General features: G+C 39.2%; 1 protein-coding gene across 9 annotated transcripts; it reads left to right on the top strand.

Annotated features, from left to right (window-relative positions):
• Positions 1-51,065: 51,065 nt before the first annotated feature.
• SNAP91 (synaptosome associated protein 91) lies at positions 51,066-122,886 on the top strand. Of its 9 annotated transcripts, none has more exons than XM_084513843.1 (30): positions 51,066-51,372; positions 52,581-52,734; positions 72,219-72,361; positions 73,387-73,462; positions 74,796-74,898; positions 76,968-77,061; positions 78,334-78,445; positions 79,907-80,013; positions 81,310-81,351; positions 84,679-84,749; positions 86,164-86,191; positions 87,952-88,061; positions 89,555-89,655; positions 94,661-94,675; positions 94,826-94,996; positions 100,588-100,695; positions 101,230-101,487; positions 101,684-101,761; positions 101,869-101,940; positions 102,369-102,452; positions 103,384-103,467; positions 109,642-109,779; positions 111,063-111,212; positions 112,557-112,587; positions 113,879-113,990; positions 114,875-114,898; positions 116,974-117,057; positions 117,132-117,236; positions 120,246-120,346; positions 121,423-122,886. In XM_084513843.1, the coding sequence occupies exons 2-29, from the start codon at positions 52,605-52,607 to the stop codon at positions 120,336-120,338; spliced, it is 2,724 nt and encodes a 907-aa protein (XP_084369969.1). In that variant the 5' UTR covers positions 51,066-51,372; positions 52,581-52,604; the 3' UTR covers positions 120,339-120,346; positions 121,423-122,886. The 9 variants fall into 9 exon arrangements, with proteins under 9 accessions (XP_084369969.1, XP_084369970.1, XP_084369974.1 ...); XM_084513844.1 differs by lacking the exon at positions 51,066-51,372 and adding an exon at positions 51,972-52,119 and having other exon boundaries at positions 101,230-101,484; XM_084513850.1 differs by lacking the exon at positions 51,066-51,372 and adding an exon at positions 51,973-52,119.
• The last annotated feature ends 477 nt before the right edge of the window (positions 122,887-123,363 follow it).

Genomic DNA, 123,363 nt, shown 5'->3' with positions numbered 1-123,363 from the left:
TCTTCTCTTTCCAAGATCGCAGTCACTGATGCGTGTGATCAACAGCAGTGATCACGTATAAGAGCTAGTAAATAGCAGTAGTACCAGCCCTGGGGAAGCCAGGCAGGTTGGAGGGATGGAGCTGCCCTAGTTCTGAAGGACAGCTTCAAACCCCGTTAATTTATTGCCCACTAAAAGACTCAGCTAAAGTCTGAGGCACTGTACCCTGTGGAATAATATTGTGCCTTTTTCAGCTTAGCCATAAAGAGTGTGTCTACTTTAGCACTGCCTAAGGATAGCCACAGATAGAAGGTGACTTGTGCCTTCTTCCAGTGTCTTCAGCACAGTCCATTTCACTAAATAGTATTAGCGGTACCTATTGTAAAAACACTGCACATTAGAAGTTTTGTGGGAAATGTAGTCATTCATTAAATATGGCAATAGCACGTTTTCAGGTCTTTAAGTCTAAAACAGATGTAGTCTGAATTATCTTTCTGAAGAAAAGCAACCTCTTGCTATAAAAGAAATAGATGCAATAGTGCAGGCTTTTAAGCTTGTGCATGCTGTGATCTGTTCCACCTTGAGCAACGGGTGTATTCTGTCATTTTGGAGGTTTATACCATTTGACCACGTGGAAAAAATCATAATGATTATAACTTTAGAAGTAATTAAAGGAAAATGTAGTTCACAGTGAAAAGTCCAACTTATTAGAACCTTAGGGTTAATCCAAATGCATAAAAGAATAAAATTTCCAGAATAATTTTACTGCACTGTTATGGTTGCATATGTCCGCATTTTTTCCCACCTCGTTTTCACCATGGCCTAAAGTAAGATTAACTAAAATAAGAGTGAACAAAAGGCTCAAGCTGTTTGTAAATATTCATCCTACAGTTAGGAGAAGCAGAGGAGGGAAGTGGCTCGTGCAGTAAGTTCATCATAAGCAAGATGGTATCTAATTTTCTTCTGTTTCCAAATGGCTGCTGTGAAACTTTGTCAGAAGATGTGAAGTGTAAAACAGATGTTTCAAAGCTGTCTAATGGCAGATTCTTCTTTTGCCTAGATGAAGTGAGAGCAATAATTTCTGTAGTTGGTATTTCTCTTTTGAGAACTACAACACAGGCTATATAAGAAGAGAAGGAATAGAGGCACAGTTTGTTGTCTGAAGAAGAAAAGCAGAAACATCCGCTCATCCATCATATTAGCAGCAAGAATAGAATAATAGAACATAGAACTCAACATCAGTGTTATTTGTTTGATAAAGCATAAAAGTTGGTATCAACATGTGCAGTAAAAGAAAAAAAAAAAAAACAACAAAACACCAACAACCAACAAAACAAACAAAAAATCCCACAAACATGTCTTTGGCCAATGACCCTTAATTGTTTTAGAATTCTCTTTAGTATCTGCACAAAATGAGAAAATGTCCTATGAAGAAAGTGTGATTTACCCATTAAAAAACAAACTGACACAGAGGTGTTGAAAGGATAAGGAGAAAATAATGACTAGCAGCTGTTGTTCCCTCTGCATATTTTCACACTATATGACTCTTCTTGGCCCTACAGTTTAGTAATGCAGTCTTGTTTATTGACAGAAATACAAATGTCTGTATTTGCAATAATGACTTACTATCATTGTCACCATGGAAAAAAAGAACCCAATATTATGCCATATTCCAATAGACCTTGAAATATAGGCTAAAAATTCTTAAAACAAGAATAGAAGATTGATTTTATTCATTGTCTTTTCTTCTTCAGCTTGTGCGCAGAACAAAAGTAACAATGCATTTGTAAACTATTATCTGAGCTGCACTTTAATTGTGCAGAAACCATTGTTTGCAGAAGCTACAGTAACCAAGCAAGCAGTTGGTCAAATGGGAGTAATAAACACACTTAAATATATATATATTTTACATTTAATAGCAGAAAGTTCTGAATTCAACATGAAGTCTAGTAGAGTCAGTGTCCTCATGCATTCTTACTTGTTCTAATAAAAACTGTGTTCTCCTTTCTTATTAAAGAAGTGTAATTGCTGAGCTGAAGGTTTTTCTTGGTTGCACATGTGTAACTAAACTGCCTTTAGTAATGTACACCTGGGAGTCAGAATCCAATACATTGTGTTGTAAATATCAGAGTGGAATCAAAACTGAAAAATGGTGTTGTGTGCTTTTATTTACTCTCTTATGCAAATATAAAAATATTTGTGTATCCCATTGGTTCACAGCTTTTTAAAAATATCTCTCAAGGCCATGAATATATATATATATAATTATTTCCTCTTGTCATTTTCCAAGCAGATCACATCTAAAAACTTACAGGGTTCAATTTTATTTAGCAAAAGTCTACTTATTATAGGACGTACTGTGTAATTACAATTGAACAATTGCAATTGTGATAAGAACTCTTGCATGGTCATTCTGGATTTACAGCAGTAGAACTAAAAACATGATTTCATTTTCTGAGAACATAAACCAAGCAGTGTGTATCCAGAACAAAAGCAATTACCTCAGTTTGCTTAAAATTGATTAAAAGTGCTTTTGTGGCTTTCCGCAGTTTGACATCTTGAAATGTAATGCACTGTTAATAGGATACACAGAAGAGCAAACACAGAGGTCTGTGCAGGTTTGAGTGTGCTACTACAAACAAAGAAGGTGTTCACAAATGGCTTAGAGCTAAATTTGACAAGACGGTGCTAATCACACTTGGACATGGGAATATCTGGACAGAGAACACTCAGCTGGCTACATGTTAACCTCTCTGAAGGCAGTGATAGATCTTATTAGGAAAACATGGACATGTATGGCATGAGTTTATATATAGAGAAAATGGGTTTGATCTGGTCAGAACTTTCTTTAATAAGAAAGATAAAGTCAAACATCTTCTTACTGAGACTGGACTGAGGTTAACAGTCAACATTTGATCTTGAGTATTTGATAACCTAGCTTCAGCTTGATATTTCCAATTTTTACAAAACTTTAGGACTGAGTTTTGAAAATTAAGTCTATGCTTACTACTTGCATAAAGATATTTACCATACATGTGTATGCCATTTATTTACATTTATATTAACTGATAAATTGAGCTATTATTATTATTATTATTGCTGGTAAACACAGTTAGCATCAGATATTTGTGTGCATAACTTAGGTAGATGTACATGTATATCTGTTATGATTGCTTTACTGTAAAATTTGTAGCAGTATTTTATAATGCATCAAGCATTTTTCAGTTGTGAATATATATATATATATATATATTTTTTTTTTTTCTACTATAAATTGAAAGGAAAGCATCAGTTTATAAAGAGCAAATAACAGCAGAGTTGGTTTTACCAGCCTCTCTGTCCTCACCATGATTTGATCAATATTTTAGATTTTGCTGATGTACCTGAAGGTGGGCTTGTTTCAACACTTCCACAAAGTGGAGTCTTTTTCAGTAAATAGTATGAGATCCAAATTAGGTCCTAAGAAATAGAATACATAGAAGTTCAAATTTCTTCTTCTAAATATATATATATATGGTTATAAAAATATTGCTTAGCTAATAAAGAGACATCTTTCATGGAGACATCCATCCTTCTTTTTCCCATCTCTCTGGATTTTGACTGCAGCGTGATAGGATTAATTAGTATTAAACACCTTTATTTCATTTTATGGAGAAAATGATTCTTCTCCTTCCTCTGTCTGACTGGATATGAGGGATTGCATGTGAGAGTGTGCATACATGAGAGTGCTGAGGTGGTCACTGGTATTTGCTGGGAAAAAATAAACACGTTTGTGTTTGTGTGGATGTGTGGCACATGCATGCCTGCCTGAGGCCCCTCCATGTACGTGCATGTGGCAAGGTGTGACCCCACACAGCAGGTTGGGTTTCCTCATTTGCCTCCCCCCTTACACTCCACTCCCAGGCCCATGCTGGCAAATGGTAAAGGATAATGTATCCGTATGGGAAAGCAGCGCATTAAGGGGCTAGGAATGTGTAATGGGATCAGCCGCTGGGTACAGGGATCTTTTTTAATGTAAGAATATCATTTGCTGTCGAGTTACGGGCACTTTAAATTCCATGCAGATAAGAAACAGAGACATCAGTGCCGAACACCAATCTTGCCATTTCTTTTAATAGAATGGGAGTTAGTGAAACACTGATACATCATTAATGCCGGGGCTCAGCAGAAGTGTCTGGCTCGCTCAGCATAACGCAGCACAATGTCACGGTGTTCGCTGCAGTTGGAGCTCCCAGTGCTGCAGTGTGGCACTGGCAGCATTTATCCTCTCACCTCTAAAAACAAGTGAGAGGCAGCCAAATGTAATGAAGCTGTTCTAGCCCAACAGCTATTGACAGAAAAGAAGAAGAAATTAGATAATCATTGGAATGTCCTGATCTGACTCCTCTGGCTGGTAACACAGTCTCTAGCAGTGTCATCTCTCCTCTCACCGTGTACCATTCAATTAAGTGTTTCTTCAGATTTATTGCCTCCCTGGCTAGAAGGATAGTCATGGAAACAGAGCAGTTGTTTTTCAATTTCCCCTGTATCTCTAAGACGTTAGCACAGCACCAACCCTCAAACAGGATGCATGTCTCTAAACTTGGGGTATAGATAATTCAGTGTTTAACCTCCAGTAGCAGGGAACGAATGAAACAGCCATACCTTAGACAAATGAGCACCTGAAAAAGGCAAACCAGCCCTGAGGAGTACACACAGTATCTTGTACTGCACTGTGTGGATGACAGAGCCTTCACACAGGTGCCCAGAGATAAGTCCTGACAGAGAGCCCCAGCCCTGCGGTTCCTTTGTGTTCCTCCCCACAGAGAAGGGTGGCTTCTGGCTACTGCTGTCATGAGGCTGCAGATCGCATCACAGCAGAATTTCAGTATTTCTTAATTGCATGCTCACATCCCGGCAATCCTAAATGCTAGCTAGCACTGAACACAGGGAATACAGAGCTCATTGTGCAGGCTTATAGTAGCCTGCCTGTCCTAGTTAGGATGCACATAAATGGCAGAGGCACCAAAGAGTAAATATTGGTATCACTTACTCTTAAGACTACCTGTTGGTTCCCTTAAAAATCACATTTTCCATCACATAGCTTTTCAGATTTCATTTGGACTGGATTTTTCCGTGCTAGGTTTATTCAGGTTTAGTTTTGGGGAAACCTGCAATCAAAATAAGACAGGCCAAATCATTGACCATTTCCAAGAATGAGGGGGAAATGGTAGAAACATTAATAGTGCATCATCAGTAGGGCAAAAATGACCTGTCTCATGACACTCTAAACCCAGCTCACATTCCCTATTAGTGGGTGAAAAATCCAATGCTTGATGAATTCTGCTTCACAATGATAGGAAGAACTTTTCTGGGGCTCGTTAGTTAACCAATGACAGCAGCCGGTTTTGGACTCTGAAGTTTGCCGTTGCATCAGGTATTTGCCTTTTGGATTTTCTCTGAAAATCTACTCAAATTTGGCCAATTTCCAGGTCTATAAAAATGATAGTTTGAGTTGTCCACTAAAAAGACTGAAGAATTTAATTACTAAATTATTTGAAGAATTAAATATGCCTTGGGCACATTCCATCCAGAACAGACCAGGTCTCTCCTTGCATCATAATCTTTATGTTGTTAGAGGCTGGGGTACATCTTGGAGTGAGTTATCCAAACCGAGAGGTGCTTTCTTTTCTTCTGTTCTCCTCTACTTCCTTTGTATAAGCCAAACCCACAGGCTGCAGCAAGAGGAGGGTGGCAGGGAGAGGAGGAGGAAGGGAAGAAGCGAGCAAGTGCTTCAGTGACCTGTGCTAACACCCAGAGCTTCAGGGACTCTCTGAGACCCCCTCCACATCTGTCCAGCTGTGGCGGCTCACACCCATGGCTTTAATGGTAGACTTTCCACCTCATGGGAATGCAGCCATTCCAGTAATTGTGGCCCTGCTGACTGCCTGACACTTCCCACAATGCTTCCCATGTCATGGCCTCCCTCACTGTATCATTACTAAACAGGGGAGCTAGTTCAGACAGGTTTTGGAAAGAGCTCCTGGGCTTCTAAAGCTCATTTCTCTCCCTCATGGCACTCCCAGTCCCAGAGTGTCACAGCAACTCCCTCCGTGCTGGCTGGGCCACCACTCCCCCTCCACAGGGACTAATCACAAAAACAGTGCTCACAAATCTACCCAGCAAAGCCTGTTGGTGCACCCAGGGTGCTGACACGGGAACCAGGCAGGGTGTGGAGAGAGATGAGGAGAGGAGGGGACCTTTGTGAGCTGAGTCCAGAGGTCATCTGGGACCAGGGGCTGACCTCAGGAGGGATATTGCAGCTGGCTGATCAAAGAGCCGAAATCCTGAGGAGATGTCTTGCAGGAATCTGTTCTGGTAGATATGGGGAAGAATAGCTTGAGGGTGTGTGTAGGTGGGTCGAGCTTAAGCAGGTAGAGTGGGTCCAGGTTCCAAATGGGCAGTGGAGAAAGGGAGGTCAGGGGCAGGACAGCTCAGGGGAGTAAGAACGCGTAAGCAAAGAAGAGCTGAAACTGGGAAGGGAAAATACTAAAATATTAATACATTTGAGGTGAAGGAAGAGAGGAGTCAAATTTGGAAATATTAAGTACAGGAGTTGTAGGCACAGGCACATCCTCCCAAAGCCTGGGGTGGACCCCAGGAATCCCTGCCCTGGCCAAACCTGTGAAACCTGCTGGCAAGGTCTCATCAGCTACTAGGGAGGCTACAAGCCCATACCACTAACATACTAAAGTAGTAAGAGCCTACATTGTAGACCTGAAGTTTTCCTGCCTAGGTGCTAGTATAGCATTATCTGATGCTAAATCAATCACTCAAAAATCCTGAAACTTTTGAAGAAAAAACATTTTTCAGAGGTTCACAAGTGAATTATACCTCATCTAATTTCGGTGTTTAAAGGCTAGTCATTCAAGTCTAAGATGGTGAATTCAGGCTGTTAAATGGGAACATTCAGAGGACAGTGCACTGCATCCTGAGATAAGGTGTCTAGGATGTCTGAAATGTACAGGGTAGGCAAGCTGACTAGCTCTCTGGCACAATCTGTGTCTCTCTACTGATTCTAAAAGATGATTACTTTAGCTTGGAAATGACTAGCTGAGCTTGAAAATAGCTTTTAGGTGCCTCAAGCTAGGTAATATGAATCACAATGATACGTTTCTGTATTTTTGTGTCTGATATGAGAGTCTGCAGGATGATTTGTAGAAACGTTTAAGTACAGGCCCCCCCCAGGGTCTGCAAATGCAAACTCCCTCTTGTAATTTGCGTGTCCTAAATAGCTTGGACACAGTGGGTGTGAGGCTCACAACTGCAGCTGAAATGAATAACAATCATTAACAATCATAACAACCAAAATGCAGTACAATGCAAAGCTATGTAAAAATGAGATCATAACTATCTCAAACTGGCCAGCCAGGTTTAAAGAGCCTTTTTAACAGCAATGTGTGTCCTTAGTTGCCTATTTATAAAATGGCAACACTAGTAATTCACTCACTGTCCCTAAAGGCTCTGTGAATTCTGTTCATTAATTTATACAACTACTACAGTTATTGGCACTGCAGAAAACTCTTAGGGAAATTCATCAGAGCAGCATTTTGAAATCCTGTCTGTAAATTTTTGCTGTGCGAGAAAATAGTCTGAGCGTGCAGACTGTACAGAGAGCAAACAATATATTGAATAGCAATTCAACGACTTGTCATCCCCTATTCTGGGCACAGAGAGGGAAGGGACTTGTGGAAAACAGAGTATGTTGATGCCATTGAGACTGCCATAATGCATGTACACACATGATCCGAATTTAAGTCATGCAGACAACCATAATTCTGGCATTTTTCTGGTGCTCGCTATTGCAGTCTTAATAATGTTGTTTTGGCACATGATTGCTTGAGAGTGTGAAACAGATGTGTCTCTGCTTTATTCCATCTGGAGATTTTGCATAAGATCCTCCCCTTTTTAATTTCTCTCAGAAGCTTCTGAACATGTATTTATATGCTCTGGCTTTAGTATTCAAGATATTAAAATATTTGCTAAAAAATAAATCAAAATATTCATTGTATTTTATACCCAGTTATAAACTATGAGGTACAGTGTTTGATCCTGATGCGAACACATATTCCAGTTACTGCAATGTAGATGACAGCAAACTTTCTCTGATAGGAATAAACTTGACATTTTTAAAGAACTTGAAGATCGTTATTGAAGAATTTTTAAACTTGCATGCTCCATGTTTTTATCAGTTTCCTCTGCTCAGTGTTTTACTGATTTCTTTCCTCTCTGAACTCTAGCTACAGTCTCATTATCACACACTGCATTCTTGTACATTCTGGTATTCATAATACAAAACACAGAATTGCAAATCAGTGTGATATCATGTTATTCTAAATTTTCTGGTCTCACCTTTTAAATTTTCTCCTCTCGGATTTTTTTTCATTAATGTGCTTTAAGAATTCTGCAGATCCCACTTGCCAAGTTACCAAGGTGGCTTTGCTCTTTAGAACACAAGTCTCCCAACAATTATCATTTTCTTAGTCAGCCAAGTATCTCTCTGGCCTCCAGGCATTACTGCAGCATAAGGAAAAAAAAAAAAAAAAAAGAGTTTGAAATTTTTCCATTATTGTTACCTATTGCCTGTCTTCTTAACCTAGTTCTTTACCCAAAATAACAGTTTGGATCAAGCTCTTTTGTTGTTGTTGTTGTTGTTGTTGTTGTTGTCGTTGTTGAAATACTTCATGGCTATACTACACATTGTAGTCTCACCAGTTATTTTTTCTTAGCTTCACAAAGCATATATACATACATGTTTACACATGTATATATATATAAGAAATATATTTAAAAAAACACTTCTACCTGAATGAATATGACCTAGTCAGAAAGTGACACATACAAAACAGAAACTCTGTCAGATACATATGTATGTACACATATATACACATATATGTTTGTCAAAAAAATAGGTACTTATATATATTATGGACATATATATTTACATGGTGCTGCTGTTAAGAAGAAAAATTTTGAATGCAGATAATTTTAAGAATGTTTTCCAGATGAAATGCAAATTTCATCATGGAAATGATTACCTTGTGTATTCATTATCTCAGTACTGCAAGAGATCACTCATACTGCACATGACATTAGCATTAGGCGAATACTCCAAACTAGAATATTGTTTGAAATGCATACCACTTGAACAGCTGTTTGTCTGAAACAAGTATTTTAAATACATTTAAGCATGTATATTTGAAATCATTTTTATTTATTCACTGATTTACTTAAGGAGGATTCAAAGGACATGAATATAAAGTGCTGGGCTAATTTGTGCAAATACTAAGTGAATTGTCTGTTAAAGCAACTCTTCCTTGTTCTGTTATATATGTTGTCAAGCACCTAGCAAAGATTTTTGCATCGAATTTTGAGCTATGTTAACTATGCCTGAAAACTAGGGCTATGTAATAACTGCAGAGTAGGTGGAGGCTTCTTTTCCTGGTGCATTTTCTGCTCTTATCAGAAAAAAAAAAAAATGTGCTGATTGGCACCAAGCTGCCAATTTATAGGGGATTCAATGGTCTCTAAAGGAAATGTTATATTAAAGCCTGCCCTAGCTCCTTCTGAAACCTGCAGTCATTTTACTTTCAAGCTCCAGGGGAGTCACGTCAGCTCCCAGCTGTTGCCCCACCATCAATGAACACATTCCCATGAGTGAGGGGGAAAGAAAGCGCATGTTGACACTGCAAGATCTCTGCCTGTGCAGCCAGGCAAAAAGAAAACATCAGCTTCTGAGGACCCATCCCTTCACTGAACTTCTTCAAACAGCCGAAGAACTGAGATACATTTCACGATACCGTTTATATCCAAAAGCAAAGAAACAGCAGAGGACCTGTGCTTCTTTATCCCCACATTGAGGCCAAGAAATAATTTATTCAGAGAAAACTGATGGAGCTTTTTCTGAGGAGTTGGTTTCTCTTTCCATTCCTGCTGCTGTCTCTGTTCTCCCTCATTGTTCTTTTCCCATGGCAGGAGAGCAGGTGCAGGGCAGAATCTGTGGCAGCTAAAGATGTTCTAGTGCTATAATATTTAAGTGTAAAATTTCCAGGGATTTCTGGATACACGTATAGGAATTTCCATGCAGTTTTCAGTTCCTTGCTCTCACTCTACATCTCACGTCAATACTAATAGCTTCAATCTTCTGGAGAATTTCAAATGTACTTTGGTGGAAGCAATGTCCCTGGGAAGTATTAGCTTCATAGTTCCTTGTATCCAGTGTGTCCATAGCATAGTGAAATGGGAGAGGGAACACTGAGAATATTCTGCAAAAGCAGCCTCTCTGATTTGTCCCAACACCAGGACAATTCACAAAATGGCACTAGCCTCCTCCCCCCGGCATGCCTCTAGGTGCTTGTGGCAGGCTTGGCATGGTGGTTGGTGGTAGAGAGAGATGTGGCAGGAGGAGCAGCTTTGTGATTTTCATGGGCTTTATACAGAGATGGCATTTTCTCTTAAAGTGAGAGAAATTTGGAGGAATAGCAAGGATGGAAAGCACAGGTAGCTCAGGATTTCTGGGAGAAGTCCCTGGAGGAGGAGGACATGGGGTTTGTTCCTGCGGCTCTCTCAGTCCTTAGCTTCTGTGCCGCCTGTGCAAACCACTGCAACAGTTGGGGGAATGGTTTCATCAGACAGGATGCACATGTGACAGGAGAAATTAGCTCAGCTCAATAGCATGCCTCGCTGAACATGGGAGCTGAGAATAGAGTTTTCAATAAATCATTTACTTAAAAAGATTCACCTCTGTGCATGAGAGTGCATGCTTCCTTATTTTTGTAATAGGTCTGTGAACAGGCTGTAAAATACTTAATTTTTTGTTTGTTTAAAATTACATATCTCTATTTTCCATAAATTATGCACAAACTGTTTTTGCAGTTCTTCCTAACTGAACTCACATGGTCTCAGTGAGATGGACAGATTCACCATGTGTCTCTGTTCTCTTCCTGGGCTGGACTTTTAAGGTTAGGTTTCCCATGAGGATATTATACACATTCATATTTATCAGTTAAGACTTCTTTTTCCCTGAACATCTTGAGCATTGTGTTTAAGAGTCTTTGTTTTCATAGACCATTATTCCAGTAAACAGGATAAAGGCAGACAGAAAATGGATGAAAACCACAACTTGAAACGTGGAGTGGAATGAGTCTGCCAGCACTTAAGGTTAAAAGAAGACCATAGAGGAGATTTTAAATGGAGAATTGAGGAAAAGATGACAGAGAGCACACAAGTTGGAGTGACTCATCATCTACAGGGTAAAAGCAGAAACACTGCACGTGTGAGAGAAAATGACAAAAAGCAGATAGGAATCAACAGTGGTTGGTGCAAACATTCCACATAAAATTGGGCGTATGAGAATGGATTAGATCAAGTTTCCATATAAAAGTGCTCTGTGTCAATGCCAGGAGTCAAAGAACTGAGACGAGTGAACTAGCACATTTAACTTTAAATGTTTGAAATAATAGGCATCTGGGAAACTTGCTGGAAGATATTCGGTGGGATACTGTAATAGCAGAGTGCAAATATATCTGAATAACAGAGGAGATTGAGAGGAGGAGTCAGCACTAAGTTTTAAACTGATAAGAACAAAAATGTGTCATAAAATTAATTTGGGTTGAAATCTGGAAATGGCAGGCACAAACAAGTTGTCCTGCTCTTGGAGGTCAGGTAGGCACATCTTGAGGACCCTACACCCCATCCCAAGGCAGAGCACCAAAGAGGTGGAGTGAGCTACCCCATGTAAGTGCCTGTCACTCCCTGTGACAAAGAGCTCATGAGGATGAGCTCGTACAAAACACTTACTTCTTCAGGGAGCCACATCAGGCATGATACAGCCACCTGATGATCAGGGCTGTACTGCTGGTGTCTAGATGGGGTGGTGACAACAGCTGCAAAACAACCACAGATTAAAGGCAAAATCTAAGTTGAAGAAGGAAGCTCCTTACAGATGATGAAGCAAGTCAAAAGCAAATGGCAGGAGTCATAAAATAAAGGTAAATATTTTATATTTGAGGGAGTAAATATGTCTTGCACAGGTGGAAGTGACATCACCAATGTTCAAAGTGATTAAGGTATCAACAACTTGTTAAAATGCAGAAATCAAGCATAAACAAAAGCTGTCATTGTAACACCTTATGAGCCTATGGTGAGACTCTGATGATTATTGCATGGAATATTGCTCCACTGTCACAAAAAGAAAATAGAGTATAGCTAGAAAAGGTACAGGAAGGCAGCAATTAGGATAAGAGACTGGAAACAACATCTGGGTAAGGAGAGTAAACATTACAGGACTCTCCAGCTTAGGAAAAAAATAAAATAAAATAATGAAATGGTTACTTAAAGATGTGTGTTAGATACCTGTAAATTGTTAACGATATAGAGATAGCAAACAACCATTTCTCATAATGTGATATCTAGAACCATCATATAAAATTGCCATGTAGCAGTCCTAAAATGAAGGGAAGATGCTTTTCCATACAATATGTAATTGTACTGAGAAACACTGCCACAGGGTGCAGTAGAGACCAAAAGCACAGAGAAGTTTTAAAAAGGATCAGACACAGATAAGACAGATATGTCAGAGAGTATTAAATACGATCACTTGGCTATCCTGTCTGGCTTAGAAAGTCAGGGTAAGAATCAGTGTTTTCCCAGGGCTGGAGCCTGAAGGTGGGCTGGCCAGGCGCCTGCCCTGCCTGTGGTAGAGGTTCCTATGTCCTAACCAAAGACACAGAGTAGCTGAAGGGAAAATTGTGTGGTTATTTTCTCCAGCCCTGCCCATCAGGTAATAACCTTTGATTATTGCGGACTGGGCTGGATTCCAAGTGTTGAATTCAAGATGAACAGCTCCAGCTCAGTTACCATATCCCAGGGGCTTTCATTTGTAAATGGAGAATAAACACAAATACCAACTATTTCTTAATTGCATGAAGTGCAGCAACTCCGTCTGATTATTGCAACGATGACAAACATCTTTAACTGAGATGAAATATATGCCTTGCAGTGCTCAATTCAATTATTTCCACTTTCACATTCTTCTGTTCCAGTGAGAATTTGGTAAGAAAAACATTACCAGCATTGGTGTTAGTTTCTGACCCATGCCTCCTCTCTTTGCAGTTGTTACTCAGAAAACACAGAAAACGGTGCTGTGCTTATCTGCCTCTTTCTGGTGGCTCAGTGCATTCTGTGACTTGTCTTGAGGCACCATAAGCCAGGAACGATAAACTTAATTAAGCTCCTTAAGCAACAGCATTCTGGCTCAGTAAACATTAACACTTCCCCTCATGCCTGAGCAAACACAGAGATCTGGTCTCAGCCTGGGAATAGTTCAGAGCGCTAACACAAACAACACAACTTAAGCCATTTCTGCAAATGGTCCTGAAAGGTTTTCTAACAAGTGTTAATCACACTTCTCACTTGGGAAGATAATTTTACTCTGCTGTTCTGCATTGTACAAGCGGAGTCTTCTGTGTGGATACATGGAATGATTTATTTGAGAAAATGTGGTAATGAGGGGGGGACCTTTGCTGAGAAGCCTCTAACTGGTCCTCCTAGAATAAACAATAATAATAATAATAATAATAATAATAATAATAATAATAATAATAATAATGTCTGCAATATCCCTGATCCTTCTCTCCATCAAAGATCATAGTAGCTAGAATTTTAATCTGCAGATATTCCCCGGTGACATGGGGTAGATTACTTTTTTTTAAGGTTTTAACAGCCTCACCCTACACAGTTCATAGGGGCCAGAGTTAGTTTTGTCCATGTTTGCATCTGCGTTTTACACAGCTTTACAAAGGCACATGTGCATAGGCATATGTGTGGTTATGTATGGGTTTGTATGTGGATCAATAATGGCCAGCAGTGGCATAGCAGTGTTTCCCACAAATTTCATATGCCCATATGAGCACAGAATCACAGAATGGCTGAGGTGGGAAGGAACCTCTGAAGATCATCTACTCCAATGCCCCTGCCAAGCAGGATCACCTAGAGCACTTTGTGCAGGCTGGCATCCAGGCAGGTTTTGGATATCTCCAGAGAAGGAGACTCCACAACCTCTCTGGGCAACCTGTCCCAGTGCTCTGTCACCCTCACAGCACAGAAGTGCCCCCTCATATTCAGCTGGAACATTTTTGTGCTTCAGTTTGTGCCCATTGCCTCTTGTCCTGTCACTGTGCCCAACTGAAAGAGACTGGCTCCATCCTCTTGACACCCTCCCCTCAGATATTTATAGACATTGGTGAGGTCTCCCCTTGGCCTTCTATTTTCCAAGCTAAACAGGCCCTGCTCTCTCAGCCTGTCCTCGTACAACAGGTGCTCCAGGCCTCTCATCATCTTCGTAGCCCTCCTCTGGACTTGCTCCAGTAGCTCCATGTCCCTCCTGTACTGGGGAGCCCAGCACTGGACAAAGTGCTCCAGGTGTGGCCTCAGCAGGGCTGAGCAGAGGGGCAGGATCACTTCCCTTGACCTGCTGCCAACACTCTTCCGAATGCAGCCCAGTATACTCTTGGCCTTCTTGGCCACAAGGGCACATTGCTGGCTCGTGGTCAGCCTGATGTCCACCAGGACTCCCAGATCCCTCTCTGCAGAGCTGGTTGCATCTCCATAACTGACATAGTGGAAGTGCCATGCAATGGCACATATTTGGAGCCACCAGGCCTCAGGGGAGGAGACCATTCTCAGGGCATGCTCAGAAAGCCACAGCATTGCAGCCCTTCATTCTTAAACTCAGTCCCAGGAGGAGGATTTGGGAGCAATGGGTCAGAGTGCAGAGCAATGGGTCATCAGTGGTGCCATGGCTGAGCTCCTGGTGCATGGTCTGTGATGCTTTCCAATGGGTTTTGGGAAAGGCAGCTTTGCAGCCTTGTGGGGATATGTGCATTGCACTCTGGCTCAATGATTCATCACAAGTTCAGTAATTTTAACTTATCTCTTTACTCTTATCTCTTTACTCAGCTTACAAATGGAGAAAGGCTGGGGAATAAGAGAGATGTTTGTGGTTTTCATTACCTTTAAAAAAATTACCTTTGTGCCTCCTATTGCCTATATTTCTGAAAGGAATGGTAAAACCTGTTATATTCATCTGCACCACCAACATTCTTTCAGTGTAGGATCCCCTTCTGTAAATACTATAAAATTTGGTAAACTACATATTTCTATAAAGTACATACTCTTTATTACTTCTATTTCATTTAAACTGGATGCAACAAAAACAGATCCAGTTGTTGAGTTTTTATATTTGTCTGGTTTTGTCCCAAGGCTAAAAAGGCAAATTTTGTGTTGCAAAATCTGAAAATAGGGGAAGGTTAGCATCCAAGAATATTTTTCCTTTGAAATACAGGATAGGAATATTATTTAAATAAGTCTTTGAAGTTTTATGTGTGCTCAAGGCTCAATTGACCCAATCAATATTCCTTTTAGTCAAGTCCATTTAGTCCTTATCCGTTCATTGACTCTGAACTATGTCTTGTTTAAAAATACACATGAGTTCACCAACCAAACTTTTTGGTGTATGTGAATTTTGTGTTACATAATTTCTGCAGGAAAGTGCTGCCTGGTTTAAAGGTTCACTATTATTTTACTTTCTTTGTTTGCAGCTATAATTTGTTTCCTCTCAAAGTTCTACTCTCATCCATCACTTTTCTTTTGTTCCCTTTTATTGTCAAGCCATTGTCGTAGGGAACATGAGCTAAACACCAAACACGCCTTTGTTAGTTGGTTGTCCTTATCGTTATCGTCAGAATCATTTCCTTTTACATTTGCATGTCTGACCTGCCTTCTTGAAAGTCAAAATTATATTACAATCAGAAGTGCTGTCGATGTAATGTGCACAGGAACTTCCTATTCATATCCATAGAGTTGTGTATCTTAAGCTGAGCAGAAAAACAATCCACTATATTTGAAGAGCTAACTTTGAGGATTAGGTGAGGTAGATGGCAGACTTGCCTTGGGACTCATAATTTTTATCTGCCTTATTTACCATCCAAAAGGGGTTAGTGATTCTTATAAAACAGCTGGGAGTTCCCAGCTGACCTCTGGCCCAGGATATATCTATTTAACTGTTATCTTGGGCTGGAGGAACTGAAATTTATGCCTTCAATCTGCCCAGAAAATGACCTAATCAGGAGGCAACAGGCCATCCTGATGGGGGAGGGAGGAAGGTTTTCAACTCTCCCAAGGACAAGCTTTCTGGTGTCTAGGAAAGCATTTCCAGATTCACTGGCCATAAAATAGAGGAAAACATCTACTGAATCTGCAGAGACAGACAGGTCACAAGAGGACAGTAGGAACCCAAACCCTCTCTGCAGGATCTGCTACATCAGATGGGGGAAAAGGTGTACAGAGGGGGACACATGGAAAAACACCTGCAAGGAAGAGCGACCAGAGAGGATGCTGAGGTGCTGGACTGGCAGGATGAGGACCCCAAAACTGAGTATCCACCAAAACCGCCTCTGTTGTCTGTGTCAGGAGGTTGCTATCAAATGTGTGAGAGTAATTTATGTCCACTGCTGTGATTGTCCTGAGACGAGGAAAGACGTGCTGTTTCCAAGGTTTTCATCCACCAGTTTGGTTAAAACCTACTTTATAGCTCAAAAAATATATGTCGCTTTTTTTTTCTTTGCCTAGAAGACTTCTTTCTACTGGAGCATTTCTGATACCTTCTTTTTTTCTCCTTGAGAACTTCCCTTGCCAACTGTGTCACTGATGAGGTGGCTCTCAGAGCTGACTCTACCTTATTCTCCTGCTCATTCACCTTCCATATAATCAGTTTGTTTCTGCACAGTTTCTGAGTTCCAAATTTAAACTCATGGCATTTCTCCAGTAACAGAATAACTCACCTTTTCTCCAGAGATCAGTATAGAAAAGAAGCTGTGTGTGCTGTCTGACTCTCTTCCCTCATTATCTCCACTGTTAGCATGAAACCTTTCATTTTCTATTCTTCGCTGTAAACCTTAAGAGATTTACAGCGTATTTTGATAACCTCTGCAATTCACTGAGCAGAGCTGGCTGTACCTTCATCCAACAGAACGCACAAAAGCAGGCAAGGAAAGAACAGAGTTTCAGGTATGATTTCTTGCAGGTACAGGCTTGCCTGTCTTTTTGCTGGGCATCAGTGAAGAGACTCAAGGTGAGGAATGTTATAGACGATGAGCTTCATGTGTTCTCATACCCTGTGGAGACTTTATATAATATTATTCTTTGGTTGTATATTTCCATAAAGTAAAATAAAAATAGATTGAAACTACATTCATTGCTCCAGGTGCATAAAAACATAGTAGGAAATCTGCAGATCATTGTGTTGCACCTGATAATACCCTGTATATTTTTTCTCATAAAACCTCTCCTTTGTTCCAATTTTTTAATTTGAACTTTTTTTTTTTTTTTTTTCTTATGAGCCAAATTTCGCTGCCTGTGCTAATATTGACTAAACAAAAGTGCAGTGGAAGGGAACAGTGGCTGGGATTGGATATGATCAAGACTTCTTCAGGATGAAAGGATATCAAAACCACAGTAACACCCTGACAAGAGAGCAAATTATAACAAGGGCATTCAGTTCCCAGAACGTCCCCCTGAATTCCACGAACCATACTAGGATGAACAGTGCCAGCACCTCTCTTGCTCCATCAGATCCTAAAGGATGGTTTGCACAATATTTATTCAGGAAGCAGAAAGCCAGGGACCAAATTTTCATTAGTAATCTCTAGTTTTGTCTGAAATCTGAGGAGTCTTGCTTGAGACATTCAAACACCCTGAGCCTGCTGAAGAAAGTATCTTTCTGTAAGTAAGGGATGCTGACACTTCTCAAAAAATCTCAGACAGAAGCAGATCAATTTGAGATTATATTTATTTTGTCTAGAACATTGTGTTTCCTAATTTTTTTTTCTGTAGTTGAGAACTGAATGTTTTACTCTATCCCATTTGATACCTTAGGGCTGACTATATCATATAAGTTTAACAAGGCCAAGTGCCGGGTCCTGCACCTGGGGCGCAATAACCCCAAGCAGAGCTACAGGCTGGGAGAGGAATGGTTGGAAAGCTGCCAGGCAGAGAAGGACCTGGGAGTGATGGTGGACAGTCGGCTGAATATGAGCCAGCAGTGTGCTCAGGTGGCCAAGAAGGCCAACGGCATCCTGGCTTGTATTAGGAACAGCGTGACCAGCAGGGCTAGGGAGGTGATCGTCCCCCTGTACTCAGCTCTGGTGAGGCCGCACCTCGAGTACTGTGTTCAGTTTTGGGCCCCTCGCTACAAGAAGGACATCGAGGTGCTTGAGCGGGTGCAGAGAAGGGCGACGAAGCTGGTGAGGGGCCTGGAGAACAAGTCCTACGAGGAGCGGCTGAGGGAGCTGGGCTTGTTCAGCCTGGAGAAGAGGAGGCTCAGGGGTGACCTTATTGCTCTTTACAGATACCTTAAAGGAGGCTGTAGAGAGGTGGGGGTTGGCCTGTTCTCCCACGTGCCTGGTGACAGGACGAGGGGGAATGGGCTTAAGTTGAGCCAGGGGAGTTTTAGGTTAGATGTTAGGAAGAACTTCTTTACAGAAAGGGTTGTGAGGCATTGGAACAGGCTGCCCAGGGAAGTGGTGGAGTCACCATCCCTGGAAGTCTTCAAAAGACGCTTAGATGTACAGCTTAGGGATATGGTTTAGTGGAGGGCTGTTAGCGTTAGGTTGGAGGTTGGACTCGATGACCTTGAGGTCTCTTCCAACCTAGAAAATTCTGTGATTCTGTGATTCTGTGATAAGCTGAGGAAAAAGATTACACAATGTGGTTGCCCGTGTTTCTAAGTCAAAACGAGTTTTGCCATCAGTGAGAACAGCATCATATCATAATTCCCACGACAACTTGTGATGACAAACAGGATTACAATCTGTGGTTCAGTAGAGGAAAGAAATAGTGGAAGGAAACAAAGTCTTAAGAAACAAAGACCTTGTTTTCATTCAGCTAGATTTTACAGCACAAAATAAAACAACATCCGGAGAAATTTGATTTTGGGGATCCCTGACAGGCATTTTATCTTGAGGTGTTTAATCATCTTGTGTTTGTCACAATCATTAAAGCGTCAGGCTTCTGGCTTGCTGGCTGTGCAAGTACAACTGTATGTGTTATATATATCATGATACGAAGTAAAAGAAATAAGGATTCTGAAAAAATCAAAACCTAACTGAGTCTAAGGTGGAAGAAAAAATGTAGGTCTTAGACCTGTGATTAAATCTCCTTTAGTTAACTTCAGTGGAAACCCATACTCACAGGGCTACTGGAGCATGTAAGACAACAAAAGCTGAAGCTTTATAATGTTACAAGTCAGAAGCCATCTTTTTTACTTTTCAGTCATGCAGAAAGCCACAGAAATATCTATGCAGCCTGTTCTAGCATAGATTTATTTACAGTGGGCCTTTGATTAAAAAAGCTTTTTAGGCATAATTCAGTTTAGCATGCTCTGTACTTTAATGCTTATTCTCTTTTCCTGCTTTACTAGCTTAGACACCTTAGAGATTAACTTTATTATTTATTTTTTTAAACTTACAGAAATCAAATTCATAACCAACCACCAGTGAAGACTAACTTCTGAGTTATGGTCTCACATCCTTTAAGTAAAGCACTGTCCTTTAAATAAACTCTACCACATTACAGCTATAATTCCCACGTGATTATCCCCTGGGGAAGCATCATCAAGTAGATATCATTTTTCCCATGCTCAGATCAGCTCACTGAAAGCAGCTGCCTTTGATTTCAGACAGCACTAACCCTCCACACGAGGCATTTGTGGGGATTCCTGTCGTTTCAGGTGCAGCACAGCGCAGGCTGTGGGTTTCCCATTGCATTGTTGAAGGGATCTGGTGACAAAACTTCCCTGTCACTTGCCTTCTTTCATGACCCTACTTGATCACTGTAAACATCTGCTTTCTCCATGCTACCCGCAGAAGGAAGGAATTGATGGTTTAGAAAGCTAATTGCATTCCTTATCAGAAGCCAGGGAAATGCCCTTCTCTCCTCAGACTGCAAAGTGTTTCATTTGATATTTTCATTGCCCCCTCTGTGGCTCATGGAAGGAGGAGCAGAGGAGCTCCCACACAAAACAAGTGCATTCATAGATTTGCTTTATAATACAAGCAGTAGTTTTCCAAATGTACGCTAACAGTTTTATTGCATGATGAACACATGGGTGGCTTGTGTTAATGTTGCATCTATTGAATCCCTGATTGTCTAGGGAACCTGTAATTATCATATATAAAAAGCAGAGTGATCTAAAAGGCGCAGTAGTGATGTTTACTTGTTTCAATGCAATGTCTCTTTGATACTTTAACAGAACAGCTGCTCAGCTGAAAGGAGAACTGGGAATGGAGGACCAGGAACTGCTCTCAGCCTGTGCAAGGATCCAGTGCGGGTGAGGCTTCCCAGCTCTGGCAGTTCCTCAAAGGGCTGACTTGGTTCCTTTAGGAACTCACCTTTACTTATATGTTTATGATTATGTTGCTCTTCAGCTGCTCTTAATTATAAAAATGGGAGGAGTTCATGTTTAATATTTCCCATTAGTATTATATAACTTACTTCAGAATGTGAGATTACTTAAAAGGATGGAGGGATTATATACGGTTGCTCTAACATAGTAAAAATGAGGTAAGCTCACACAAAAGTACATTAAGCTAAAAGGATGCTGCCAGGTAATTTAAATCCAAAATAATATCTAAGTAGTAGATTTAAGTGTCTGTGAGCATATAAGTACTAGTACATATGAGTAGTATATGTGAGTGTATCCCTTTCTCTTGGCTGGACATGATTTTATCTACCTGCTAAGCTATTCTGGACAATTTGGTTAAAGCATGATGTTTTTTTAGAAAACCAACTGCCAGTGGAAAGCCTTTAGAATTTATTTTAACATTTCAGCTAAAGCAGCTGTTGCTTTGGTTCACACACAGTACATAACCAAACACTTAAACCAAGCAGAAACAGAATTAGGCTAGAAGAAACCCCTTGTCTTATTGACCAGATGATGAATTTTAACACTGTCAGAGCTGGACCTTTGGCTGGGGTTCCAGGCTGATTTTCAGAAATACCAAACAGCCACCTCCATCCAGTAAGCTCAGCAGAAAACACGGGAAACTGCACCAAAACCTGCAATTCTCCATCCTGGCTTTGTTTCTGTGCAGCCAGCAGCTCCCTATGGAAATGAAGCAGCAAGGGAACAGGAGCACACTCAGGAGCCAGCCAGCCCCTTGTCTCCTCCACTTGTGTGCCTTCTTGAACAACACACAGGCAGCCTCCAGTGGCCCTTTTCTTATCATCTCACAGGCTATTGAGAAGTCCAGCCTGGAAAGTACCTTCCAGTGTGTGTCAGGGCTATTCTGTCCATGTCTTGTGTAGCAGGACAAACGGATGATGGGCTATAATATTTCCTTTACTAAAGGGAATCCTCACAGAGATGCTGCAGCAGCCCCTGTACAAGTTATATACACCCCAACTGGCATACTTGGCATTTCCCCAGCCTTCCCCTCCAATCCTCAGCCCCCTCGCATAATATTGTGAATGTTTTTCTGCAGGTTAAGGGAAGCTTCCTGAAACAGCCAGCTTTCTGCTGGGCTTTTTAATCAGCAATAATCGTTGAGAGGAAAAAAAAAAATTAAAAAATCCTGTCTCTCCTTGTTCAATGTGACAAGTGTGAAAAAACTGAAGGTGATTGTAGCTCGTGCGGAAAACACTGGAGAGCACTGAGTGATGCAGGAGCTGCAGCCTCCTGCTCAGGGCTGCCGTGGCTATGCTTACTGTACATGGATGATTTCTCCCCCAAATTCACCCCAGCAATGGATGTAAACTAGATGTAGGGAGTCTGCTACCACACTGAAGGCAAAATGATTTAAATAATTCTCTCCCATTTATGCAATTTAAAATTCAATACAGTAAAAATGATAATTAGTATTTGGTGCAATCTGAGAGCAAAATGCCCTACTGCAACAGAGAGGCAGAGTTCCTGAACCACAGCCATTAATAACATCAATACCAATTAGGCTCTCTAGGGGACGGTCTGATATAGGTATCATAAGTAATAGCTGTGGAGAGAAAACAAGACTGGTAATGCAATTACTGCTCAGATACGCAGTAAATGCTTTGCAATTTTCTAAATTCTGTAGGGCTTAAATACACCCTGAAGATCAGAATTAAGTGTTGGGGAGAGAAAAGCTGCAGAGCAGGGGGGGAGCAAAGGCACAGTGTGTCGTTAAACAGCGGTTAGAGTATTAAAAACAGATGAGCTGCTTTCCCTGCAGCTCTCAGAGCTTAGAAAAGCATCTAGTGAATCACATTGTAGCTGATCAGGATGCAGATCAAAAAGCTACATATCATGTAGGGGATGAAAGGAATTTGATTTGTAGGATCCTTCACAAGGGGAAGATGAAGATGAAATTGCAGTGAGTATTTGGGTGTGTCAGTAAATGTGGCAGGCACTCACAGGTATGCAGTGCTGTAGACAGCCCCTAACATTGGCACAGTTGTAGGAAGCCTCTGTGTGAAAGCCTTCAGATGAAGATCTCATGTGAGGCTCAGATTTTCTCCATAGACATAGGAGGTTTGAAAGCACAAGCTCTCTGCTCACTCTGTGTACGTAAAAAAAAAAAAAAAAAAAAAAAAAAAAAAGATAGAAGGAAAGAAACAAATAAACAAACAACAGAAATAAGTTTTCAGCTGGCATAAAGTTTTCATTATTGTTTTTTTAAATAAAAGTAAAACGAGAGAATGTAAAATGTTATCTACTAAATTTAAACATTTTCAAGTGTATGAGCCTGGAGATCTCACACCAAAGATCTGGAAAGAAATATACAAGGAGATCTTGTAACCACATTGAAATATATCAATGTATTCACTTATAATATTAAAACAAGGGGAATATGTGTATGTGACAAACAAAGGATTTGTTCTAACATTTACAAATGGAAGATCCAGTCACTGAAGAAGAAGAAAAAAGTCTATTTCTGTACATTTCCAGTATGCTGGAAGTGAACAAATCCAAGGAGAAGGAAGTGGAAAAGGGAAGCAAGGGGGAGGAGAGAAATCACAGTGCTTGACCACCTCAGCAGCTGCAAACAAGAGAAGTGGTTGTCATGCACCCTGGGGTGGAGGTGTTCTGAGAGTGCAGAAGCAAACCTGCCCCACCAGCACTATATCTGAGAGAGCTCCTGCACTGCACAGCCCTTGAGAAGAGACCCAGAAATCATCCAGAGGTTAGGAAAAATCCTATAGGCAGAGGAAGCTGGGAGGTGGCTTGATAACCTCCCATGGAGAAGCTGTTTAACCACTGGGGTGGTTTCATCCTTGTAAATAAGAGCAAAATGTGGTCTAGGAATTATGAACTGAGCTTAGATAAAATTAATCTTACAGAAAGAGAACAGGATGATTAAACACTTTACCCAGGAAAGTAACAGAGGCTGTTCATGTGTTTTTATGTAAGTTATCTCTATCCCACCTGGGGGTACAGTAGAGAAAACTCAATGTGCATGTGCCTGTGTGTGCATGCAAGTTTGAAATCAGGAGCACACCCCACACATCCACTGGGGGGCTTCTATACAGAAAAGGAAACTTGCTGTTGTGCTCTTAATGCTTATAAATTATGCAGCTCTGCAGCGGGACAATGATTATAATCAAATCTCATGCTTCAAGGCTTCAAGGTCAGGAAAAAAATAACACCCTTCACACCACCAACAGCACATGCTCCAAATCCCTCTAGTACCCCGTGGGCAACACTTTTCATTTTCCACATGCTCAGACATTCTGGGGATCTTGGGAACTTCCTACCTGCCTATGCCTGTGGTCATATGAGCCTACCCCCAGTGGTGATAAGTTTTGGAAAACTGGTAACATTCATCTAGTCTAAAAGGCATTAGTTTGATATTTGGTGTCCTGGGATCTGCAGGAAGGCAGAAGAATTTATCTGCTGCTCTGCTTTGGGTTTAACTTCTGTAAAGGTGATGATAGAAAATAAATTCCAAATGGAAGATGAAAATGTTCTGCCATGTTTGTATGAAATTAATTCAGAGGGGGTCATTGGTAATGCAGAAAAGCAAACCAAAACTAAACAAACAGAAGACTGAATGGCTAAAACAAATGGAAGGACAGATAAAGTTCAGAAAGAGCTATAAAATAAAATTGCTGTTATATTATGAAACAATCAGAAAGAAGGAATGCAAATGTCTGTTTAATTCCAGGAGATTTGTGGCCAGTCCACTTATCTCAGCTCTCCTTTCTGTTTTCCTGTAGTTAGCTGACAAGTAACATTTCTCTCTGTTGGTCTGTAATGGAGAAATGTACTTTAAGGAAGAAAATATATTACTATGAATTACAGAAATCTTATGAGCATGGAATACTGCTGGTATTTGGACATTTTGCAGTAGCCATGTATGACCAGTAGCAAATACACTAGAAGAAGGATACCCAGAACATCTTACTTTGTGCAAAGTGAGAGAAGAAGCTGTGATATCTGACCTTGAATATTAGTTTATCTATCTTAACATACAATTTATAAACCTACTTAAATGGATACTAGTGTTAGTCAAAAGGCTTGAGACTACATCAGCTTTGCCACCACTGCCTGGTCAAAGGAAACTGATGTCAAGGATAGGACATGTCTAACCAGCAAGAGATATTATTAGCCCTGATTTATTTAACTAGACAAAACTTCTCAAAGGTCTTAAGGATCTGAGTTTCTGTTTGTAAAATAAATTTGCCCATCCTGTTCCCATATCCATGTAGTAATTTCCCTTTCTTAGTCCCAGAAACAATAATTCACTCAAGCAATAGTCATCAAGTAAAATGAAATGGAAATGTAATGAAAGGAAAGCAGTCCTGTCAGATGAAATACTGCACATCAGAGACAGGGATTATGAAAGCAGAATCACTGAGTCACAAAATGGCCAAGGCGGAAAGGGGCCTCAGAATATCACCTAGTCCAACCCTCCTGCCAAACAGGATCACCTAGAGCACGTTGTGCAGGCGGGGTTTGGATATCTCCAGAGAAGGAGACTCCACAGTCTCTCTGGGCAGCGTGTCCCAGTGCTCTGTCACCCTCACAGTAAAGAAATGCCCTCTCATATATGGCCAATGTGCAAACTTTCCAACTTTTGTTTTTAATTGAGGATATGCGAAACTTCACTTCAATATGTGAATTTAAGTTTGCAAAGAGTTGTAGACCTGAATCAAAACACAGAAAGTATGACTGAGGATAAATTCCTATCTCTAAGAACCAGAAATGAACCTACAGTGTTGGTACAGCAGGTTGCTATTTCATCTTAGTCTCCTTTTCCTGTTTTCAAAATAAATGACCTGTTTCAGAAAGGAAAGAGGCCTGACTGGACTTCTGCAAAGCATTTAATAAGCCAACCAGAAGGAACAAGTGTTAGCTAAACTGTACAAGACAGGTACGGTGAAGGGAGTTTCAAGGTAGCCATACCTTGAGGGGGAGGAAAGGAAAAAGAGGGATGAGAGAATAACAGAACTGTGCTTGCAGGTGAGCTAAGGATCTGAAGAAGGGTGCCCTGAGAAGTGCTGGACAAGACAACAGGTAATAGTGTGAAATGTGAGGTCATGAAGTGAGAAGGGCCCTGATATCTCAATGCGGGGTCCATGTCGCCTGTTTTCTAGCCTCCCTATTATGCTGATCACAAACAATGGCAGGAGCCTCCAGAACTACTGCCTACACCACTGCCAGACCCATCGCCCCTTCTCAAGAGATCCCATCCCCTCACTTCTGCCCACTTAACAATTAATTAACAATGATTGATTTGGAGTGAATTAAGAAAAAAATAGTTGTGAATCTCAGAAAGGCTACCTGATTTTTTTTGGGGTGGATATGCAGAATCTTGTCTCAGAAGGGTTTGTGACCTTGCTAGCCCCTCATGATGGACTTGTTTGCTGGAGCTACCCCTGGGCTCAGCAGCAAGCCAGCAGCCTCAGCCGGGCTGCTCCAGCAGCAAGAAGCTCTGCTCGTGGTTGTTTGGTGCCATCTATGGCCAGATACTGAAACTCGTTCACATATCCTGGGATCATTTGAGGAAGGCAAGCATACAGATCTGTTTTAATGAGATCAGCAACTACACTGATATACAATATAGAAGTGGATATAATATAAAAATATATGCAGATAATCATCCATCACTTTTTTGGTAGCTGTTGTACATCACTAACAAGGTCTTAGAGGCTACTAGTATTTTCTGAATTTACTAAATATTTTTCAGATTGGTCTTTGTAGCCAAAGCACAGTATATTCATTTGAGGTATGAAAACAGAACACTTTACTGAAGAAAAGGAAACATTGCGAAGGGTGAAAATACACCATTTGTTTTTCTACATGAATGATGTTTTAATTACAGACATCAGTTGCTATGACATTCCCATTTCTACCTTCCTTGAATCCTCAAGGACTGGCACCAGTCAGTGCCACTGCCAGAAATCATCCTGTTGGTTCAGAGGGATGCGCTCTGCCCATGCCCCTGCCTTCACAAGGCCGTCTTTCAGACTTCAAAACTATTAAGTGGCTAAGCAGAGGCCCTGGCAGTGGTGTTTATCCTCAGCCTTGTCCAGCATGTCTATGTTTCCAAGTGATCTTGGTGCTGCTGCCCACTGAACCCATCCCAGCAGCAGCTCTGGTGGAGAAGGCAGCTGGTGGCACCAGCAAGGGCAGGCACATGTACCCATTGCTGCCTGTAAGGCTTTCCCATCCCCAGACAGAAGTCTGTGTCTCCTTTCTCCTCCCTTTCAGCTCAGTCCCGCTGTTTGTCTCTGGGTTTATGGGTGGCTTTGAGGCCTCCTGAAATATTGCTGGAGAAACTTAGAGCACAAGGACCAGTTCTGGGTAAGCACAAACAGCCTCTTGAACTGAGTATCTCTGAGACAACCTGTGGGGAAGGATGCAAACACCTGCACTTAGGTGTCTCTATGCCTAGGCCTATACACGGGCCAAGCATCCAAACTCCCACTGCCACTGAGAGAGAGCAGGAGTGGGATGCAGTGCCCACCTGCAGGCCATCCACGATTACCTCTTGTATCTGACTCATCCACCTCAGGACCTGCAGGAGACCCAGCCCCTTCTGCAACAGGAGCTGGTGGCCCACCACGACATCCAAGAAATGTTCAAAAAGCTCTAGAAACCAGCATATGGGCAATGGTAGACACTTAAATTCAGGTGTGCTGACCTGGAATTGAATCCCACTGACTGTACTGTTGTCTTTTCAGAACTACTGACAACATGAGACCATCTGGCGTGGTCTCTGTATAAAACAGACCTCAGAATTTCCTCCAATTACTCATAATATTGCACCAATAATTTCTACTGGCATAACTAGTGGCTGCAGTACTAATTAGTAAGTTTAGGATGTGGGGTTTAAGTTTAAGAGAAGAAAGATAAGTGGATATTTTAATAGCCAAGTGACGATTAAATTGCCCACATATCCATACCTCTAGTTCCAGCCATCTTATGTTTACTCATGCAGTGCATCTCCTGACAACTTCAGGCAGATTTCCTGTGCAATACTTGAGTGATGAAGTTGTGCGTACATGTGTGTCTCTGTGAGCCAGAAAAAGGGGATGGGAGGTACATTCCCACGCTTTGACTAGGATCAACTGTCTTACATTGATAATAGCATTACTATAGGCTATATAAGAGACATAATTTTATTAATCAGGATTTTGAAGGCACAGAAGTTGAAAGACACTCTCTATTTGTAATGTTTACTTCACCAGTTGGACATAAATTGCTTTCTTATATTATTTTAGAAAATAATAATAACTAGAAAGAGATATGGCTACCAATAATTCAAGAGATATTACCACCAAGAATTCCAGCATCTGTAGGAACCAAATGTAATGGAATAATGCTAATTATCTAAGCTGTTTGAGAGATATATATAACAGAAAGGGATATATGGTGCTGGTGAGAAAAAAAAAAGGGGGGGGGGAGGACAGACGAGTAACCTTGGCATACAAAATTTTAAAGAATATTGAACAGGAAATAAAACCAACTGTGAATATATCAAAAGTGGGAGCAAGAAGATCAGTGGAAGAAAGGGTTTAGTGTGATTAAGCTGTCAAATGACAGAAATATTGTAGCACTTTGACCTTTTCTTCTCAAGGTGAGTAAATGAAACATTACGGCAGTACATATACAGAGTTTTGATGTCTTTTCTAATATTGAAAGTACAGGAAATAGGCTTGCATATGGCACTGTCAAGAGTGTCTGAATTTTGTCAGTAATAGTAAAACTATCCCCTGTTATTCTAATAGTCATAGCAATTTCTGAAGAGAACTTATACTCAAGTATCCTCTTATTTTCCAATTTACGCTGGAGGCAGAATGCTGGACTGAGATCTTTCTGACATGCTATTATTTTCCTCCTGCCTGACAAAAAGAAAAAAGAAAAAGAAGGAAAAAAAAAAAAAAAGGAAAAAAAGAGCAATGAACTTCAGCAGTGCATATGACTGTGTTGGTATGGGGGAACTGGCATTGTCTTTGCCTTAGGAATGGTGTATAAAAATGTTGAAGAAACATCTGGCTTTGGAAAATCAAGCTGATCAGTAGATAGTCAAAGAAATAATGTTTTAAACTTTACAATTGTAATTACTTTAAAGGCAATAAACAGTCAACCTCATCAACTCACACTCTGAAACAATGTTTTTAGTCTTCTCCAGATGACAGGGTTCTAATAGTTAGTGCTGACAAGTACATTTATTTCAACGGGATGGAAAATCTTCTTTGTTTTTGAATAAGGAGATGTAGTGGTTTTACCGTGCTAGGCAACTAAACACCACAACCTCTCTCTCACTCCCCCTTCTTAGATAAGGAGGGGAAGAAGTAAAGCAAAGAACAACTCACAGGTTGAGATAAGGATAATTTAATTAAAGGGAAATAAGAATAATAATTAAAGAAAGATTATTATGAACTAAACAATTTAACTAAAGGGGAAAAAAAAGGGAAAGGGGAAAAGGGAGGGGGAAAGGAAAAAAAGGGCGGAAAACAAACAAACAAACAAAAGGCTATGTGGAAGTGCAGAGGAAAGAAATTGCTCTCTACTTCCCACAAATGAGCGATGCTTGACCACGTCCTTGAAGCAGGACCTCAACGCACGTAGCCGGTGTTCGGGAGTAGGACCAATGTTTTCACGAGAGCCCACCCCTCCCCTCTTCTTCCTGTTTCCACCTTTTATTGCTGAGTGTGACATCATATGGTATGCAATGGTTGGTTTAGGTCAGCTGCCCTGGTGATGTTTCTCTTCTTACTTTTTGCCCACCCCCTAGGAGGGTTAGAGAGAGTCCCGATGCTGTGCCAGCACTGCTCAGCAGCAGACACAACACTGGTATGGTAACACTGCTGTTCCAGCTACAAGTGCAGAGCATAGCACTATATGGGCTGCTGCAGGGAAAGTTAACATCTCAGCCAGACTCAGTACAGGAGATGAAGAGACATTGAGACCAGGTGAATCCTTTAGATCATAAATTACGGCAGAAACAGTCAAAAAGAGTTTATAATTTGTTTTTGAACAAGGGTATCCAATGTGGGATCTGTAGCTCTAGTGGAGACTCAGTAGGTTGTACAATGATGTAATGTCCTTAGCACTTTCACAGTATTGCTTTTAATGTAGCTTTTAATGTACCCTCATTTTTGCCTTTTTTACACAAGAGAACTATACGAAGAGGAAGGAAGGGTTTTCATGTCTGGCTGTCTAGTCTTCCTAAACTCTTTCTCTGTTTAGCTGAATTAGAGTCCTGCATAGGTCATCCCTGAAGAGAAGACGAACTTAGATGCTGTGGACCATCTTCTAATGGCTCCTGTCTCCCTAGAAAGACCAATGGGACCAAGTTCTGTGTTTAGGTGGTTAAGACAGAGGGGCATTCATAAGCTCTGTTCCAGAATCAGGTTGTTAAAAATTCAGTTTGGAATTTAAAGGATTTTCTGAACAAGAATGGCATGTGCCAGGAAGGATTGACTAATCTGGAACCCACTCATTCATGATTTTTTTTTTTCTCTCTCCATGCTCACATAAGGAACTGGTATTTTCAAAGAGCTGAAATATAAAACCGATCATTATTGTTTTGCTCTTCTAATGGTTTTATTGTACTTATTTTCTATCAAAGATATTTTAAATATTTGATGTTAAAATCCGTTTGGAGGATATTTTACTTCATGGACTTTCTAATCAATCGTACATTTGTGGTTTTGCCTGTGGGTGCAGGTTCACTTATGATATTCTATTGCATCATGTTTGTACCTTAGCTGTACTGCTTGCATTTCATGATAAGATGCCTCAAAATGCAAATCTAAATGAAAACAGGAAAATTAAAAGTATGCTTTCAATAACTGTAGTCTTATCAGAGGATTTGCTGTACCTGACCTTTAAACCCAGAATGTCAGTTATTATAGCAAACGTTCAAACTCTTCTTAAACATGAAAGAGGTTAAATAGCTGATCAGCCTTTTGTGTACAGGGTATACTGCAGAGATAGAAAGGAAAAACATTTGCAGATTTGTACATTTGAACATGTCTTTATTAAAAGAAACTAGCACATAGCCAGCAGCTTCACTTCTGGCAAGGCATTTAAATGCAGCTTTTCAAATAAGCCAGTTTCTGAAGTTGAAGCAATAGACAACCCTACTGAAGCAGAAGAATCTATCTTTTCACTTGGCTCATTGACAGAGATACAGTCATCTCCGAAACCCAGAATTATCCACTGCTGTTAATCCTGCTTCCCTTCACTGAGAACGCAGATGACCTTCAATTTGCCCCATCTCTGACAACTTTTTTTGCCGTCAATTACCAAAATTGCATCCATTCCTTCAGTGAAATCTGGATCACTAGGATCTCCCCTCTCATCTGCTGCTTTGCAAAGCCTGTGATACAGCCCTGGTTCATGCTGTACCCAGGGTTACATCCCAGAAGTGGTCTATTATTAGAACTGACCACACAGATGTGCTTCAGCTGCAATTCACTATGCAGCTGAAATGCAGAAAATACTCATACTAAAAAGAAAAATGTTTTCAGTTTACTTCATTTCTGCTTCCTCTTGGCAGCTTTACTCCACAGTATTGCACATCACTCTGCCTCCATTCATTTGAGCAGAGGTAATTAATACCTTTTTCATTATTAAAGCCTTGGGAACAGAAGATGGAATCCTGTCTTTATTGAAGTCAATGGCATAACTCCCCTGAACTTCAGTTCCCTGAGTATCAGGCCAAAAGGGATCATTAGATAGTCCTGTATATTGTTGATATTGATGTTGTGTTGGACTACTGCCTATCCTCCAGATGGCATCCAAGCTGTGAATCCAAAGGGACAGAAAATCCACCACTGTCTTTGGTGGTGATATGTTCCCATGATCTGTTATGATCCCCCTAAAAAATCCTACATTTTATCCTATTAAGCTTGCCCAGTTTGAAATTCCAGACACTGATTTTCTGTTATAGCTTTCCTTTTCACATTAAAAAGACTTATCCTACCTATCCTGCTTGTTCAAGAAGATGCTGATTCACTGTAATTAAATCTCTTTTAAAAACTCTTCAACTACTCCAAATAATTATGACAATTTCTGACCCTTTGCTAGAAATTATTCTGTTTCTGTGTCTTTTGCCTGCATTTTATTTTATTTTATTTTAATTCTCCAATATCATGCAAAAGTGTTTACAAAGGACTCTGGGTTGTATTTAAATATTCATCTCACCAGCTCCACCTACAGCATTCTCTTCCCACACTTGTTACAACCCCATCCGAGCATACCACATGTGGTGTTGACTTCTCATGTTTAGTTTCTTGTCTGCTGTGGTCTTTTCTTCCATTCCTGAACACATCTCCCTTGTTTAGAGGGAGTTTGAATATTTTGTTCTCAGACATATATGACTATGGCTGTATTAAAATACATTTTGGTGCAATTAACCAAATATTTCAGGTCACTGTGTATGACAACCCAATCATTATTTACCATATGGTCAGTCCTTGTCCTCTGCAGACCAGGGGTGGCACAGGTTAGTTGCAGATGCAAGGGAGTATTGCATATCCTGCAGCCATGCATCCCATGTAGAAACTCATTAGAAACACTCACATTTGATAGCAATCCCTGAGGACAACAATTCTGAAATGCTCCATTTATCTTGTTCTCATTCTTGTTTAAATATTCTTTATTGGTATTCTATGCTGCTTAAATATACTCAGAAAGCCAGCCAAATGCCCTTACAAAAGCCAGCCAACCAGTCAAATGTCCTTACGAGGGTGGCAATCACATAGCTATATTTATCAACAAGTTAGAGTTCCACAGAAAAACTGGATATATGGGGTCATGATCCTATATGCAAAGCTCCTATGGGACTGATGAAGCTAAGGCTATAGAATGAAATGGAAAAGGTAAAGAATTTGCAAGAAGCAGGATGTTAAATACATAAAAGTATAGCAAAATGTTATTTTGACTCACAGTCATCCCAGTCAAAAGCAAAAGTTTCTCAGTATTCTGGATAAATACAATTCTGAAGCCAGGAAGTGATGCTGGACATTAGCCATCAGAGCTTTGATACTTCATTGTCATGGCCAGGTTAAGGAGAAATAATATTAATAAAGCTAAGTAGTATAACAGGCAAAGAATTTATAAAGACTTATCTCTTAATAAAATTATACCATAATTTGTATCTCATAACATCACTTTGTTTCACACGTCTACTGCAACATGCTATTGCATAATGCTTCATACTTTCATATCACATTCCACCTGAGAATCTGATGCTCTACCAAGCTTAATGAGTTGAAATTCACAAAAGTGCCCTGAAGCAGACCTTGTACTAGTCCCAAACTTGAGATGATGAAAAGGAACAACAGAAAGGATAGGGAGTGCCCAAGGTCACTAAGAAAGTCTACAGCAGAACTGATTCTGGAACTAAATTTTCTACTTCCTTGCCTTGGGTTTTCACCAAAAGACTGTTCCTATCCAGAGCATAACTCTGAAAATTAAAAAAAGAAAAAAAAAAAAAAAAAGAAAAAAAAGCAAGAAAGGAAGATTACACATTTTAAAAAGAAATAATTTCAATATTGTGCATAGAGGCGCCCCAAGGTTTTAGTGCACTGACATAATAGAGTAGGCTTGGGCAGCATAAAGTAGAAGAGACTGCAAAGCCAGGCTCTCGATTGTTGGGAAGTGCTAGAATGAAAGTTTACATGTATTATGCTATTTTTATGAAGATCATACTTTCTGTGCACTGATCAACTGGAAATAACTGTTGAAAAAATCATATGCAGTCATGTAATTAAAGTGTGTTTCAGCGTCATGTAGCCGGGAGAGCTATTGTCAGTGTGACTCCTGCTTTACTCCACAAGTTACACAGTGTGCACTGATTGAGGCAGGGGACTGCCGGCAACTGAATGCTGCCCTGGAGACACTGAGTCTATCCCTGCCACTGTCATTTTTCATTTTCTTATGGCCCAATGGGAGACATCTGGGTCTCAACTTAGAATAGGACTGAGCATGCACAGCTGCACTTAAAATTACTAGCTGTAATTTGAACATGTGAAAAAGAAAAGCAAACCACACACACATCAGGCTCTAAGCTTCTAAAATTGGGCTCTGATATTTAGGCAATACTTGATAATTCTGGGTTTAACATCTGCTCTTCAGGTCTCCCTGTCTCAGCTCCCCATGCATAAATTGAGGGAATAATAACCTCAAAAAATAACTGTAGGGATAAATGTGGGTAAACAGTGATAACATTGCAAAGAGATCATCATAGTAAATCCCATGTGGAGATTAATAATTCAATAGAGAATTTGAATAATTGTGCTAATAACATGTAAGTAAGGCTTGAACCCACTGAATTTGGAATATTTGATTAGCTTGCTGCTGAGTGATGACTGCCCATCCTCCAGATGAAGTGAGGCAAGAGTGCACTGGAAAAAGGATGTGACTGTGTCATTAAGTATGGCATTGCTCACTGCAATCACAGCTGAGCTGCATGCATGTCTCTCCTAATTCTGGAACTTTCTAACTTTTAAGAGGTTGAATAGCTCTTTTAAAGCATTGGCATTCTTTTACTACTGGTCTCTGCATACTTAGTCCTATGTATACTATTTTTTCATCTGACTTGTACACCCAATGGCAAATAGCAGTTCTCATGAACTTGTCATTTATATGGAAAAAAAGACTGAATTATGTATATGGGAGGCAAGTCAGCCTGCTGTTACAAACAGATTGAAACATCAGGTATAGATAATAATGAATAATGCCCCTTTGGTTTAAATACGTACTGTTTGTGCTGCGTTCCTCTTCTCAGGCTCATTTACTATGAAAAATCACCTGGCAAAGTGCCACCAGCAGGGTTGGGCTGGCAGAGGTGACCAGGGGTGGTGAGCACGGTGGCAAACACTACTGCTGTGCTGCCTGAAACTTGTCCTCTGTGGGGCTCTGCCACCATTTCCTTCATTTTGCCTCTCCCACAGGCCCTCAATGTCACCAGGGGGAATTCCCCAGTAGTTTAGGGATGCAAAATCCCCATCCCATTGCCAGAGCTGACAGCAGCTGGCAATTCCAAAATGGGCACTGTTTTACTCATAGCCATTACTTATGGCATCTCCCTCAAGCTGGTTCTGGGAAGCCAGGCAGAGCAGAGCTGTGGCCACAGCAGGCCGCGGGGTAATATTTTGAAGTGACAATGTGGCTCAACAGAGTGTCACATTTCCATTTGATCTTCTCTCTGGATGATAAAATAATACAAGCTCCAGTCGATCCTTCTGATGCCACCAGCTGTCTCTCTTAAATTGCTTCCAGGTATCCACGGCGTCGCTTCTAGCTTGGGGCCAGATCTTGCAGACTGACTTCCACATCACTAGGAAATTGTTCCAATACGTTTACTGATTTTACTGACAAGAACAAGATTTTATGCTTTAGAAAATCTGTTTTAACCCTATGAAAAATTATGCAACAACAACTAGAACTTTGCTATCTAGTCTAACACCAAAGCAGACACATAATACAGTTTAATTATGATGCCAGCTTGTAGTGAAGTAAGCTGGTTTGTATGATTTCTGATCTAACTTCATACAACAGATTTTAGTAGTTTTTTTGTTTGTTTGTTTTACAGTATGTTTTAATTTGGAGAGGAAGAACTTCTTTTCTTTTTTTTTTTTTTTCCCCCTAGCTTTAGAGAACTTTGAAGGCAGCCAGCCAACACAGAAGGTGTATTTGGAAACTTTCCCTCAGTTCAATTAAGATTGCTGGGAGCCATCCAGATTCGATGCAATGCTTTCTTTAACCAGCTCTCCTCAAATTTATTATTATTATTTTAGTCTAGCTTCAAGTAAAACTGATGAGAATATTAAGCTCTGAAAAAAGGCATTCTGACTTCTTCTCAAACAGCAAGAGAGACAAGGTTAAAACTGTCACTATTAGGAGACTCCTGTAATGATAAAGAAGCACAATTAGAGCAAGCTAAAAATGGTATTTTAGTATTAACTGAAATTTTTGTGTGTGTTTGCAGATTTATTACAGAACCAACTCCTACTTATGTTAGGTGACTAATCTCATTGCAATGTAGTAACTTGCATAAGTAAGGCAAATAGGCCTTTACTGTCTGTTAGCCAGCTGAATTAAATTATAGTTTATTTTAATGACTTTAAATATATATGCCTTTATCTCAACAACTGCACTGATCTATATTTTCGGTATTTGATTCTACCAATGACAGAATGAGTTGGATTTTAGAAACAAAAATCAGTAAGAACAACTATGTAAATTATGTTAAACCAGCATTGTTTGGAATGCTCAGAGCATTGCCATCAAAACTGAGCCAGAAAAGAACATGTAAAATCAGTCTCATGTTTAACTTGTTTCTTGTCCTTATGGATTTCTAATTAAAAAAAAAAAAAAAAAAAAAAAAGAAAAAGATTAGTATCTCACAAATGTTCACAAATTGGGCTGAGTTCAGGGCTTGCATTCAGGAATTGCTTCATAATGTTTTTTTGATAATAGAATAAGTATAAAATAGAAGTGTGACTTTAAAACCTACAGCAAGAATGTTGGCTAGCTGTTGATCAAACACCAGTTTATTTTCTTGCAGAAACAGGACACAGTAATCTGGAATGAAATATGTACTCTGTCAGTCACCTGTCAGTAGGGAAAAAAAAAAAAAGATTTTTCAGAAGGTAGAATGATATTTAACAAACTTTTCTTCCCAGAAGTGAAAACATTGCTTTTATAAATTAAAGGAAAAAATATAGCTATATCCGTATCAGTCAAAAATCAAATACATCTTCAAGTCATAGAAGGTATTGAATTGTAGAGAGAAACATTAAATGAAATGAAGACTGTCTTCAGCTCTGAAAGATTATGCTTTAGCTATTTGTTGCAAGAATATCTGTGCAGTGTATATTGTGATGATCTATGTCTTCTACTTTTATGCAAGTTCAAAAACTGGGAAAAGGAAATCTAAGGACATTCAGGGTATTCTGTTAGGTTCAAGTTGTAAAACTTTTATTCACATCAAAGAATAACTTGTTTCCTTTGTAGTCCTGTAATTATCGCGTCTCCCTACACAGTGAGGGACTTCACTGGAGATACACACCACTACCTGCATCTTCTCTGCCGCTTACGTATCAGCCAATTCAATTCTATTCTTCAAAGAAGGATTTTTTCTCCAAGTGTGTACGAGCACAGTAAAAGCACTGAGGGCTGCCATGCAGTACATCTTCATATGCTTCCCATACAGCTCCTATATACTGCCCATGAGATGTGGTGACTAGATTGGTGCAAACCTGCGCAACAACCTGCAATGGGGATTTTGTGCACATGCACACACACACAGTCCATCACTAAATTTTCTTCTGCTAGCTAAAAGTCACCAGAGCTACCAGGGGGTCTAAGGGTCACTGAACTAGGACAGCAGCTTCATTAAAAAAAAAATAAAAAAATAAAAAAATAATAATAATAATAATAAAAAACACAGACAGCTGCTTCTCCTAGGATAAAATAACTCTTAATAGCATCCTGCTGATTTACACCAGGTGAAGACCTTCGTGTTGCATTTCTAGTGAAGTATGTAACTTTGAAGTCTACTTCCTGAGGGAATGGGATGGTATTATTAAGGCAAAATTCTTCTGCCGATTCTATGTATCTATGTATCCTATGGACAGGGTGGGGTGAGACACCTGAGCAATGGGAGAGGGGAGTCTCAGAAGCAGGTATGTAGGCAGCTGACTAAATCAGAGCAGCTTTCTCTGCTCTGCTATTACTGGGTCATGTAAATAGCAGGAGATAAAAGGACGTGGCACAAATAGGTCAGAAACCTTCCTGACAGTCTATTCCAGGGAAGTGGCCATTATTGCAGCCTACTGCAGGAACAGATGTCCTGTTTCTCCTCCATCTGCCTCTGCAAAACACAGGGAATTTCCTTCACTTCTCTTTCCTTGTCTCTCCCACTCACTTCCAAGGATGAATATTCAAAGTCCATTTACTCAAAATTTGTGGAGAGCTATAATTCCTCCCCCACCCCTAAAATCTATTTTCCTTTTAAAGGGGACTGAAAAGAAGATATTCTGAAGTATTTTCAGCAGCTCAGCAGTTGTCATGTTCCATGACCTCTGACACAGCCTGAAGCCTTTATTACTGCTGAAGACCAGGGGCTCATCTTGCACTTCATAGGCCTCTGAACTTGTGAGCTATAAAGAACTGGGTACACTCTTGAAATCCCTGGTGGAAGCACACAAAGACATTAGAAGTGTTCCCCCTGTGTCATGATCTTTCCAGAGCTAATACTTGTCAAGTGCCCCAAAGAGCTGTACAGGTCCCATCCCATCCTCTCTGCTGCACATCATTCATTCAGGGATAATAATGGTGTTAACAGGGAAGTAAAGTCCACAGGGATTTAATTACGCTGGTTAACCGGGACTGAGAGTCATCTTAGGTCACTTTAGATGTCCACACCATGGATATTTGTGTGTGAGCTGGTTACCCAGCTTTCCTTTATTGTCAAGGGGGGGGAAATGAGTAGTATTCATCTGATCTTTGTGAAGACATCTATGTTATGGTAAGATGGATTGCACCCCAGAAGTGCCATTTCCTGGCTAAAAAGCATATAAATAGCTCAGATAGATGTCCACATTTCAACAAATGAATCACTTTTATAGAGCTGTAAACTTTGAAGACATTTATAGAATATAGAAACAGACAAAGACAAGGACACCACCCTTTTGATGACTGAAGAGTAATGTTTCTGCAATGATCTTATGTTCCCGATTTACAAGTGTCTCACTTCTTTTCATTTTTTACCCATTTTTCCCAGTTATTATTTTCTAAGAATATTTCATATTCTTTACTCTTTTTAAGACATATCACAAGTTAGGTACTGGAAAAAGCAATATGAAAGTCTTCACGGTTTAGGCAACCTCCTCTCAAGAAACTATCCCCAAAGTATCCTCAACTAATTTCAAGTTGAGTATGACTCAACTTGGCTTTTTTAGATCACTAAATGTTAAGTAGACATTTTTGTTTATTTGTCCCATGAGTGGGTGCTTGAAGGAAGTTCAGTGCAAATTTTATTTTTGTTTAATGAACACCCTGCTTGATTTTCTCTTTTCATAATTTAGTATTGTTCTTTGGGGAGAACAGTAATCTAATGACCTGAGTCACCCAAAAACATTAACTAATTCTATTTGCTATGTTTATTATATGGAGAAGAAATGCTTAGCTATCCTTGCTCAAAAAAAAAAAAAAAAAAAAAAAAAAAAAAAAAAAAAAAGCATATGCACTTGAACTGTTATATGCTATCTCAGATATTTAATTTTGCCCTAAAATATTAGAAGAAGTTCCTTGATGCTGTGGATTGAACATGAGCCAAAATCAAGTTTATGAACAAAAAGTGCTTAGCAATGTAAGGAATCCACCTCATCCACTTGCTCCAAATCAGAAAACTTTAATGCAAAACTTAAAGATGGCTCAGGGAGTTTCAGAGAGAATTTTTATTGTTCCATGATTTTAAGTGTAAGGTTTGATAGCAAAGGTTGTAACTAATCCTTACTTCCAGATCTGAAAAGAGAGAAATTTCTGAAAGTTTTGTTAAACTCTGCAGCAAAGTGAATGACATAACTGTAATAAAAACATTTTTGTATCTGGGTTCCTTGCATTCCTGCATTTATATGGGATTTGGTATCATAAAGAGAATATGCTAGATTCTCATGAAGATTTCTGCCTTCCTTAACCCAACCTTGTCTCAGATTAATTTCCTAGAGCTAGTTTCACGCTAGGTCTTGCACCTATTGTCATTCAGATCTCTGATTGTAAATCAAGTCCATTGGACCAAGGGTCTTGTTTTAAACTTGCATTGAATACACACAGAAAATCTGCCAAACTTTAACATTTTATGTTCTATATATTTCTATATATTTATATATATTATGTTCTATATATTTATACACCCTCTTCTTACTTTCCATGCTTTCATAAAGCATCTCTATGAAATTTTTCTGCAGGAATACTGGGCCAAAACATGGCTGAACCATAAAACTAGATAATCAGACATTATCCCTCCCGGGTAACTACTGCAGAGAATTTTAAGCATGCAAGAGATGCACAGACAAGGCTCCCTGTATCTGATTTATTTGGATAAATAGCCATTACCTCACAATCTTTTCCTGCCAGTGCACAGTAGAAAAGCAAACTTGAAGAGTTCTGGTTCTGTTTTTCACTTTTTTTTTTTTTTTTTTTTTTTTTTTTTTTTAAGCAGTTTTATAACATTTCAGGCATGTCTGAATGCAGTAAAGAACAAATACACTAAAGATCAGAGCACACAGGGGCATTCCTGTGTTGTCTTATATCATCATCCAAGCAGTTCAAATGCTATGGTTGTCTCTAATAGTTCGAATTAACTCTACAAACTGTTCTGAAATTTTAAATAAAGGCTTACCACATAATTTAGGCCTAGCTTCATAAATACAGCTGAGCTATGGTCTCTTTGGTGCATTGCAATGACCACTAAATTATCTTTGGTGCCTGATATATATTAGAAAAACCATGATGAGGGGCTGCAGTGCCTCCAACACTGCCATTCATGGTTGACATCAGACATCATTCCCACCCGAGGGCTGGTAAAAGACAGTGTGCCATCCCTGTATTATTTTTATGCCAGTAGAAATACTTGTGGGATGATCTTGTTAGGCTTCCAGATCCTTGATGTGACAGGAGCAGCATGAAAGTGTGGCTGCAGACTGGAAATCCAGCCCCACTATTCTGCTTAGTTCTTTGTTTGCCAACATAGATCGTAAACAGATACTTTTAATCTTCAAATATGGGTGTTCTAAATTAATAATGATGTTGACAAGATGAAATCTAAATGAGTTATTCCACTTCATTACATCTATTCCAAAGTCATTATTGGAGATCTGAATGACTACCAAGCATTCTGGATATCAAACTTTCATGATAGATGCAGTGAACTCTCCAAGAAAGAGAAAGAACAGTTCATCCCTATCAAAAACTAAAAGCAAACAAACAAACAAACAAAAACCATAATAATAATAAATAAAAATAAATAATAATAAAATCATGATGATACTACTAGTAATGTACAAAAAATACATATATTCGAGGTATAAGAGAATGATGTATGATTCCTTAATGAGAAGCACTGTTTTTTCCTAGTAGAAAAGAAAGTCCAGGAGACTAAGTTAGTCAAGCTTGGCCACATTATCATTAGCGACACCATTAAAACCACCATTAATCAAGAGTATTAAAGTACATTGTTACTGCAGAGGTACAGTGTTGGTCTCCCTTCCTAGTGGAAACAAGCTCAATGCACTTACTCCAGATACATATTCCTTTGGTTACAGCAAACAAACAGGTAGTATATACCATATGCACCCACCAGCATGTTCTATTGCCTTTTCTTTTGTGTGCTGTGCTCCACAAATTCCTAAATAAATAAATAAATAAAATAAATCAGAGATGTCCTTTACTAACTATGTTGAGACATCAAATAATATTGTCACTTGGAAACAATAAGTACACTTATTATGTTCTGTCTTTTTGATAAGAATTTATCAGATAGTTTTATAATCCCAGTGAAATTAAGTGTAACTAAAAACCAATGTCTAATCCTGCATGTTATACTGAAAAGGCTGTTTATTCCTATGAATGTTTATTAGAAAGACATAAATGCATATCATTAATTATTTAAAAGACATATAAATATAAGGTTGTTAGCATTATGCAGCCGGTTAGACTCCCTCTATAGCAGTCCTATTCATCCAGATGAAACACCCACAAATACTGAGTGTTCTGTCCTGATCTGCCAAGCCTGACACTGTAAAGCCAAGAAAGATGCAGAAGGATAAACTTCCACATTCTCCACTGTTCAAGTACAGCAGTAAGACTTATTAGTTGCTATTTACACAGCTGAAAGCCACACACAGGTGGCCTTGTGGCTATTAATACTGTTTGCACACAAAAATATAACTGGAGTATAGTATTACATACATATTCTCTCTATGACATCTTTTTTTTTTTTTTTTTTTCTCCCACTGATCTGCATTATCCTGCCTGTTTTTAAACTAACTGCCTAGAGGTTTACTAGCAGAATTATTTCACACTGAATAAAGATAACCCTTTATTACTTTTGCTCCTTGGGTAAGCCAGGCACCATAAACAACTTATTCTGTGAGGTCTCTAACAGTGCCAGCAATGTGGTAAGCGCTTCCTCGACATAAAGAGAAGGCAGTCCCTGGGGCTAATAATACTTACCTTCCACACAGTGCAGTCGGGAGGGTGAATTAGCATTTGTGAAGTACCTGGAGTTCTTTGAATGGAGGACGGCATGGAAATAAAAGAGAAAGCAAAGTACATTGTGAAGCAAAAATGTCAACAATCAATACTATTCAATAATGGCCATGATTTTTCTATTAGTAACATGTGAAAATGAGACATGCTGGATCTGGATCAGTTGTTTTTTCAGTCTTCCATATAGGCACTTAATTATGCACCCAGCCATACAGATAATTGGCCAGTTAACATGGTCATTTAGGCATTCTCTGTCTACATCTTGGGTTTGATCTGTATTTGCTTCTAGAGGCTGTTCCTCTCTTTCAAGCATAAGTATTTGTAATAATTTTTAGCCAACTCTTGCTGGCCCTGCTATGATTTCTTTTATGAGACCTCACTCTGGGAGTATCTGATTATTAAGCCACTTCCCTCCTAGAGATCATTTTGCTATTCTACTTATTGGAACCAGCATTTATTGATCAAAACACACATGCTACATATTTAAGTGTTCATTCTTAATAGCACCATATTTTCAATTTCTAGCCCTGAATTCCCTGCTTCACCCCAAATTTTGATCAATATTAGCTCTCACATATGTCATTTCCAATCTGATACAGGGTCAATAACTTTAACTAATACATTTTATAAAACCAATAACAAAACAAAAAACCTGCACTTCCCAGAACTGCAAAATACTTAGAGTACTACCACTTTCCAGGAGAGAGTTGGCATTTGGCACTTCTAGAAAATAGTCTGCCTCATCAAATAACTAAACAATGTTTAAAAATCTCAGTAATGTTGGCCTCTTTCTTCTCATAGGCTGAACTCAACATGGCTTCAGGAAATGTTTGGCTCTTTTTCTCAACACAAAGTAATTAACAGGTAATTGTTTTCCTCCTAAAGCAGCAGTCTAAACACTGTTTGGCTTAGTTAAGGATGATGTTTAAACACCCTCTATTATATTCTGTATATTTTTGTATATTTTCAGCTGTCAACATTGTGTTTTCCCAAATGGACTAACTTCAAGGAGAAATTAACTTTGATATGTTTTCTTTAAGTAATATTTTAGTTTACTAACTTAATTATTTCCTGCTGTGGAAATTATGCCTTCTCATGATAGCCTAACAGAGTAGCCTGCAAGGAACCACTCCTACTATTGTCTTATGAATAACATAAACTAATCTGTCTACTCAGTGCCAAATCCATGACTGCTTTTGTAGTCTTGATTTTTAAGTAGAGGACTGGTTTTCTGGATTTCTGTTCAAGCACAAGCAGTTTTGATGAAACAAGAAAATCACCCTGTATCCAAAGGATACAAGAAGAGAAATGGGAAATGCTCCACAGGCAAGCGAGCATGGCCCCATTATGTGCACTGGATTGAGGTGCTGGATGAAGAGCAGCAGTCAGCTTCGGGGCTCCACTGGGCAATACCCATGCCAAACACTCACCAACATGGTGTGTGTGTAGATAAGACTGGTCTTTTTTTCCTTCTGCACAGGAATATAAAGTTTTTCCAAGTAAGTGGTCATTAAAAGACTGCATGGTGAGGCTGATATTAGTCACTGTGCATTACAGGGCTGGAGACTGCGAACAAGGCTGAGTACAATCCTGCCACTCTGAAAGCTGATGGAAAACCTCTCTTTTGGCTCAGAGGCAGCTTTAACCAGCCATCCTATGTGAAAGGGTGTACTGATGAAGAAAAGTGATAATATCCCTCCTTGGGTCTGAACCATGAGATGCCGTGTGTACTCCGCACACCAGTGCTTCACAGTACGAAAGGCTTGGGAAAACAAAATCTTCCTCTAAAGGCAGAATAGGGTGTGCTTGGCAAAGGAGCAGTCAGTTCATGACAATAAATGAGCTCAAGGGTCCAAGAGCCCGCAAAGAAGAGTCTATAGTATTATCCATAAGTGTATTGATAGTACTGCCACATCTACAGCTGAGCAGAAAAGAACAACAACAAACATTAAATAAAAGCCAACCTTTTTCAGATGCTCCTGACAATAAAATGATTTGTCCTTGTCCTTCTCTGCTTCCTCTTTTAGCAATTGATTTATCAAATTTGGAGGAATATAAAAATTCTTTCCCTTTATGGAAAGCAGCCTGTGGCCCTGGTCCATATGTCTCCTCTTCAGCTGATGCCTATCATGAGGCATCAGCTGAAGAGGAGAGCAAGAGCCTTCTAACTCTTTCATCCCTTTTAAAAAAACTTTTAGAAGAGGATATGGAAATTGGGATTTATGTCTTATTTATGCCTACTATTTTTGTAGTACCAGTGTCATCTATGTCATACAAAGAGATGAAAATCACTCCCCAGTCCTGTTGTTGGTATCTGATTATAAAGCTGTAAGTCTGACCAGGTCTATCCACACAGCATCACACTGGAAGTTCAGATATGTTGTTTGCCTGCTATGACCCCTAATCCTTTTTCAGAGTAAAAGCGTTCCAGCAAGTAATCTCATAGGATTTGCTTCCAGATATATGCACTTGACTGTATTAAAGTGTTGGTAATGATCCCAGTTTACCATGCAATCCAAAATCAGAAGGGCTTAGTCTTTTGTATGGTTGTGGCAGTCAACATCATGCAAGATCAGTTAAAGTGGAATGAATCAAGTCAAGAAGGTGTTGACTGATCATGTACCACCACCAGAATGGTCCTTAGGTTGGCACTGGAAGCCAGTATAATTAAAAGTGTCTTCCTGTGGGTGGACTGATAAGGTTAAAGAGCTACCTCAGGTTTGGAAAGTCACGCTGTTTCAGAAGCATAGCTGAAGAATTAGGCTGAGCTTTATGCTCAGAAGCCTTAGCAAAATTATAATGTGCATTGAAAACCATATACACCAGGACTATTAAAAGATTAAGTATAGTTAAAAATGTATGAAAAATTTACTATTACATACATATCTGCATATGTAAGTTTTAGCAGTCATTCAAGTATCTAATTGCCCTAATTGCCTAACTTGGCTTTTTTTTATCATTATTTTTTTGAGTTAACAGAGCTGGGATTTCGTCAAAAAGTATTACAAATTATACAGATTATAACTTCCTTCCTGCTTAAATACATGCTTTTTTTTTTTTTTTTTTTTTTTTTTTTCCCTCCTTAAAACTTCCTCTACCCTTTGGGCTGAAAACTGTACTTTTATTTGACATGAGTCTGACATCTATTCAACTTCTACTGAACAAATGTGTCACTGAAATTATAACTTCAGAAATTTCTTAGCAGACTGACAATACTTTGCTGTCATAGTACTTACAGCTGTGTATGTCTGAACACAGAGCAGCAGCAGATGGGGTGCACATGGTCAAAAGCTTAGTCCAGAGGTTTAGGTGTTATTAAACATCCACTGACTATGAGGAAAATGCATTATAATGAACCCCATTAATTTCCTACTTGTAGATCAGTTTCTTTCTATCATACATCAAGTTCTTATTTGGTTTAAAGCCCACTTCTACAATGCATAAAAGCTTGATAAGCAGTGTATGTCACCTGGCAGAGCTCATTGTTGCCTCTCCAGCAGTTGGTGTGTTGCTCTTGTCTGAAAGCTCACTTTCTAAATAGTTTTTTGCCTACTACCCTCTGTAATTCAGCTGCTACACACACTGACAGCACACAAAATAAAAACATGCTGCAAATACATGCAATTTACAGGAAAACAATTAGGACATTACAGTTATTGTTTAGCAGCATTCCCCCTTTTGCAGACATGGACAGTTTGCCACCTCCATTTGCTGTCAAGAGCCTGACAGTCAGCGAGAGACCAGGCTTAGCTTTCAGGACCTCAGCTATGCTTTACTGATTTAGCACAGCAAAGAAATGAAATTGCCTTCTCTTGACAGGCTCTTCTTTTTTTCTAAGAGTATAGAAAATCTTTCTCCTTTGCAAGTCTTTGCTAATTTGATCCAGAGGAATCATACACTGCAGCTTTGCTCATGTAAATCCCTTGGGGATTTATCTCATTATTTGAGGCAACACTGGCTTTGATGGTGTCTCTGAGAAAGGGTGAAAATAGGAAGAAGAGATAGAGAGAAGGAAAATGGTCAAAGAGAAAAAGGGTCTTGTGTGTCTGGATGCTACCTTTGTTCCTTCTCAGCCATGGTTTCAGCCACTTGTGCCACTTACTCACAGCGCAAGCTACAGCAGCTCAGACCTTGCACTAGTGGGGCAGGCAGAAGCCAAGGGACAGTCAATCAAACATCCCTAGTGCTATACACGATGGCCCTAGCCAGAATTCATCTGCAGTTGCATTAACGTACAATTGTTACAAATATTAATACAACAGCAATTCCCCACTGGAAGAAAAGTGATGACACTTTGTTAGTGTGAATAACAAAATAATGTACCTTTACCAAAGGAGACGAACTATTTTTGCTTGAACAGGAAAACTTACTGCTTACAAAGCCAAGGTAGGTAAAAAGTCTGTTCTCTGTTCCAAAGATCACAAATTCTTGTTAAATACGGCGTGTAGACAAATGAAATTTGAATTTGAGTTCAGGTAGCATCCTTCCCTCTTGGAGGAAATGATGTGGCTTTGATCAATTTCTTCAGAGTTACTTTGTGTTCAGAGACAGAGCTGTCAATTAGTCAATGAGTAATAAATTTTAAAAGTCAATTAGTAGGAAATTATCTGTTTCTGTATAGTACTGCAAATCCATCTCATGCTAATATCTGTGAAACCTAGCATGACTTACCTAAATTATCTGACAGATGTTCCCCTTCCCACTATCAGCAGCTTCAATGGAATATTAAATATTTGTATTCAAGCTGACCTGTGGACTTCCTTAAACTAATTCTCACATCTGTCTAATGTCAATGCAAAGCTGCAATTTCTATTGAATATATTAGAATACACACCACCTAATGAAGCAGCAAGCCAGGTAATTTTTGGTACACAGACTTGTTTAAATAAATCTGTAGAATAAGATTAATGTTAGGTATAAGGGAAAAGGCTATATGTGTATGTGTGTGTATTTGTTTAAGCCTGGTTTGAATCTGTTGCATGGAAGTGCAATATGACTCCTTAAATCCAGACTTTTATCTGTCACTTTGGAGAAGTGACAGAGAATATGAAATTAAATGAGGGAAACAATAAATAGTGAGGAGTTTCATGGGCACTGAGTTTCACAATGACTGGACTTCTGTCCCATTTCTGGTCTCTCCTGTTTCTCATCTATTAACCTGTGTTTTATTGCCAGGCCTGATCCAAAAACAACTCCAGCAGCAGAAACTGTCCTTGTGATGTGGGTGGCCATGTCCACTAATGCATCAGTCAATAGTGACCTCTAATATTAGACAGATTTTAAGGTTGTCCTTGTGGGCACCAGCGTACTGGATAAGTCTGATATTCATGCATAGGAGAAATAATTCAAATTTAATGAACAGTCTGCTCTGGACATATGAATGTATCCAAGCTGCATACTTCTTGGCCTATCATTCAGACTGGAAAACTGACAACCTGCTTTAATTTCTCATTGGTGCTTACTGCCACAGCTATCAGTTACTACTGTGACAGCTGCCCTAATGAGAGGAAATACAAAGGCTGAGTGAATTGTCATGGACAGAAGCTGCACAAGACCAAGAGATGAGGTTATATTGAGCAGCAGAGCACAGAAACTCCTGGGCATTTCATGGTTTTGGCATCTATTGGTACTGGTGGTTTGCAACTTCTGCTGCAGGTAAGAGGGAGAGCACTGCTATATACCTGGCTCCATTTACCTGGCACAAAGTCAGGAGGATGTACTTCCTTTGAAAAGTCCTTTTCTCCCCCCTACCACAGCTACACAGATCTTTTCAGGTCCGCTACTGTCACTATGGTTACAGTCAGCCTCTCCAGGAGCTCTTGTTTTATACCACTGGCCATAAAAGCAACAGCAAAGCAACAGCGCTGGGCATGCCACTGGCATGGGCATTGGTAGGATGGAGCCTGAACCTCTGCCTGGCTGCAAAGGCAAGAGGAAGGGGCAGCAGAGCTACACGGAGAACTGGAAGACCCAAGAGTAAAAAATAGGAAACAGGAGATCAGATGGTAAGCAAAATCTAATGCAGAAATAGTCATAGAACTGTCTAGGTTGGAAAAGAACTTCAAGACCATCAACCACCAACCTGACCTACTGATCCCCATCATTTAACCATGTCCTCTACTGCCACATCCACATGTCTCTTATATACCTCTAGGGATGGGGACTCCACCACCACTGCCCCAGGCAGCCCACTACAGCACTTGACCACCCACTTTGTGAAGAAATTCTTCCTGATGCCCAATCTAAATCTCCTGTGGTGCAACTTGAGGATGTTTCCTTGTGTGGCCTATCACTTGTCACCTGAGAAAAGAGACTGAGACCCTTCTCATAGCAGCCTCCTTCCAGGCAGTGGTAGAAAGTAATAAGGTCTCCCCTCAGCCTCCTCTTCTCCAGACTAAACAGCCCCAGTTCCCTCAGCTCCTCCTCATAACTCTTGTTTTCCAGTCCCTTCACCAGCTCTGTTGCTCTTCCCTGCACATGTTCAAGCAGCTCAGTATCTTTCTTGTAGTGAGGGGCCCAAAATGAACACATTATTTAAGGAAATAACTCAAAATGCATGAAATAGAGAGTCCTACATGCATCATCAAAGACATTGGCATCTCTGGTTCATAATCCAGCTGCCGGGTGCGATGAATCAGCCTCTAGACATGCCTTCTTTCCATGTAGATGCCTGAAGGTGAGATTAACACAGACCAACTCTCTCTAGTTATTTCCAAATCTGCTAAGAATAATTTTTGAGCATTTGTCTCAAAAAGGATATTCATCTTTGTAGTCATCCGTATATCTTCTCCTTTAGGGTCTTCATTATGAAGTTGAAAGCACAGTTACAAAGAGTCAAGAAATAAAACACAACTCTGGGTTATTCTTAACAGTAAGAAGCCCTCCCAGCTGCCTACATAGCCCTCAGCTAGACCTCCTTGTGCATCCCATCAGCTGGGCCCTGACCTGGGCTTCATAGAACCAGCTCACCAGGGGACTTCTCAGCACCTGAGGTAGAGCTATCTGGTCAAATGGCAACCCCAAACCTAGATCTATATAGGCCTGGGCAGCTCCCCCCATGGTCTCACCTTATACAAAATGGTTCCTATTTCCTATGCTTTTTATTACAAATGTATTTTTGGCATGTGTGTTGCGTATGTGTGCGTGTTAAAATCCAAAAGCAGTATAGCTCCAGGAGGTCATATAGTAGGTCATACCACTTTACTCTGAATTTTAAAACTATTGATGTGCTCTACTTGTCTCACCCTTTTAAAGCATCTTAGCTTTTTAGAAAAATCATCATGCTCAAGAAGTTCAGGCAAACTGCTAGATGAGGATGAGATTTGTTTGAAATACCTCTCAAACCTCTCAGGGTCAAGTGTTCCCAGCTTTACTCAAGAAAATCTTTGTATGGAGTGGTCACTGGAAGTCCATCTGCTGACTGTAACAAGAGGAACAGAGGAGCCTCATGTAGAACTGTACTGACCAAACATGATGCAGATGTAAATATGACATGCTTTCATAGTTGTTTGTATTCGTGGCACAACTTATTTGTTGTTGAATGTACAAGTAATGGGAGATGAACTAATTTAACATCTTAAAAATGCTTCTGCATTTAACAAATCTTGCAATGTTTTCCTTTTGCATACTCCAGCTCATGACTTAGCAACATGGCAATTTATAACAAGAATTTTGGAGGATCTTTTCAGTCCTTTCTTTTAACCTCAATTTGCAATACATAAATTTTATGGTAATAGTGCAAAATGTCCAACTTATCTTTTACTTAAATATTTTTTTTCAATAAAAAAATATAAAATGAGCTGAATATTAACAATCATGGGTTTTGGTGGTACAGCTGAGACTCTCAGTGACTGACAATAAGGACAGATTCAGAAAGTGTCCAGGCTTTCACATTAAGCTTGGTTCAGAATACGTACCTTAATAGAAAGTTACATCACTAACTAAAGTTATACCTATATCACTAACTAAATTATATCACTAACTAAATACTTTCTCTACTGCAAAGCTGAAAACTACTTTACTTGCAGCAAGTGAAGCTATTCTAAATTTCTGATGAGAGAAATCAGCAAACTCTGAAACATTTTTTTTTCTTCTATAGTTTAATAGTTGAAAAGAAACCTCACATCTTTTTTAAAGTCAAGACATTTACACTCTTGTCAGTGCTACCGAGAAGAGTTCAGAGTCATTCTTAATGCCAGTAGTGGATCATGAAGTATCCGTAGCTCCCAGCTGTTTCTTTCTTCTGGTATCAATTGGCACTACAACATAAATAACTGACTGTGAAGTACACAGGGAAAACTATGTGTATGCCTGCACAAATACACGCTTCTAGCTCCCCCATAGCACTCCACTAATGCTGAATTTCTATGAATGGAAATTAACACTTCTAGGGTAAATGAAACGTTACTAAAATTTGTCTGTATAGTAATAGTATGCTATCATAATGCTAAAGATGATGAATAGAGCTAGCAGACAAACATGGACGTTGTGGTTATAGCCATTCTCCCTGTTGGAATATGAGACTCAAGGCTCAAATTCTCAAATATGAGAATATTCAAATTTTTCAGGTACCTAATGCTTCTGGTCAGCAGTCAGTATCATACACATTACGTGTTTTTCCAAATGAAATCCCTGTCCATATTCAAACACTGCATATGAGAAAGCATTTGAATCTGGAAATCCAAATGTTTGTATCTGCTCTGCAAAAATGAAGGAGATTTAGTAAATATTGAAAGCCTGAGAATACAAACATTTTTCCTCAGTGGACACAGGCACCATTTGAACAGTTATTTAGGAAGAGATTTTCCATAGAAAAAGGAAATTGAACTTTTGAGCATTGCTATAACAGGAATCCCAGGCTTTCAGGCTACCTATGACTTTAAAGCCTCTGGGTTGTTATGTTAAAAGAAAAAAAAACAAAAAAAAAAACAAAAAAAAAAAAAAAGAAAGGAGTAGTAAAAAAGCTGCTGTTTCATACTGTCACAGAGCATAGTCCCTAGGCAGTATTGTGTTCCTGGTGCGATAAATGAAAATGGTGCAGTGTGTCTTTGCATGCCACACGACTCGGTTATCACTTCCCATGCACAGATCTTTGCACCGAGTGTACATACCGGGTTTTTCGGCTGATTAATAACACGCACGTCGTCTTCTTGGATTTGTTCTAACAGCAGCTTGAAGTAATTGCTACCAGCACCATTTCACTCAGGCCCCACCCACCTAAATCACTTCACTCCCAAACTAAGTTCAGACGATTTATGTTAATATATGTACGCCACATTTCCGAAGACTCGGCAGATCACTGGCAGGCTTCAATGACACGGCACAAGCCCCGGGCTGCTGCTGCTGGGGACGATGCGCCCTACGTCCCCTGCCTAGCGTGGCACGGCGTTGTGGCCGGGATCTTTGGGGTATCAAACAGAAAACCCTTCAGGGGGCATCTTTAGGACAGCTTCGATCAAATCATTAACACCCAGTTCGCGTGCAGTTTGGGGAAAACCTCGGCGAATCCTTTCCAGACTTATCCACAGCACCGTACCGCAGGCAGAGGCAGCATCAGCGGCTCCGCCGGACTTCCCCATCTGTGCAAGGTGCTTTGCATTCGTCATTTTTATTTTTTTTTCTTATTTTGTGATTTTTGTTTGTTTGTTTTTTTTTCTTTTTGTTTTTCTTGATGTTTTTCTTTTTTAAAAATTTTATTATTATTATTTATTTTTATTTCTATTTCTATTATTATGTGTATTTTTTATTATTTGTATTTTTTATTATTTTTATTTATTATTATTTTAATTTTCGCGAGGGATGATTCTCACCGGGCCAGCTCTAGAGGATAGCCCGGGTCCCACCGCATCCCCCCCCACCCTCCACCCTCACCCCACCGCCTTTAGGGGCCCCCAGACCTCCCTTTACCCCTTCCCCCGTCCCCGGGGCTCCCCTTTAAGATGGGCGGGGGGCACGCCGGGCTGCCACCGGACTGCCACCGGGCTGCCACCGGGCTGTCACCTGACTGCGCCGGGCCACCGCCGGGCTCCGTTCCGCCCCCTGCACCGGGCTCGGGGGCGGCGCTGCTGCGGCAGTACGCGGGGATTAGGCTGCGGGGAGGATTAGGCTGGAAATAGCAGCAGCAGCAGCAGCAGCGGCGGCGGCGGCGGCGGCGGCTGCCGGGCGTGGACGCCCAGCGCATCCCCGGTGGCGGCGGGAGGGGGCAGCGGGCAGCCCGCCCCGCACCGCCCCGCACCGCCCCGCAGCGCTCCGCACCGCGCCGGGGGGGCTCTCGGGGCCGGGCCGGGAGCGGCGGCAGGAGGACGGGAGGGAAGGACGCACGGACACACGGACAGGTCGGTGCTGGAGCCCGCCGGGATGCTGCATGGCGACCCACACCTTTGGCTTTGGAGGGAGGGGGGTAAACGGGGACGGGGGGGCGGAACATGGCGTGCCGAGCCGTGCCGAGCCGTGCCGAGCCCCCGCCCGGGAGGCTGCGGGCAGGTGATGGAGGAGGAGGGGGGGGGGGGGGGTCGATTTCCTCCCCCCCCCTCTCCGTCTCATCGCTGTTTGTGCTCCATCTCGGGCTTATCGTTATCCCCCCCCTCCCTCCTCTCCCTGCGGTGTCTAAAATGCCATTTATTTTATTTATTTATTTTTTTGCCCCAGAAAGGCTTACACAACGGGGCGGCAGGGCCGGGGGGGGGGCGGGTGGGAGGGATGCCGAGGGAGCTTTGTGCGGCCGCGGGCCCCCCGCCGCCCCCCGGCCCTACAGCCGGCCTAGCCCCTTCCCCTCCCGTGTTTTCCGCCTCTGCAGAGCAGGCAGCAGCGAGAACCGAAGATGTCGGGTCAGACGCTGACGGATCGCATCGCAGCTGCTCAGTACAGCGTTACGGGATCAGCCGTAGCCAGAGCCGTCTGCAAAGCCACCACGCATGAAGTGATGGGGCCCAAGAAGAAGCACCTGGACTGTAAGCATCCCTCTGCCTAGCCGCAGCGGAGGCCCCGGGCTGAGGAGGCTGCCTGCGGGGCTCCGTAACGGGGCTGTGAGCCTTTTGGCTGCCGTGCTTGCTGTAATCCAGCTCGCGGATCGAAAGGGTTACGAGAAATCTCCAGGAGAGGATGAGTTGTTATTGCATTTCTCCTCACATTGCATAATACCGCTCTTTCAGCCATTTTTATTTTTTTTTTCCCTCTTGACCTTTTAGCCAGGAAGGCAGCGCAGAGCGTGCCTCCCAGCACTGAGCCCCTTCAGGGAGCGGAGGGGATCAGAGCCATGGCAAAATGGGCACACGCTTGTCACTGCCTCCCTCAGCCTCCCCAGCGATGGATGGTGCTGGGCAGGGACAGCGATACTGTGCCAGGAGCTGGCCAAGCACTGACAAGAGCAAGGCCATCTCCATTAGGTGGTGGCATGTTGAAATGGTCAGGGAGTCTTATAGCACTGCGCTGTGGGTTGGAACAGCCTCTGGAGAGTTTAGGGGCTGTTGTTGAGGTCCCAGATATCTGAGAGCAACTTAATGGTCAGTCTTCATGGTTTCTACCATCTCTTATTGAAGATGGCTGGTGGCTTTGTCTCACAGACTTTTAATCTATTCTGGACTTGCATGAGCTAGTTAATGCATGAGACAAGGTTGAAGTCAAAATGTTTCTTATAAAGCGATGAGCTAGTAATGCTTTGTCTTGACAATTCTCTTTCTTTGCAACCCACTCACTGTCAGCCCCTTCTTGGAGACACCAAGGAGTTAGGATGGTGAAAGTACTTAATTGCATGGTGTTAATTGGTTTTGTTTACCAGTAGTAACTCTCTCTTGCTTTGGACTCAATATAGAAACAGCAGGTTTTAATGTTGCCTAAAACTAAGTGTTTTTTCCTTTTTTTTTTTTTTTTTTTTTTTTTTTTTTTTGAAATGCTAGGGACACATGGTAAGAAATGCTTTCAAGTAAAGATAAGCAGGGTTTTTTTTTTACCATGAAGTCTCTTGGCTGCTGTCCATTACAAAGTAATGCTGGTGCAGGTGCATGTAAATACAATTCTGATGATGCTGTGTTTCTTCAAAGGAGGTAGTATTACTTCTAGAAAATAACTCCAGATCTTGGTGCTAATGGCTTCAGAGCTAACCCCTTAAGTGACATCCCACATGTCAGCCTTCAGGCTGATGTACTCTTTCTATATGGCGATGAGATGCTGATGTAAGCAGCATTGACTGAGGACTGATTTGAGCATAAACTGTTGTTAAAATAGATCAGCTGTCTTAATATCATATAGTCTCACTTTTTTTTTGTATATTAAAAAATATTCTTTGACTAGTGTAGATAAGCCACTGAATATAAACTTCTTGGTTATTGATATCTCCTGTGTTGATGTTTGGTAGCTGTCGACACTTATCAATCTGTAGGCTGTATATGGACAGTCCTACTGTATCTGTTACTAGAAGCTTTAGTTTTTTTTAAAGAAGCTTAGTTCTTGTAATTAAAGCAATGCCATGTCTATGTAATATTAATATATACACATATTTTACACACCTAAAAATAAAAGTACTATCTGGAACGGGCAGGATTAAAGTGAGGCAGAAATAGTTTACAAGTGCCATATTAGGGTCTGGAAAGGGATTGTGCTTGGATATTGGTGCTAATATGACTACTTCAGAAAATGAGACTGGGGGAGATTGAAGCCTGTCATATTCTATGCAATTTCATACCCACCTACATGTAAGATGCATGGGAGGAAGAGAAAGGATCATTTCCTGGGAAGATACATCCTTGTCTGTGTTATCGTCTGTTTTCCAAGCTGTATGCAAGAGTTGAGCATTTAACTATCCGGTATCGTTAAAGACAAAATTGTGTCAGTGGGAGATATCCACGTTCAAAACTGTGGGCTATAAATGAAGAATCAAGTCCATTTTTAGAAGAGAAAATATTCTCAGGCTCTGAGACCTGAGGCATCTCCTTAGAATTGTGAATTGTTAAACAGTTCCTTGAACTCTGATGTATATCTTGTGAACAAGTGTGAAAATGGGCCTTACATTGTAATGAGAGCATAAATTAAAAGTTCATCCTCTGAAAGAGCAATACCTCAGTGCATGCAGGAGGTACTGCTAGATGGAGGTCGGGCTCCGAGTCACGTGGCTGGCTGCATTTCCAGTTGGTTAAGTAGCATATGAAAATGTGGAGAAGGGAATGCAAGGTAAGACTTGCCAGTGCCTTAAGATAAGTTTTGAGTTGAGGTGTGAAGGATTGCAGTGACTAAGACTAGATACTAGAGAAGATAGCTGTGCTCCAATCACCTTGTGCTTTATTAAAAGCTACGATTCTACTGTCAGCGTGGCGGTACCATGCCCTTAGGGATCTCTGTAATTTTATTTGGCGTCTTAGGTTGTGTGACATGACACCAGGCCACCATCTTCCAGTGTCCTGCTTAGCAGCTGGGCTTTGTAAATTAAATGGAAAGATCGACAATTTAACATGAATTAGATAATCCTATGATGGTGGGACATGATGCCTGTCCTCATAACTTTTCTACAGAATGTATTAGTTCTGTAGATTTTTAGAAAGGTGGCAGATGACAAGGTGTTTTTGTGTGTGTGTGAGTAGAACTTAAATAGAGGCAACTTGCTCTGACAAGTAAACAGCACAATTTGAGCATGAGTGCATGTGTGTTGAGAAGAGAATGAAGTGTCTTCTATGAACAAAAGCTGAGCTGCTGAGCGTTTGCCTTTGTGTGACTTTTTGTACTTGTGCAGCTTACAAGTCCAGGCTTTAATATGGATGCTGCTGTCTTTTGGCATGGACTCTGGATGCTGCACAGACTTGTTATGTAATGCAGAAGTACTAAAGTATGGTTAGGTCACTAATATTCATTACTAAGATTTACCACTTTCTTGAATTCCAACTCTCATAGTAGTTAATTTTCAGCAAGTGCTGGAAGTAGTGCTAGGTAGCATTGAATAAATTCCCAAGTCTCTGTGGGGAGAAGAGGAGCATAAATCTAGGATGCTGCGAAGGTTTGGGGCAAGGTGCTGCAATTAGCACAACACAGCTCTGATCCTTGTGGACCTACCAAACTGTTATCACCCCTGCCACAGTTTCTTTATTCCAACAGAGGTCTTAAAGTTAGCACAATGATATTGATTCATCTCCCTCAGCTAATTGTGTTGTGTTTAATAAATTACAATGAGATACAGCAAGCGAGGGAAGTGTTTACATGGTGAAATGGGGATTAGCAACTTGATTTTTCTGGAAGCAGTGAAAAGGGCCATTGTGGAATGGGTGGGTGAGGTATATATGGGCTGTGTTAAAGATATATGAGTTCTGGTGATTCAGCTGGGAGGGCAAGCCTAGAGCCTGACACAGAAGTTTCCTTCTCAGAATTGCTCTGAAATACGTGTTAATGCTTTACTGAGAGTTTGATTGTGTGGGGCAAGCAAAAGCTAGCTTCTGGACTTGGATGTAGTGGCTCTGATGCTATCAACAGGGAGAAGCTTTCAGAGAAAGGACGTAACTTAACTTTTAAATGTTAAAACACATGATAGATCAGAAAAAAATAAGTAAATCTGAACAGAGCTCCTTTTATAAAGGTTTTAGCTCAGAAACAGACCAGTGATTTTTCTTTTAGGGAAGTGAAGTGGAAACCAGTGAGGCTGTTGCATGTGTAGTTAGTTGTAACAAGTTCCTGATTCTGAGAAGGATCAAAATGGCTGGGATTTTCCTTGACTATGTTTTTTCAAATGAATTGTTTTGCAGCAGGAGGAAGTTCTGGAGTGTGTAGTCTAAAAAGACCATGTAATGCCTCCTTACTTCCTTAAAGTAATTCTTGTAAGGTAGAAGGCCCTTCCAGAGGCCTGATCAAAAGCCAGAAGACTTTTATGAAATGTGAAAACAAAGCAGATGAAGACCAGGACTGAATTTTCAGTGGCTATGGAGTTGACCTGGGTGTATATTGCAGGAGCAGTAATGCATTGAAGGTTGGGCCAGATGATCTTGGAGGTCTTCTCCAACCTAAATGATTCTATGACTTTATGATTCTATCTATTTCCATCTCAAGTCTGATTTAGCATACTTGTCTGTAGCTGACAAAGGCTCTAAAAAGAGATTTATAGTTTAATTCACACTGGCAACTGAAATGCAGGGCTGCCGTCAGTATTTTCCTGATACAGGTACTTGTCCTTGCAGTGTTTTGCCTTTATCCTTCAAACTGTGTGAATGACCTTAAGGAATTTAAATTATTGTGGTCTACGGCATTGAAACAGAAATGTTGATTGTTCAGAAGCAAAGAGTTAAGCTTTCTTCCTGTGCTCAGTAAATATAAACTCCTACAGGTTAGTCTTAGAAACCTCTGTCTCATTACTGTGTGTGATTACAAAATTACATATTGCTGGCTGGCTTTTGGGAAAGGTGGAAGCCAGCAGAGCTATCTTCAGTCACTCAGCAAAGGTGCCTGTTAACATTTACTTGAGTGTGTCTTTCAGAAGTTGTTTGCTATTGTGGTGATTTGGAGAGCATTCCAGGTCTGTTGGCTCTTGTGGCCCTTTTCTGAAGGGAGTAGCACATTCAAGTACTGCAATGCTCTGCAGTCTGGTTGATGCTTTGTCTTGATCGCTGTGGATTATCTTAAAAAAAAAAAAAAAAAAAAAAAAAAAAAAAAAAGAACTGAATCTCTATACAAACTGTATTTGATCCTCCACATTTTGCTAATGAAACTACTAAAGTACATAGAGATATACAAAAATAATTTGTCATAGTTTCCATGTATGAGAGAACTGGCTTTGGAAAATTATCATTGAAGATCAGTTGTAGTACAGTGTCTTGTTTTTGTTGTCACAGCTGGGTTGCACTCTGCATTGGGAATTCTTTCTGGACATCCTAGTGAATCTCTCTTTTTTTCACACTGGGAAAGAAAAATTCCAAGCAAGCAGTTATTTACTTAAGTAATCCATTCAGTAATGGGTAATGGATTAGCACTATTAGCACTTTTTTTTTTTTTTTTTTTTTTTTTTTTTCCTGAAAGGAGTTGTCATCACTCTCCATGTTGCATACCACTCTGTTTCTGTGGACCTCTCTCATTTCCTTTCTCAAAACAGTATTGAAGACTTCCATCATTTGGAGATGGGTAGATCCCTAAGTAGGAATACAAATATCTGTCATGGGTAAGGAGAGCTAACATGGAGGTTTTTTAGAGTAGTTGTTCTTGAATATTTCTGTGACATTAGCTCTTAGTTCCCATCCTTGTCCCACTTAAATACTGTTTTTAAGGCATCACCATCAGAAGGCTGCCCTTTTAATCAAGCTAAGACTTGGCCAAATAATACTTTTTTAAAAATATGTTTGAAGCTGGGTGGAAGCCCTGATGTCGTGCTGATGACAGATTTTAGGATTCAGAGGCTGAAACTTGGGTGGGATTCCTTGATCTTGCACATCAAAACTGTACTGTCTTTTCATGGTATAATGCTTAAGGAAAGAGAGGATGGGAAACAGAAGAGTGGGTAAATAGTGTAATATTAAACTTTCTTTTATCTAAACAGTGTAACTTGATAAAGCTAGATTGTTAAGTCCTACTCTCCTTCCCTCAGCTGAAGACATATTCATAGTCTGTTTTCAACAGCCATCAAAATCTTTCAGTTAAAAGTGCTTTGCCAAGGTTGTAAATGACCAGTCTGGGGACAAATAAAGCATTTCTGCTGTAATGACTTCTTTTAGTAGACCTTGATAATGGAGTAACCATGCCTTTTCTGCTTTCTTTGCAGTCCTTTGTTCATGAAACAGTCAGTATGACATGTGGCTACTTTTCTTTTACATAAATGCAGTCTTGCATTTTCTAGTTCTGCACAAATGAAAAAAAGATGTGTGATTTTTTTTTTCTTCTCCTGAAAGACCAGAGTGATAATACAGTGACTAGTCCCTGGTTTTCATCGCTTCTATTTAGTAGTTGAATATGTCTCATCACAGCATAGTAGTATTTACTCCACTAGATTCTGGGCAGCAGTGATTGAATGTCTTTTTCTTTTTCTTTTTTTTTTTTTAATAATTAAAAAAAATCTGTACTCTTATTTCCTGTGGTTTGATTTGATCTGTGCATCTGACTTCCTGATCTGGCTATTAAACCTTCTGTCTTCTGTATGCACCTTACCTGGGCCTGTCCAACTAGTGAGGACTTCGTGTAGTCTCCAAGGAAGTACTCTGTTGGACCAGTTGGGACATCCACCTATGTCTCTGTTTCTTGAAAGATCCTCTGAAGTGCTTAAAAGTAGACAGCAGCCAGGATAACGCTGCATTTTGGATGCTATTAATCTTTAGTGCTTTTTGATGCATGGAGAAAACGGCAGCAGTGGGTGATACTTCCCCCCAGCCCCTTGGAGTCCTCTGCTACCTTGAGGCCCACTTGTGATCCGAGAAGCTGCTCTACTGGGAACAGTCTTTGAATTGAGAGGATATTGTAACCAATAAGAGAATTGTTGCCCCACTGGTCTCCTCTTCTGAAGAAATAGTAATATAGCAGAGGCACACCTACATCTGTTATTTTTCTGTGTGTTTTCAAAATACTTGAAGCTGCTGACACTCTCCCTACCTTACTTACGTTTCCCCCAGCACTGGGTGCCCATGGCAAAGTGTTGGCAGCAGGGGGCTGCAGGGTGGCTGCTGTCAGAAGAGGCTACTCTTGTCCAGACACAGCCAGCTCCACTTCAGACCTGTGTGGTGGTTTTATTCTGCTGGGCAGCTGAGCTACACCACAACAGCTCTCTCAATCCCCCTCCTCAAAGGGAAAGGGAGAGAAAATACAATAGAAAGGTCTCAAGGACTAAGATAAGGACAAGGAGATCACTTGACAATTGTCATGGGTAAAACAGACTCATAGTAGAAAATTAATATAATTTATTGCCTATCAGTAGTGGACTAGACCAGTGAAACTAAAAACACTTTCCCCCCCATCCACCCTCTTCCACCGCTTCCACCTGAGCAGTGCAGGTGAACGGGGAATGGGGGTGCGGCCAGTCCCCAATGCTTTGTCCCCGCTGCTCCCTCACAGTCACTCTCTGCCCCTGCTCCCCATGGGGTCACTCCCATGGGATGCCATCCTTCCTGAACTGAGCCTGTGGGGCCTGCCCACAGGCAGCAGCTCTTCAAGAACTGCTCCCACACAGCTCCGTACCATGGGGTCCATCCGTCAGGGGCAAACTGTTCCAGCACGGGGCCCCATGCAGGAGTTTTCTCGCTCCTCTCTCTCAGGTGCTGTCACACAGCAGTTTTTTTTTTTTTTACCCTCCTTCAATCTTCTCTCCAAGAAGCCCACCCAGTATTGCTCCCTGGCTTCGCTCTGGCCAGCAGCAGGTCCCTTTTGGAGCCAGCTGAAGCTGGCTCTGATCTGACCTGGGGCAGCTGCTGGGCTCTGCTCACAGAGACCACACTTGCAGCCCCCATGCTACCAAAACTCTGGCACATCAACCCAATACACTATCTTAGAACACAGCTGAGCTGGTGGCACTTCTGGGGAAACATATTTAAGAAAAGTCAGACACTACTGCCCAGGCAGTAAAGAAGAGGTGAGAAAAAAAGTGAGAAAAAACAGAGGGAACACCAAGGTCAGAGGTGGAACAGGAGGCACTCTGGCGTTAGAGCAGATATCCCCCGCACATAGCCTGTGAAAGTGACCACTCAGTGCTCACACAGGCTGCCACTACAGCACCCCCACTACCAAAACTGTGCCACGTACACCCCCTATCACTGAAGGGGAGAAAGTAAAAAAAAAAAAAAAAAAAAGGAAAGCCCTCCTGCAGTCAGCCGCAGACATATGGTGTTGCTGAACAAGCTGGCTCCAATCTTTTCGGGAATGGAGGGAAGGCATTATATCCTTTCCCTTAGTCTTACTATAGTCTGAAGATGAGTCAATTGTTCCAAACAGTATCATTAACTTCATATGTGCTGTTCCTTTTTGGAGCTTATTTTCAAGGCACAGATCAGAATGTTGGCTAGGTTGGAAAAGGACAAATTCTGTTATGTGCATAGGGAAAATACCAAAGGCGTAAAATCAGTTGCACCAATGAGTATCCGATGAAACTTGAAGTGCCATACTTCAATATATACAATACAGATTAGGAATAATATTCTGCCTGGTTTGGAGAGATGGGTTTCAAATACCTTGAAAATTGAACGGCAAGGAATAAAGCAATCTGGGAAATTGGGGTTGAAATCTCAGCATGGGACTTCCAGTGTGCTAAAAGAATGGGTAATCTAGCACTAGTCTGAACCCTGAACTGAAACTAAATGATATGATATAAGAAGCCTTGCTATGAGCTTTACAGGCTCTGATCATTAGCACAGGGTTTGCAGCAGTATCTGTGTTCCCTGAGTCAGCAGTACCAGTAGGTTTGCAGTGTGAAGCTTCATTGGTGAGTTGATGCTAGAGTATCCCACTCCATCAGACTCAGCATGGTTGGTTAGCTTCCCTACTGGCCAAAATTTTGCTTGGATAAGAGCTTGATGGCTTGAATAAAACAGATGTTGGCAATTGCTGGAAGGCAATCAGAATACTTGGCAGAGGCTAGCTTGTCACTTTGCAGAGTATGGTTGTCTGCTTTTTCTGGAGCCTTGCAAACCACATGCTAGACCCTTAAAATTGTTTTTAATACTTCTAATTTTGCTATTTTGATCATATTTACTTCTCTCTGGAAAACAATTTGAAGTAAGTTTTGCAAGGTTGGGTTCACAGCTGGTAGTCAGTAAACTCCTTGTGCTCATAAAAAATCATCTCTTCAGGTTGTTGAAATTGAACATTTGAACATTTGTTGAAACAGTTGACAGTTCTAGTGCACTAGAGAGGGAGTATTCCAGCAGCCTAGACTAGTGCCACAAATGGTATTGGACATCAGCCTTGGAAGACTTGGCCATATCACCATGAACGTACATGGAATACTAGAACAGTGTTTTCTATGCTGCTGGAAAATTCACGATGCCTCTGAGGTTTGCAATTTATTCCTAGGCATTGTATATAGCAAATGGCATCAATATTACCACTGACTCCCAGACTAACCAAGCCTAAATACCCTCTTGCTTCTCCTCCCTGTCCAGAGTAATGTGATTTCATGCTTTGTTTTAGATTGTATCTGTATCTCAACTTAGTTTAATGAAAGGAATTGGATGCTGAAAAGCCCTGATGTCATACTAATGTTGTATATTTGTGTAATCTGTACTCTGCCCATTTGTGCTGAGACAGTATGTCAGTTGGGTTGCTGGAGTCTCTCTCTTTTTTTTTTTTTTTCTTTTTTTTCTAGCTATTGATAAAAATCAAAGGTCTATGATATTTGCAGAGGGGATAGTGTGAGTACACAGGTGTGGCCATGCTTGAAGGCCACCAGGAAAGTACGCCCTGCCCCTAATGTGTACTGAGAACTGCAAGTTGCTGACAGGATGCGTCTGCAGCTTCAGTCTGATTCGTGACAGTCAACATTTTCTTTGGTCATAAGCCAATATGCAAAATTACCACAGGTAGAAAGCAAGTTGGCAGGAACTCCTGATGCTGTAGCTGGGTCACAGACAGTTGAGCTGTGTACTTTGCCAAGGTGGTTTTACTTTTTCTTTACTTTCTTAAGAAAGGGGTGAAAAAGAAAGCAGTGTTTTTTTGTTTGTTTGTTTGGTTGGTTGGTTTTGTTTTTGGTTTTGGTTTTAGCTTTGTTTTTTTCCCTATAGGTGTTTAGGATACTATGTTATGGTTGAGATGTGAAACACGGGTAAGGCTAGATTCAGAGGTTGGTGTCCATTTGAGCTAAGATTGTTCTATCATCTACTTAAAGGACCAAAGAGCATGCCCTTTCAAGAAAGTGCCTTAAACTTTGCTAAAGAGGTGGGATAAGACCACGGCATGACAACTGACAGTGTACTTGATCACTTCAAACTGAATCTTGGCTTGGCACAAGCGTGGATGACACAATGGCAGCGGATGCTTCCATAGCAGATGGTCAGCTGTTAGCCTGCAGAGACTGGCAGGCTCTTGTGGCTCTGGCATAGTTTCTTTACATCACTTAAGTCTATCTGATAGTTTACAGAATGTTCTAAAATGGTACTCCACAGAAACGAGAGGAAGACACGACTGCTCAAAGCATGAATAAAACATACTGACTTGTCGCCCACACCCTTAAAATTTATGCAAGTCAACAAGTTTCTGGGGAGGTCCTCAAAATGAGGCAGTGATCTTGCCATAGTGCAGGACTTCACTAGCTAGAGCATGCATCTTTACACATAATTAAAGAGCTCACATAGATACACTTAAATGGGAGTTCAAACTGTTTTTAAAAGGATTCTTCCTTTCACTTCTCATTTGGAGAATGTAGGACTTATATGAAAGGGGGAAGCCAGCTGGCCTGTTTCCTGACTCTGAAGGCTGCTGTTTCTCATTATATAGAGGTTGAATATAGACACAAGCTTTAACAAATCATTGCATCGGTTCTTTAGCAACCCTGGAGTTTTAAAACCCAACCTTTTCAAATGGAGGCTTGGGTTTGGAGCTTACTGCATGATTCTGGAATCCAAAGTACAGTAATTGTGCCTATAGCTCTTAATCCAACTTTTATAGCTTCATTTAAACCCATTTATAGGAGAATGTACATTCTGCTAAGGGGCAGCAAGCCAGAGGAAGTCAGCATATCTAGTGTGCCAGTATTTTGAAAACATGTACAATTTATCATGAGTGATGCCTAGTTTCTGGCTCCTAAAACAGAAAACTATTTTCATATGTGAGCCTTGCCTATGACTTTCTGACGTGTTTCTTCATTCTAAGCCACGTTGAGTATTTCTGGCTTTGCTAAGCTTTATTCAAATGTTGAATTGTTCTGCTATTTGTGAATGGCAAGAGTACTAACAGGCAAAAGTTACAATGTTTACAGTAGGTGATCTTAAAGAACTTCCTCCTGTTTACCCTGAGGCTGGAAAACGTTTAGGCAGTATTATGAAAAGTTACCTTTCAAAACTCACCTCCGTCATGTGCTTAGGAGTATAATTGACACTTCTTGGTATTCCAGTCTAGAGATGTGACTCTGCACGAAGCTTTGCTGACTGGATTTAAGCCTGCCTGACAGGTTCCACCTTCCCCACTCATCAGTAGCTTGATATGAGATTTCCACTGCCAGTCGTAAATGCATCTTCCAGATGCAGTGGTGGCTTTGAGCTGTTAGATAGCAACTTACTATTGTCAGTTTCTTTTGAATGTTAGTAATCCTAACTGCATCTTCCAGCTCTCAGGTGGATATTTCATTGAGTTTATTAGCAGATTTTTTTTTTCAACACTGAGATATCTGCAGTATGTGAAAGGCTGCAGGTTCATGTTGAAGTGTATAGTCTGCTGCTAGTTTGTTTCTCAACATTTCCGAGACTTAAACTCCCCTGTCTGTCTGGCAGAAGGCGAGCATTCTTGTTTAACTCGTGTAGTGTAAGAAATTGATCATCAAGGAATTGTGTGTTTAGTTTCATCCTGTTGTATTTGTTCTTTTAGCACAGAGAAGGTGCCCCTTCTAACCCCGAAGGATGTCAGTCAGCTTTGTAAAACCTGTTTTAAGGTGCAGCATTCACATCTGAGGCAGCCTTCTGCTTTTAGGAACTCTTACTGTCTGTTTATTAGTTGCCTTACAGATAAGGGACAAAATGGATCGAAATGTTTACATCCATGTTATAAAGTATTTGCTAATGCAGCTATGCTTCAATACACCTCAAGGAGAATATAAAGTCATACTGTTGCACTGACTACATGGACAAGTTTGCATTACACTTGGTATTCTTTTCGTGTAGGTGTATACATTTTTTTCAGTGGGACTGTCTACATAGCTGTGCACATTTCATTCACAATTAAGAATTTCAGCCCATTCTCAGCATGTGGTGCTTGCCAGCTCAATGGAGCACAGGCACATTGGTCGTTTTGGGTTATTTTTCAGGCTGTCTATACTGAAAGTTATATCATGTGACGTTCACTGACAAAATATCTGGACTCTTAAAAGAATCGTGCTGAAGCAGCTGCAAAAGTGTGGCACCCTATTTGTCTATTGGAAGTTAGATCTGTCAGCCACTGGGGCTGCCTACTCAGCTGACCTGTTTCTATCAGGCAGGCAGTAGCTAATTAACATACCACTGAAGTTGCTTGCACATTCTCATCCCCACCCTCATTTTTTTCTATGTATTCAGTGTGTAACAGCTAAGCAATGGAGCTAAAACATCAGGCTGCTTCCAATATATTTTCAGTCTAATTCAGACTTGCAGTGAATTACAAACTGCTGTTCTGGGCAGGGTTGATAGGCTAGTGAAAATTTTGCTTCTGGACGTTTATTAAAAGGAAATTTTTTCTCAGGAAAGTAGATCTTCTTGGGGGTGGAAAGCACTAAACAGAGTTTATTCTTCTCAGAATAAAAATGATGGCAGCACGGTAACTCAAATAGCTTGTGCACCATGCCTCCATTGATTACCACTTTCCTGCCAGATATGGTTGGAGTATATGATCGGCACAACATGTAAAGGCTAATTAGAAAATGCTCTAGGGCAGAGATTACAGTAAATGACCCCATACCGCTGTGGCAAACACAGAATCCTTCCTTTTCCAGTGTAGCTGTGCTGTTCTGGATAAAAGCTGCAGCTGGTGGTTATTGATAGTTCAGTAAACAACCAAATAATAAGAGTTACAAATTGATATAGCCAACAGGTAATGTTAGGTGTTGTTCACCCTCATGGAAGGATATTCACAACTGGAATTCTGGTATTCAGTTACAGCAGTAACTGTACTAGGCCTTATTAGCTTCTATACTTCTAAGAAATAATCTTGCAAAAATATATCCCCATTAAACTTGTGGTTGTGAATGTGTGTTGTGGTTGTGACTGTGGTAAATAAATACGTGTTTTAGTAAAGGCTTCTAGGCCTGAACAGATGAAGGAGCTGGCTTGTAGAATGAGGTATGAGACTTGCCATGATGGACAAAAGTTATTTTTTTTAATGCAAAAAGTTACTTAGCAAAAAATGGTTAACACAAGGTTTTCTACTTCTAAGAGTACTAGTGTTTTTTGTTTGTTTGTTTGTTTGTTTTTTTTGGTTCATATTTTTTTTCCTCCTCTGAGATGTTGTATTAAGATAGGATGGGGAATGGCATTTCGCCAAAGCAATTGCTTTTATGAACTAACCTTATCACTTGGTGTCGACCAAATACAAGTGGCATTTTTGTATATCTTAAGCTGTTGAGAGTTGTCCAAGACATGTCCTAGAGATGTCCAAGAAATCCAAAGGCGATATGTTGCTCAGCTGCTATTTGAAGTAAACCAGTAAAACAGAGCAGTGGTACTTTCAGCTCCAGAATAACTTGGTATTTCTTGTTGGCACAAGGAAAATTGCTCATTACTTGTATTTTTCTACTAAAGACACGTATCTCTTGAAATAGTTGTGGACAGGATTTGTGTGAAGGGAAGCACTGAAATGGAAATTCTGGAAGGCAAGAAGGAAACATAAAAGCAGAGATTTCTCCTCTTTCCCGTTCTTTGCTGAATCTGCATTCTTGCCTGAGACAAATTCTTTGGTATTCAAAGTAAGTGAATTCTGTACAAGGGAGGTTCAAGAGTAAACTTCTTACTTCTTTGGACAGGGGAAAAGATTCCATTCTTAATCATTAAGGCTATTCCCACTGTGAAGTCACTTGACAAAGCTGTTGCAGTGTGGTCTGGTCGGAATGTCATCTTTCAGTTGCACTAATTTCAAGGAGGGAATTCAAATATAAACATTAAAGGTGAAACATTCCTCTGCTGTCAGTGCTGCTATAAGCTCGGGAAATTTTTCTTTTAAACAGGAAGTATTTGTAATTCATGGAACATTAGGTTGATTATTGCAAGAATTTTTAACACAGTTTTATCACACCTTTTCCCCATTTTTAGTACGTAAGGTAGCTAAGCAACTTAGGGTTACACCCTTTCAGATCTGGTAGAAAATTACCTGACATTTGGCTTTTAATTCCGCTTTCCAAGAGAATTGCACCTGAACCTCTCAGGAGGAAAAGCCCTATGTATATCGTTGAGAATTGAAAGGGACAAAAGTCCAATGTAGCTGATTTAATGCTGTTAATGAGTTAGGGTGGATTTTTCCCATATAACTTACAGCCTTGTTATGCTGGGGAAGGAAAGGTACAGACTGTATGAAAGTGCCTTGGAATAAGATGCAGCAAAGTATACGGGCAGTAGATTTTTCAGCCTTGTTTTCAAAATCAAGTTTTTGTGATATAGAAAGTGGTGCTCTTCTGTATTTGAAAAGGAATAGTAGGATAAGAAGATGATTCTAAGGCTAATTAAACTCTTAATTTGAGAAATAATTGGAGGAAGCTCTGAAGGAAGTTTTCTGATGCTCTATCATCTACTCTGTCTCTCTGCAGACTCTTCATATGATAAATAGGGAAGACAAAACTGTTTCTCTTGTGCTAAACTCTTAATACTATGAGTAGTATGAGCATGCCTATGAGGAGGCAGAGAGAAAGAATTTGGATAACAGTTGTCTTGGCAAAGGATGAATTTGGCTGTTAGCATGCTAGGAAAGGAGGTCTGTGAGGTAAGGCTGGAGAGAGGAGGTAGTAGGCTCCTGAGATATTTGTAGTCATATGGACTACAGCTGTATTACAGGGAAAGTCTTTATAATATCTGGAGAACACATTCTTTGTGGAAGATTGAAGTATATAGAGTTGGCATAGGCACGAAAAAGTATAGACAATCTCTGGAAGCTGATGGACTTCAATAATGGGTAGGCGTGCTGGGCTGAAGGTGAGATGCACTTAACTCTTGAGGCATACTTCTGGAGAGGAAGGAGGAAATAGCATGATTTGCAGTTCTTCATAGGGCCATATTATGATGTATGTTTGGAGATAGGGCAAGCTGGGGCTGAAAAGAGTAATAGATGCTAAACCCTATGCCCAGAGATAACTTTCTGACTCTCATTTTTGGGATTGCTTGATAGTTGGAGCTAACAATATTAAAATCATTTCAAGTTCTCATGAGCAGTTTCTGGAGAAACAGAAGCCAATAAATTTGTTCTGCTTTTGGTGCTGTTTTGTGGCCAGCCTTCTGTAGACCTGGAAGTTCAGCTCTTGCATTGGCTGACACAACAGTGTAGTAGCTTCCTGATACAGTTTAATGTCTTGCAAGGGAGTACTTCTACAGTTACTTGGCCACTTAGCTTTTTTGTTGAGGCTTTTAAACTCTTTCTTTAAGCCACTTCTTTCCATTATTTGCTAGCCCCGATTTTGAGCAATCCTTCATTTCCTTTTCTGTATACTCAATGTGTTTAAATTCTTATAAGAAAAAAAAAAAATCACTTGGGAAAACTATTGTAGTGTTCAATGGAATGGTAAGAAAGGTTGAAGGGGAGAGGGGTAGGGTTACTGTCAGAGAGATTCAACAAAATTTAGGAACTGAATGTGGGACACAGCTCAGATGTAGAGGCAGCTTGCAAGTTCATTCAACCTGGAATTGGTAGCTCTTGCTATGCTGGCACCAACATCCCCCTGAACAGTGTTCTTGTGCTACAGTTCTGTTTCACTATATACTGGAATGTAAATTCTGAATAATTTACTTAGCACTGGAAATCTCAAGTCTGCCTATTATTGAAAGTTAAAAAAAAATAAAATTAAATTAAAATTGAAGATTAAGAATGCAATCTGAAAATGTAAAGGAATGAGGAAGGTTTTTTTAAGGTATTGTAGATTCTTCGTCATTCCAAAAACAACAACAAAACAAAGCAAAGGCATTAAAATCAGGAAGCAGTTTTTAATGAGATTGAAGTCTGAAATTCTGAATACAGTGAGTCTTTTTGTTATTCTCTCTCTCTCTCTTTTTTTTTTTTTTTTCCCCAGACATTTAACAAACACCAAAATTAGTCACATCTTTCACAGGTCATGAGGAGCTAACTTGTCTTAACTTCCATCTTTGTCAGTGAACTCTCCCTATCTTCCTCAAGTTGGAAGAATAGTCGTGGTATTAATGAAGGTGTTGATCATACTCTAATCTTGCTTCTCTTCCCTGATTAAATTGCAGATCTCAAGACAGGGTTAAAAAGTTGGCTAGTCAAGGAGTTTAAAGGCTGGTGTTTAGATTTAAGTTAATGTCAAAGAATTGACATCTTTTTTTTTTTTTTTTTTATTTTTGTTACACATCAGTTTTTCAGCTGAAAGTCTAAATTATACATATAATTTAAACAAGGATCTCTAGACTGAGTATTCAAAATAGCAAGATGTGAAAAGAAGAAGCAGAAGTCATGTGCCATGATTTGGCAATTTGTACCAAAAATTTGGCAAAACATATTCCTGCAGTAAACGAATTAATTCAAGGGAAGGGTGTAGGTCTTTACTTTCCAACAACTACACTTGTTTGAAAGTAGCACTGAAAACACTTGCTGCTATTGCTGTAGAATTCCCAGACTCTTACTCTGTCTGTAACTTGTATCCAAACTCAGTTTCTGGGTTTAGTTATTAGCTGTCAGATATGGATATTTGTGGTATTAGAAAGTTCATGAGGAAGTTTCCTTTAATCCTTGTTCATGCTATTCCTGTGTATCCCAACCAGAATTAACCTTGTGAGACTGTTTAATAGGGCTGCCAATGGGCTGTTCTTCATCCACTAATTTTTAGTATTACCTCTTTCATATTAACAAGGCCACCTGTGACTTGCTTAGAAGACTCTGAATTCATTTCCGCTTTTGAAAACTAAGATTGTGTGCTGACAGTAAATGTCTGAATAAGCATATCTAATGAAAATGTAGTTTCTAGATTTTTTTCTTTTTCCTCATATCTATTCTTCATTGTCACATTGAAAACAAATAAATTTTGCTGACCCTTATCTTAAAATTCCATTTAGCCACCATACAAACTCTGCTCAGAATTCAGTAAGTTTAGCTATGCTTGTCAGTAGCTCCGGATACTGACAATTGCTAATTAAGAGAAGCTTTGCAGTGTTGTAGAAAGAAAACTCGGAAACTTGAATTCCTTAACTCTGCATGGTGACTGAACAGAATTAACTAGCTAACTTACTCATTTATTTATTCCCCCCCACACACACTTTAGATGACAAGTAAAATCTTCATGTGTGGTTTATTTCTTTTTTCGTTTGCTCACTGAAAGTAGTACACTTAAATTTAATCATACCTCCCTCCTCGGCATACTATAATTACTCATGTCCTAAAACATTTTGAGCTGCAGACTCAGATGCCATACCCTCCAGCGATTCAGAGTGGATCAGAAATGACTGAGTGTTTTTATAAGCAGTGCTGCAGCAGTGTATATGAATCGTGCTTTCCAGCCTGCCATGCCAGCATTACTGTGGGTTGACTGCTCTTAGGTTTCATTATCTAACACCCACAGACAGAATATACAACTTATACCACCTCTTTTCTGTAGTGAGCTATGTACTGCAACTTAAGACTGAGAGCTTGCAAATTTGATGCATTTTTCCCTTACGCTAAGGGCAAAAGCTATTTTCTGAATCAAAACCTCTGAAAGTGGTAAAGAGCTAGCAAGCTGCTTTTGGTTTATATCAAGGCTTTTACTGATGGAAATCTTCTATAATTCATTAATCAGCATTGCAGAATAAAAGATTTTCCTGTTTTTACAGCAAGATCAAGGAGAATCGTTAGAACTCTGTGAGCTTGAATTGCTGTCATTCAATAGTATGACTTTACTACTGCAATACTTAGTCTGCAGAACAGCTTCCTTCAAGGGTAGTATTGCTGAGACTACAGAAGTTAACCACGCATTTCAGAAGGTGTTCCAAACAAACAAAAAACACCAAAAAAAAAATAAAAGGAAACACTTAAAAATTAAACTTGGTTTCTCTGTAGCTCTAAACAGGTCATTCCACTGACAGCAGGAAACTGAAGACAACTTGCAACTTTTATGCCCATTCAAAAAGACAATTTTAAACACAAGTACTATGGTTTTCCTAGGCTTCTGACTGAGCTATAAGTTTCTACTATCTAAAGGAGTCTGTTTAACAGAAGTTAAAAAAAAAATCATTTGCCAAAGCTTCAAGAAGAATTACTAAACTTCTGAATGTTTCTAGTACTGCAGGGTGGGTATTGGATCACAAAAGGTGGTTCTTAATAGCTGACACAACTCAGTCTGTTTTGGCTGAAGTGTCCTCTGGACTTTTCTTGCCCTGCAGAAGCAGTTTTGGTAGTTTCACAGCAGCCTGAACCTTGGCGTTCTGCTCTTAGCAGCATTAATGTCCTCTGTTATATAAGGTTGTGCTCGGGAGGGAAAGCAAGTGGAAACCCTGCTGACCTGGTGAACTGAACTACTATAGTGTTTGCATCAAGTGCACATAGTTTAGGTGTACAAGGATCAGTCACAGAATAGCACGCCTACCTTTAGGGTATCTGTTGTTACTGAATTACTTGAATAGTGAAATGAACGTTTCTAGTCGGGTGCAGGGGAGGGAGAAATATGTGGGAGATTATTAACAGTGGTTACTCAGGAAAATCAAAAGATGACCATTTTCATTAGTAACAGAGATACGGATTAGTCTAGGAGTCAAACTTTTTAATTTTTAACTTCTTTTACTTAGGTCTTCAAAGGTTAAGTTTCAGCTCTACAATTAGGTCTTTGTTTTGTGCCGTTTGTGTTGCATGAAGTCAGGGCTGTGTATGGTATCACAAAGGTTTTAGTCATGCAGTTGTGGTATGCAGTTTCCAACTTCATCACAAAATCTAGGTAATAGTTTGTAGGAAGTCATTGCCAGATACCTATCAAGTATCTGTATGTAATAGGTGTAGTAAATTAAAGGTCCTTTCAGTAGAGGTGGGATAGTGGCTCTACTACTATTGTTAAAGTATTTATCTTAATTTCAGGACTCATGCTTCAGTAGAAGCTAATGTCTATCCTTCCTTCCTTTCCTAAAGTTGAAGAGGTATTAATGCACTCCTGAATGCACTCTTCTGCTCTCTAGTTCTGTAAAGACTCTAGGAGGTGTGCTGTAGCATGTTGATGAAACTCTAACCTCTGAGATGGCTAGAGTTTCAGTTTCTGGTGATACATCTTTTTCCTAATGGGTCTGGGTTTAGTGAGCTTGCTGTACTGTCTGTAAGTGAAGAATTTGATAATACTTATTAATCTAATCCAGAGACAATGAACTGTCACAATTAACTTGAAAATCTGCAAGCAGTAGTCACATGGCATCGCGTACTCTACAGTCACCTGGGCTGAAGATGGAGAAGGGTTAGGGCATAGCTCAGGAAAGAATTGTTGGAAAGCTAGTATTTTTGGGTAGGAGAGATCAGTGTTTTTGTCAGCATGTACTGCTATAACTTCAGAGATGTATATAATATATATTTTAAATGTAGAGCTTAAGTGCTGAACTTGCTATTCATCACAACTATGACCTGTAGCCTTGTAGGCTGAGATGCTGGGCATGCTGCAGACTTTTTTGTCATATTTGTAGCACCTAAAACCTTCCTTTTGTCTCTCCTACAGACTTGATCCAAGCAACTAATGAAACAAATGTGAATATTCCTCAGATGGCTGATACGCTTTTTGAGCGAGCAACAAATAGTAGCTGGGTGGTTGTATTCAAAGCCTTAGTTACCACACATCATCTAATGGTTCATGGCAATGAGGTAAGCATAAAGCTGAAAATGTTTGTAGTGCAAAGGCATCTCTCTGAACCAGTAAGGACCTGAGAGAAAAAAAAAAAAAAAAAAAAAAAAAAAAAAAAGAGCAAGAATTATTATTTATGAGAAACAAACTTCCAAACTTACTTTGTTTGTAAAACAGCCGCTGATTATCTGTATCTTTTTTTATATTACATATACTGTTAAGAGCAAGCAGCAGCCTCTTTCAATATGGTCACAGAATTTGTGGACTATCTGAAGAAAGGGTGATGCAGCATTAAAGAGTACCTGAGACTTCTGTCAGTGATGAATAAAATCTAAAGAGAAGCTCTGAGAGTTTTAGCATCCTTGATGGCCCATCTCACTCTGTACATTGAATGTGCATGGTGACTGGTTATGATATTAATGGCGTTTTGTGGCTTTGAAGACATTAAGCTAGAGAGTCAAAATTGTTGTTTGATGATACCACCACAGTGCTCTAGTATGACCGTAAAACATTTCCTCCCTAGCAATATATAAAACATTTGCTGCAGCGTAAGCTTTTTCCCATCCTGTTTTTATGTTCCAACTTTGAGCCAACACTCTGATTTGTGTTCAATGATCATTTCAGTCTGTTAGTCCTGGTATTCAATGTGGGGCCTACTAGTTATTAAAATCGGTTTCTGCCAAGCTGAGGGCCTAAGCCTGGTGGATCAATAAGTCTGGGACTCGCCTGAATATGCTGCTTTGCAAGCAAATAAATCTTATGCTTTCTCAAATCTCTGAGAATTAGCTGGTCTTACTGCTCCTTCATTCTGATCAATATTTTGTACAGAATTTGTTTTTATGTGTGCATTAAGATATTTAGAAGAGATTTAGGCTAAACATAATTAATCTGAATGGATGAAAAAGGTTTTGAGGAAAGTATAGTAGGCTGTGAAAAAAATCTGGGTTTTCATGTGTGTATACTGGAGCTAGACAAGTAGTCTTCATGCTAGGAGGTACAAAATCTTCAGATATAGCCTGTGATAAGAAATAACTTTGTGTTGCAGAGATTCATTCAGTATCTGGCATCTAGAAACACATTGTTCAACCTCAGCAATTTTCTGGACAAAAGTGGATCTCATGGTAAGCCTACTCATGCCTATTACCTTAGTAAGATCCTAAATAAGATACTATTGTTAATTTGCTTCTCCATTCATAAGAAGTTAATAATATAAAAATGATTCAGTAGCACATTTTTATAACTACTTAATACAGGATCTCAAGTGAAATGGGAACTCCTGGATACTTTCACAACAATGTTTCTCAGTTCCTGCAAAATGAAAGGTGTATTAGTGAAATCTTCTAGTGGGCAAAATAAAGTAATGCCATGTTACTTCATCTCTTGTTGGAGGCATGTGAAACCGAAAAGACTTAAGTGTCTTTTAGAAATAGTTACACAGGGCAGGAAGAAATCCCCCATAATATTAAACCTCTGTTTCTCCAAGCAAAACATGATTTGCATGTTCAAAAATACTGGTATTTGGCAAATGTGAATTCTGTTCCATGCATGCTTTTGTGTACTTTGCTGATCTCTCTAAACTTACATTAGTTTTGTAGATAACAGATCAGTGTCATAGATAATGAATCATCAGAAGATGGTAGTAATAAGCCTGAGTTGGCAGTAATGCTTAGCATAGAGAGATATTAAGTAAAAATACAGTTGATGACTAAGTTGAGGGACGTGGATTTTAAGGAAGGTAGCAAAAAAGGACCCATAACAAAGAGGATAATCAGTTGCATTCTGCATACATTTCAGTAACTTAGAAGAAGCAACACTGAATGAAAAAAACAGAGTGTAATTCTAACTGTTCAGAAATTTTATAGACTTAAAGACTACTGAAGTTCGAGGCTGCTTGCCTTGAATATCTCTGGTGTAACAACTTCACCAATATTTGTGAATGCTGACATAATTTCTTTCTTCTAGTAAATCTAGTTGGGGGAATTTTGAGGGTCCATGTAAGAACTTGCGGGACTGATGTATGTAGAAAAATGGCAGTTGTAATTTGAAATCAATCATAGAAGCCATATAACAGTTAAGTATATTCTTTCTGTTAAATTGGCATTTTTCATGTTTACAGAGAGGGGTAACTAATTTCACCACCAATCCACGTTACCATGTAACTCTGTAGGAGCCACTAGTAGGTTTCCACAGGAATCCTGCCATTGGTGCATTGGATACAACTGTTGGTAGTAAAGAGCAGTAGTAGATTGATTCAATGCTGCACTGCCGTATTTTTTTCAGAGGCAGAAAGATGTCTTCTGATGCCAGTTCTGTATGTGGAGTTGTATATTGTAGGGTATGCTGACTGTATGTTACTGTTTACTAAAGAACCTCCAAACAAGCATACAAATTAAATGTAAAACATGTACCTGTTTTTTTTTTTTTGTTTGTTTGTTTGTTTGTTTGTTTTTTCAGGTTATGACATGTCCACCTTTATAAGGCGATATAGCAGATACTTGAATGAAAAAGCATTTTCCTACAGACAAATGGCATTTGATTTTGCAAGAGTGAAGAAAGGGTAAGCAAAGTTTAGAGATGTAGACTGATTGGGTTGCCAGACCCATAAAAAAACTATTTATGGCATTATTCTTAATTTTATTTTCTTAATGACAATTCTTTTATTAGCCACAATGAAACACCAAAACAGTTGGATTTCTTAGGTATTTATAATTGGTTAAAATTACACAAGATGAAGAGGAAAGACTGTGGGTACTAAGCCAAATATTGAAGACTAATTTAAGGTGCCTTGAAGAACGGGAGCTTTTAGTTCTAGGTATTAAATCTGACTCTTAATGAATTGTGCTGCAAGGAAGCTGTGTTTTAGAATTTGTGGAAGGAAATGCTCTTAATCTATATTTAGGATGTTTCATTACTCCAGACACTGTCCATAACAAAGATGTCAAATTATGAGGGAAAATCAAGTGAACACCTGAAGTTCTTAGGAGGCAACTTAGCAAACAGTTATAAACTGAACAGAACAAAGCTGTAAACTTGTGTTTTTGTTTGCCACAAAGGTTGTGTTTAAAAAAAAAAAAAAAATTTAACTATGCTCATAATAGCATCTTGGTATTTCTCAGAACATTTTTTGGTCTCTTAACTGGGTCTTCCATAGCACTAGATTATCTCTTGAAGCATTAACTATACTGTAGTATCGACTGTACTATAACGATAGTATAACTATACTGACTTCAACTGATTATCTGTTGAAGCATTAACTATACTGTAAGTGGCTTAACACCCACTGAAGGTATAGTTGCTATATAGTGACTGCATGTTAAAGTTGTCCTTTCTAATGATGAGTTACATATGAGATCGTTCTGGGAATTTTGGTATATTCTGCAGCTTTGTATTCTGCTTTGTATTCTGCTAACACAGACATCAATTCTAGGTTTTCATCTCAGGCTATCTCAAACTGCTAGACAATGTAGGGCCTACTGTAACAGTTTTGTAGTGTAGCTGGATGCTATTCCAGTAACAGGAATCAGAGTAATCCTTTGATTCCGTCTGGAATATGAATCACTTATAAGTTTTTGACATAAAGTTAGTAGCTAGATGGATTGATATTCCAGGAAGGCTTTGATCCAGCAGAGCACAGTTGTCCTACATCTTAAGTTCCCTTTGTCACATGGTGCCTTCAAACACTTTAAGTTATATAAATGTAAGTTTGGGTTGCTGGGCTTCCTTCAATTTCTGCCTTGCTATGTGTTGCTGCAAAGCCCTTCTGTACACATTATTTCTGATTCTCAAAATAAAGTGCCTAAGAGTATAGCATAAAATAAGTGTAAACGGTGGTATGCCTACCTGAATAGGAGATACCATACCTGTCAGTGGCCAGAATGGGTCAATATATGATGGCTGTTGAGTGGGTTTGTGATATTCAGAGAGAAAAATGGTTATGCATGAAAACTACTGTGGGCTGCAAATAAGAAACGCTACATGTCCATAACTACTAGATGATCCCATTGGAATAAAGGTCAGGACTGTTAAGGCAGTTCAAAGTCAGTGATAGCATTATGAAGAAATAATGGAATTAATCAGTACCCAAGAACAGAGAGGAAAGTGTCCTATGGTAAGAAGCTCTTAGCAAAGGCTGCCCTGATTTAAGGTATTGACATGCATGTATTGTGGCACTTTATGGAAAAAAAAAGGAAACCACCCACAATCTATAGAGTTGTCTTTTATTTTTTTTTTTTTTTGTCTTCAGTGACCATAGACATGTCATTAAAAAACACTCTCAGCAATGAGTTGTCATTAGTTATTCATAAAAAAGTTAATGTACAAAGACTCTAAGCCCTTCTGCAATAGTATTTCTTGTCAAGTCATTCAAACTCTCTGTCTTCTTTCCACAAAAAGATCAATCTCTTGCATTCATCACTGACATAAAAACTCTTCTTCACCTGCTGTCAGGGGTGGTGGCTGGATGAAGTGCTTTCCATGCCAGCTCTTGTGATATTGAGGGAGGCAGGAGAATCAGGCAGTACTCCAACAATTTGAAATGGGTTAAGCTTAAATTTAGATAGTAAATCAGTTTGGGGGGAGAGAGAGAGAGAGAATGCCATGGCTTCTGATCTGTATTCCCTCTTGCAGAGCTGATGGGGTAATGAGGACAATGGCTCCTGAAAAGCTACTGAAGAGTATGCCAATACTACAGGAACAAATTGATGCACTACTTGAATTTGATGTATGTATTGAAGCTGACCCAGCATTAACACTAAGCAGTGATTTAAAATGCTGCACTGTAAATAACATATTTCACCTTATAGGTAATATTTTACAGATCTTCCCATTATTTGGAAAAACTTTCATTTTTTGGTGTCTCACTGAGGTATGGTGCGGTAAAAGATGGCACTTTTCTGTATGTATGAAATGCGCAAATGTGGATTTTCTTGTAGGGTAACAGAATGGGAAATGAGGGCTGTTGAGGAAGGTTGACTCAGAGCATGGAGTGATGCATGTTTTCCATCGATGAGAGGAAAAAGTGGAACAAAATGAGATTTAAGAATCTTTTTTTTTTTTTTTTTTCTGTCTTTTGGTAACCAGCTTCTTTTTAAGGGGAGGCCCTTTAAACTCCTCAAGTATTGTTTTGCTTCCTTAAAACTTTCACCTCGTTTTCAGCTCTATGTGAATTGACTAAACTTTAATCTAGTCTATTCATAGCAACGTGTCTTCAATTTATCTATAATGTTATTAATGTTGGTGGTATTATTTATCTGCTTTAAGGATAAAAATCATTTGGATCAGTTGGAAGTACAGAGTAATATTGCAAAGACATCTTTGAAGAATCAGTCTTGAATTTTTTCTGTTCTTGATGGGTGGAAGGACTCATTCCTAGATGGAAGACAGGGCCCACTACAGCTTTCAGGGGAAAGCCTTTAGTAGCACATGGTTTGACTAATGTGTTTTTGTTACTTAAATGACTTAGGAATTGTGATAATTGTCTTGGAAGCCTTTTTTCCCTCTACTTTTCCTTCTTTTTAACAAAAGAGATCTTTTAATAAACAAGCAATTTTCTGCCCAAGTTAACCTGAGAACTGGAAGAGTCTTCACTTCATTAACCTAACAGTATTACCTACTAGGCCACTGAGGCTTTTTTTAAACAATGCTATGAACTCACTCCTTTTGTCCAGCTTTATTAAAGCTTTGTTAAGTGTCCTTGCTTTCCACCTCTTTGTGAAGAAATCAAGACTAAGACATTTACTGTTGTTGGGGATACTCTTCTGCTGTAGTGGTTTGTTCTGGAGTAGTTGGAAATAAAAAAGCAAACTGTCATCTCCTAACTGAAACAGAAAAAGACTTTGTTTATTGTGTGTGTGTGTGTGTGTGTGCGTGCATGTGTGAAAATTTGTATTCAGTACTTGATTCCATCAATAACAGCACCAGGTAGCTGGTATAAAGTAAAGATGCTGATTGCATTCGATAAATTTGTTGTAACTAATTGGTATTTTATTTGTAGGTTCATCCAAATGAACTGACAAATGGTGTCATAAATGCTGCATTCATGCTTCTGTTTAAAGATCTTATCAAACTTTTTGCTTGCTACAATGATGGGGTTATTAACTTATTAGGTAAGTAAACCAGTGTCTATATTTCACATACCACGAGCAAGTGAAAAAGGAGTTTTAGATCTGCTTCACTTTTTTCCTTTTTTTTTTTTTTCTTCTTTGTGGTGTGTGTATGTGTAACTTTCGTATAGACAATACATTGTTTTTGACTATTCTATTCTGAAGTGAGAAGTGAGACAAGACTTTAAGCCTTAACCTCATACATTAGTGTTCATCTGAGGCTGGATTTCCATATGTTCTTAAAATTTTATGGTTTAAAGATACTGATCACTAAGCACTATGCTTAAAGAAACATACAGTGCTGTGTGAACCTGCGTAATATGTCCAACAAGTTTAGCAAAGCAGCTATTGCTGTTTGATTTCTTTAAAAATGTCCAGATTCATCTTTCTGTTAAATATGCTATGTAAATATGCTATATGCCTTATATGAAGTAATATGTTCCTGAATAAGATTCTGATGGCCAAAGCTGGGTCTTATCCCAGAAACTTCCTTACAGCCAACCTGCAATGTTTGTGCAAGGCTGCAAGCATGTTCTGAAGCTCAGAAAACTAGGTGTGATCAATAACATAACACACCTTAAGCAATCTCCGCAGGTGGCTTTGTTATGAATCCCCAAACCAGGAGCTGCCTTATACTATAGAAAATAGAACTGACCTTGTAGAAAATAAGGTTCAACTATTAAAACCTTTGAGCACTTCAGCTGGTCTATAAAGATAGAAACTCAGATTACTTGGCCGTCATGACTGTCCTAAAAGTCTGGCTGAAACTAGAAAAGGAGGAAAATAAGAAGTTGCAAAGACTGAAAAAGCAAACAGATGAAGCTCAAATGCTGGTCTTGTATCCTTGTTGTAATGTTATTTCATAATGATACATCATAAAAGTAAGTCCCAGGTATTTTGATTGAAACTATAGGCATGGAAAGCTGATGGAGCAGATACAAATGTGTTGGGCATAACGATTGAATTGAGATTTCAGTGTCTACTGCTACTTAAAGTGTGAGTTCAGGTTGAAATATGTGGCAGTTGTGCTTGTTAACAGACACTAACCAACTTAAGGGAATTACTTGAGTAGGAACATGTACTGTTCTATGGTGGAATGAAGACAGCTTGGGAGAGGAAATATATTAATATATGTTTAAGTATCTTTAAATACTTTTAATTTTAAGGTTGGTAGCTACTTTGTATGTTCATTATTTGTCTTTAAAAACCTGGTTTACATCTCACACAATGTTGTGGCTGCTTGAGGTGCAGTTTTCCAGTCTATATAATTCTTAGGCTTCCCAGCAGGTCCAACTTCTGAGTTCTACTAAGGACTAGGAACGCCACTAGATTGGTGTCCAGGTAGAGAAATGTTAATGAAGTGCAATATTCTTGAAATATGGTTTTCCTGAAAACTAGAGTTGCTGATGAATACAGACCTAATGTAAGATACCTTAACTGAAATTTGCCAAATTATTTCTCTAGAGAAATTTTTTGAAATGAAAAAGGGACAATGTAAAGATGCTCTTGAAATCTACAAACGATTTCTTACTCGAATGACCAGAGTATCAGAGTTTCTTAAAGTTGCAGAGGTAAGTGACTTCCAGTCTTCTGGAGTCTGGCACTTTAGTATTTCGTGAATATTTTAGCATCAATATAAAATATTAATTGTACTTGTTAAGCAACTGACTCACTGTACATAAATGTGAGGCAGTATAGAAATGATTGGATCTGCTTATTCAGCTCTTCTTGAACTAGTAAGCCCTGTGTAGGCTTTCCATATGTCTCTACTGTGCAGCCAGCCTCAACTTTCCTGGTAATGTAATGGATGACATGACTGCAACCACAGCAGTATTTCATGGAAGTGCAAAATCTATGTTTCTAGGGCAGGCTTGAACATAAGAATAAGAATAAAAAATTTATAAGTCTCCTTGTTAAGCCTTTGCAGCCAACTATAAGTTACTGCAAAGCGAAAATTTCCTGATTTTCATTCTAGTTATCATTCTCTTCTGTGGATAATACAAATATTACATGGTTAGTTAACTCTTTTGCTGGGTTCTTATTTGTGGTAGTTGGCTCCTTGGCACAAGATGCACACTTTCCTTGTTTCATGCTTCATTATAAAGGGCAGAAGTAATGAGTTGAATAAAATATTTGTTTCTTTGCTAGTTTAACTATTTATGAAGGAGCCTGCTAGACTGCTGAGTGGCATGTAATGTCTGATGTCACTGTGGAGAGAGTGGTGGCACGAAGACTTCAGATCTTTGAGAAGTACTTCAAGCACCTGTAGGTCAGCTTTACACGACAGGGATTACATTGCCTGTACTTCAGGATTAGTAGCTGCAGTGAAGCTTGCTCTTTTGCAAAACCTAAACCAACAGGCACTTTGAAGAGCCATATTTAAACAACAGGATGACTAACAAAAGATTGCAGGCTGACACCTCATCTTGCTTTGAAACACTAGGAGAGAAGGGTAGAAAAACAGCATTAACATTTTGTAAGCAGTGTCTTGTAGGACCTTCTCATTGGATGAATTTCAGAAGAAAACTTTGTTAGGATAGTCAAGTATCTTTTGAGTAATACATGTTTGGCAGTTCATTGATGCTGCCCTCTGAGACAAGGATACATGTCTGGAAAGCCCTACCTGATTTGCAGTAGGGGGTATGAACTTTACCAGGGCGGAAGAAAGAGACTGCTGCAAGTTGTTGAAGGTAATGGAATAGCTACTGGAAAAAAGTGGGCATCTGCACATACTAGCTTTGTAGTCTTTTTTTTAAAGACAAAAAACATTGTAGGTTGATGAGTGTGCCACTGTTGTAGTCAAAATGAATGCCTGCTGCCATGGAACAATATGCTTACATTTTACCTCCTTTCTTAAAAATCCACAGCAAGTTGGAATTGACAAAGGTGATATCCCTGATCTTACACAGGTAAGCCTCAAGCCTCTCTTGTGGTCTTTTTGGATCTGTGTAATAAATGTTTAGTAATTAATAAGTATACCAGGAGTCTAAATGTTTGTAGAAATTCACACCACAAAATATTTTAAAGCCCTCCCAATTTGTAAATAAGACAAGAACTGCCAGAAGCTCTTTATGAATACTGATATAACTAGATTAATGTCTTTCATGATGGCTTCCAACCTGCAGCTGGAGGGTGAACTGTGCTGCTCTTTCCTTGCTAAAGAACAGACTCTCACTGCCTGCAGAGCAATTTTGTCTTTGACAACAGACAGCATAGATATTGTGTTGTGACTTGCTTCATAATCTCATCCTGACACTTTCTTGGACCAGAGATGAAATTCAGAGCAGTGATAGCACTACTGTGTTGGTCTAGGTACATTAAACTCTAAGTTTAAATGCAGAAGTCATGATTTGATTGCTGAATTGTGTCCGTATGTAATAAAACTTGAACATTGGAATTCACCAGTGCTGCTATTGCTTAAAACCTATTGTGCTGGCACTTTTACAATATACTTTGCAAACAGGCTTGAGTGCCTGGCTCTGTGTTTAATGTGAAAAGGATATTTACTTTGAGGAGAGGATTCATACAGAAGACTTTGGACTTGTGGTAGTTTCAATGCCAATAAAATAGGAACAGAAGAGCAACCCAAAGCAGTTTAGCAGTTGTAAATCTTAAGTGATAATAACCTATGACTATGAAGTTTTGTAAAGCCACTTGAAAACCTGGTATAAATCAGCATCAGAGTGTTGGTTCTCTTGGTTAGAAGAGCCAGATAATAAGTCTGAAACTCAGACATGATATGAAGATGGAGACTGTTAATGTTTATAGCCCTGTAGCATCTGAAATCCATAAATTCTGCTCAAAGTTTTCGGCTGAGGAAACAGAATTGTAGTAGTGTATGGAATACCATACTCTGTTCTGAAGTAACTGAAGTAGGACATTCAGCCAACTTGGTACTTAATGGGTTCTCTTGGAAAAGACCTCTAAGATCATCTAGTCAAACCTTAACTCAACTGCTACATGTGATATCTGATAGCAAACCTAAATCTCAAATAGTCCAGCATAACTGTTCTTCCACAGGCTGCTGTTTGGGACTTACTTGCTGAAGCTAATCCGCAACATTCTCTAGAGATTGTGAACAAGATCTAGGCAGTGTATTTCAGTGAGAAATAAATAAAGATGAATTTCAACATCTAATATATAATTATATGTAATAATAATTTCAGGTAACAAAGCTAAAATATCAATGATATACCTAAATTCCTAATACAAGCAATAGTCAGTATTATTCCACAAGAAGCTGTCTGTGTTGACATTTGATGTGTGTGCATCTATTTAAATCCAAGCAAGCAGTCACAGTACTGAAATAGAAGTTGATAGCTGTCGTCTTTGAACTTTCTGGTTTGGCTGCAAGGTTTTGGAAGCTGAGAAAGCATCTTGGCAGCTAGGGAGATTGGCTCATTTACAGTTATTAGCAAATCTTAAAACATGTCAGTCTTCCCCCAGATAGCTAGTGGAGAACCCATATCCCCCATGATGCAGAGCAATAGATTAATCTAACAGAAGCAGTATCTAGAAGAAATTAAGCAATGTTCAGAGTCACAAATTGGATACCAGATGATATTTAATTTCCAAAGTGTTGCATCTGGTTAGAAATTTTCTAAAGCTGCTTCTGTGAATTCTGCTTCCCAGATGAGTTTCATGTTTTCTTGTTGCGTTTTCAGAAACCTGTGAATAATGTATTTGAAGGATAATTAAATTGTGTAGAGCTGCAGTTCATTAGAGGAAATAATTGTGTTTTTATTTAATTTAATTTTATTTTTTTGAAACATAGCGTTCCGTTTACATGCTTGCCTAGACACAACTTGTTTCTTACGCTATAGCCTTTTTGAATACATGGAAGTCTGAATCTGTTCTTCAGTGAAGGAGACACTTGTTGCTAAGTATTCTTCAGCAGCAAGAAAAAGATGAACAAAGTCATTTGTTTTTAGCCAAAATATTTCTTGTGCTTATGCTATTTAAAAACAAATAAACATGGTTCTGTAATAGCAGTAAATGTTAATATGTTTCTGCTTTGTGTATGTACATGGGACATATTTAAATTCAAGCCATCAGTTAAGAATTTTTTGAGCACTTAACACATGCAGAAAATTTTACCTTACTGCTCAGTTTAATGTTAAAATTAATAGGCAGATGTTATAAGTACACATAGCTGTGTGTTACTACTAGCAGGTACTAAGCATCCTGAAGCCAGAAAACTGTTTTTAGGGTAATGTAACTATGGGCAGTGGAAAGTCTGTTTTCAAGCATGGCAAACTAACTTTTTTTGATTCATTCATATATACTGAAATTAAAGACAATATTTATGAAAAATACCATAGGTATTGCTGTCAGGAATTCTGGTTGATCTGAAAGACACTGATAAAGAGAAATCCCCTTTTAAAGACTGTACCAATGATCAAACGGTAACCCTGATGAAATACCTTACTATTACATGCTACTGTATCTTTCAAGGGTTTCCTCCTTGCTTGTTGATCTTGTAGGATTCTACTTATCTGACATTATTTTTATACTGAAGTAGCTAAGCACACTGTCGTTTGCATTTGACTACTTTTCTTAACTCCCATTGTAACAGCAAATGCATGCCTGGGGGTATTGCCAAAAAACGTTGCTTAAAATTAAACCTGAGATCAGAGAGGCTTGAAAAAGTTTATGTTTGTCAATATCTAAAATGGTAATCTTTCTGAAATTTTCATTACCTGTTGAGCTTGGTAACTTCTGCATAGTTTTGAGAAAACTTAGCTAAAAGGTGGAATTGTGATTTTTGAGAGTCTTGAATCAAAGGTAACTGCTTTCATGGGCATTGGAACAAACTTTTAGTTAGTTCTGATTAGATATACAAATATTATGCAACCCTTTGGTCATAAATTACATGCTGTATATCTGGCTAAATGTAGAACTAAAAAGAACCTGTTACTATTAAAATTGACTCTGTGGATGCCTGTGCTGTTGTCAATGTCTAAAACTGACTCAAAGCATGATGAGCACATCCTGGATGTAAGTTTCAGGCTCTGTTTAGCAGAGGTAAATGTTTTCTCTTTGTGAATTTGAACACATCTTTCAAAAGCTCTCTTTGCTTGAATACTTCTAGCATGGAAATCCACTATTTTCAGTGTTGCAAATAAGGTAACAGCATGAGTGTGCACATGGTGGACCTAAGGGACTTTTGTGCTAGGTTTTTAGTACTGTTATGTCAATGTAACGTGTTTAGAAGTTTATCTTTCTCTGTTTTCAAGGCTCCTAGCAGTCTTATGGAGACCCTTGAGCAACACCTAAACTCCCTGGAAGGAAAAAAACCTGGCAACAAGTAGGTATATATTTTGAGAAATGTAGCAAGGCAAAACTAAAAATTTGAGACTAGATGATATTTAGGTTTGCCTCCCCCAGTCTCCTTTAGTCACTTAGTTGGAAAAAAAGCTGTGGTGACTATGCTTTTACTTTCCCTTGCAAAATTATCTTAATAGCAACTATTTATCTTACTGGGGTGTGGGAGAGACACTGAATAAGCGGACACTTTCCTAACAAAGTAAAATTAACTATGGAGCAGTCCTGGAAGGAACTATTTTTCCCCACTGCTAAGGCTTTTATTGTCAAAAATGTTTTGTTTTCTAATGGCTTTGCATCTTCTTACTAGATACTTGTCATGGCTAACTCTAGGAAGAATTAAGCTAAAATTATGTTTTCTCTTTTGCTGTTGCTTCCCTTGCAATTTAGTGAAGGGTAAGTATATATGTTTACATATCACTTGCATGCAGATGTGGTTATGGTTCTGTTTGGTATGTTTGTTTGTTTTTTAAGATGTCTTGAACTGTTAGAAACAGATATCTTCTTTAAATTGTACCTAAACTGTTGCTTGCTATTGTACATAGCTACTAAGTTACTTGTAGTCATTTCTATCTTAATTCCAGATCTTCTAATCAGTTCTACAGCTCCTAGGACTTATTCAATTGATTTAACCTAATAGGATGGATGCTAGTTCAGTACTAGTTCAAGTTTTAACTTCAACTCCTCTTTTCATTATCAGTGTCATTGTAATTTTTCATCTCTTAGATCAAAGCAGCTTTAAAAATAAGTAGCAGTATTTTCATACCCCATAATAATGAAAGTAAACAAATGCACTGATGTGTTCTAACTTACGATTAAGGCTGCATAGATTAACATTGGTATGATTTGTCTTGCATGTGGGAGAATCTTCAGCTTGGGACTTCACAACTAATTTTTTCCCTACTTTAAAATATTATTTTAAAGTGATCCTGACTTTCTTTAAAAGAACGGTAGACTGGTAGGAAATTGGTTTATATGTTCTCAGAAGACTAGTATTAGATAACTGCTTTTCTATTGGTCTTACTTTGCTACCCTTATAGGATTTTATAATACGGCTGTGTTTTGCCCCAATAATTATTTCCTGCTGGCTTCTGTATGCCCTAAAGCAAGACATTTGCATGCATCTTTGCCTTTCCTCCATTCCGTAGAGCTTATTTAAAAGGCAGAATAATTCTGTGATACTAATTAGCTAAAAAGATTAATTTATGCTTTGAAGTAACAATTTGCATTACTTCTCTAAAGTGACACATAGAAGTTTGAAAAAGGGGAGGGTGTGCAGTTGTAGAGATCAAGACAGTTGTGATGCTTTATTTTTGGTCTTTTGGCATGTGTTGTGGTGACCAGAAACATAGTTTACAGAAATGTACTTATCTCAAAACTCCCTTTTCTTCTTGTAGATCTGGGGCTCCTTCTCCTCTGAGCAAGGTAAATACTGCCAGGTGCTGTACTAGTTAATTCTTGTTCAGGTGATATGCTTTAGAACATAAAGGCATAAAAAATTAAGTTTCCATCTTCTGATTTGTTTTTTTTAGACTGTGCCACCTAGGCCTTACCCGAATGACGAAGTTGCATCTTTAAATGGCCTTGTAAATACAGCTTTATAAAAACACTTTGCTGATCTGAAGTGCCGTACTGCTACCAATGCAGGATGCTAAGCAGCTTTGCTAGGAATTGATGGTCATGCTTTGAGAAAGCATAAGACACTCATATCTTTGTCTCAATATCTTTTTTAATCTTCCTGTCAGTGAGAGAGTTGCTATGTACTCTTTCTTCTCCAGATTCTTCACTCCATTTTCAGCTTTTTATTTGAAAATGCTGACTCTTTTTCTTCCTAAACATGAATATAGTTTTAAACTTTAATCTGATATACCTAGTTTCAGAATTGACCTTCATTAGTGAGACTGCTCACCTTAATCCAAAGCAAGAGTTGCCAGTGAAAACAGCTTGGTTAGAGTGTCAGATAAACTAATGAGCTTTATGATGTTAGTAATACTGGTTCCTGCTGCACCTGAAACATTATCACACCATAGCTGTATGGTCAGTAACAAGTGTTGTACAGGAAGAACTGAATGAAAACTTCTGAATCTGAGGGAGACTGTTTAATACTTCATTCTACAGCAAGCTCTAACATTTCTTCCCCAAAACCCCGAAAGTTGTTTTTAAAAATGCTTTTTTTTTTTTTCTTTTTTTTTTTTTCTTTTTTTTTTTTTCCTAACACTGTAGCAGTAAGCAAGAATTATATAATGACTCAGGAAGTGTTCTTACAACTTTAGGTGAAGCCCTTCTCGCCCATTTATGTGAAGAATTTGGACCAATCTAGTCTCAGACCTTAGTAAAGTCTTGAGGAGTGTCTAGAATCAGAGAATCACAGAATAGTTTGGGTTGGAAGGGACCTTAGAGCTCATCCTGTTCCAGCCTCCCTACGATGGGCAGGAACATCTCACACTAGACTAGGTTGCTCAAAGCCTCATCCAGCCTGGCCTTGAACACTTCCAGGGATGGGGCAGCATACAATAGCTGAGGAGCACACAATTGTCTTGGAACTTACTGAGAAGCCTTTGATACATATGCACTGTTAGTTGTCCTGGTTGGGATTTGAAAAGGCAGGTAATACAACCCCAGAGCATGAGTCTGAGTTAGTTACATAGACACTGAGCAAGTATGAAACCCAAGAGACTAAAGCTAACGTGAAGCTTGCTGCTGGTGTCCCTGCATGCACTCAGAGCACCTGCAGTAGGCATTTCCTCTCAAGCCAGGCATCTCAAGGAGGAGTCTCCTTGCAGTTCCTCATCTCAGCCACCATTCTGGGGAGGTCTTGCTTTGCTCCCCTTGGAACAAGAAAAGATTTACACTTGGAAGAGATGGGTATCACAAGCACAAGGGACCTGTGTGTGGTTAGGTAGAGAGGAACAGGAAGGGCTGTTTTATGTTGGTTTAGGCATGTATCCCATGACCATACAACATACTCATGACTTCTAGTGAGAAAATAAAATATTCAGGTTTTGTGAATTGCTAGCCCTCTGAAAACATAGCCCAGTCTTCCTTAAATTCTCTTAAAAGGAAGAACAACTCACAATGAAAGGACCTGATGTGTAAATTGGGCTTTTTAAGTATGTGAATCTGTGAATAAGTTGTTTGTAGAAAAATACTGGTATATTGAATGTGTGTTTAAAATATTTCTCCAGTCTTCTCCAGCTACAACTGTTACATCTCCCAATTCTACTCCAGCAAAAAGTATCGATACATCTCCTCCAGTTGATCTTTTTGCAACTTCATCTACAGCTGCTCCAGTCAGGTAAATTGAAAAGGATATTTGAGTTACTGCACTTGATGTAGGTGCCAAAGTCACACTTGTAACAGGAGACTTGCCTGCAAGATTTTGCTTACTTTACAACAATATTGAATGTAGCAGATAATTCTGGCAGTCTAGGTCACAAATGAACTCAAACAAACAAAAGCCAAATAAACAAAAATCATGCTGAGTTTGTGTCTACTCTTATTTGCTTTCAGTATAGTAGTGATGTTGTATAATTCTTAATATAACAACATAAAATCGTAATCAAATAAACTGAAGTAATATACAAATTCAAAGGGGTCTTTGACCTTCAGTACTGTTTCTAAAATTCCTGAATTAAGATTTCTTTTTCCTTCTGTTCAAATTAGTTAATAAAACACATAAAAATGAAATGAATTTTGAGAGGCTGAAATCAGAAATCAACATTCAAGTTTGGTCAAAGAGAAATTCTGACCTATACTTTCAAGTTTGTTCAAGTCAGAACAAACCACTACTGTTCATTGTAATGAGCACAAAAGAAAGAACTCTAAACATGTAAAAGTTGTAAGCCCGAACCAAAAGTATGAAGATGTGACTAACTTGATTTAAATGTCAAGTTGAAATGCTTCATTGAAGAAAGAGATTCTACAGTTTATTATTTAAATGTTTTAACTAAAAAGACCTTGTTTCCTAAGGAAATATCCAGCTGGCTTAAGCCACTAAAGTCTTACCAAATTCATTCTACCTGATGTTTATTTATTGTCTGGAAATGTAGGTGTCTTGTTTTCTGACATGTCATGGTGAAGTATTGAAGTAGAATAGAGCTATTTTAAATTGCAGCAATTACTTCCCCTGTAGAAGAATAGAATTATAGAATCATTATGGTTGGAAAAGCCCTCTAAGATCATCTATTTCAGCTGTTCACCTACCACCAATGTTGCCCACTAAACCATGTCCCTAAATACTACATCTATCCTTTCCTTAAACACCTCCAGGGATGGTGACTCCACCGCTTCCCTGGGCAACCTATTCCAATATCTAACCACTCTTTCTGAGAAGAATTTTTTCATAATATCCAACCTAAAATGTCCATACTTAGGAAACACCTGGAATTTTGTGAGCATGTCTTTCTGATGATGTGCTTGTTTTCTAGGATTGTCACAGTTTAGTGGTATCTAATAAATCAGAATGTCATTATCAAGTAATGTAAATAACTTACGATCCTATCTGAAGATGTAATGTGTTCTTTGGCAGTTATTGTAGTGCACATGTTCATGACCACTGCTCTGATGCCGTGAAATATATATATATATATATATATATATATTTATATTTATATATATATATATATATGTATCTTAATGGTTCTGTTGGTCATCCAATCTAAGAATGGCTTTAAACAATCTAATTCCTGAATTCTAAGATTCCTAAAATCTAGTCATGATTTTCTTTTTTAAACTTGATTGTAATAGAAAAATTATGCCAGTATTTAATATCTCTTCCTTTCTTGGCAGCTCTTCCAAACCATCCAGTGATCTCCTGGATCTTCAGCCAGATTTTGCCGCTGCTGGGCAAGCGGCTCCAGCAGCCCCTGCTGGAGCAACTTCATGGGGAGGTAGAGAAAACTGGCTATCAGCAACTCTTTTTGCTATCTCCCTTTTCTTGCTTGGCTGGCTGAACTGAAACCTATCCCTTTCTGTACTAGCACAGGATGTTCCCAGCTCACTCTCTGGGTTCTGCTGACCTGACAGGCAGGCATTCCTTTGCAGAACAGGACTACTCCTTTTTCTAGGGATATGCATAATAGTATAAGCTGCTTATGAAGACCTGACTGCAAAGCTGGGGGGAGGGCAGGATTATGTAGCTAAACGTGAGCAGGAAGGGAATGGCTGAAGGTGAACAGGTAGGGTAGACACTTTAAAATAGTTGGGGAAGTAGAATTAGAACTGTTCACGTCCCTTTTGGCAAAGTGTGGGCAGACATCAGCTCTTCCATTCATAAAGCAAAGCCCACAGACCAGTAGGGGAAGAACCAAAAATATCTTTTAAAGCAAAAATGTGTCTAACAGGCTGTGCATGCCAACAGTGGTAAATGATTCTGCTGCAAGTGCAGTTACCTCTGACATCGCTTAATATAGACATCCCTTCAATTGAACTTCAATTTTCAACAATTGAAAAACTTCATTTTCTGTTTAGAGCTATAAAATGAAAATAGAAGTAGAGGGCTAACTGTCTTCAAATTGGAACCAGTTTTCTGGAATCTAAACTCTGTGGTGCAGCGCACACAGAACTGTGTCTGTTCTAGACAACATTACCAGCTGATGCAGTGAAGAGGACCACAATAAATGTAGGCAATGTTCACTTCTCTCCTATGAGGACAAGGAATCAGGCCAATTAATGATGATTTAAGTAGTATAGTTGTAAACCCATGGTGGTGCAGTCTTAGATCTTCTCTTGTGTGGCAGCTTAATGAACTCATTAGCCTTCTTACGGTAGGAATGCTACACTGAGTCATGCTGATTCCATTATGAATGCTAATGCTGGGTACTAGTGACTTCTGCATACCCTGTTTCTGTTCTCATCTTTAGCTCATTAAAAATGACATTGTCTCTCAGCAACCTCATTATGAAAGTGTAGTGATGGTTGTCATGTAGACCATGCTTTGCATATTCATATTTAATCTGTTGATTTTTTTTTCTCAGAAGTGTCAGTTTTATTAACTGAAATGCAATCTTATACAGAAAACAAGACCACAGGGTCACCTCTCCTAGGAGGTCTGGGACTAATTATTCCATGATTTTTGGTAGCATCCTACTTATTTTCTCTGTAGTTATGCCTTAGCAGCTGGTAGTTACCACTGTTGTCCTTCTCTGACATCCCCAGGTACAGGAACACAAGCTTTTCTGAGCCATTTCAGAAGAACTCAGGTTTCTTGGCTAACACTTTTTTTTTTTTTTTTTTTTTTTTTTACTTCCAAGCAGTTGCTCATTCAGAATAAGTATCCATTAACATTTTAAAATATTGATTCACATTACAATTGACAGCTGACAATCTGTTTCATGTTTCTGGACAAAACACCTAGACTTTGGAGAGTAGATATATTTAGAAGAAGTGTTGTATGTGTATTCTTTTGAACTACTGAAAACTTAAAAATTGCTCAGTAATACGTCTAGTTGTCTTATTGCACAACAGAAAAGGACAGCAATTTTTTTTTCCTTTGGCCAGGATTATTACTAACCTCATCAAGTATACTTCAGACTTATTTTTCAGCATTTTGGTTACTTAGTAAGCTTCAAATCTGTCTGCTTTGCTGATGGCAGGAGTCCAGTTATGGATGACCTGTTACCACACTGGAATCTTACTTAAAAAAAAAAACAAAAAAAAAAAACACACACACACACACAAAAACTTTCTAAATAATTGCCAAAGACCGTGTCAGACAAGAATAAATTGAGATTTGGAATTGATTTGTTGTGAAAATACAAAAACTTCCATTCGTATTTTATTTGATAATGAGGAAACCTTTGAGCCTAAGAGGTTTTATTTATTCATTTATTCAAAATGGTACACTCTCGTAAATATTACAGAACCTTCTAATTAGTGCAGGTGAAGCCACATCTGGAATACTGTGTCCAGTTTTGAACTCTTGCAGTCAAGGGAGACTTTTGAAAAACTGTGGAGGGTCTTGGTAGGGGGCTATCCAGAGATGTAAAACAAAGAATTTTTTCTCCTCACAGAGAAGAGAGGCTGAGGGAGCTGGGCCTCTGTGGTCCAGCAAAGAGGAGGTTAAAGAGGATTTATGACAGTGGCCTACAACTACTTGAAGGGAACTTACAAAGTGGAGCCAGAGTTTTCTTAGCAATGATAATTGATTATAATGAGGGGTACCAGCAACACATTGCAGTTTCAGAGTTGGTTGGCTGGTTCTTCCTTCCTCTGAGCAGGAGGCTGGACTAGGCGACCTCATGTTCACTTCCACGCAGGATATTTGTGAGGAAGTGTAACAGTAGGTTCCTTGGTACCTTAGCTTCTTCCTTATCTGCAAAACCGTTCACACACAGAAAGTTAATGTGGGAACTTGTGAGACAGTAGTAGTAAGAGGAGGAAGCTAGAAAAATCGCTGTAGTTCAGAATAGCTAGGAGGATATAAATACCAAATATTTCAAGAGGCAGCATCAAACTGGCACTTTGAATATCACATAAGCCTCAGAAATTCAGGTTGTCCCTAATAAACAATCCTTCTTTCTCAATCTTAGTCTCAGTGTAGGTTCATATTTACTAGTATATACAGTACACTGTATATTCTGTTGTATACCCTGTATATTTCTGAGTACAACACAAGTTGTCTAGCAAATAAGCTGCAACTTGTGAAACCTACACTTCCGTGGTAACAGTAGAAGATCAAGGTAGGGTAATAAGCTGCTTGCAGCATACTGCAAGGTAAGCATTTGGCAGGCAGGTTAGGCTGTGGTATTACAGAATTCACCCTGCTGTACTTTTTGTACCCTTGCAAGATGTCTCTCAGATATAAAAGCAAATTGACTTGAACTACTTTGAACTACCTTGCAGTTTATCTTAGAACATGGATTTGATAGCAGTATTCTTACTTTAATATTAACTACACAATAAAACATAGGTTTTAGTTCTTCCCATATTAAGAGTAACTACACGTTGTTGTGCTGGATAATTGTAATTTCACTTCATTATGATCTATAACATAACTGGGTAACAAAAATATGTTGAAGAGTAAGCTATTGAAAGGTAGAAGTTTGCCAACAGCTGTTTATTTCAAGTCTAGCTGTGAGGCGTCCACCTGGTGTGCAGTAATGAGATACCAGAGTGCTGCTGCATTTTTAATATACTGTTGCACTCTTTTAGAATGGTATTTTGATGTAGCTTACCTTGTGAAGTAAGTCTCAAATATAGCTTTCTCAAAGAACCAATTACTAAAATGCACGCATGTGGTTTCTTGGTCCCTTTTTAACAAGTACTGTAAAATAAAGACAAATTTACGAAGATTAACCTCTGCTTGCTCAAAGCATTTTGCTTCCTACATAAACATCTAGACTGTGCGCTGGCTGTTCAGTATGGATCAGATGAACCCATGACCCTGTTAGATGTACAGTGAGTCTAGGAGCAATTTTGAGCTAGTGGTTAGTAAACAGGGACAAACTGCCAAGTTTTCTCACATTTTTACAGCATGTAGGGTTTTCTTGGTTGTTTTTATGTGTGTGTGTTCTGGTTTTGGTTTTGTTTTATAGGCAAAATTTCCTATGCTTGCCTTTGGGCTCAATAATCTGACTGGTCTTAGAGGACTTTAAATTATAGAAGTCTATTACCAAAGATGCTCATTGGCTTCTGTAAAGTTGATTAAGGAACCAAAGTTGGGACACAGCTAGCCTGATTATGCTGTCAGTAACTCATAGTCCTCATAGCAAGTGTTAACAAGGGTGGTTGTTTGTGCATAATATGCTTCTTCCATCACAAATGTAGGAAAAACCCTCAAAGAGTAGCTGCTCTTCTATACCATGACTTTTTTTTTATTTTTCCCACAAGTCAGTCAAGTACAAGAACCTCAACCAGTCTGCCTTTCAGAATATACTTTTGAGCAGTAGGGATACAATGATTTGTTTCCTGAAGTAACTTGAGACTGTATTTACCAACTGTTACCTGTCCAAATGCAATGGTCTTGGTGCCAGGTTTGTGAAGGGTTTGAGTGCTGATATGTGGGTCAAAACAATAAGCCAGATTTTATTTCTAATAGCTAACATTAACTTTGACTGCTAACTGATTACTCTGATCTAGCAAATACTTACAACTAAACAGAATTGTCTTGTGATTCTCTGGTATCTAAGTTTATTTTGCTAATAGCATAATAGTTTGTTTGTTTGTTTGTTTACTGATTTCTATTGAATTCAATTACTTCTGATGGTTTATTATACTTAATATGAGCACTGGGGTTCACTGGGCCTTGCTGTACCCAAATAAACTTTTATTTGGTGAGAATCTTGAATCTGTGTTTAGTTAGGCCAGTGGGCTTGCATTTAAAATTGTCATTGCTCTTCTGGGATGTTAGCTACTTATAAACTTTAAAGAAGCCTGTCAACTTCTGGTGCTACTCTTGCACTGCTAAGCCAAACACAAGTTTGAGGAGAGGAGAAGGGGAGAACTTGTATAGTGTTGAACTGAGTGCTCTAAAGAATGGGGTTTTTGCTCTGCCCTGGCATAGTGAAAGGTAAGAGACCTTCCTGTCAGCTCTTATAGGTTACTACTTGGTCCACTCTGTTGCAGGGTAAAATACAGAAAATCAGCTGTAATGAAACAGTGAAAAATGCTACTTGTATGTGAATAACTTGGTAATTAGATATGAATTTATCGAATACATGGAATTTATGCACCAGTTCTGATATGGACAGAGATATTAAACAGAAAGAACTTTGTCATGTAACAATAATTTTGAAAAACTTTGAATGTTAGAAAATCAAGTGCATTTGTGAAACTGTTTAAACTAGACATATCACTTAGAGAATAAACTTATGGCTAATGAACATCTTCAGTCTGGCAGTTCTACTAATTGGTCTGTTTCTTTATACTGCTGTCATTTTAATGGACAATCGCTAGATCTCTTGGGAGAGGGTGAGTAGTATTTTTTATTTCTAAGACTTCTGAATGTTAAGACTCCTTATTTGGAGCTCTGACTTATTTTTTTGCAGTTGAGTGTTTGTGGTCTCTCTCCCTCTTCCCCTTACTTTTCCTGTTTGATCTTCATTATGTGGTTGCATATAGATAATCTGGCTGCACTTTCCGGTGTTACCTCTGAGCCACAGATTTCAGATCCATTTGCCCCAGAGCCTAGTGCAACTACTGCTGCAACTACTGATACTACAACTACTTCAGCTGCTGCTGCTACAACTACAACTATTACTGCTGCCACTGCTGAAGTGGATCTCTTTGGAGGTTAGTTTGGTTGCTCTAGTACTCTGCACCAACTCATGAGGTAGATGAACCAAGATGAGTTCAGCTATTTGAAACAAGGCCTCTGATTTAACTCTACCAGAGATGCATGCATGTTGGCTACTAGATGGAACTGGAAATGTTAACTACCTTTTGGTTTGCTGTGATATTAGCTAGTAGAGTCCTTTGCATATGCCCAACTGTCTGGAAATGGAAAAATGTATACACTTAAGACTAAGGTATCTTATGGTGAACAGCTAAGAACATTAGCTTGCAGGTCTGTGCAGGGTTAAACAGGTATTTTTTCCACATTATTCAGTAACTATGATTTCTGGAAAAATAGCTATTGCACTGCAGAAGGTGGACGTGGCAGCTTCCTGCATCTTTATTACATACCATGCTTGAGCTCTTATTTCATTAGGATTTTTCCTGTAAATATAATACTGAACCAGATGAAATTACTCTATTTCTGTACTCTTGAATCTGTGTTTTTAGTTTTCACAGCATAACAGTAAATTGAAGTGGTAATGAACTTGTACTAAATACTAACTATAAGACTAATGTATAGGAAACATTTTCCTTTGTTTTTGATATGCTCTTTTAGTCTCTAATGATAGCTGCTAAACTCAAGTAAGAATAAGGATCATCCCACTCCCCCATACATTGTCAGCTTTCTTGTCTAATGAAGCAGGAGTTTTCTCAATGGCAAGTCAAAAATTACTGTTTCTTTTCAACATGGTACCAGCCCAGGTTAATGGAAAAATCTTCCAAATTACAAACTACTAACATATTTAAGATCACCCAGTAACCCTGTATTTTTCTACTTGTCTCTTCCTGTGAAGTGTACTTCCCATGGGACAGTGTATGTAAGAATTAGTAATAACTTACTTGGTATCAGAACTTCATTCCAGAAATTTACTGTATGTTCTCTGTGTGGGTGTGTTTACCTATTGTTTCCAGTGATAGGAGTGCTGGAGAGGTCTCATATACAAACTGTCTTACAGCAAAGGTATTTCCTAAAGACTAGTAGTTCGTAGTTAAAAGTTTTGTTTAGGTTTGGCATCAACAGATGCCTTCAGGATACATCCAGTAAAATTGCTGAGAAGCTGTGAGGAAGGAGTAGAACTGTTACTGAATACCTTGTTTTAAAAGGATGGAAAAGAATCCAATGCCACAGAATCAGGCAGTTCAAAAGCAATTTTAACCTAGGCAGCAGTTCAGGACACTGCTAAGAACAAGATTGAATCTGGCATTGGTTACTCACAGAAATCAAGGCTTGTACTCATGAGCACCCACTCAGATGCATAGTGTGTGGTGCATACTTCTGTTCTGTAGACTGTGGGGGGTAAGCCAGTCTTAGATACTACACTTTCAAATTGTATTGTTAATTTAGAATAGATTTATATGACCTTAAAAATAAATAATCTGTAGTTAAATAGCTAGAAATCAGTGTAAACTTGCAACTGGATTAGAATTATGATTAAATGAATACTGACTCTTTCCTGGAACACTACAGGAAAAAGTAAAGTTTTTATTATTCACAATAGCATCAAATTTCTAGATTTGGAAACTTCTAGAAACTTCTAAATCTTTCAAAGGAAGATTTGAGTATGCTCAGCAGTGAAGATTCTTACGCAGTACCTTCGAGACACTCACAGGACTGAACCTTTTAAAATCATGGAGTCCATATTGGGCTTCCATTTCTCTACTCATGTTTTCTGTTTCTTTGTTTTTCATCCCTGAAGGTTCCTGTGCTGTAAGTAATGCCCAATACTAACATTCCTTGTTACTTTAAGACTACTAATCACAAGAAGTGGCACTTCTTGGGCAGACACTTTTGCTGTCTTGGGACATTCATTCTTAACCTTGATAAACAGGTATTTGACCTGCAAGGTCTGACAGAAACTGGAGATGTAGTCGCCAGGTGATTTTAACTTTTTGTGGCTTGATAGTTTTTAGTTGCTTTACACTCGGTGGTGAGGTGCAGTACAGGAAGGATCAAGAACAGTGATCTCAGGTGAAAGAATGAAGAGTCTGCAAGGAGCGACAAGGGAAGAAAAAGAAACTGAAAGATACAGAAAAAAAAAAAAAAAAAAGAAAAGAAAAAAAAAGCAGCAAATAAGCTGGAAGTATCAAAAGAGAAGACTGCAGGAATTAATGTTGACTGTTTTTCTCTTGCATGTTATCACTGATGCTTTAGCTGGTAGGTAGCCTGTATGCTACCTGTGGCTGGACTTTGACTTTAGGAAGAACAGAAGTTCAACATTACATCTTCACCTAACATAGACTTGGAAAGTAGATGAGAAATGCAGGATTAATTCAGCGTAGCTTTTTGCAAAAGTCAGTCTGAACAATGGGCAAGCTTTCAGTTAACATGTCCAATGTGAAGAATTCCTGGTCTACAGGCAGTTTTCAAAGTGCAAGTGGAATCATTCCTGAGAGGGAGAAGTCTAAAGATAAAAGAAATGTCTTGATATGCCCTGTATTTCAATAGTAGAATTCAGACACAGTATTTTTGGACACTGTTGATGTGCTTCAGCCATCTCTGTGATATGTTATATGCATCATGATGTGTTGTATCCATCTCTGCATGTGGTGCCAGACTTTTACAGAAAATATCTGTGCAGGTACAGCAGAATTTTTCAAAAGGCTATAAAGGTCTCAATAAGCATTAACTCTACAGCATATTTTGGGAGGCACATATCTAAAACCTTTTGTTTTAACTGTGCTTTGTAGTGCCACCTATTCAGGTTGTGCTGCCATTCAGAGAGATCTTGACTGGCTGGAGGGATGGGCCAAGAGGAACCTCATTAAGTTCAACAAGAGCAAGTGCAGGGTCCTGCACCTAGGGAGAAATAACCCCAAGCACCAGTACAGGCTGGGGCTGACCTGCTGGAGAACAGCTCTGCAGAGAGGGACCTGGGAGTCTGGGTCCATGAGCCAGCAATGTGCACTTGTGGCCAAGAAGGCCAACGGTATTCTGGGCTGCATTCAGAAGAGTGTTGCCAGCAGGCCAAGAGAGGTGCTCCTGCCCCTCTGCTAAGCCCTGCTGAGGCCACACCTGGAGCATTGTGTCTAGTTCTGGGCTCCCCAGTACCAGAAGGACATGGAGCTACTGGAGCGAGTCCAGAGGAGGGGTATGACATTGATGAGAAGACTAGAGCACCTGTTGTATGAGGACAGGCTGAGAGAGCAGGGCCTGTTTAGCCTGGAAAAGAGAAGACTGAGGTGAGACCTCAGCAATGTGTATAAATATCTGAGGGGAGGGTGTTGAGAGGATGGAGCCAGTCTTTTTTAGTTGTGCTCAGGGACAAAACGAGAGTCAATGGGCCCCAACTGAAGCACAGGAGGTTCCATCTGGATATGTGAAGGTACTTCTTTGGTGTGAGGGTGACAGGGCACTGGGACAGGTTGCCCAGAGAGGTTGTGGAGTCTCCCTCTCTGGAGATACCCAAACCCTGCCTGGATGCCATCCTGTGCAACATGCTCTAGGAGATCCTGCTCAGCAGGGGCATTGGAGTAGATGATCTTCAGAGGTCCCTTCCCACCTCTGCCATTCTGTGATTGTGTAATTCTGTGATCTGTCTCTACACTCAGAAGTCCCCTGAACTTCTCAGTGTAACTAACATTGTAAGTTCCTAATATGCAGTTTTTCTTTTAAATTCCATTATGAGCTTCTGGTGTTTTCACCACCTGCCATTTAACCCCAGTGCAATGATAAATAAAATAATACTGTAAACCTATTAAGAACTAGCAATAGATAGTAAAGCCTGTATCAGGTTAGCTGTTCCTTTCTGTCTGTGAGCTGGGAGCAATTCATGTGTATCTGAATTGTTGAGGATATTGCACATGGAACTTTAGTCTACATTGTGCCAGGAACAGGTGTTGATCTGAGGCTGAAGTCATCCCACCATCGAAGTTGTTACTACCTCTGTGCATTCTGAAATCCCTCTTCATAGAAAATACTGAGTCTGTTCCCTCATGCTGGGAAATAATTAACTACTGTCTACTGACTTCTGTGTTGTTGGTCTACAGGCATGTGTAGCTAGAATTATGTTCTTTTGAAAGAACCCAGGGTGATGTTCCATGTGAAAGCTACCAGGGTAGAATAAACACACAACTATTATCAAATTCTGAAGTTGTACAATTCAAAACTCTTCAGTCCAATTCTGTGTTGAATTTCTTCTATGGGGTATGTGCTAGTGCCTGGTATGCATACAACAAGGTGACTTTTGGCTAATTATTTTTACTTGGACAACTGCCATCCAGTTTTGTTATTGAACCCTGATACCTGAAAAATAGAATTGTATTTGAAATGGCTTATTAGCAGGCCTCTTTTTTTTTTTTTTTTTTTTTTTGCTACTAACTCATTTCAATTCTATTGTACAAGAATAGTTGGCTTTGATCTCTTCTGTTGAAGTTCCAGTGCATGTTCTTTTGAGCTTTTTAGATTAACTGGCGCAAACTAGTTTTTAAAATGTTTGTTTTCATTTTAAAATTGATACTCCAGTTAAAGCATGTTAAGCTTTTTCCTATGCTAGTTTGATACTGCAATTGCAGTATTCCCCAACATATTTTTTTTAACTTGCTAACTTTGTAGCAGTAGAAAAACGGCCTTTATGAGAGCATCTTAAACCATTTAATCTTAATTGTACCATCTTGTTTGTGAAGAAAGTGCTTGTTTACAAGGATAGTCCAAATGGAAGTGCCCATTAGGACTACTCCATGGAATTAAGAGCTACAGATGGTGGTTTAAACCCAGGAATAATGTTGTAAAAGTTCAGAGCTTGAAGTTTAAGCATTCCGATTAGCAACTGGCATACAAAAAGTAAGTCAAACAAAACTTGAGCAAGTCATTCCAAAACCCCAAAGTAGTTGTTTTCCCTGACTTGACTGGGCTGGTTGGCCTTAGATCCTCAAAGAAGGAGAGACTAAGTATGGCTAGCCAGTAGTGAAGATGAAATTCTGGGTCTGTCAGAAGCAAGCTGAGTAAATATAACCTATGAATCAGTCTTTCTGACTTCAGAAAGATCCTATTGCAATACTGTTAAGAAAAAAGTAAGTTCAATTTTTCAGATGTTGCATGACTGACTTGACTTAAAAGTCAGAAATGTTAGCCACAGATCTCTTCCAATATAATTGGATTGTTATTCATAACAGCGCTGAAGTGTGCAGAGCACTATGCAAGTAAATTTCAGCACAGATTAACCACACATACTGTGGGCTTTGAGCATGAAATTTCAGTGTTGTTATTAACACTAACTTACTGCCATACCTCTGCTCTTTCTTCGTTAGTTAATTTTGTGTAGTCCATGACCATGATGCTCTGAACCCTTATACAATGAGAATAATGTCTTTTACACTTGCTGTACTTCAGGCAACAGAGAAGTTCCTTCTTCAAACCCTGTCTAGAACCTGCTTGTGTGGGGTTAGGGGAGAAAAAGCATATGTGCTGCATGACTTGCCTTGCTGTCAGAGTAACATTCATGTTGTATAAGGGGATCTACCTGTGCAATTTAACTTGGTTCTTTTACTATATTTTTCTTCTCTTTATCCTTTTTTCTTTTAATTTCTGTCCTAAAACTGCACCCAAGATGCCTTTGCAGCTTCTCCTGGGGAAGCCCCTGCAGCAACAGAAGGGGCAGCAGCACCAGCTACCCCAACCCCTGTAGCAGCAGCTCTTGATGCATGTTCAGGAAATGGTGGGTTTTATGTCATTAGATGGTCTCTTGCTTTGCTGTCTTGGTTTTGTTTTGTTTTGTTTTCCTTAAACTACATGGCAGTGTGTTTTTCTGAAATTTTTTTAGTGCTTGCAATTGGTCAAAAAATAAACTTAGACTGAAGAGCATGCTTACCAAAATGGCCTGTTTCTGAGTTCTAATACCTTTGTGCTTGTTCAGTAGTGCTAATAAATTATTCTGGCAGTGCTGACTTTTGTGAGCAGTAACCTGTTAAACTAGATGTACTTTCATCATCTTTCTGTTTTGGCCTTGTCAAACAGCCTTTGAAAGTTCTGCCCTTTAGTAACTAGACTGCTCAGCCTTTCAGATGGTCTTTATTTTGGAAAAACATAAGTAACGTGTTTGGATAAGTAGGCTAGATGTTAGAGCAACCTCATCTGTGTACGTGAGTGTATTTGCAGTATGTGTGTAGCTGATAGTTGCTTTGATTTTGACTTCCTCCCTCACTAATCCTAAGTATGCATACACATATATTTCCCCTCTCCTTTTTACAAGACCCCTTTGCCCCATCCGAAGGTAGTGCAGAGGCTGCTCCCGAGCTGGACCTCTTTGCTATGAAGCCAACAGAGACTGCTGTTCCTGTAGTTACCCCTACAACTAGTGCAGCCACTCCAGCTCCTGCAACAACTCCTTCTCCAGCTGCTGCTGTTGCTGCTGCCGCTACTGCTACTACAGCTACTGCCACTACCACTACTGCCACCACCTCTGCTACCGCCACCACCTCCGCTCCTCCTGCTCTAGATATCTTTGGTGGTAATATTGTTTTTAACTCTTTGGTGGATTAATCTGTCAGGAGTATTGAACTAACAAATTGTTGCGTGCATGCATGTGCTAGGCTTTCAAACCAGAGAGCCTATTAACTCCAAAGATGCTGTGCAAAATTTGAAAGTTCACTTTCAGTCCTGCCTTTCAAAAATGAGTTAAAGACGTGTTATGTTCTTGGTCTTAGATTTATTTGAGTCTGTCCCTGATGCACCTGCAGCACCTAAACCTGATGCTACTCCTAGCATAGATCTCTTTGGTACAGGTAAAGAGAGAAATCTTCAAATACCCTGCTGCTTTGATGCCTTGTAATAGTGTAAACTGATTGAATGATACTTAACTTCTTCTTGTTTTTTCTTTCATTTCTGGAAGATGCTTTTTCATCTCCACCGCATGGAGCTTCTCCTGTGCCTGAGAGTTCTCTCACTGCTGATCTCTTATCTGGTGAGTGCTTGTTTTCACAGGCTTATGGTTTTGATTTTTTTTTCCCCTCAAGAGTGAAAAATAAGACTTATTGTCAATTTACATCTTTAAGCTAAAAAACTAAGTTGTGGGTTTGTTGACACTTTCGTCACACGATTAGCACTTGTTAAAGATGTGGATCATGAAGTAGCTGACACTTATGTCAAGTAAGTGATGTGGCTGTTGAGAGAGTATATCCTCCTGTAGGAATAAGAAAGTTAGTAATAAACAACTCTTTAAAGTACTCTAGTGTTCAGTTGCTGTGTGAGAAACTTTGCAGTTCTGCAGACCGTTACCTGAATTTATGTATCCCATGATTCTCTCTGATAAAGCCCACGTGGCTTTGAAATATTTAGCTATCATTGTTGCCTTGCTGATACTAAATATTATTTATCCTGTGCTTACTGCAGTGGATGCATTTGCAGCCCCCTCTCCTCTACCCACTGCCTCTCCAGCAAAGGTGGATTCTTCAGGTGTGATTGACCTATTTGGTGGTGGGTATTTTTCTTTCCTCACCACTTCAGAGTTGAATCACTTCATCTCAATTACCTTTGCGCTTTTCTAAAGCTGCAGTTTTCCCTTCTTACAGCTTTTCTGTCTGGCATTACAGCTAAGAATAACATGTCCAGTTCTTCGTATTGCAAAATAATGAACTGCAAATGAGCTGTCATTGTTGCCATTTTGTTGTTCTTAAGTTTGCCAGTTTGTCTGCAGTCAATGCATGTATGACACTTCTCCTCAGAGGTCTGATGAAAGTATGTTATGTGTTTTGTTTTTTCTTCCTTGTTCTTTGGAGCTCTGCACTTTCACATTGTTTTCTGTCAGTTCCGTTTCTCAAAGCAGCTAAAGATTTAAGGGTGACTTGTCTCAAACCAGAGAGCTGAATTACAGGATCTTTTTTAGATTTGACAAGGTGGAAATTAGGATGAGCACAACCAGCTTTAGAAGTGCTGTAGAAAATGAATGTTACTTACAAGTGTTGAATTTCTAAACATTAGTGAAATATCCATCTGAAAAGACTTAATGTTAGTCAGTAAATTCTGTCTGGAATTACTCCAAACTCTGGAGGTGAACGCGTCAGATCAGAGGTTAACCCTCTAGCCTAGAATGCTGTTTTTATGGGTTTTCTGAGAAGATGCCTAAATAAAAGGACTTACAAGCTTCTCTGACCTAATATCTCATCCTCTTTAGTGCTATTCTTCCCTATAGAAAAAACAGCTATTTTTGAAGCACTACTTTGTTGCATCTCCTTTTTTCCACCTGAGCTTTGCTTCCATGATACTGCTCTGCAATAAAGATGGTCAAGCACTTTCATTTTCTTCTTCTGATGAATGAAATGGTTATCCTATGTCATCTCTTGTTTAAAATAAGTGACGAATTTATGCATTTAATTTTGAACTCTTTGCCTTTTGGAATTTCTTTTAGATGCTTTTGGAAGTAGTACTCCTGAACCCCAGCCTGCAGCCCAGGCCACTTCTAGTTCCTCAGCTTCTGCAGACCTACTGGCTGGTAATAAAGAACTTTTTTTTTTTTTTTTTTCATTAAAAAACAGAACAAAACACTTTATTGTCATGCAAAACCTAAGAAACTGTCTTTGTGATATCTTCTGTGTTCATTGGGTGTAAATGGGCTTTCGCACTCGAATAAAATAGTTTTTCATAAGATTTCTTAATACTTTAGATTTCTTAAAATTACTTTGATTTGTAATGGCAAATCAAAGGCATTATACCAAAGTACAGATTAGCTTCCTTGATTATGTTCTTTCCCTACTCTTCGTTTTCTGCTTCCTACGCAAGCTTTATTTTTCTTTAACATTTACTGAATAGTAGTGGTTCCATAATGTTTCACTGACTGACTGTAGCAGTACTTGAATTAAACAGTGTTGGAGGCTATGCTTTTTATCTATCACTTCTAACCCATCTTTATTTCTTGCTTGGTGTAATTCAGATGGTTTACAGACATAAAGGTTAGAAAATTGAATGATTTAGAAACAGTCATGGATTTAGCCAAAGAGAGTGGGATGATGGGGGACAGCCTTTTTGAGTGCAAAAGCCTAGAATTGTTGGAGACCGTCTCCTTACAGTGGATAGGATAAGGCTCATGCTAGTGCTGAATGTGGCATCAGACTCTCATGCCTGTTTAGGAGATTGAATAACTGTGAAATTCTTGTCTGCATCCTACAGCTTAAGCCACTTCAGCTGAATTGTTTCTACCATTCTCCAAAATTCCTGCTACACCATGTATTTTAGTTGATATAGTAATTGTGTTAAACAGTCATGACTCTTCCCCATGTTAATTTGAAGTTTACAGAGAGCAAGATCCCAGCATGTTTTTTCTTGGGATTTGAGAAAACGTCTGTTTTGAAGGAGGTCTTGAGTCATTTTTCCTCATGTTTCTGAAAGGGGAATTTGTCAGGAGGTTACCCTTAGCAAATGTATATGATTGCTAGCTTCATGTTGTACTTCTGTCTTCATTTCTGAGCCAGAAAGGAAGTTTGCCCTTTATGCAACAGCTAACCATTCTAGGCACGATGGGCCCTGTTGTCATTGCTGTCTGAAGGTTTCCCATGTCGACTTACATGGGGCTTGGTTTCTCATATAGAGTATATTTTTGTGTTTGCATGCTCATGAGAGATTCCCCACTGTGTGAGAAACCTGTAACACAAATGAGATATCTGAGTATGTGATCTGCTGTAAGTGCTCAGAGTTCTTATAAATGGGTGCTTACATTCTGAAGCCACCTTAGAAGGTGGCAAACTGCTAGTACCTGCTGTATGTGTAGGTATCTCCTAGCTAGGCATCAAGAAAGTAGAAGTGTTCTAGAGAATAATGTGTGTGTTCTGAATCTGTTCCAGTGCTGCCAAGCTGGCTACTTGGTGGCTTACACAGTGTAAATTCATGGTACATCTTAGTACCAGCAGTTCCAGGATTTTAAGTTAGAAGACTTCCTTTGGTTTTAATACTGGTTCCATTATTCTCTGTATTAGTTAAACAGCCTGTGGATGGCTTTAAAATGGAGATTATGCTTTAGCCAGTAGGTCCTGAAACATACCGGTAATTTTACAAGGAAAAAAGATTACAAAAAGAAGAGCTGCTGTCCTTAGTTGTGTGCATTATTTGTGATCTGGGTGCAAAGATGTTGTCAGGAAGAAGCTAATCCTGCTTATGCAAATGTTAGAAAATATTTTCTGTCTTTATCTATAACTAAGCTTAAATTATAGTAAGAACTATGCTCCAGATGGTTTAAGCTTCATCGATGTGCTCTCTGAATCTGAGTCACATTAAATCAAAACCTAAATTATAAAATGGATGTCATAAGCCTGAATGCTCAAGCAGACCTGAAGCTGTTTGGGTGAATAGATTTTTTTGTTGTTTACATAAATTCAAAATACTCCAAGTTATATGTGAATCTCTGTTTGGCAGATACAGAGGGTATGTAAACATCACAGCATATTGCTAAGCATTTGTTCACCCTAGATAATGGCAGATGTATAGCCTGCAGTGCAATCCAGTTTTATATTTAAGATTGTCTAGATTTCATGTGGTGGTAGAAGGTTTGTCCTTCATGGTTTATGAATGTTTAGTTGTACTAAGTGTTTATATGCACGGTATTACAAGTATACTTACCATGCATCATTGTCTTAACTGTTCTGTTGTCAGGTAAGTACCTAGATACTTGGCTTACTTAGAAAAGGTGATAGATTTTTTTTTTTTCTTCATACTCTAAGCTTCTCAGCAAACAAAAATAGAACTGTGCCAATAAATGCAATAGTCTTTTTCCCTTCTAGATATTTCTATCCAATTAAGGTGCATGCATATGCATCCCAGTGTGTAGTCTAAAGGCATGCTTTTTTAAGAAATTTTACATGACTGTGTAATTAAAAACAAGTTCAAAATCAGACAGCTGGGGATGTCCAGACAATGTATCTCAGTACAGCTCAGCAACAGCTGCTGCTGTTTCTGCAGACTCACTCTGGGTCTTGTGCAAGCACTAGATGACTAAGATTTTAATCTGTTAAAGCATATCTATGTCTTCTGTGCCCAATATTGCTGTTAGATTGTACAAGTGGCTAAAAGCTATGGAACTAAGACCAATTGTCATGCAAATTTCACCTGAAGCTGGGGAGGACTCAGTTCTGTAGCTGGAGAAACAGGCACTTTGCAGGGCTGTGCAAAAGCTTAGTCATTTATAAAATTCTGCTTAGGAAGTGATGTATGATGTCATTACATTGCTGCCAAATTCCTTGTGGAGGTGGAATGGGTCTAACCGAGCACAGTATCTTTAGGGGGTTCTGGTGCTGTAGGGATTGCTGGAGTCAGATGCCTCAGTCAGCCACATACCTTGTCACCCTGCTTCTGGTCTCATTCTTTAGTGCTAAGTATATTTTTTGCAGATAGTTGAGCGCATAAAGCTTGGCCTTGAGACAGATGATGAACCAGGAGGAGCCTGTAGGTAAGGATCAGAGGACAGGCCAGTGTTGGTGATGTTATAGGAGGTGTCTGCTACTGATCATCTGATCAAGAAGAGGCAGTAGAAAAAGTCTCAGGCAGCCTTAAGGCAACTGTAGAAAGCTTTGCTATTGCAGGTTTTTGCACTCATGAGCAGCTTAAGTCACCATAATATGTGCTGGAAGGGCAACATGGCTGGGCATGAGTAAATCAGGGGACTTCTGGAATGTATTAAAGAGAATCTCTTGAAATAGGTGATCAACACATACCAGGGTGAGTTCATGGAAGGCTGCCAAAATGGTGACTCATGCACATGACATATCAGGAGAGGCTAAGAAATGGCCCATTCAGCCTTAAGGTCCATTCACCCTTAAGAAGAGAAGGCAAATGACAGTTTATAGCTGTCTAGAACTACCTCCTTGGAGGATACAGAAAAGACTAGCCATGTTCCTCTTGGAGGTGCACAGCAACATAAAAAAGGACAATGTGGGAAATTCCAGTTAAGTGTTGGAAACATGCGTGTATTTATTGCCACCAGGATGGTCAGATATTAGAACAGGCTGCCCACAGAGGTGGTAGAATTTAAGAATCCTGTGAAAGTGCTCACAAAAAACCTCCTTGAGCCACCTGATTTGATGAGACCTGCTTTTACCAGGGACTGGGACTGGGTGGTCTCCAGATAGCACTTCCAACCTAAATTACCCAGAGACAAATCTGCTTCATGCACAGAGCCTGGAGAGCTGAGCTGAGGGTAGTTCTCTGATCCAGTATGTCTGCCCAGATTCTGATTTAGCAGCTGTGAACATGTGGCTTGTCACAGAGTAGGATTTGGGTAATAAGGTTTTCTTGGTGCCAGAACGCTGAAGTGGGCCTAATAAGCCCAGGGAAGCTCATGGAGGCATGTGAAATGCTCTTTACTTCAGGCTGCAGAAAACAGGCTGCTCTGTGTCTTGCTCTTGCTTCCCTGCCTCCATCCAGTGCAATAGATTAGGGACTACTCTAAAGGGACTAGTTTAAGTCATCTAGTCATCTAGTTTAAATTATGATCAAAGTGTCACTGCCTGCAATCTGGCAAACTTTAGCTGAAGGATGATGTTCTTTGAGGTCTTTCTAATCAGGTTGTGCTCTCCTGGGCCAGCAGTGCACAGTTGGATTTGCTGAACTTTCCCAGGTGTGTCCAGGGCCAGTGTAGTTGTTAGCATAGCTCTACAATTAAAGTCTTTCTTCTGATGGTACAGCAAGCTGCTGGAATATGGCCAGGACCAAGTGATGGCACAGCACTCGTTTCCCTGCTGAGGATTTTGTTTTGAACAGGATTAGCTATTCTAGATATCCTTTCTCTTCTAAAATATGAATCTGCCTGTAAGTAGGGCTGGTTCATCAGGTGCATATATAAACTTTTTTTTTTCCTGTCCTTTCTACATTTGTTAAATGTTTGGTGTTTAGTTTTCAATCTCTGAGAAACCAGAATTTGGGGGGAGATTATTTAAGGTATCACAGTGACATTTGATATAATTGATATTCACAATTTGAGCATAAATCCTCTACATTGAGTGCTAACCTGTCTTGTAGCTAAATGTCTGTGAGGTGCTTGGTTTCATAGATGGGAAATGTGCTATTGTCACAGCTTGTGAGATGTCTGCATAATATGCTGTAGTTAATAGACCCTGTGATCACGGAAAGAGGTTTTTGATAAAAACTAACAAGGGGTTAGAAACTCTTCAGTGCTTTCTTCCCCACTGAACTGGTGTTTGGTTACCACTAAATGTAAGTTGAAGAAAGATGAGGAAGAAAGGAATCAGCTGACTGCTTACGTGAGTGATACTAACTATTTAAGTAAAAAGTCAAAGCAGCATTAGAAGATAAATGTAATTAGATAATCCCTTCTAAACTGATGTCTTTATGGTATTTAATTTCAACAATAGGATTGTTGGAATAGCATCCTTAATTTATGAGATTCCACACACATGAAAAAAGCTGTATTTGTCAGATGAGAACTTAAAATGGTCTCTGCATATTAGAGAAAATGATCTGAAGAAGGATTTTCAAATGGGTAAACATGCAAGCTTCTGGTTTGGGGCAATGATGATTAACTGAGGAAATGACAGTAGACTGCAAAGGCAGGAATGTCCCTGAAAAGAAGCTACAGGCAGTGGTAGAGCACTGGCATGTCACCATCTTATGTTCAGCTGTGGGAAAATAATATGCTTCCTACTCTGATATAGGGGGAAAATTACAGCCTGTAGAATGTGCAGTGGTCTGCTTCATGTATTATCATAGTTTCAGTTGGAGTGGTGAGCTCAGAACTGATCCACCTAATGCGAAGGCAGCAGGGCAGCTGGGAAAAAGCAAGGCTGAGAGACTGAAGGAGTATGGAGGTCTCAGGAATCAGTCAATAAAAGATTGAATAAGAAAGAGGACTGGCCGGTAGACTAAAGAGAATTGAGGAGGTGTCATATGTCATATGTCTGTTGTTTTGTTTTTGTTTTTGTTTTTGTTTGATTTTTTTTTTTTTTTTTGACAGTCTTTGCATATTTAAACAGTTTCTAGAGTCTGTAGATAATACAAATAAGCTTAAATTGCAAGGGAGATCAAATTTTATAGTGGACAAAGGAGGGAATTTAAGAATAGTAAAGCAAGGGAATAAATTGCTAAAGGCTGGAGAATCTGAATGATTAGGATTTATTTATTTTGTGTATACTCTTGATCCTGCTTTGGGAGGAGGAGGGAGTGGTAGATGGCAGTGTGAAGACATCTTCAGGCAGACCAGTATGTTTTAAGATAGTGAGAGGCTAAACTGGATGATTAAAACACTGCCTTCTGAACTGGGATTCCAAAGTAGTTGTGTCCATTAAACTGTGATCATATGTTCTTCTCAGGCTACTCCTCTGTTTCTCTTTCCTTTCTGAACTAATTCTTTTTTGTTGCTTTCTACCTGAGAGTTTACTTAATTAAAACTGTAGCATATAGTACTAGAAGAACTGTGTACTCTGTCTGCCTCTGCAGATACCTAAACAATGGACATTAAAATTTTTACTGGTAACTCCTGAAAAAAGCATGAATTTCTTGGATCATATCTGGCATACAAAGGATGCTTGTGTAGTAGCGAGCTGTTCGCAATCGTCTAGTAAGCACTGCTTTTATAATTCTGCCTTCTACAGGTTGAGCTTTTGTTAAACACAGACCATCAAAACTGATTCTAATGTCCACATCTCTCTTATGTAACTTTTTCAAGGCTTTGGAGGGTCTTTTATTGCTCCTTCTCCATCACCATCCCCAGTCACTCCAGCTCAAACAAGCTTACTACAGCCTAACTTTGATGCAGCTTTTGGAACAACAGCTCCAACAACTGGCAGTTCATTTGATGCATCAGGTGAGCTGAAGGTTTTCTTCCTGTTAATTTCCTAATGTGTTTTGTGTGTTAGATGAGTTAATGAAACCATATTTAGGTTCTGAATGCAAACAATAAAAACAATTTCCCTCTTCCTTCTCTGCTGGAAGAACTCAAGGTTGTGTTTAGACAAGTGTGTGCCCAAGAGCTCTCTGTACCCATCTTTTATTCTACCATGACAATACAAACCAAACTAGTGTGAACATCATCCTTGCATGCGCTTCATGGCACAAATCAGGAATTACTCAAGGACAATACTTTTCTGTAAATCAATTATATAGCCAAGTCATCTTGCTGTTGCTGCTGAAACTGTTCTTAAGCTTGCATGGCACCTGAAGTTACACAAAACTGAGACCAAGGTCATGTTCTTTGCCTGACTATAAGCTTAAACTTTCATCACTGCTATCATTTTGTTTGTATCTCTTCCATTCTGTACTTTCCATGCTGGGTCCTTGCTACAAACTTAAAATTGGTGAGTTCTGCAACTTTACAAGAAAAAGGTCAAAGTAGTACTGCTGCGTGGTTGGTTATTTGGTTGCTTGCCAGTGCACATGCTACCCCTTTCTGTTGACTTAACATTAGCATGTACCTCAAATACAGATCAGAAGATAATGCTGGCATGAGATGTACCAGGCTGTTTGACTTCAAGAGATCTAAAAAATTAGTTTCAGAGATAGATAGATGGACTAAGGAGACTAGCTCTGTCAGTGTGGATGGTTCTCATTCCTTCTGATCTTATGAGATGTTAGTAGGCTTTCCTAACTCCCCTCTGCTTGCAAGTGAATAATAATATCCTGAGACTGTTTTAATCCTGTTGCCATAAAATGTCAAGGTATAAGACTGCCTTTGCCATAAATCTGACTGGTGTCTGTGGCAAGATGTTCATTTTAAAAGCCTTTAAATGAATATCTCCTGACAAATGTGTGTGCATCTGACATCTCTCTAAGGATGTCTGTAAGAAAAATAGTGTTATGTGGAAGCAGTGCTGTATCTTTGTAGATTCAGCTCTCCAATTAAAGTGCTTTCAGGCATGTCCTGTCATATTAGTTTTCATTGGTATAGCTCTTTCAGGGTTACTGTACATTCAGTGTATAGTAAAATGACATGCATGCCCTTGTTGGCATTACTTTTAATGTCAAACTATGTTTTGGTAAGACTTGTGACATTGTTGTCTGTACTACATTTGTTGGACCAACATCAAAGTGGCTGGTAGTGTTTTTCTTACCAGAGCTGCTATTCTTTAACAACTCTCCTTTCCCTTCCAGTGTTTGATGGCTTAGGTGATCTTCTTATGCCAACTATGGTTCCTTCTGGTCAGTCTATAGCTCCTGCAGCTACAGCAACAGTCACTCCTTCAGCAGCAAGCAAAGGACTCGGAAGTGATCTTGATTCATCTCTTGCAAACTTAGTAGGCAGTAAGTGACACATTTCTGTTTTAAGTGATATGGCATACAATGATAGTTTTTGTTTGTAGATCCAAACAGCTGTCCATTTTATCTTTCTTCTACCAATGCCCTTTTATTTCCGCAGGGAGATCAGGGCAGCTATAGGCAGAAGTAGGGCCTGATTCAGGTAGCTGGGGTCATAGCTTGTCCCTCGTTGTCTCCAGAATCTGAGCCAAATAGCAGGATCTATTTACTAAGTATGATTGGTAACATGTGAGCATCCTGGGACACTAATGGGCACATCAGACTCTTGATGGGTGGGCCCCCAAGTAATAACAGCTGGAATGGTGAAAACTGTCCAAAGCATCTGGTAGTACTATGGAATTTAGTCAGAAAAGTTCATGAAGACAATAGCTGACTTGTTGCTTAGTGAGAACAGAAGTAGCAGTGGGGTGAAGTGAGAACAATAGCCAAGAACAGATGGTCTCTCAGACAGTGAACTTCCCAAAAAATGTTCTTGAAATGCTAAACAACAACAGGTTCTTTCCTATAACAGAGATAACCTTTATAACTATAGATCAGTAGCACCAGCACCTGTACAAACCTAACATAGACCCACCTAGGCTAAGTTACAATAGTACTGAAGTTGTAGTAGCAATACTGTGTAAAAAGAATATTCTGTTCCTATATGTAAACACAGCAAAGATATAACTGATCTGAAGATGCATACTATTTTTCTTGGTGAGGAGAGAAATAACTGTGTTTAGAAGTCAGCAAGAGTTTTAATCACTTGAAAAATCTTCTGCACATCATTTGGTATATCCTGGTTTGGGGGAGTAAATAATTGCACTTAGCAATTTGACTTTTTGCAGGACTCATACCGATCATGTGAGAAGAGAGTTTTTTTAAAACTTAGCCTAAAACTTCTTTCAGAGAGTAATTAAGGAAACTACTTGGAGTGCACGTGCATGATAAAACAGATAAAACTGTAGAGCTTCCAAATAACACTGAGTTTTATCTGTATGAGTAAAATAATTTAATAGTTCAGCATATAACATGAAGAACAGAAACTAATGTTACCATTCATGGTAAATAGTTTTGGTGCTCTTAAATAACATTTTGTAGACCTAAATACATTGTCACTTTGGTTTGCTTATAGAGCAAAAATGGCTTCTTCAAGTATAAGACACCCATAGGGTTCCTCATAAGATTGTCCTGTAGCTGTGTCTTATGCTGTGCTAGTGCTGTCTAAATGGAGACAGCCAGAACGCCATTATTCTGTATAAGCCCATGTACAATGAAACGTGAGCTATTACTTTAATGCACTTTAATTTATTAGAAATGTGACTTTCCTTTTTTTCTTATAACTTTTAGATCTTGGAATTTCTGGCACCACTTCAAAAAAGTAAGTTCAACATTTAATTAAATATATATATGTGTTTATATATATATATATATATATAAAAAAAAAAAAAAAAAAAAAAAAAAAAAAAAAGATGTTCAAGTCTGTTTTGTAGTCTTACATTGATTTCCATGTTTATTAGGATCTATGAATCGGTCACATCCCAGTACCCCCCTCCTAGCCTCCTTAACCGAAACTGAGCACTTCATAAAAATTCTGGGAAGTGTATTCTGTTCTGTACAGATTCAATGAATAATTAATGTTAATTGTTCCTGATATAGCTTTTAAACTTGCTGGCTTTAATCTGAGTTTCTAAAAATATATATGTATATATAAATCACTGTCTTCATATTGGGTAGCTGATTTCCAAATGAATTGTCCAGATAATAAATTGAATAGCTCTCCTCATTATTTAGGCTAATATGTAATAGTTTTGTTATCTTTTTACAGACGCTGGATGTGCTTATCGTGTAGGCATTGGAATATTTGTAAAATAGAAAAGAAGTTGATTCCATGCAGTGAAAAGCTTCTTTTTGCAAGAAGAAATATTGAAAACATTACACTGTTTTTGATTGTCTTAAGCTAACCAATTGCTTACTTCTGTGCTGAGTCTTCCTCTGTATCCAAGACTATTTTATGATGTGTGTACTTCAAGATGTCTTGCACCTCTGCAGAGATGATAGGAGGGAAATAAGTAAACACATCATAAAGTTTATTCCCCATACTTAGCTTCCCTCAGTCTACTTCATTCAAAGAGTGTAGCTTATTCCGGATAAAGCAGCCTCTAGCAAAACCCAGTTTTGAAACAGACCTTTTATTCTGTTAATGATTTGTTTTTCTTGTATCTATCAACTTTTTTCAGAACTGAATGCTTTCTTCCTTCTTCTGTCTGAGCAAGATTTCCAGCAATGAAATGACCTTTCAAAGACTTCTATCAGGCAGCTCTACTGCCTGGCCCCAGTAGAATAGGCAGTAGCAGTCCCTCTTCCTACTTCCTACAAGGGTATATGCAATAATATGTTACGTTCAATCAATACTAAGTAAAACAACTCTTTAATTCTCACCACAAAGGCCATAACCATGTAACTGACTTCAGTGTAGAATGTAGTGGTGTTTACCACTAACAATCCTTGAAACTGCGTACTAAAAGTGTATCTTTCTGTTAATAACTTAAACTGCATATACCATAAACTAATGTAGCTGCAGGCTTAAAGTTAACGTACACTGCAATTGATTTTCATTTTCACTGTGAGGGTATGCAAAGAATAGCTCTGTCTCTCTCCCTCTCTACTAGGGGAGATCTTCAGTGGAATGCTGGAGAGAAAAAGTTAACAGGAGGAGCCAACTGGCAACCAAAGGTAGCACCTGCAACATGGTCAACTGGCGGCGTCCCAAGTGGTCCGTTGGTAGGTGTTTAATCCATCAATACCACCAGTATGAAACCTCACTATTTTAAGACTATTTTTTTTAAGAATTTTTATGTGTTTGTAGATACTACTCCTGTTTGTTTCAGCTAAAGAGTTTGCTTTGTTATAAATTATATGGTTGTGTCAAGAAACGTTTTTAAGACCAGATTGACTTGAACCCAGTGACAACTGGCTGTAAATAAAGACTGCTTTTTTGTGTGTCTTCCAAAACAAACAAACAAACAAAAAATGAATTTACATATACTCTTAATGTCTGTGGACATTTCTAAGAACAGTGTGTGGTTACCCCTACAGGTCTTGACCAGCACCAGGCCCAGGTAGACTGTCCAAGGCACAATGATATTTATCCAAAGCTGAAGTACTGGAAGGAGAGAAGTTTTTTTCTCAAGCTTGTTCTTGATTCAAGCTTTCCTGAATGAAGTAGATCAAAAGACTACATGGTATTCAGACTAACCAGATGTTTTTTGTTAGAGTAGTAGAAGGGTGTAGCTTCTTTCGCCCAGTAAAAGCAGTCTTTTGGAAAGGTTAAGATTTCCCTGCAGAATATACCTGAAGACACTAACTTGGCTCAAGAGCAACTTATCATGAGTGATCTACAGAGGTAATCTAAAGAAAGGTCATACGTCATCAAAGCTATGCAGGGCATAAAACAGCCTCTGTTGGAAAAAAGTGGGGTGGAGGTGAAAGGAGAGGACTGTCAGGGCGAGCATGACTGGCTCAGTTCCTGCTGACACATTCAAAGGTTAATGTAACTTTAAGCATGTTCCAGTTTGTTCCTTGACCTAACGGAAGGTGCAAGAATTCCCTGAGGTTGATACTTCATTGAATGTATTAGTTGTAATGCTAACTTTTTTTCTTAATAGAGAGGCTGGACAATACTGTACAGTGTAAGTGAAAAATTTTTTTTGATCGCTTTTTATACTTGCTAAACATGAAGATACTAACAGCAGCTCACCAGCACTGCAGTTATTACAGCTGGCTTAAAACTATCTAGAAGCTACCTAACACAGCTCTTTTTGGATTGTCCATCCAGCAGACAGTCCTCAAGCAATGTATGGTACTAGTGGGTGCTTAACTGTTCACGCTCAGTAATCTCAAAAACAATGGCTTCAAATTATCTGTGCTATACTTAGATGTGAATGATCTGGTGACTTGTACTATCTGAACTTTCTAACTCCTGTAATATCAGTCTCAGCTGGTAGTAGTTTTACCATCTGATAGGTAACTATCCTTTCTAGAATGCTGGTTTTGATAGTATTTTGAGAAATGTGCGTGTTACGTGCATTTCTTCTACATCTGCACCCAGGTGTTTTTGAAAACCACAGGAAAAAGTAAATATTAAGACCAAAATGAATCATTCCTTCACATCATAGTTGAACCTTGAATTTGAGACACTTGAATTTTGGTCACTTCTTCCCTTCCTTATGACCTTTCAGCTTCTGGATTAAAATCAGCAGAATTTCACAAAAGCCCATTCCCTTGAATGACCTGAGCACTTTGATGCAAAAGCATGTTCAGTTTGTGTCTTGGCATGTGATGGACTGAATTCTGAACTAAGATGTGGTTCTTTGGCTGGACTCAGATAGCTTTAGGGTGCTTACCTGATGTCATTAGCCCATGTCTTTCTATTCCTTGCTTCCCATAGCCAAATGTCCAGATCTTTTTCTTAGCTTGAGGACAGCTGAACTGATAGTGCAATAATTGAAGTGCTCACAGTAAAACTGGAAAAAGGTTCATAAGCATTCAACCCTTTCTTGCCAATTACTATTGTTCAATAAATCTGGAATGGGTTATCCTGACTAGTCTAATGTTTCCTAAGAAACTGGTATATTTTAGTCTTGAAGCAAGGATCAGGGAAGGGCACTAAATGCAGCCTTTGTAGAAGTGGATTGTGTAGTGAATAATTCTTGCATATATCCAGAGATGTTTCTGTGCTGTCAACTGTAAGCATGCTGACAGCTCTGCAAGCATGGTGGGACATAACTGACTCAAGATAGGCATTCAGGATTTAAAGGCTCAGTCATGGCATTATGACTTCTGTAATAGCTTGGGAAATTGTGCCAATATACTTAGGCTGCATGGTAGCAGTAATGAGGTTCCTAAAAATCCTACCACCATCTTTAAATCCCTTCTTTGAATGTTTCCTGCCTCTCTTTAAAGTTCTTAGCAAGAGTTTAAGCACTGTTTGTATTGAATATACTTCTGCAAAAAGGAGAGACTTGCCTGCTTTCCAGGCCATAGGGAGACTGTGCTTGGGAAATTACAGGCAAGGGAACCAAAAGGGATGATGTATAGGTTCTGCTAGGTAACTGAGGTGGCCAAGTACAAAGGTACTGTTTTAATTGTGCTGTATGTCCACTACTAAACTAACATTTCTCTCCTCCTGAATCCTGGTAAAATATTGCTTTTCTGCGCTTATGTTTTATTTGAAAATCCATTGCATAACAAGTTCAACTTCCCTTTGTAAAGTCTGTAACAGTTGTGATTCTGGTTTAAGTGTGCGAATTTAGTTTTTGACTAAATGAATCTCACTGCATAAAAATACTATTCTTTTTTACTGGAAACTAATAACTATAGCAATTACTTCATTTAACTTTACACTCTGCTTAAGCTAGGCATTGCTAGCTTAAAGTTATATTAAAATCAGTGCTATAGCAAGTGCAATGCTGTGTTGGCTATCAATTACAAAATCGGTATGCTTTTTACCTTGTGTAGAAGAAGGAGAAAAGTATGAATTTTCTTGGGTCTATTTTGAGCTGCATTCAGAAAATGAATTCCATTCATTAAGAGAATTGAGACTGTCACATTGGCTTTCTTATGACAAAGAAAACTGAACATCAGTGTAAGGACTGATTCAATTCTCTCATTCTTCAGAAGCATCATGGTTTTGAGATTAGGTATTATGTGTTACAGACATTCTTACCTTCTTTTTTTTTTTTTTTTTTTTAATTTTTATTTTTAGACAGGAGCCGTGCCTCCAGCAAGTGGTGTTCCTCCCACAGGAGGTGCTCCACCTGTCGCACAGCCAGGAGCAGCATTTGGGATGGTGAGTCTCTTTCTTTTGTTACATGGCTCTCCCTTCTTAATCCAGAAACCTAATCACACTGCTTTAATTTACAGCCCCCAGCAGGAGCGGGCGTACCCATGATGCCCCAGCAGCCAGTTATGTATGGGCAGCCTATGATGAGGCCACCATTTGGAGCTGCCGCTGGCCCTGGTGTACAAGTGAGTGTTAATGTTAGATGAACTGTTAGCCGTATCGCTAGAAGGGAATTGTGTGTACATTATCTCAGTTCAAATTCTAGCTGTAGGTTTGTAAATGGGATTTCTTGCAGTGTCAGCTGCCTGACTTGCAACTGATCACATGAACTACCTTGATTTTTTTTTCTTTTGTTCAATTGCCTTTTATGAGACCAATGGAACAGGTTCAGAAAGTCTCCTGCACCTAACTACACCAAGATGTCTTTGGGTGGGAGGGGGAGTGGGAGGCTGAGTAAACTTGAAAATGGAGCTGTTTGACAATTGTATTCTGTACAGAGCTTGACAAAGTTTACTAGAGTTGTGCTCTGCATCTTCCCTCCGAGCCCACCAAGAGGATTCTACAGAAAACTGACCTGCTTATGAGCAAGCTGAGGTCTCAAGTTCTTTGACAGCTGTTCCTTAGTAAATGCAAGTTGAACTGCTTTAGGCTAGTAGCATGCTGGGTTTATTTCACTGCAAAATGACTGCATTAAAATATGAATTACCATAGTGTACATAAAATTGGAGAGTTCAGAGCAGGTTTTTCACTGCAGTGTGCAAATTTAAATAATTTGGGGTAGAATTTTTCCTGTAACCTAGACTAATGTGGAAGAATGTGAATGAAAGGTCTTGAACTTCAGTTACTCTTTTTTTTTTTTTTTTTTTTAAGTGAGAGATACATGGCAATGCTTCATTTTTCATGTACTTAAAGTATGTGCTTTATCTAGTCTGACACTGTGACTATCACATATTTAGATATACAGGGGACATAAACTTGGACGCACACAACCAAAGCAAACCTGTTCTTAGAGAACTAGCATAGTAATTAAACTATGTGTTGGGTCTCTAAATTGCTTGACAGATGGAGAATCTTTAGCATAAATTTCTGTGCATAAGAATTCTCTGGTATTTGATGTGTGCAGGGAGTTCCTTATTCATTTAACGAGAAGGTCTTTGCTTAGCAGCAATTCTGCATGAATCACAGAATAGCTGAAGCTTGAAGGACCCTGTGGAAGTCTTCTTGTCCAATTCCTCTGCTCAATCAGGCTTCTCAGGACCATGTGTAGACCACATTTTGTCTAAGGACAAAGACTCCACAAGCTCTCTGGTCAATCTGTGCCAGTGCTCCATCACCTGCACAGTAAATAAGTGCTTCCTCATGCTTAGGAGGAACCTCCTGTGTTTCAGATTGTTCCCATTGCCTCTTTTTCTGTCACCTATCCTGTTTTACGCTTGATCAATATATGTAGAAGTTACCTCTGGATATTATCCTGCAGATTTGTATGTACTGATACTTTAAAGCAGAACAACATAATCTGAGAAGGTGATTATTAATAAGGAGGTAAAAAATAGTGAATGACTGCAGAGTGGTCTCTAGCTCCCAAAACAAGGTAGAGAACTGCTGTAGTACTCTCACATTACATTTGTCACTTAGAAAACCATCTGTTCCAGCCTGTTCCACGTCATGCAGCTGCCTATTTACCATGCTGCCACCAAAGAGTACAATCTTAGCAGGCTTAAAAATGGATCAAAAAATAAATAAATAAATTTATGGTAATCTTTAAGAGTGGATTGTAGTAACTGTGTGATTGCCCTTATCAAAATGCATTAGGCTAGTAACAAGGAAACACAGACTTATCAGCTGCCAGGGTCCTTCATTAATATAACAAAAAAATAATGGAGTAATTAATGATGAAGTAGGTTGAGTGAATGGAGACATGACATCCATCCTGTTGAACCAAGGATTCCCTCTAACTGGAAGCTAATGAGATTGGAAATGTAGCACTCAGTATCCACTCTGACGCAAAGTTTTTAGCTGATTGATGGCCACTAGGTGATGCAACATAAGCCATGATAGCTGTTCCAGGCTATTTCTCCAAAGTAGAGTTTAGTTTGTCGTAACTCTGAAAAGGAAAGGCCCTTTCCAGAGTGGAGGCAGGGACCAAATTATTTGCAGTACTTTGCTTCTGGGCAAGTCAGAAGTCCATCTTATCTTTGAAATGAGGTAGGAGGTAGAAGTTCATTCTCTGGCTCTAAAATATAATTTTTAACACTTAAAACTACTCAACCTTTTTTTTTTTTTTTTTTTTTTTTTTTTTTTTTTTTTTCCAAACCTTAAATCAAACAATCATCCTATAGCAAACTACGCTCCTTAAGTAAGGAAACACATTCCTGTTTAAGTATCTCCAGGTTTTCTTTGTAGACGTGGGAAGAACTTGAAACTGCTCTAATTGAGAAGTTGTAGGTATTAAAGCTATGCCTTTCATGTACTTGGTCATTTCCTGCCGCCTTAAACTGTCTGTTCACATAGATATCAAGAATAGTATTATGGAAGACACAATTTTTTCTCAGAGTAGGGTGGTAATCAAGGTGCCTAGTGTCCTGGGTAAGTTGGCGGTGGTGGGGAGTAAGGTCAGGATGAGAGAACTATTTGGCTCACTAGTGAAAAGGATTGCAAGGAACATGAAAAACAGATACTTTCTATGGAATAATTGATTTTATGACCACAAAAGGTGGAATCAAGTATACATATAGTTACATGTGCAGCACTCTTTGAGCTTTTATTCATATTACCAATGTAGAACAAGTTGTATTTAAATGCCAGTTGCTGGGATTTTCAGATGTACTCTGCAGCACACATTCAGCTTATTCTGGGCCTTGGTGTTTAATATCTAACAATTGCTTAACCTCTGTCTGGGTTGATAATCCTAACAGCATTCTTTCTTACAGGCTGAGAGTGATTTACAGCTCTGCTGACTAGTATATGCAATGTCTTTGGCCTTGTGCATTACATCAGCCAAGCATTGTTAGCTCTGTAGTAAGGACAGAGATTAAACAATGCTTGGGAAAAATGGCAACATGCTGAGTTTAGCAATAACATAGAGCTTCATGTGCTTGCAGTGTGTTTGTGTGAGACCCAGATATACTTACCTAATGACTGTGTATCCTTGTCTGCTTTGTTTTTTTTCTGCCTTCCCGTCTGGCATCTGTTAGCTTTCTCCAAGCCCAACTCCTGCTACTCAGAGTCCCAAGAAACCTCCAACAAAGGACCCATTAGCGGATCTTAACATCAAGGATTTCTTGTAAACGATAAGGTATTCTGTGACTGCCTGCATGTTACGCTGTAGTACATATCTGGCACACAGATGTTGATTAGTCTGGTAGGTTAAACATGGCTGATAGAATTGTAGCTTCAGAGATGGGCAGGAACACACACTGGTAGTGTGGTGACTTAAGCAGAAAACTGAATTATGTCTGTATTTTTAATTTTAGCCTGAAAGCTTGACTTTTGACTACTTTTTTTTTTTTTTTTCTTTTCTGAAAGTTGCTGACCAGAAAAGTTATCTTCAGTCTATGATTTCCATTTTGCCCTGCTTCTACTCAATCTGAGGGTTTGCTTTTTTTCATGAAACTAATGTTGAAAGAAATAGAATCATAATAGCATACAAATACTAGGGGCAAAACCGTGCCACAGAGGCTTGTTTCCATGGTGTTACAGGAGCTGTAGATTGTTTTTGAGAGCTCTTGGTAAATTGTGATAGATCTTATATCAGGTCTCACGTGTGTGGAAACAAATTTTGTATCATAGGTGTGGAGAGATCAAAAAACAAAAAAATAGGGCTAGAAAGAAACATCAGATCAGATTGAACACTTCTGCATTTTATTTTTCAATTGGCTGAAGTAAGGTAGGCATTTTGTAAGTAAGCCTAGAATAATTTGCCATGTGAGGAGAAGACAATAATTACATATCTTTGAGGCCTTCTTTATAAGTCCCTTTTCTTTTTACCCATAACTTAATTTTAAGGCTTGTTCTAGGCTTCTTCTATGCTTGAATTAGCAGCAGCAGAAGGGATCAAGCTAATCTTAGCAAATAACACCTGGTTCCACTTTGTCCATGTCACCAAATCCCAAAACTGAAGGTGTACCTAGGGCTTTGTGGAGACTTCCAGAAGTGGAGATGCATTTTTATTGCTGGGATTCACTGCTTTGAGCTTGAATTTATAGTAGATTGATTCATAAATGTCTATGGGACAACAACTGCTTTACTGAAAGCTGGTAACCTCTCTGAGGTGCAATGAAGTGTGTATCTGGTGTTTTCGCCTTAATTTTTCTAGAGCATGCTTTATTTGATTCATTATTTCAGTTTTCATCTAACTCTTTGTTTTCACAGCTGCAGTTTTTCTGACTGGATGACAAAAATGTGAGTTTGGAGTCTGCAAATCGATGCTCAGAGTTTTGAAGTGAGCCACCAGTACCAAACCCAGCGCTTACTCAGACTTTCTCTTACTCCTGAAACGTGTAGCACAGCTGTGAAAGTGAACATTAGGAATGTGTACTACCTTAGCTGTTATCCCTACTCTCTCTAAATTTGTGTACTTGGGTTATTTGTGTTTTACAATTTAAACAATGGATGTATGTTTCTGATGCCTTCTAGTGCTTTTCTGAACCTATCCCACAGGGGCAGATTATGCAGCTGTTGTTTGGTGAGCCATTTGGAGCGATGTCTGTGTTTTTTGAAGGTTTCAATGTATATAACTTTTTGAGGACACCTAAAATTTCCCTAAGATTCAATTTCTCCTTTATCTGTTACAAAATATAGTGTGATAATACCAGATAGTAAGGAAAACACTTATGAAATTGTGTGGAATACATTTTTTTTCCAGTCACAGGAATCTCAATTGTCGTGAAAAAATGTTTTATTTTTGTGGCACTGTATATGTTAAGATAATTTAAAGTAATATAAAGGTAAACTTCCATAACAAATACTTTTTCAATGATTTTCCAAGAATGAAAGATCATATCTGAAAGAAATATCATATTTATTGCCATTTTGGTTTTAAAATATATTTTAATTATTTAAGTTTTTGCATTTTAAATTGGCATATTTATCTTTCAGTTCTTGCTAAATGCACTGAAAATAAGTAAAGGGTCAGTTTCTCTCAATGTAGTTGAAAAAAAAAAGCAGCCATAGTTGTGTTGGCATTAAGGGATTTCGAATCTGAGAGCACTCTTTGGTATATCTGTAGTCAAAACATTGCAATTGATGTTACTCACCTCTGTTTAGTTCTTATGTACATCTCTTAATTTAGTGCTTACCTGTGTATGCCATAGGCTAGTGTTTTCTCCATTTCCCCAATTGCGCTGTGAGTAGCTTTTGTACTATTGGTGATTAGATTTAATTCTGATCCAGAGATCCATGCCCTTTACTGTACATAATGTGTTTCTTTAATTTTTATTTGTTCTCATACTGTTTCTGCTGATGGCTTGGCTTAAGATCTTGACTCTTAAATGAGGTCACTGTTGATCAGTGTTACAAGTGGCTTGGCAGTTCTCTGTAAAAGCATACTGGGTTGGAAAGATCTTCACCTGAAGTCTTTCAAATTAACTATTTAATCAATGTATGGTACCATTAAAAGTGGTTGTATCTGAATTTACTGTGGGGATAACATACACCGTAATGGGAAAGTTCTATAAAAAGCTAATTTCAAAATGGCTCTTCTTTCTTTGTATTTCAGTTTAAAAAAATAAAAAAAAAATGGAAAAGAAAGAAAAAAAAAAGAAAGAAAAAAAAAAAAAGAAAACCCCAGTGCATGTGTGCCCTCTGAGATGCAATAAACACCTTGATCAAAGTAAATACCTTGTTGCTGTTTTTCTGATTATTCAGATGTTGATCATAATAATATACTTTGAGGGGGAAAAAAGTATTGAGAAGGTCCTTGTGAGAGGGAGAGGTGAATTCTCTAGTTTGATCTTTAACACCTAGGAAGGCTTCACTAGATGTTCATCTCCTTAAATCAGAATATTAGTGGAATAGTTGTGGCTGTGAGAGCTTATAATACTGGTCCTGATTTCTTTCCCAGGAGGTATCATTATATGGCTTATTGAGAGCTAGCACAGCTGCGACGGCATAGGAATTGCTTGTGCTAAGGTTCATCTTACAGTAGGATGAAAAGAGGAGAAAATATTTCATACAATTTAGCTATATTAAGGTCTTTCTGATACTATTCACCTAACAAGCAACTTCTTGCTTTAGTACCACGATGAAGTGATGAAGCAGTACTGAAGGCTGCTTTAAAGCAATTTATAAAGAACAAAATACTGAAACAACCTG

This window comes from Aythya ferina (assembly GCF_964211825.1).
Source record: "Aythya ferina genome assembly, chromosome: 3".
NCBI classification, from domain to species: domain Eukaryota; kingdom Metazoa; phylum Chordata; class Aves; order Anseriformes; family Anatidae; genus Aythya; species Aythya ferina.
Note: the sequence above shows the minus strand (reverse complement) of the source record. Positions and strands in the feature narration are given on the sequence as shown.

What these genes read in the sequence shown, in the direction of transcription:
- SNAP91 (XM_084513843.1), top strand. Translation starts at nt 52,605, where the DNA reads ATGTCGGGTCAGACGCTGACGGATCGCATCGCAGCTGCTCAGTACAGC. An exon ending in CAAGAAGAAGCACCTGGACT is followed by an intron (nt 52,735 to 72,218) that starts GTAAGCATCCCT and finishes TCTCTCCTACAG; the next exon opens with ACTTGATCCAAGCAACTAAT. An exon ending in TAATGGTTCATGGCAATGAG is followed by an intron (nt 72,362 to 73,386) that starts GTAAGCATAAAG and finishes TTTGTGTTGCAG; the next exon opens with AGATTCATTCAGTATCTGGC.